The 112,500-nt window shown below is 44.0% G+C and overlaps 5 protein-coding genes across 8 annotated transcripts in view; all 5 read left to right on the forward strand.

Moving 5' to 3' along the window:
* Positions 1 to 11,408: 11,408 nt before the first annotated feature.
* LOC311366832 (zinc finger protein 385C-like) lies at positions 11,409 to 33,784 on the forward strand (the record flags this gene model as incomplete). Its single annotated transcript, XM_084485600.1, has 8 exons — positions 11,409 to 11,670; positions 25,812 to 25,975; positions 26,382 to 26,489; positions 29,152 to 29,347; positions 30,891 to 31,340; positions 31,815 to 32,023; positions 32,194 to 32,292; positions 33,554 to 33,784. 8 exons carry the CDS (start codon positions 11,409 to 11,411, stop codon positions 33,782 to 33,784), a joined length of 1,719 nt encoding a protein of 572 aa, XP_084341726.1.
* Positions 33,785 to 38,667: 4,883 nt separating this feature from the next.
* LOC311366580 (dnaJ homolog subfamily C member 7-like) lies at positions 38,668 to 54,162 on the forward strand. The gene is made up of 14 exons (XM_084485362.1): positions 38,668 to 38,757; positions 40,114 to 40,202; positions 43,118 to 43,242; positions 44,284 to 44,397; positions 44,703 to 44,777; positions 44,907 to 45,025; positions 45,628 to 45,781; positions 46,503 to 46,667; positions 48,036 to 48,127; positions 48,449 to 48,522; positions 48,891 to 49,037; positions 49,307 to 49,468; positions 50,777 to 50,866; positions 52,472 to 54,162. Exons 1-14 carry the CDS (start codon positions 38,681 to 38,683, stop codon positions 52,507 to 52,509), a joined length of 1,521 nt encoding a protein of 506 aa, XP_084341488.1. The 5' UTR covers positions 38,668 to 38,680; the 3' UTR covers positions 52,510 to 54,162.
* Positions 54,163 to 54,625: 463 nt separating this feature from the next.
* LOC311367069 (ATP-citrate synthase-like) lies at positions 54,626 to 85,026 on the forward strand. Its single transcript, XM_084485890.1, has 28 exons — positions 54,626 to 54,759; positions 57,967 to 58,150; positions 60,158 to 60,280; positions 63,812 to 63,874; positions 64,299 to 64,489; positions 65,668 to 65,747; positions 66,010 to 66,140; positions 66,915 to 67,033; positions 67,613 to 67,749; positions 68,476 to 68,537; positions 69,193 to 69,310; positions 69,599 to 69,753; positions 71,554 to 71,647; positions 74,602 to 74,743; positions 74,895 to 75,063; positions 75,456 to 75,560; positions 75,916 to 76,112; positions 78,867 to 78,948; positions 79,214 to 79,324; positions 79,740 to 79,867; positions 79,973 to 80,066; positions 80,565 to 80,719; positions 81,277 to 81,427; positions 82,043 to 82,186; positions 82,352 to 82,465; positions 83,037 to 83,119; positions 83,450 to 83,526; positions 83,754 to 85,026. The coding sequence occupies exons 2-28, from the start codon at positions 57,992 to 57,994 to the stop codon at positions 83,846 to 83,848; spliced, it is 3,279 nt and encodes a 1,092-aa protein (XP_084342016.1). The 5' UTR covers positions 54,626 to 54,759; positions 57,967 to 57,991; the 3' UTR covers positions 83,849 to 85,026.
* A 5,406-nt stretch (positions 85,027 to 90,432) lies between these two features.
* LOC311367103 (uncharacterized protein) lies at positions 90,433 to 101,199 on the forward strand. Of its 2 annotated transcripts, XM_084485931.1 has the most exons (3): positions 90,433 to 90,623; positions 98,763 to 98,845; positions 99,992 to 101,199. In XM_084485931.1, the coding sequence occupies exon 3, from the start codon at positions 100,068 to 100,070 to the stop codon at positions 100,866 to 100,868; it is 801 nt and encodes a 266-aa protein (XP_084342057.1). In that variant the 5' UTR covers positions 90,433 to 90,623; positions 98,763 to 98,845; positions 99,992 to 100,067; the 3' UTR covers positions 100,869 to 101,199. The 2 variants fall into 2 exon arrangements, with proteins under 2 accessions (XP_084342057.1, XP_084342058.1); XM_084485932.1 differs by lacking the exon at positions 98,763 to 98,845.
* Positions 101,200 to 102,872: 1,673 nt separating this feature from the next.
* The window catches only part of plce1 (phospholipase C, epsilon 1), a 74,851-nt gene continuing 65,223 nt past the window's right edge, over positions 102,873 to 112,500 (forward strand). For all 3 annotated transcript variants that reach the window (XM_084485882.1, XM_084485879.1, XM_084485880.1), the window contains exons 1-2: positions 102,873 to 103,025; positions 103,585 to 103,800. In XM_084485882.1, coding sequence (XP_084342008.1) covers positions 103,768 to 103,800 — 33 coding nt within the window. In that variant the 5' untranslated portion in view covers positions 102,873 to 103,025; positions 103,585 to 103,767. The remainder of the gene's footprint in view (positions 103,026 to 103,584; positions 103,801 to 112,500) is intronic.

Consider the following 112,500-nt stretch of genomic DNA (forward strand, 5'->3'; position numbering starts at 1 on the left):
GAATGTTATTTCCAAATTCAAATGATAAATTTGTTCATTTTAAGAAATTGTCTCTTAGGAATGGGATTTATGTATAAATGAACCAACATACATTTTCTGAATCACATTTTTGTTTGTTTTTAGCTGCATTCAATGGAAGAGTGCAGCTCAGATCTAGAAAGTGTTATTTTTTTCCTTCTACTTCATACATCATTCGAGCAATTAAGCTAATTTCCCCACAGGAGTGCACATAAGCACGTGTCAATCTAATCAGGTGTGCAACATTTGTTATGTGATTCTACACTGAAAAGAGAGAGAGAGAGAGACTGAGACTTTGGTTTGGAAATAGAAAAATGCTAAGCCTTTTATCCCGACTTATCCGCACACACCCGGAGTCTAGTTGACTGTAAAATGTAGGAAACACCTTAGGAGGACATCACGCAGGAGGCACTTTAAGGAGGGAGCACTTTGAGCAGGAAGCATCTTATGTAGGAAGTAACTGAGGAAGCAGCTTGTTACGAAGCAACTTGTGCAGGAAGAACCGTGTGTAGGAAGCATTCCGTGTAGGCAGCACGATTTGTAGGACGGATTTTGCATAGGAAGCATCTTTGGTAGGAGGCACCTTGCGTAGGAATAACCATGTGTAGGAGGCGTTACGTGAAGGAAGCATTTTGTGGATGAAGCACCTCAGGATGAAGCACCTCAGGATGAAGCACCTCGGGATGAAGCACCTCAGGATGAAGCACCTCGGGATGAAGCACCTCAGGATGAAGCACCTCAGGATGAAGCACCTCAGGATGAAGCACCTCAGGATAAAGCACCTCAGGATGAAGCACCTCGGGATGAAGCACCTCAGGTAGAGGGCCCCCCAGGCCCCCCCAAGCACTTTGCCTGGCAAAATCCTCAGGTAAGAAACATCTATCATGTCTGATAGAAACCTTTGTGTAGGAAGCACCTCAAGTAGTAAGCAACCAAGGGAAAAGATAGGAAACACCTCGTTGGGACACACTTTGTTCGGAAGTACTTTGTGTAGAAAGAAACAGAACAAGTAGGAAACACCTCAGAAGGACCTTGCTACACACCATGAGACGGCCCCCCACACATAGGAAACATCGTTTGGGAGCGTTGTGTGTAGGAAGCATCGTAGGAGTCACGCAGACTGGAACACCTCCATGGGATACACAACGAGTGGAGAATGACTGTTCAGGGTAGAAAGTCCTAGAGGATTAACTACCTCTACCGTCCTTCATAACGTTAGTGTGGAAGCCATACAATTGTCAATTCATATTGAAATGAATCATCCTCCCTTTCCCCTCCTGGGGTGAATTGAATGAAAGTATACACATCTATCTACCCATCTATTGGTCCATTGTGATATGGGTCATACATTTTAAAGACTGCAGTCTTGCGTTCTTGTGGCTTTCACCTCTGGTTTTTATAATAAGGAAAAAAACATTGAACTCGTCACACGCTTCATAATCTGCATAGCAATGAGCCGGTGGCCATTAGTTTAAGTCGAGGCAGGCTAATATTAGTGAAGTGTGAATGGACGGCCGGCTGGATTCCTTTGTGATGCGGTCCATTATCGGTGTAGACTCATTACCCAATCAGTCTTCCATCTCTCTCTTAGCGGTCCGCATAATGATGACGGTCCTTATCTACCCCCCCGCCCCCCCCCCCCCCCCCCCCTCCCCCCCTGGCCTGCTCTCATCACAGCCAGGATATTTGGCTAGCAGCCACCCTGCCCTGGGATTCCCTGGGTCCGCTCCACTTTAAAAGGCCATGCACTCCTGGATGGTGTGTGTATTTATATATATATGTGTGTGTGGATTTGGTTTGAAGGGTTTTGTCCATCAACAGATTTTGATATGGAAGGCAAGCCCCCCAGCAGCGCTTTTCGTTTATTAGTCATCACCGCCCACTTAGCACCGCACACTCCACACCCCGGACATACGCTCCCCGGGAAAACACCCAGCTGGGAGGCCGCTCGGTAGCGTAGCTCTGGCCCCTCCTTCGTAGAAACAGTGAGCAAACGTCCTTTACACAGAAAAATAGCTTATCTGATAGCATGTCAGAACGTGTGTGTGTGTGTGTGTGTGTGTGTGTGTGTGTGTGTGTGTGTGTGTGTGTGTGTGTGGGGGGGAGGAGTGTACATGCATGTGTGTCCATGTATCCGTGTTTATAGGTCTGTCTTGATGTTTGTGTGTGTGTCTTTTGTGTGTATATATCGATATATCGAAGTGGCTGTGTGTGTGTGTGTGTGTATTGTATACTGTGTATATGTAGTATATGTAGTGTGTTTGTGGCTGTGTGTGTGTGTGTGTGTGTGTGTAGACTGTGTGTGTGTGTCTATGTACTGTGTGTGTGTGTGTGTGTGTGTGTGTGTGTGTGTGTGTGTGTGTGTGTGTGTGTGTGGGTCTCCTAGGGCCTCCATCCAGACCATCAGTAGAAGCGGCAGTGCGTGACCCTCAGATTGAGCTGTCGTCAGTGGATTGATGTCCTGCTGCGATCCGCACGCCATCCAAGCATAGCCACCGCCGCTACCCTCGCTAACGGCTAATTACAGCTCCATCATCACTGCGTGCACATGAAACTCCCAGTCCTGACCTACGACCCCGCTCTGATGCTAATTCCATCCCACTCACAGTAGTGCATTTTGATAGCTAACAGCCAAATGCTGTCCAATTGCTAATAGTTTTGTATTGAAGGCACTGAATTCAAATAGTCAATAGCTAATAATTTTGTATTGACAGCGCTGCATTCCAATAATCTATAGTGAATATCTTTGCATGATTTGTCATTTGAATGTATTTCCTCTTGGTTTTGGATCAGTCGGTTGAATGTGTGTTACCAGGATAGCGTGGTGGCAGGGTGAGCTGAAATGTAGGCCCCAACGTCATCAGCCTGAACTCCCCACCTCATGAACGGTATCAGAATCCACTGTACGGCGCCTTGGATAAAGCAGAACAAAGCAGTTTTTAAACCTCTGGCGGTAGTGGACATTTTTCAGCTACCTTGGACCTCACCCCCCCATGCCCTCTCTGCCTCCTTGCCTCCCTGGCCCCCCTGCCTCTCTCTCAGACCAGAGGACCAATAGCATCTGATGTTTCCATTGTGATTAGACGGGGTGCAGCACCGGTCGTTATGTGGGGGCGTGGCAGGGGCATGCTTCAGTGGATCGGGGTTGAGGGGGGGAGAGGAGAGGTCTGGTGGGGTGTCTAGAGAGCCTTTTTCACAGCAGTTTTCACGCATGAGCGATAAGATATGCGTGTGTCACGGACACGAGTGCATCAAGCCAATGGGGTGTGAAATTATTTTCTGGAGATGGTTTTGATTACTAGATTCGAGTTGCATTTAATGAACTGCACACACAAACAAGAAACATGGCGATTGAAGACGTGTATTGCAACACAATGTGATGAGCAGCACTATCTATATATATATATATATATTTATATGGATTCCATTTTCCAAGTGTGTGTGTCTGTTTGTGTGTGAGTGTGTCCTCAAGCTCCATCTGTAATTAAAGAGCTGGCTTGTCACAAAGCTAGTCCGCCACTTTGTTTAACATTGGACCTTATCTCCCTGTCCCAGAGAGGTGTGTGTGTGTGTGTGTGTGTGTCTGTGTGTCTGTGTGTCCTGTGGTGTCTGCACAAGAGATAATCTACAATACTGTGGCATGCTGCCAATGGAGACTGATGAAAGTGTGTGTGTGTGTGTGTGTGTGTGTGTGTGTGTGTGTGTGTGTGTGTGTGTGTGTGTGTGTGTGTGTGTGTGTGTGTGTGTGTGTGTGTGTTAATCTGCATAGCACGCTGCTAGCAAGTAGAATCTAACTGTTATGGCCATCATAGTAATGTTATAACAATAACTCATGAACATTGCATGGCTAGCTAGCTTTCAATACAGACTCAAGAATTCAATCTTGCACTGGACCTAGGCTACTATATGTCACTGTGTGACACTGATATTACATTATCAACAACAAAGACTCATGGGGAAAAAATCACGTATGTTTTTGGTAGGCCTATTTACACATTTATTATTATTATATTATATTTCTATATTTTCTATATATATATTTTTATTTCTATATTTTTTTATTATGAATTAGCCTGAAGCTTCAGAAAGTTTTTAAACAAAGCGTGTGTGTGTGTGTGTGTGTGTGTGTGTGTGTGTGTGTGTGTGTGTGTGTGTGTGTGTGTGTGTGTGTGTGTGTGTGTGTGTGTGTGTGTGTGTGTGTGTGTGTGTGTGACGTCAACCTCATAGAGCTCTGGAAACATGACCTCAACACAGAGACAAACGCTCTTCAAATTAGCCTACACATAATTGTTTGAGGAGTGAATTTGCTCCAACATCGATTTGTTTGCTGACAGCCTACTGCTGTGGAATTGCGGACAGGTGTCATCAAAATTGGCCCGCGTAACAAGCAACGCCTTTAAGGTGGAACGGTCATGCGGTTCCTCTGTTAGTATTGTTCATTATGGAAAAGATCAGCTCAACGGTAGCATATGTGACAGGCAGACACACAGCAAACTGACAAATTAAACATATATTTTTGTACGGAATCTCCCTGCTTCTGAAATGCGTGAACAACTCCGCCCAGCACTCGTCCACTGGGTGGAAGAGCGCTGCATTCCACTGTGCAGATTAAATCACGCAGCGTTCCACTGTGCGATCTCCCCTGTTGGGTATGCCCTCACACATTGTTGAAATCAAATGCTGGATGCTTTAATCTTTCTATGTGTTTTTTAGTTAATGATTAGTCTATAATAAGACCAAGTTGGCTTTGTAATCGCGGACAAAAGGGGACATTTCATAGTGGATGGTTGAAACCGGGACATTTTAGCGTCCCGACAGGCTTTTGATGGGACAGGCAACTCAAAATCGGGACTGTTCCGGTAAAATCGGGACTGTTCCGGTAAAACCGGGACGTCTGGTCACCCTAGAGTAGTCGCATAAACTGTTTTGGTTTTGATTTCATTCTAAGGCTTGTCTAGGATGTCGGCCTACTAATAATTTCTCAATAGCAGATACACTATTTAGTCCTGTTTAGTTCAGAATATGCCCAGACTGCAGTGAAGTAGCAGGTGGGCTTAGGGTACCTTGATCTAAGATGCCTTCTACAGGTAAGGCTGCAGACTACGGGATATCAAACCCAGAACCTTTTGGCTGGAAGTGGGAGTCAAAGAGCCTATAGTCACCAGACTGTCTATCAAAATGCATTTCTGAAACATGTATTCCGTAACATGTATTTTATCTGATCCGATGATCCTTCATGTTGTCCTTCGCAGCACCATGAGCCAGCCATCTTGGATATAACTACCCCCTTGCATCTGCTAATCCCACCACCAGCTATGTACATGACTGCCCTAAAAATATACACACCTTCTCTACTGTCCTCCCACACACCCTCCCAACGCTAAGATCTAGTGTCTGCTCATCACAATGGCATAGGTATGGCATAGGTATAGTAACAGCAACAACATCATAATGTTGTTGTGGAGTTGCCTTGGTAGCAGCTAACTAGCCAGCTACTGCTATCTCTCTGCTATTTCTATGTGATGTCCTGTATGCAACATCAAGCTTTTTCAGTTGTTTAAGCACCGTGTTCAAGTGGCTAAAACTATCTGAAGCATGTGTGTGTGTGTGTGTGTGTGTGTGTGTGTGTGTGTGTGTGTGTGTGTGTGTGTGTGTGTGTGTGTGTGTGTGTGTGTGTGTGTGTGTGTGTGTGTGTGTGGACGCGTTCATGTGATTGTCTGAATTGTCTCTGTGCTTGTGCTACATTTAGCTTCTGTAAGTGTGAGTCATATTTCCTTTTGGAACCGTCAACCTTCTAAAGGGCTCGCTGTTCTCCTCCATGATCCTCCCATGTTGACACACACTCTGAGCTGTGTGTCAATAAAGGTTTTTATTACAGCGCTTTTCTTAAATGATTTATTCGTTGTTATTATCAGTTGAAGTGTCCTCTTTGTTGTTGAAGTTGGGCGGTTTGAATTTTCACCAGAACTCTTGGTTCTTTGATTCGTAAACGATTCATAGATGTAAGGCAAAGCTTCTGTAGGCACGATACAAGACAACAATTTGAGTGTGATTTGGTAGAAAAGCTGTCAGTCATTACCGTGTGAAATGTTGTGACTCCCCCCGCCCTCTGAGACAATTAAGATTCCGGACCTCTCCCGGCAAATTCCTGACCAATCTCTTCTCTCATTGTTTCAGGGAATACTTCCTGCCTGTCAATCAGAGGTGTGTGTGAATGCAACCCTTCTCAATGAGAGACAAACGATGGTAGAGATGGTGGGAGCAGAGAGGTTTTTATTTTATCACCCACACTTTAGATTGTTTTATTGTTTCTGCCTTTGAAGGGGATCGTGGTTGAAGAGGCAAGCCTCTGGTACCGTTCAATTCAAAATAGCCTGAAGCATTAAGAGATGAACCGCAGCGCGTCGTCTCCCCATATCCCCGCCCTTACGCGGAATCGCCAATAACAATAATCCATCTGTCCATACGTCAACACGCGGTGGGAATGCGTGTATTCCAAGCCTGCCACCAGCACAGCGATCGTGGTTGCTCCTTTGATGTGTGAATGTACGTGACAGGACACTGGCTAACCATATAGCTTTTATTTATAGCCGTGGTATTTCAATTAACAGCGGAAAGTGCCAGGTGTTTATGAGAGTCACGCTGGAAATGGATAGGCGTTTATTTTATAGAGTCCAGGAAATATATACCCAGCGACAGAAAGTCGTGAAACATGCAAGCGCACACGTTACAGATAGTCTACCTAGAGACAGGAGGAGGGTATCCACCGTTCTTCAGCTGGACCATCACAGGCCTCGTGGATGTGACATGACATTTTGTTGTTTTTCAGTGACTTTAGATGACAGCAATCAGGAACAGAACTTCCATCTTAGCACTCAAGTTCATAATACTGGTTTCACATTTGGTGCTGACTTTTATTCAAAATCAAACCACAACCCTGGCGGTGTTAATGCCTTGCTCTACAAGTTGACCTAGTCTGGATCAGTTGTGCTGGACGGCCCTAACTATAATTGAATGCTTTATATAATCTATTATAAGATGTCATATTACGAGATCAGTATTATCGGTAATTGTTTTTTGCTGCCTGCATGATCCCTACACTGGCATACTGGAAACAGCTGCTGTGTGTGTGTGTGTGTGTGTGTGTGTGTGTGTGTGTGTGTGTGTGTGTGTGTGTGTGTGTGTGTGTGTGTGTGTGAGTGTGAGAGAGAACTCAATGCCCAGGCCAATGTCATTTCCAAATGTTCATCCAGCCTCTACTTCAAAACATCCCTCTCAGCCCTTCTGGCTCAACACCCTGACACACAGCTGCTTGTCACCATGACACCTGTCAATCAAGGCTCAAGCAGCCTCATGGATGTGTCTGGTATAGTCTCGCCTCTTCCAGGAAGTACAACTAAAACATTGAAGTAGATTGATACATAAATAGTGAATATATACGTTCAAACAAGATAAGACAAGATAGTACTTTATTCACCCAAGACAGGACATTTACTGCGCAACATATATTACCATACTGCTTAAACCTCTCCACATCACCACCAGTGCAGCTCGCCGTAGCCGGCTTCATTAGCTGCAGCTGATGGATGAATTAGCTAGCCTAGGATGTGGAACCACAGCGCACCACGCCCTGCCATCACACTGATGGTAGCAGCTGAAGCCAAATGGCCTCCAGAAGGTGGCCTTTTTTCTATATATACCCTTTTATGCTTGCCTAGCCAAGCATAGCGCAGCTTTGCATAGCATAGCATAGAATAGCACAGCATAGCCTAGCCTAGCACAGCATAGCCTAGCATAGCATAGCCTAGCCTAGCCTAGCCTAGCCTAGCCTAGCCTAGCCTAGCCTCGTCTGACCTGAGCAGACTTGACCTGACATGACCTGACCTTATCGGACCTATCCTTGCATATGCTTATTTTAGGCTAGCCTTGCATAGTATATATAGTGTATATATCATATAGCAAAGCCTAGTTAAGTCCATCATGGCCTATTGCCCAACTAAGCTTAGCCTAACCTAACTGGATCCAAATGCATAACATAACAGCATATATCATATTATATTGTGTTATATTATATATTTTTAATCAATATTATATTAAAAGTATGGCATTAACAAATATAATTATATTATATTGGCTATGGCAAAACTTTTAATCAAATGTTTAAATACTAAAAAAAAATGTAAGACTCTTGCTTGCCTCAAATGTCCTGATCTCCAGCAGTAAGAGATCGGATTTTCAACTCTCAGTTGAAATATATTTACTTTACTGTGAGTGTTATCACTCACACATCCCTCCTCAAGAAGTCTGGCTTCATCCCTTATCCTAAACATCCTCTTTATCACACACACACACACACACACACACACACACACACACACACACACACACACACACACTTAATGTCACTCACAGGTAGAGCTCTTCACACACACATGTAATCAAGCACACAACTCTGTCTCTTAGCTGAGCTCTGGTATACCAGCTGAGGATGAGAGAACAAGAGAGAGAGGGGGGGGGGGGGGGAGATAGAGAGAGAGAGCACTGCACAACACAAAGAGACAAATAGAGAGAACCACAGAGTTGAATCAGCCACTTAAGCTGTGCTTTGTTATGCTTGGTTGTGATTGGCAAGTCTTATGCCGATAACTCGGGTCCTCCTTTGTCTACTTGCAGGGGCCAAGCAGTGCTCCTCTTGAGTGTTAAAACAGATAACTAGTGGTTGTTACCATGGTGCATTAGAGATGGTGATGCTCCTTTATAGTTAGACTCTGGTGTTAGGTTAGAGATAGGGTGGTTGAGGTTTAAGTTGTGAAATTGTTAAGTAGTAGTATTAGATTAACAATGGTTTGATTTTGGTTACGATTAGTTATTGGGTTAGAGATTGATCACGTTTAGGTGAGAGATGATTGATGAGCCAGTGAACCCAAAATCCTGTTTTTGTTTTGTTTTAAACACGTTATAATGTCTTATACAATCTTTGTCTCCACCAACCAGTTGAAAATGTTCTACTCTGCTCCGAACTCCAGTCCTGTTCTCTTCGCCATGTCTTGACGGAGGTACACAGCCACAGAGAGGCTACAGTGAATAATACAGTGAATACAGAGACAGGTCATTAAGGAGCAGGTCGGGGTTAGACAGTGAATACAGAGACAGGTCATTAAGGAGCAGGTCGGGGTTAGAGAGTGAATACAGAGACAGGTCATTAAGGAGCAGGTAGGGGTTAGACAGTGAATACAGAGACAGGTCATTAAGGAGCAGGTAGGGGTTAGAGAGTGAATATAGAGACAGGTCATTAAGGAGCAGGTCGGGGTTAGAGAGTGAATATAGAGACAGGTCATTAAGGAGCAGTTAAGGGTTAGAGAGTGAATATAGAGACAGGTCATTAAGGAGCAGTTAAGGGTTAGAGAGTGAATATAGCGCCAGGTCATTAAGGAGCAGGTAGGGGTTAGACAGTGAATACAGAGACAGGTCATTAAGGAGCAGGTAAGGGTTAGACAGTGAATATAGAGACAGGTCATTAAGGAGCAGGTAGGGGTTAGACAGTGAATCCAGAGACAGGTCGTTAAGAGGCAGGTAAGTGTTAGACTGTACTGAGACTGTTAAATAAGGAGCAGGTATGGGTCGTTAGAGGGTGAACACAGAGACAGGTCATTAAGGAGCAGGTTAAGGTTGTTCAGGAATGCTAACAAGTAGGCAGAGGCACATAAAGGATTGAACCCAGGACCCTGGGGCTAGAGGATGAGAGGGGGACCGACCACTAGACTATGCGGCTGCCTAATAGCGGTGAAAACAGAGGCGTTGTGGAGAGGGACGGCGGGGTCTGGGTGGAATGGCCCCAGACAGCGAGGTTCAGCAGCATCCAGCCAGCAGGCAGCCCTTCAGAAACCATTAGAGCTAACAGGCTGTTATGTATCTCCATTCCTGACCACCTCCTCATAAAGATGGGCATGTGGCCCTCTGCATGTGTGTGTGTACGTGTGTACGTGTGTGTGTGTGTGTGTGTGTGTGTGTGTGTGTGTGTGTGTGTGTGTGTGTGTGTGTGTGTGTGTGTGTGTGTGTGTGTGTGTGTGTTCAGATGTGTGCTTGGGTTTTGTGTGTGTGTGTGTGTGTGTGTGTGTGTGTGTGTGTGTGTGTGTGTGTGTGTGTGTGTGTGTGTGTGTGTGTGTGTGTGTGTGTACTGTGTTTGTTTGCGCATGCTTTGTGTGTCACTACGCGTTGACACTGGTCTAAATACTCTGTAAGAGTGTAACGCCTCCATTACACACCCCGATCAGCACTAGCTAGCCTTAGCCTCACTTCACTAAAAATAGTATATTCTGTCCATCAGCAAAGTCTGTTAAACCCTTGCTTTCTAGGTTGGGGGAAGGAAGCGTTTATGTGGGTGTGAACCATCCAAGGCCCCCCCCCACCACCCCCCACAGATCCTAATTGATTCAATTTTCATCAGAAAAGCCCTCAATTCTATCTCCGCATCTTCAGACAGGTCTGCATTGTGCTGGGGGCTAATTTATTCTGTCCGTCACCAGAAATTGCTGTGCCATTACAGGTATTACAGGGTGGTGTGCTCTCTCTCACAAAGGACCATCTTGTTTTCATGCCCGGGACATTTTGCTTACTGCTCTCTGATTGGTTGAGGTTAGAAGTAGCAGCTCCTCTTGCCTGCGTTTTGTGTGTGTGTGTGTGTGTGTGTGTGTGTGTGTGTGTGTGTGTGTGTGTGTGTGTGTGTGTGTGTGTGTGTGTGTGTGTGTGTGTGTGTGTGTGTGTGTGTGTGTGTGTGTGTGTGTGTGTGTGTGTGTGCGGTGATTTGCTGCAAATACGTTTTTTGAAGCATTTAGATGCGTCAAAAACAGGGGTTTACACCCTTTAAAAAGAGACGAACGGTTTTTGCACACACCACCACGTCCTTGACTACATTTCATGGGTCATTCTTTGAATATTGCACCTTGTTCTCTGTTGATGGCACATTTGTGTGTGCTTCGAGTACATTGCATTGCAGCTAAGCTGATTTTCAGAGGGAGATGATTTTAATGAAATGTGGTGCAGTTCAAATAAAATGTGCTGAATTAAGCAGACGGAGAATACACATACATTGAAATCTCCGACCACCTCTGACCGAGTGGTGCACCTCTGCTGCCCCCTGGTGGTAGCTGCGGTTTAGAACAAGCTGGGAACGTCTCTTCACTGCAAATGTGAAAGATACACACTTCATCTTGAAACCTTTTGAGTTATGGAATAAGAAAATGTATATATTCCAGGATATTAGCTCTTTTTTGTTGTTAAGTGTAAAATTGTATATGAGATTGCAGGTGATGACACAAATTTGTTACATTTTCGATAAAGTCCATCTCACCGCCTTTGACCTTGTGACCTTTGGACCTCTCTCTTCAGACATGAAGTACCCCAAGAGCCCTGGTTGTCCGGACAACAGCCTTCCTCCCCGGACTCACGAGGAAGACGAGGACGAGGAAGGAGAGGACAGGGAGCTGGTCGCCGGGCGGCGGGCCAAGCGAGAGCGTCGCCAGGGCAACGGCAGTGCCACGCCCTGCCAGGTGTGCAGCATCCAGCTGAACTCCTGGGCCCAGGCGCAGATCCACTACCGCGGGAAGACCCACCAGAGGAGGCTCCGCCGCCTCAGCAAGGCCGCCAACACAGGTCAGAACCTATAGTCAGAGAACCATCTAGAAAACCAGTCAGAACACACACCAGAACCACCTGCAACCGGTCCGAACTGGTCCGAACCGGTTGCGACTACTCAGAACTAGTCGAGAGAGCCGATCAAGACTGGCCTTAAACTGAATCGTTCAAGAACACACACATGACCCCCCCCCCCCCCCCCCCGCACACACACACACACACACACACACACACAGAAGCTACTGCCTATTCAGTTCCCATCTCTTCAGTTCAACTAGTGACCCATACCATTACTGGTTAACAGTAATGGTACAGTTAACAGTTGGGTTACATATAGACCATTTGGTTTCAGTTGGCAGCGCCCTTATCCGGTCTTATACACAGCTGTGCCTATCTCAACACATTCTCTAGTCGCTGATTTGATCCGTTAAACCATTCCTCTCTCCCACAATGTTTTGACGCCGTAACAAACTAAACGAAAAGAAAGAAAGAAAACGTGGATGCACTTTGGCTATTATTTCTGTAGCATCTGCATGGAAAGAAAGCCTAAAAGAGAGGAGACAAGGAATCTGGTATCAACCTCTGTTAAAGGAAAACGTGGGGATTTTTTCACCCTGGACCCTTTTTCCGATCATTTAGGCTGTAAGGGACTAATGCGGACATGTCATGCACATTGCTAATGTTTGGAAAAACGTTTGGAAAATACAAAATTGGTTGTTGGAAATTCCACTGCTGATTAGCATTTTTGTTACGCACACAACGACCAACCAAAAGCCATGCCCCGATAAAATGACTGGAGCTGCAGATTCTGGGCCTGGTAAATCAAATCGTTCCTATATGGTGATCCCGATGCTGGGATGTGTTTGTATAATCTATAGTGTATCATAAAGAGAGTATTGATTATTCCGGGGTCTTAGACAATATTGTAAAAGGTAATGGTCGGGAATGGATGCAGGCGGTGTGAGGACATTGATGCTGCGTTAAGCCTCAACACTAATACATCTCCACAGTGCACTGTGTGCACCGTGAAGGACTCGTCACGTACGGCAGATTCAAGTGAACATGAAGATCCCATGTGCGGATGTGTAACATATGGGAACTGTACGAGATTGTTTTGCTGATATCTTTGATCTTATATCTCTCGTGTTGTTGTGATAATTTACATAAAGTACTTTATGTTGTACGATTGAACAATTACATATGAGTGCTTAGCCATGCATGGATGACGGCACATGTGATGCATCGTGGGCACAGAGTCCAGTGTCCGAGCTGCTCAGGAGCTTGACTGATGGGGTCAGATCTAACTGCTGTATAATGTGACAAATTTATCAATACGACCAATATAACTGCAAAGGTTTCGTAGCACTCAGAGCGTGTCATGCTATTCCCCTGAACCACTGACCCGGCTAGCTGTGGAGACTAGCCTGATGTCTGTTTCCAGCGGAGTAGAGTGCTAAGGGCTAAGCAGGGCTAAGGCCTCACTGAGCCGTCCTAAACACATGACTCACAGAGCTGCCAGCGCGCCATATTTAGAGACTCTAACGGCATCGACATCCGATGAGATGAATGTGAATTCAATGAGCCGGGGCGATCTAACTGACTGCGTCAAACACAATACTGTCTGTTCTCCGAGATATCATTTGTGTTAACCGTATTTAATTAACGACAGGGAAAGTTGTTCTCTCAAATGTCTTGAGAGCGTTACAAAAACATGACCTCGTTTTATGACGCTCAGAAGTGACCCGTAAAAATGCATTTACACAGAGGAGCAGCCTGTTTTAAGACTGTTGTCCACGTTGTAATAAAGGGCTAAGTTTCTTTAGTCACACCTCATCCACGTGCAACGTGTCTTCGTAAACACACACATACACATACACATACACAAACACACACACACGGGCACACATACACACACACTCCCACACACCCACACACATACACACACACCCACACCCACACACACACACACACAGCCACACACACACACACACACACACACACACACACACACACACACACATACATATATCTATACATATATCTATACAAAGCTGCGCATGGCCAACATATACGCCTAAACATAGGACAATGCACACATTACATTCAATACCTGAATAGCAGCCACACACAAGATAATTAACGTACACACATTTGTATCTAACTCCTCTCCTCTGACTCTTAAAATGTAATTTTCATCCTCACTGCAGCCAGGAGCCGTGCGACGCACCTGGTGAATTAGCCTGACTCCTGCTATGAATCCCTGCAGTATACCGAGGCTAGCTGTTAGCAGCCAGGCTAATAATACCCCACTCCCTCACCGGGGCTGAAACAATATTAGCCTTTCTTTAGCTGCTCTCGTTAATTGCTTGGATTAATAGCGGATCATGAAAAGAGGGCTAGGCCACTTGCTTGTGGCCCCTCAAAATAAGGCAAAGGGACCAGCGGGGCTGCGTTTGGGTTGGCCTGTTGATTAGTCTCCATGGTAACAAGAGCGACGGTACAGAATCAGACAACTGACTAACTGTTCTGGAGACCAGATCCACTGTCAGTTAATATGTTTGCCTGCCTTTACTATTTCAAATCCCATTGTGTCCTTTTTTTAGTCTTTGCGTTGTCCTATAACATATGCTACATACAACTTTACTCTACAATGCATACGGTAGAAACAAATGTTTAGTTTGAGCTGGAAGTTTAGGGCTCTGGGGGGGGTTCATCCACTGCCCTTTCTGTTAACTGCAGGCTGACCTCAGGTGTAAATCTGTCAGCTCGGCCTTTGTCCTCCCGCCTAAACTGTGACTCATGTCACATACATACATAAATACATTCACACACACACACGCACACACACATACGCAGACAGACACACCACACACACACACACACACACACACACACACATGCACGCATACACTCAAGCACACACACACACACACACACACACACACACACACACACACACACACACACACACACACACACACACACACACACACACACACACACACGCATACACTCCAGCTCAGACAAACACACACACACACACACATCTGTGTATGTGCATTGTATGTATGTATAGCTATGCGTGCGTGCATGTGTGTGTGTTGCTGTCGCAGTTGCAAAGCATGCCGTCTATTTGCGTGACATTTGGGACAGTGGGTTTCAGGGTATACTGCAGTAACAACTGGGTTCATTTGAAGGGATTACAGAGCCTGCGGCTGAAATGATAACTATAATAACAACAACAGTATGAACACCTCCACCGGCTCTGTCAATACAAACAGGCCAAGCGAGAGCATAGAGACGTTCGTATGTACAGAAGGCTTTGAGTTTAACCAGAAGAACCAAAGCCAAGGAATCACCAAATTGTAATTCATGGTTTTGGATCAGGAGGTTTAAGTGTTGAAGGGTTTAAGTCTTCAGAACGCTGAGCTGCTACATGGAGAACACTCATGGACTTATCACACAGAGCCTGGTTAGTAGAGTTGGCAGACGGTTCTTCTCTGTTTTGTTCTGTTCTATACCTGCCTTTCGCACGTCCTTCCTTTGGGGGACTTTGTGTGTTTGTGAACTAAAGTCTGGGTAGAGTATGACTGGGAAGAGATCCTAGAGCTACCAACTAATGGGCTACGATTTGAACACAGAACTGGACTATGATTTGAAGAGAGCAACATCTGGGTGCTGTGATTAGGTACTGGGCGCTGGTGAATTGGTCATTGTAAAGGTTCCAGTTCTGCTTTTACACTTTAATAACTTTTTCACACATTTCACACAAAACTATCATGTTTCACCCCCTTTGAACATGTGTTGGACTTGGTTTAATATTTCATTATATGTATGTGTATATATATATATATATATATATATATATATATATATATATATATATATATATATATAAACAAAAAATATATAATATATCTTTATATTTAATATATTATATATATATATAAATATATATATAATATATATCATTTATATATATTTATATTTTATATATATATATTATATTTATATTTTTTATGTATTATATATAGAAATATATATATATAATACAATATATAATAATATATAATATACAATAATATAAATATATGTATAATACATAAAAAATATAAATAATTGTCATAAACCACAATGAATAAGTTCAGTGATGCTAAGCCTGAGATGCCGTAGAGTAGACGGCGAGAAATGCAGCCTCAACAGCTGCCCCGAGGTGTTGGCACGCGGCTACGTGTCGTGGTGTCTCTTGGTGAAGGGAGAACGCAGGTGTGTGCAATCATACGCAATCAGGGACAACAGCAGAAACCCCGCCCCCTGTGGGTAAAAAAAAAACGTTAAAAAAAAACTTGTAAAAGCGTAAAAGAAAATACAATACATCACCTCTGTAAGTTTTCCCACCATTCACCACTCCGGTCTCCCTCCGCTCCGTCTCCTCATCTGTCTCTTACACGTCCTCCGTCTCTTTTCCTCTCTGACGTATTTGCTCGCTCCTCTTGCTCCATCACTCTCCTCCTCATCGTTGTCCTCACCATCACCACCCCTCCCCCCCCCCCCCCCCCCCCGCCACACAAACAGACACACACACACACACACACACACACACACACACACACACACACACATTTACTTGTTTAAGCTGATCAACGGAGTGTGCTGGTTTTAATGGAACCGTGTGTATGTACTGTACATGGCATCATTTAACCAGCCAATCGGATTACAGCTGAGGTGAAGCGTCATTGACTGATGTTCCAATTCACTGAGAGAGAGAGAGAGAGAGAGAGAGAGAGAGAGAGAGAGAGAGAGAGAGAGAGAGAGAGAGAGAGAGAGAGAGAGAGAGAGAGAGAGAGAGAGAGAGAGAGAGAGAGAGAGAGAGAGAGAGAGAGAGAGAGAGAGAGAGGGTGGTTAAGAGATAGAGATGGAGAGAGGGCAAGAGAGAGAGAGTGAGTAAGACAATCAGAGCAAAGACAGAGTGACAAACTGATAAAGAGAGGAAAGAGAGGGAGGCAATCCAGAGAAGAGGAATTCTCATTCAGTGGTTGGTTTTTTGAGTGATCTCTCAGCTGAGTGGATCTTCTCTCATGGGACATCGCAACACAGCCAGGATAACTTTAAACCCAGCAGGCAATAGCACTCACCTTGCACACCCCTGGACATGCTTAGAGGTAGGAACTTGTTGACATGGAGCTGTGTGTGTGCGTGTGTGTGTGTGTGTGTGTGTGTGCAGATTTGGTTAACTTCCCTTTTTTTCTCTATTTTAATGATTTAGCTATTTAAATGCCTTATTTTTTGGAAGGGGGTTTGTGTTGTGATGCTGATGTGATATATTTAATTTATACGTTTCCATTCATGCATCTTTTTTTCTCTCTTCATCTCCTAAATGTTTTCATTTACTCCTCACCCAGAGTCTAGCCAGCATTAATGTTTAAGAGTGGAACAGCGTATGTGAGGGTGGCAGGAACGTTTCCTCTCCCAAACTACATTCTGACTCTGGAAATAGCAGTTTGCTTTAAAAAAAAAAAGAAAACTGTCATACTTCCAAAAATTACAGTCTGCATTTCAAAATAACAGACTGCTTAACAAATTAAAATCGTCCCAGACGTGCCAAATGTCTATTTGTTACTCTAATTGCCCTTGTTTGAAGATGTTAAGTGCGGGAGAGAGGGGAGGGAGGGTGTGGGGGGGGTCTGGCTTTTTTCGAGACGCGACGAGTCATTTTAAATCCTCGGTAGAAGAAAGGGAAGACTCATTGGGATTCTCATTTAGACAGTACATGATATCACCGTGCAGATGAATGGCAATTATGTGTTCCTCTCCCTGGAGAAATGTGCCCTGATTAGCGGCCATAATTGGAGGCTGTTAAACACAAAGCCTCAGTGGGGATTTTCACCAGGTCCCGCTTGAGCTGATTGGTTTTCCACCTGCAGGGGAGAGGCGGGCGGCCTGGGGGGAGGGGGCGGGGGGAGGGGGCGGGGGGAGGCGGATTCAAAAATGCATTCACCTCGCCTCTTTGTTGTCGTTCTTAACTTTGTTAGCTTGGCTAGCAAGAGTTCTTATCCGCATATGTACTTTATGTAACATTCAGAGATGCATAAGTATTTAGACACATACACGCATGCACGCACAGTCGCACACACACTCTCTCTATCTCACACACACACACACACACACACACACACACACACACACACACACACACACACACACACACACACACACATATATATATATATATATATATATATATATATATATATATATATATATATATATATATATATATATACATAGATGCTTAAGCATTTAAACATGGACTCGCACACACATAGATATAAAGATACTTAAGCAAAACAGACTCACACACACACACTCACACATGCATGCTTAGACTCATTGGGATTCTCATTTAGACAGTACATGAAAACCCCCTGTATCATAATCAAACATTATAATCTGCAGAAAGCATGTGTTGTATCGGAAGCTCAATGGATTAGAAAACCCTAAAGCGCGTGTGTTGTAGGAGTTTTTTTACATACTAGAGCACTACAAAGCGTGTTGTGTTAGAGTTTTTACATATTAGATCACTATAAAGCATGTGTTGTGTTAGAGTCTTTACATACTAGAGCACTATAAAGTGTGTGTTTTGTTGGAGTCTTTACATTCTGAACACTAAGCATATGTTGTGTTTGAGTCTTTAAAGCATGTGTTGGTTTCTTTGAGGAGGAAAACTCTTTAAAGTGTGTGTGCTGTTCATGCAGTGGGCTACCACCATGACGTTTGTCCAGTCTTGGAGTCAGAGCAGAAGACCAAAACAGAGTGTGTGTGTAGCATCGGATTCGGAGGCTTTACCGACTAGAACACTGAGAATTGGATCGTTGTATTGGAGTCCCTGCAGGGCCTTTCGGTCTTCAAAGGGCAGATTGTAAATCAAAGGGTGCGATTACATATCAAAAGGAGTGATTAGAGATGAAAGAAAGTGATTAGAGATCAAAGAAATTGAGCGTTGTGCGTTTGAGAGAAAATATCTGAAAATACCCCCCCCCACACACACACCCCCCCCCCCCCCCCGCTATGATGTCACGCTGAACCCTGGTTCATGGGAGACGTGAGAACCTGCAAACCAGTGCACCCAGGTGCATGATTTACAGTCCACGGGGCAGGCTGGTAGGTTGATCTAACCATCATGAACCTGGTGGACGCTCCTACTTGTGAAACTCTTTGCCTTTCCATCCGTCTAGCTTGTCATTCATTGCTGTTGATCCTTCCCTTAACAATCACCTGAGTGAGTCCATTTAACGAGACTATGGCTTTGACGTAAGGTCCTCGGTCCAGTGATTATTGATTATTGGTGGTCACACATACCTCTTCTGGCAAGATCAGATTTGTGTTTCCATTGGAAAGCATCCATCTAGAAATTATATTATACATGCGTCTCTTTCTTCTCCTTCTCCTCCTTCTCCTCCTGCTCCTCCCCCTGTTGATTCCTTTTCTTCTTTCTTCTTGTCATTATTGTTCAGAGCTACAACTGTATTAATATCATATGCAGAATTTGGTGAAGATAGAGGGCCGATAAGCAGAGCAAAGAAAACGTTTCACTGTCCCGAGCAGAGAGATAACCTATTCCCAGCCTAGTTGGGATGCTGCATGCAGTCAGAAGGTTCAGGTACGGTGGTGTGGTGACTGCTGGATCATCTGAGTGATTCCTTGGTGCTGACGTGAGCAGTGGGGGTGTAGACCCAGACCCTGGCTGGATCAACCCCCCTGCTGGGTAAGACCATCACAGCATGCCCCTGATTAGCCTGATTCATTCTGCCTGAAGGCACACATACATGCATACATACACTGTGTGTGTGTGTGTGTGTGTGTGTGTGTGTGTGTGTGTGTGTGTGTGTGTGTGTGTGTGTGTGTGTGTGTGTGTGTGTGTGTGTGTGTGTGTGTGTGTGTGTGTGTGTGTGTGTGTGCGCATGTGTGTGTGTGTGTGTGTGTTAGGGCAGGGGAAAACTACAATCATCATAGAGCAAAGAGACCCTTTCTTCTGTTCAGTATATTTCAACATGGAGGTTTCTTAGATTACATATATTCGAAAAACACAAGACATTAACACAGATATGTTGTAACATCTAAATACTCTGTTATTATTAGTAGTTAAACTAATAATAATACAATAATAGTAGTATAATAGTACTACAAATAATAATAATTATTATTGTAGCTGTTGTAGTACTAGTTCTAGTGTCATGATTGTTTTGATGCACCATGATTGTTTATCAAAAAAAAGCAACAATATATTGGTTGTTTTTTCGAACAAACACATTTAAAAGCAGATGGCTTGAAATCAGCGTTACTATCTCATTTACAAGATCAACCTCAGTTCCTGGGGTCCATTCAAGCATTGGTAGAGTTCTTTTGAGCAGGTAGGCCCATTTGCGAGCTGTTTCTGTTTCTGCACAGCCAGACGAGACTCTACATCCACCGTGCTGTGAAATGTCACCGGGCGCCCCAGGCTGCTCATTTCATGCTCAGAGATTCAGCTCAACCACCAAGAGATCATTTATTTCATAGAAATATCGTTCTACTACGCTGCCCTTCAGAGTGCAGTGCTAACAGTGGGCTCGTGTTGATGTGTATGTGTTCTTGATCTTCGTTGTTTGTTTTTTGCTCTTTTCTTTTTTAAATAAAAAGGAAGTGGTATATTAATGCATTTATGAGAACGTACCAGACCAGGTCCAAATAAAAAGGTACATTTAGTCTACGTATTGCAGGAAGTGGTAGGCCAATTCATGAAGGACATTGGATAATGCCAAGGGTCCACCCCTACCGTGCGTAAAAACGTCTTGCAGGACGAAAGACGGGGAGTCCCAACCGTGAGACAACCGGCGATGCGATCGTATATATTCACGAGAGGGCAAAGCCTTCAAAGTCCTCTGAAGCGTTTGACCATATCCTCTTAGATATGTCTTGTTCTGAAGACTGGTCATTAGACCATGTTTCACACCATTAGACGCGTTGTCTCCAAATAGTAATAGTAAGGACATAGTTTGAACAACAACGAGCAAACCAAATATATAAAATGTCTCTCAAACAAAAAGGCTTCAATCCAGGCTCTTAAAAACAGGCTACATACAAAAAACATACATTGAGTGTGTGTGTTCTTGTGTCAGACACACATCGCCATATGCGTAGGCAATTGGTTCTCAACTGTGTGATTTTTATGCCTTTTAATGTATATATATATATATATATATAGGGCCATTTTTGGCATAATTATTATATCCTAACATTGCACTACAGATTGAAATAACTGAACAATGTAGGCCTATTCCTTTTTAATCCATGAAAACGAAAACCCCTACAGCAGTCGTTGCGTTTGATACAGGGCCTGGGCGTTGTACTAACCTTGGCTGAATAACCCTGAGGTTTGATACCATTGCTATAGACGTGACATTTGTTAGGTTTGGCTCCCATTGATTCATCTTTGAAAACGCAATCCTAGTGTCCATTGAGTCCAGCCCTCTGATGCTGCAGTGCAGACTGATGTCCTGCGATGCGATCGAAGCCTCGGTAGACGCGTGGTAGTGACGCATGCTGTTGCCCTCACACACCTGGCTGATAACCATATGTATATGAGCACAAGACACTGAGCTTCAGAGATCAGATTTACAGTATTGCAATATTGTAGTATTCTGTGTCAATGCTCTTAAACAGTAGTACAAAAGACGAGTAAGATAGAGACATAAAAACACAAAGCAGAACCAACATAATGCTATTATACAAAAGCCTGTCTAAAAATATACATCTTTATCATCTTTATATATATGTGCAAGCATGAGAGTATGAAAATGTATTTGTACTTTGTCATCTGTCATTTCAGCATACTGTTTTCTACATCAGCAGATACTTTTATCCAAAGGAACTTGCAGTGAATACAGACATGGGTCATTGAGCAGCAGGTAGGGATAAGGGCATCTTGCTCTTCTCCTTATCACCTTGTGTTTGCCTTGAAGACACCATGTCTGACTCTGCCCTGTGAACAGTTTGAACACTTTCCCCCCCCCCCCCAAGTCTCCCAGCGTGCACTCTGTTCTCAAAATGGCCGCCTAGGGGTTCCAGATGAAACTGGAACAAGTTTGGAGTGTAGAGTGCCTTCTGGACTGTGTGCTGCCCGGCAGGTAGAAATACCAGCTGAAGCAACATCCTCAAGCTGTGTGTGGAGTGGTTTACTGTGACAACCAATGGGAGGGCCCACCTTCTGGCTGCTATCTGGCAGAACGAAAGGGCCAAAGATGATTTATGGAAAGACGTTAACACACAAAAGGAGGGCGGATCTTTAAGCCAGTGTGTGAATGTGGTTATCCTTATGTATGAGGGAGACGGGGGAGCATTTGTTTTCGTCAGTCTTTCAGAAATTCTCCAACTCAACACATGCTTTACAGTGATCTGGTTTCTGAAGACTCCAATATCACACATGCTTCATGACTTTATACTCTAAGGACTCCAACACAACACACATTTTAGGTGTTCTGTGAAGACTACAATAGTACACACACTTAGGTGTTCTACTAGGTAAAGACTCCAATAGTACACACACTTTAGGTGCTCTGCTAGGTAAAGACTCCAATAGTACACACACTTCCTCTCGTATGTAAATACTTAATACCACACACTCCGTTGAGATGCGATGATGATAGATACATTATTTTCAGAATCACAGAGGAAATGCCCATAGGATAGTTTGAGTTTTATTATGAATTTACCGCCAGAAGCTATCTGTAGATAAAGGCTGTTGTTGCACACTTAATGTGTAGCTAATTAACTAAAGATTATTCCATTGCAACAATTCCTTTTAATCTATTTTTTGGACCAAATCTTGAGTGTATATAGGACAATTGAGTGTAGCTAGAAGTGTACAAGTCGACTGGAAAGTCTACTGAGGAATATCAGCTCATTGTCATGGTGTTATTTAGGTTAACATAATATTTTGTAATCCACTCATCAGTGTTCCTTAAAAGCTGCAATGCAGATACTGTTAACAAAGAATCATTTTTCGTCTGTATTATTTAAAAACCTTCACACTGTTGCATAATTATACATAAATGTACATAATGAAACATAATCAGAGCCATATTATCACAATTCCATCACATTTCACACACAAACAAATTTCCTCTCTCTGCTCCTGTTTCCTTCATCAACATTTTATTTTATTCCCCTCAGGTGTTGCTGTGAGGTTCAGTCACCCAGCTGTAATCCTGTCAACAAAACTTACCTGACAATTTGCTTAGTTTTTTCCTCTTTTCAGTTAACATTGTGAAACAGCATGCGTTGGAAATAGGACTGTGGTGTTTTTGGTAACAGTAAGCGCCAATAAAAGAAGGTGTTGGTGAGGGGCCGGATCACTGAGGGCTCGGGGAGGGATGTGTTGTGTCTAGGAGACATCTCTTGTTTCAGAGGGAATGACTTTGTGTCGTATTTGAACATTTGAACATTTGAACATACAAACTTTAGAGTGCAACAAAAAAACCTTGAGTCAATCCATCCTTCTCAGGTAGCAACCAACTTTCAAGGGCTAGTTAGCCCTTCCTCTTAGCCCTACCCCTCAGTGAAATGGCTATTGGGACAGCCATACCCTTATGCTTGAACGCGCAAAATTGAGGGGTAGGGCTAAGGGGTGAAATGGGATTGGGCCGTCACCTACGAAACAGCCAGTATCACCAAGTAAACACACAATGTCACATTGCAACCAACCGGTCTCCCCTAACAACCAACCAGTGTCACCCAGCAACCATCCAGTGCCACCTAGCGACCAACCAGTGTCACCTAGCAATCAGCCAATTGCAAACAAACCAGCCAGTGTCACCTAGCAATCAGACAATGTCGCCTAGCAACCAGCGAGTATTTCCAAGCAACCATGTCTAATGCTGTAATTTCCCTGACTCATAATTGTATTCCTGCCTCCTGTGAAAGATGGCTGGCTATGTAAACCCTCCTCATTCATGACAAGCAGGCCAACGTCCTTCACAGAGGAAGCATTTCAAGGGTGTTTGATGTTGATTTAGTTTGATTGTTTCATTTAAACGGATAATGTTCCTAAGTTATAGTGCAGCAGTAGTTGCCAGAATAGCAGCAGTGAAATTAAGTGAGTAACGACAGCTTTAATCCATTTATTGAACCCCTCTGGTGCAGCTGTATGGGATTGAGAAAACGTGGCTGTCAACAAACTGGGTTCGTTTTAAACGGGGAAGTGCCGTCAACAGGCTTACTCTCTCTCTCTCTGTCCGTGATTCCACAGTGCACAAATTATTATCCACCATGACAGTTTGCTCATTTCAAAATTCAGCCCGTGAACCGCCTCACCCCGCTGCTGTGACTAAACGCCAAGATCTGATTCAAAAGTCACGCAGACGGCCCGATTAATCCACACACCGCTGGGAGACAAACCACTGCTTCTCGCTGCTGCTGGGGCCTCACGTCCCTGCCTTTTAATCTTAATCTTAATTCTTTCGTGTTCTTTAGACCCATATTTCTCCCTTACGGCCATTTTAAATTAGCCTTGTAACAAATAAGCGTCACAAATAAAGAGAAAAAGCCAATTTGCAGCATTTTCCAATTAGATTTGCGGCTGTGATTTTTTTTTTTTTGAATGGCTTCTATCTCATTTAGTGAAGACAGGCTTTGACCCAAAATCGTACTTGAATTTAGAATAAATTGAAGTGTCACTTTTTAATCCAAGTAGAAGATAGTTCAGTGAATGGCAGTTCAGTGATGGGATAAATCGGTGTGTCTCTGTGGGCCTTGGGAGCATTCTTTAAAGGGATACGCCGAAATATCTGTACATTTATGTTTGCCTGTTTTGACCAACTTCAGGCAATTTATTTAATTCCAAATTCATAACTTTACGTCCAGAGGGAGGGGTAAGCTGGGTTAGCATTTGAAATAAAATAGACAACCCAAAGCAAATATTAAACCCAAAGTATAGACACATTTTCTTTTCATAGTTAGTTGCCATATCGTAACACATTGGTCAAAAATGCTGTTGATTTGTTGTTAAACGCACTCTCAGCCGGTAACAGTTGTTACCGAAGATTGTTCCTTGTCGCTTCCAGTACTGCAGACTGCAGTGCTGTAGAGACGAGGTGGCTCTGACTCAAAGAGACAGCCTGAGTAGGAGCAGAAAGGCTTTGTTGCACCTTCACTCATGGTTCACTCAATTAATTGCAAAATCTTTGTACTAAATGTCTGAGCATAACCACGCCCAATTCAAACCAAATATAAGGATAATTTACAAAAACTTAAATAACAATATTTGGAATTTGCTTTGAAGCTAATTTCTAATACTTTTAAGAGGCTATTGTAGATTTGAGATCCAGTGGCTTTAACAGATTGTGATGCCCTCCGTTCCACTTGCAGAAAAGACCATAAAAATACCATAAACACTTCAAAGATAACTTCTGTATTTTTCAAACTGGTAGACAGACTCAGATTGTTAGAATAAGTGTCTGACAACATTATGGATAGGATCCCTACAGAGAAATACTACTCTTTATTTACGTTTTGATCAATCTGGTGTGTTTGTTATTGTGTCAAATCAAGTCTCCCTCTAGGGAAAGTCTCACTCTAAAATCTCAGGAGTGTGGAGTTGTTGCAGGAAATTTCTCTAATACCATTATAATCTTAACCCTCTACCAACATTTTGAGATAACAACAAGCTACTCTTTCTGTAGTCAAACACAACAATCTATTGCTGGTTACCTTCTCCTCTCTCCAACTCAAGTTTCCACCGTTCTCTTCCTGCAAGAACTTATTTATCACAAGATTTCAGAGCCAAATTTCTTGGATTGGACACAATAACAAACCAGATCAATCAAACGCTAACGCCCCATAGCGTTACATTGCAGCCAGTTTGGCAGCTGCAATGGCTGAACAGCTCTCACTCAATAATAGACCAATTTCAAAAATTGCTGTCCGCAATAGTCACATAGACACAAAATCATGTGGAAATAGGGACCAGGTTGAAAAATACAGAAGTTATCCATTAAGGGCTAAACTAATTACTACGAGTTTACTGGACTGAACCAACGTGGTGCCATCGCAGCCAAAGTAGGGCACACTGTTACTGTAGTGGACCTCATGTTGACATGGAGCCCTTCTCTCTCTCTCTCCAGGGGCTCTGACCCGAGGCCAGCCTCACCCTCTCCTTGCCTCGCTGGCTCTCCCCGGACGCCCGCTCCCGACCCAGACCCCCCCGCAGCTCAGCCTCAAGCACTTCCTGCCCCTCAGGGTCAATGGCTCCACTGGTCCCCTCCACCTCTTCCCCAACTTTAGCACGGTGAGCCCTATAAGTTACATGATCGCTACAACCATGTAGCATCAGCAATACAATCAATACGTATCTCTGCTTAGAAATGATATCATAATAACATTATTGCATACAGTATATGTGGGGCGAACGTAGTTGGGACATGTGTCATAACCTGTGTGTTTGTGCGTGTGCTGTATGTGCGTGTGTGTGTGTGTGTGTGTGTGTGTGTGTGTGTGTGTGCATGTTAACCTGTATGTGCATGTGTGTCTGTGTGTTTGTGTATATATATATACTGTATGTTTGTAATTCTGTGTGTGTGTGTGTGTGTGTGTGTGTGTGTGTGTGTGTGTGTGTGTGTGTGTGTGTGTGTGTGTGTGTGTGTGTGTGTGTGTGTGTGTGTGTGTGTCCGTGCGTGCGTGCGTGCATGTGATAGATGGACCCGGTGCAGAAGGCAGTTATCAACCACACCTTCGGCGTGGCTCCGCCCAAAAAGAAGACCATCATCTCCTGTAACATCTGCCACCTCCGCTTCAACTCCATGGTGAGCCCCCCCCCCCCTCCACCCGTCTTCAGCCTTCAGTTCCCAATCAGTGGGCCGGGGGCCCATCCGGGTCACCTCATACGCATTCAGGGTCCTGGGAGATGGCTGACTCTTAAGCTACTGATATTTGATGGTACATTTTTCATTAGAAAAATAATTGAACGGTTTAAAAGGCCTCATAAAGATTCTGATTAAAACAGACGATTAGAAAAAAAGCAACGACTTATCAGGGAGAATGGTGCGGTGTTGATGGGGTTAAAGAGTTGTGTGTGGATCTGATAAGGGGGTCCCAGGCTAAAAAAAGGTTGTGAGCCACTACACTTAGATCAGGACCACATTAATCTGAATACACTCGCCAGTTTTTCACAGTTTTGGAGAAGGTTCCCCTCCTACAACCGAGCTCGAAGTGGCTGCTTGTTCCAGGGAGTGGACTACAGGAGCCGGCACTAGTAGAGGGCAGCACTAACAAGAGACCACTGATTCATAAACATGGACGCCCAAAGTACGCCAGGGCAGAGTTGTAAAATGTGTTGTGCTTTTAGGAAAGGTTGTTAACTCCTGGTTGTGAACCTGGAGTTGGTGCCGTCGCTGGTGGACTTGGATCAAGTTCAGAAGACCAGACCTAGGAGCCAGTCCAAAGTATGGCTATTATGGGATGTTTGTTTGTTGTAACCTGGCCATCCAGTGACACAACACCCAAACAAAACAAGCAACACTTTTTCCCACTGTCCTATTTTGACAGGATATTATTTTGTTTGTACACTGTCCCCGCTAGCAAACTTAGCTGCATGCTAGGGAGCTAAATTAGCACGCCAGATGCTAGATTGCCATGGACATCTGGTATTGATATGGAGGCACGTAAACTGTGAATTTCAGCCTCGGTCTGAACGGTTGATGTTCAGTGACATTCAACACGGCCGAGGGCCCCTCCCCCACCCCTCGCCACACACTTTGACCTTTGGTTGATGACCTTCTGTCCACGCTACGCAGTGCTACGCTTTTGGCAAAGTGATGTAAGCAGACAAGCTAATCTGGCTGACCCGCCCCACCACACCCTCCCCTGGCATGGTCACACCACATGATGACCGACCTATCACAGCTCCATGGGTTCTCGGTTCTGGAATGTGGTTCTGGGTTCTAGAATGTGGTTCTGGGTTCTAGAATGTCAGATGATCTGTGAGTCTTTATCGTAAAGAGCCAGATATTGAGTTTGTGTCAAACTTCCATCTCTTCTCTTTTTTCTGAATCATTTCTTTTCCTGAATCTTATTGCGAGCGCAATGATTAAAAGTTTGCATGCCATCTTTAAATGAACCAACAATGTTCTATAACATGAAAAAAATGTATTTTTTTTCTCCAATTAATTCACTTTCACTATGTTATAGAATTTCTCTCTGTAGAAGTTAAGTTAGTTTTTTTTAAACTTTTTATTTGCCCTCAGCAATTCTAGCTAGTGAACTTTTGCTAGCTACCATAAATGTGTCTATGTTCTTTGTCTTTGCAGTAATATCTTCAATATTGTCAAAATATAACATGTATTTATTGATATTTTCATACATGTTACCTTGTGTGTGGTGTGTGTGTGTGTTTGTGATTAGTTTTCTAGAAACGTTTAGTAGTATTACATGTATATGATTTACTTACTGTTGGATCTTTACTCTAAAAAGCAGTTTGTTGTACTTCGTAGCACATATCACTGTTCACAGATCAAAACATTTGCTTGGCCACACAACCATGCAGACCTATTTTGGGATTTCAAATCTGCATGGATCTGCAGTCGCAATGCACCCAATGTGTTTCGTGCCTCCGAGAAAGACACAAAAGGTCATTTTGGATCAAAACAAAATGGACAACGGCTATTTTGTGTCAGATTGCATCAGAGGAGATAGGAGCAAGTGTTCTGAGAGACTGGACATTTAGACGCCATAAGTCCCATGATGAGGATGATGATGATGATGATGATGATGAAGATGATGACGTGATGAGGAAGTCAACTGTACAATCACATCATTTGCTCCAATGAGGTGAATGCGGAGCAAACTGACATTCACCCATTCGCAGCGATGAACGATTTGAGAGATTTTATTCTAAACCCTGAGGTCACTACACCGAAAATGTATTTGTTTCATAAGATACATTGTAGAAAAATGCTCTTCTTTTGCATGTTTTTGTTGCTTTATATTTTATGTTTAGTATTTTTCACACCAGAGAGAACTCTTGGATGTTCACAAGATGATCTGAGCAGTCAAACTGTCCTTCTGAATCACCTCTTGAATATAAATGCTTCACTTTGTTTTGCGTGTGTGTGTCTGCGGGGATATGGAAATACATGTACTCATGCGTGTGAGCATGGGCATGCACGTCTTTGTGTGCGTGGTTCCGTGAGTCTGTGTGTGTGTGTGTGTGTGTGTGTGCTGTGTGTCTGTATATATACATATATATGTGTATATATATGTATATACATACAGTATATATGTATATACTGTATATGTTTATATATGTATATATACATACTGTATGTTTGTTATTCTGTGTGTGTGTGTGTACATTCATGTGTGCTAATATGTATATGCTGTATGTTTGTAATTCTGTGTGCGTGTATGTGCGTGTGTGTGTGTGTGTGTGTGTTGGTGTATGTGTGTGTGTGTGTGTCTGCATTACAGAACCAGGCAGAGGCCCACTACAAGGGCCACAAACACGCACGCAAGCTGAAGGCCCTGGTGGGCCAACGCGGCCCCCAGCGCAGCAGACAGCGGGCCGGACAGACCCCCCTGGCCCCCGGGAGAGACCGGCAGAAAGAGAGTGGCAGGGCTGAAGGGGGCGCCGTGCTGAGAGACACACAGCGGACCGATGGAACCAGTATGAAACCTTTCTACCTCTTTGAACCATCTCTCTCTTTATGTATTTATATATATTTTCAAATATCTCTCTCTCTCTTTCTCTCTCTGTCTCTCTCTCTCTATATATATATTATAGTCTGGTGGATATTCTGGTGCCTAGGATGACTCCTAAATGAAAGGTTCTGGGTTCAATGTCACCCCCAATGTCCACCCGTAGCTATGCTAGAGCACGATGCCCTAACCACTAGGCCTCCCTGCTCCTCCATGACATGCATCTGAATTCACTGCAAGGCAATTTGATTGAAGCGTCTGGTACATTACTAGAGCAAGGCTAGTCGGGTGCTTCTTTGTGACGCATGCTGTGATTCTGATCCCACAGGGGCCTAACCCCTCCCCTCCCCCAATCTAGAGCGATTGCTGAGATTCTCAAGGTCTTCGTTGGCTTCACACAATCCTACTACACAGTTGATCTTTTATAAACTGATAAGGCAAAACTATCTCTCTGCATCTTTTATCAGCTCACAAATGCACAGAGCTGCACATTCATGCTTGAAAGCTCAGCAGAAAGACTGACTCTGTGCTCTCTACTCCCCTCTCATCATAATTGCAGCACTTGGCAGGTTCATTGATGTCAACGAGGTCCAGGTGCATGTTACGAAAGCAGCTGAACAGCCCTGGGATCGCTGGTGTGGCAGCGATGTCATAACCTCCTTCCCTCCGCCACAATACAAAACATCCTCCTCCTATTGGTCTTCCTCTCCCTCTTAATTTCTCTTTCCCATCATTTATCTTCTCTCTTGTTCTGCGAGGGAAAGGGCCACTCTTTCTCTTTCCCCCAGCATCTGTGATTTTGTTGTAACTACATAATTATAGCTCGTTGAATTCTGTGGTTGCCATGGTATTTGATTGATGGCTTCATGGGGAGATGCAGACAAAGAACGGAGAGAGCGCCCTACACAAGAGATAGAAAGAGAGAGAGGCAGGAAGGCAGAAAGCGAGAAAAGGGGAAAGAGGAAGAGATGGAGAAGCAGACGGACGGAATTAGAAAGAGAGATTAAGATACAGAATATGAAATAAAGAGATGGAAAGACTGGGTTAAAGAGGAATAGAACAGAAAACAAACAAATGAAGAGAGAAAGAATTGTGTTTAAGAAATAAATTGATAAAAGAGTAGCAGATCCCAAAATTATTATTCAACACTATTATTAAATATTGTTGGATATGGTGTTAATTGATACATATTCACAGTAGCATTGGTACAAGACAGCTAATGCTTAAAGACTAACCAAACTATTGCATTCAACAAATTAACACTTTAAACAATATTATAAAATATTGCTGAAAATGGTGTCAATAGATTCATTTTCTGTAGCATTTGCGCAAGACAGCTAATGCGGTAACCAAACCATAGCATAAAACTTAGGGAACAGCACCATCTCTGGTGAACCATGGCTACTGCAAGTCTTGATCCTGATTGAACTTGGTTCCAAGTGATGTGAAGTATGTAAACATTCATAATGTAAAACAAACAAAAAAAAAAAAACCTTCTTTTCTTACCACAGGTCTCATCGCCGCCACAACAACGTCTCCGAATTCCCCGCTGCAACAAACTGAGCACGCCCAGGCGCCCACGCCGCCGCTCCTCCTCGCCTCCCCGAGCGCCGACACCACGCCGACCTCACCGGGGCTCGCCGCGCAAGTCCCCACCCAGTCATGTTCTCCGCCCCCTGACGCGCTGATGTCAAAGGCGCTGGTGGTCTACACCGGCCCCCTCCTTCCCAGCCCACTCCTGCCCCTCCAGAGCTTAGATCCTACCCCTACTGCCCGGGGCAGCCCATCCCCACTGGGCGGGCCAGAGGAGCAGCAGGAAAAGGAGGCGAAGGACGAGGGGGAGGTGACGGTGGAGGAGGAGGGAAAGGGAAGCAAGAGGAGCAGGAACAAGTTGCAGCTCCACTGTCCGTTGTGCAAAGTGACGGTGAACTCCAACTCCCAGCTGGAAGCGCACTGCCTAGGTACGTATAGAGCCCGTCTGCAGAGGTGCACATAGCCCCATCGCAGCAGTGCAAAGCCTGGAAGTAGTGGTTCGAAAGCCCCACTGCGGTGGTATGCAGCCCCACTGCATTGGTGCCGTAGTCTCACTGCAGTGGTACTTGGCCCCACTGCAGTGGTACCTAGCCCCACTCAAGCCACATTGCTGTCCTGCAGTGATACTTAGCCTCATTGCAGTCATAAATAGTCCTATTGCAGTGGTTCCATAGCCCCACTGGAGTGGTACCTTTTCCTACTGCAGTGGTTATATAGCATCAGCGCCTACATCCCACCACAACAGGACTAGCCAAGTTTTCTTAGCCAAGTGCAGCAGTTGACAGGCCTGTACAATACTCAAATAATGTCATGCGGTGGCTTTTGTTCAATTCTGCAGTTTTCCTAATCACACAACCACTGAAAGTGTTGAACGCATCATTTCCTGTCATTGGTGGGATAAGGCTCCAGGCACAAACAGATGCTGGATGGTCAGAGTGGTGGCGGCACCCAATTGCAACGCAGGGTCAAGGTGACATCATCGGCCCGCACGGCCTGCCGTCCAAAGTCTTGGGCAGGCTTCAAGACCAGAGCTGGCCCGGTTCCAACCGGTCAGCCCTTCCACTGTGAACTGTGCCAGCTGTCCGTCAACTCTGAGTCACAGCTTAAACAGGTACAGAGAGGCGGGACATCCTCCCATCTCCCTTTCACATTGATAGTGTTTGGTTACTCTGTATTAAGATATTCTCATCGTTCAGACTAACAATCTGTTTTATAACAAAATGTTTAGTCTGAGGCTTGTTAACCAATCTGAGTGTCTGGTGGTCTCTCCTTCTCCTCCAGCACATGAGCAGTCGAAGACACAAGGAGCGTGTGAGTGGGAAGCCGTCCAAGCCCAAGTTCACTCCGTACGCTAAGGTCCAGCCAAGCACGCTGCTGGCGGTGAGCATTCACAGACCTTAGAAACATGAGCTGCGGGGGAAAGTCATTGCAGGGGGCAGATGGCACCTCTCTAGTCAGATACCTAAGGCTGGGCCTCAGGCTGCTACTATTCACTTTATAAATGACTAATCACGGTCTTAGACAGGGCAGACGATGTAGCAGAGTACGCAGACGATGCCACAACGCACTTGTCAGTGACTACTAATAATGACCTGTCTGTCGTTTTGAATAGACCACACTGTGAATGTTGGTTACTACTAGTCACGACATGTTTGTTATTCACTCAGAACGAAGAGTCCCAACTAGTGTCAGGTGTTGAAATACAGGATGTTCTTAAACATCTGAAAGACAAAGTCTATTTTAGGTACACATATTATGTTACAGTCAAATTAAAAACTCAATATATGCCTGAATATGATCGACATTTAGCAGGTGGAAGAAAAAAACCCAGCTGCTACGTGCCACATTAGACAATCATCTGTCATGGAGTAATCCTGGTGTTAATGTAACTCGGGAGAACATGGGAGGGTACCGTTGATCAACAGGATATGTGCTGCGTCCTCCTTATCCACCTCTACTGTCCAGGGTATCCAGGCACTTGTGCTACCCCGTTTTGTCTACTGCCCTGTGCCCAGTGCAGACACAGAGCCACTATTCAATATGCATAGCGGGGGAAATCATAGCAATGGGTTTAGCAATTGCTATGCTAACACTTTTCAATAAGGGAACATTAATAAACCATTTGTTTACATAAGTTAATGCAGTTATGCTATGTTATTATATAGTTATTATATGTTAGTCTCATAGTAATCATTTACCAATGGTGTTCATGTTTCCTAATAGTGTTTATTTTGGTGTCCAGTAGTGGTGTTGTAGGGTTACCCTAACCCTAACCCCTGTGCTTATAATATAATAATTATAATCATAATAATTATAATAATGCATATCACTAGTACTACTTATGTTAATTGATGAGTTCTAGACTATTATGAACTGTTAATGAACTGTTAAATAATTGTTAGTAAATGCTTATAACAGCATTAATATTTATCCATGTTTAATGAATGTACCCTTATTGTAAAGTGTTATCATCAACATAATCATATCATCATATCAATTAACTATTATATAAATTGAGTTGAGTTGATGAGGTCAGCGTTGTATGTTTTCTGTCCGTCTGCATCGGTCTGTTTAAACAGTGAAGAGAAAGCCAGGCTAAACTCTAATCCAAAGGTCGTGACCTGTTTGTGTCCCCATGCAGACTAAACTGGCCCTGCAGAAACATCTGTCCAAGGCCCTGCCTCCGGGCTTCCTGCACAACCCCTTTAACCCCGCCGCCCTCTGCACACTAGCCTCGGGCCCACTGGCTCTGCGGGGCCCACATGGCCCCACAGCCTTCTTCCAGGGGCCTCTCATCAGCCCAACACTCTTCAGGCCTGCCCCCGGACCACTGCGAGCCACGCACGCACCCATCATCTTCTCTCCATACTAGCCATCCAGCCACAACCTGCTAACTTTAAACTATACCCAGCCTAGTCATGGACAGGCTACCATACTAGAACTACAAGCCTGGAGATAATCAAGCGACGCTTACCCATGACTCTGCTAGCACAACAGTTCCAGCTAGGTCAAGCTATACCTAGCCTAGGCTAGCATAAAATACTAGCAGGTGGCTATCAAGCTATACCTAGCCTAGCCAAGGCTAGCATAACAAGTAGCCATTGGCTTATCAAGCTCTAACTAGCCTAGTCCACGCTGGGCTAGCATTACAGTATAGCCAGTGGCTAACCAAGCCAGCGTAAAATAACTGGGTTGGCATAGCCCTGACGACAGTTGATTGACGTCCCGTTTGGCAGGTTTCACGTCATGACTAAAGTATGCAAACTCCTTGAGCTATGGGATTTAGATGTGAGACGCTGAGTGACCGTGACGTCCCGGCCGTACATCGAAGACCCCCTGCTCTGATCAGCTGTTCCTGGAGTTCCTCTCAAAGCCATGGTGACAAGACAGATTTATGTTTGTTAATAAGACCTTGCTAGTTTAAATATAGATTGTCTGTGATATTCATTATACACGTCAACGTTGCCATTTATATCCTTATGATGAAGATTTCTCAAGTGTGCTCCAAGGGAACAAAGTACAATCTTTTCATTTTGTGTTCTTCAGTTTTGTTTACATTGCACAACTCATTTCTGGAAAAAAAAAATCCTTAAGATGATACATAACCTTTGGAAGACTGATTGAAGATTGAATCTGCCTACAAGACATTTTTTTTTTGTGTGTGTCTCTCTCTCCCTGTAAGTCTCTCTGGGGAACATGGTGGCAATCCATCATAACCCTTCAACGTAATGCCAAGTACAGACTTCAAGCACACACTTTAATCCCAGGTTTTGGATTTGCAATGCATTAAGCTGCATGTCCTTAAGGAGCAGGTGAGGGTAAGGGCATCTTGACCACGGAGGCCTACTGGTAGTCTGCAGACTACTGGTCAACATTGGGGAGGGAACCTGGAACTTTTGGGCTGTGTTGTAGGGATCCACTCTGGCCAAGAGAGTGTGTGTTTCTTTGACTTATTATAAAATGGTACAGCTGTGTTTTTTTAACCTAATTTATGTATTATATATATGAGGTTAAAAAAAGATTGATGGACAGATCAAATCGAAATATTTTACCCTTGTTTGTTGCTAATACACAACTTATTAAATTCACTAATAACTTTATTGCTGACCCAGTGGAGCCATAGTTGGCAGCCACAGACAAATATTCAAAATAAATGTACTCTTATCCCATCTGAAAAAGCCACATAAAGCAGAGCAAAGCCAGTGCCTGTGATGTGATTCTAGCCACCAGGTTTGTTAGAACTACTACAACAGCAGAATTCCCAGACACAATCAGGCGACAAATACATTTATGCATTCAATTTCTTATTACCTGTCTTGGCAAGTTGGTACACTAACAAAGACAAACATATGGCCAGCACTGTTATGGCTTGACGCAGCAACTGCAACTGCATTACGTCGCCATTGTTATATGCCGAGCCATCCTGTGTCTTTGCTTGCTGATTTTCCTGCAGCTGCCCCACAAGTGAGCAGTTTACAGTGATGTGTAGAAGGCTTTAAACTATGAACACTTCACATTAGCAGAACACATAAACTTTCAAATCGACAAATTGGACTGTGTATATAATCGTCAGTGAGGTCATTGGTGATACAGTGGCAGGCCTTTTACTTCTTCACATTCGTTGAGTGCATTACCACACAAGAATAAGGATATTTAATTTCCTGGCGTCTTTTGGATTCAACAATCATATTGTTGCTTTTTATTGCATTATATTTTGAGTTATGCATATATGCACAATATTTTATACCATCGTCAACCCCATACTGGCAGCATATTTGCAGTAAGCGTGGCTGGCCAGCCCCCTTAATATCACCAGGTAATCTGCATGCATTAATGGTTACTGTATTACCAACCATACAGCCAGTGTTACAGCCTTTCAACTGTACTCATAGGTCACTCATGTACAGGTTGAATAAAACAGGTGATAACACTCCACCCTGCCTGACCCCGTTGCTAACACAAAGAGGAGCAGCCACAGTGGTCCCCGTGTAGTCTGCATTGTTTGCAGTGCAAACCTGAACACAAATCGCCGGATGGTATACTTTTAGATTTTAGTGAATCCTCTTCATGATTAACTCTCACGATTAAATGCGGCATTCAGGCAAAGGAGGCCTCAATAGAAGTGTTAGGTTTAGGGTTAGATAGATAGATCCGTTGAGGCTGCTGTATTTTGCTTATATTTCCTTGAGGAAGAATATACACATATTTGCCATGTTTGCTTTTAATGCCAAATTGGTAATCACTGGTGAGAATGCAAAATTATATCTGCTCAGCAGCATTCTCGGTAACACAAATCTTTTCTATTTAGTTTTTCTCCCTACAGATACTTTACTGGCCGATGCCGTTTTTATGATTAGACACAAGGCATGCCTAGCTCTATATATATAATTGATAGTATTTTACATTGCATACATTCGGTGAGTACCAGTATGCAACTTAAGCAAAGTCTCAACTTTTCATCCCGTTTTAATTTAGTGTGCTGAATCCAGTGGCTTATGATGAACTTGAAAGCATGATGGTTTTCTCCTTAGACCAGTCTGTCATCTAAGGAGGTTCTATCCACTATATTATACAATCTAATTTTCATTTAAAGGGTTTTATCATTTTAATGAGGTTGAGGGGCGTCAGATCTTCTGCGGGCACCTCTTTGACCAAACATCGCCACCACCATTTAAGAGCTTGTTTAGAATATATGGCATCCAAAAAAGTGTCAGAAGTAGTTTCGTTGAAGTAGTTCCCCAAACAATAAATAACATGCGTGTCTTTCTCTTAACTGATGGTGGCAGTGTTTAGCGGTAAAGAAGAGCTGCTCCCAGAAGATGAAAAACGTCCTAAAATCTCATCAGAGCCCGTCTACGGAGAGCGTTGGCACTCTCTGTTGAGCCCCATTGTATCAAACTTAGTTTCAGTTCCATTATAATTCCACTGGGGGTGATCGCATCAGTGCAGATTGAACGGAGGTCTATGGGGCTAGACGGCTAAATGTATCTCTTTCACCTGCTTGTCGTTGAAATATCACAGATTTTATTGTAGATTACGCAAGTTCAATATAGATTATAGTTCAAAAGTACTTATGTCCTTTCGAGAGTACTTATGTCCTTTCGTTTCCTTACAGTTTGGGCCGTTGTTGGCCATACACGCTCTGCTAATGAATGCTGATTGGTCAGGGACGGACTTGCGACTGATTACGACCAGAGACCCCTCTTGATGGCATCTGAAGTTGAAGCAGAATCAGAAACATTATCTTAAGGAGGACTTTACGTCAAAGTTAATTGTTATATATTATATGTATATATATATATAATGTATATATTATATATGCGGAAGTGCCAAAGTGACTCAGAACTTGCCGTAAGCAGGACCTCTGGCAGTGACGTCATCATCTTTTTGAACAGATTTTTAGGACAGATAAGTGAACTTAAAAAACATCTATATTCAGCTGAGTGTATTATCTTAGCCCCCTCCCCCTTTGAATGTGACTTTCAAATTACTTGACAAAAAATTACACCCTGAGAAAAGTGGAATTTGAGGGTGAAACCCCGTCGACTCCCATTCATTCTGCACTCACTGGTGAGCGCCCTCGCATGGACAGAGATGTGTTACCACAACCAGTTCAGAAACTGGAAGTTACCAGAGAGTGCCAGTTCTCTTCATATTAGACATTCTTTGACCTCATTAACCTTTTCATTTTTGCATAATGCAAGATCTTTTTGTGGTGCCCTAAATCCCTAGTGACGAGGCTGGCTACACTAGGTAGTGCTCTAAGGCTTAATGACAATGTGATATATATATATATATGAATTAATGACTTTCTCTAACACCCAGTGTAGCTTTAAATCAATACTCATTATGTAAAGAAACACATCTCTCTTCCACCGGATTGTGCCAAACCATCTCAAGCAATATGTCTTTTGAAGTCGTATGAAGTGTTAACTATAAACCCATGCATTGCATAATTTATTGTATATCCATTCATTGCAATAATGTAAATTATTATTCATTCAAGAGAAAAATGTCTATAAATTGTTGTATATTACCCTATAAATTATACTTTTTTTTCTTATAACAGTGTATGATTCTTATGAAATAAATTGGGCCAAGGGGCCAACCCCTAAAAACACATGAGAAAGAACGATTTCAAACTGTTTATTCACGCTTATTTTTTTATGCAGTTTATTTTCCTGAATCTAAAATGGAAATGAAATGCCCATTAAATCAGAAAATATCACTGAGTCTTGGTGAAATTTAAATAAGGCAAAACTTCACAAAACATTGTCAATACAAAATCCTATTGCGAAAGTTCAATACATTTGAGGCCAGGCCTAACTGACCTCAGTTAGCCTCGCTTTAGAAAGTAAATAGAAAGTAAAAGGTCGTGAGAAAGCATTTGACTGCCATCTACTGATTAAAATAATAACTATCCAAGATAAAGGGTAACAACAATATTAACTTTTTTTCTGAAATATTATTGTGATCTATATTCGGCTATATTTTTATTTTTTATTAAAAGGTCTGGTATAGTAGGCCTACAAAGTATTATGTATATTGAAGATATGTATCTCACGTGAATATAAAGCCCTTCAAAATGGTAGCGTGTAGAGAGTAAGTGTAGATTAGGGAAAATCGGCACCATCAAGATTTTTTATGTCACATAAAATACACAAATAAAATAGAAATAAAAACGAACCGTCAACATCAGAGAGGAACCGGATCATCATGGTCTCTCGGAAACAGCGTCACTCGGATTCTCTCGGCTCCTCTCGGCAAGATGGCAGCTGTTGACATCGACATGCCGATGGAACCCGAATCGGGGTCCCAGATCTTCAACCTAATGGACCTGGAACGGTACAGATACTCGTCTATGTATCATCTATTGATCCGGTTTAGAAACACAACTTCCACCGGTTTTGGTTTTCACCAGATATTGCCCTGCGGTGTTAACCGGCGACGGGGACCCCTGACCCAGTTCAGTTCCTTGCCGGGCCTTAAGCTAATGCTAATGCTAACGCTGAGGCCAATGGCAGTGCTAAGCTAACCAGATAGCTATAAAAGATAGCAAGACACAACGCGGTGCAGCTACAATAAGGCCGGGTTGAGGCTCGTGTTAGGGTTGATTTGTGTACAGGATGTTCGTTGCTTAATGACGAGAGGACGTTGGTTCATTGTTGGCTAAATCTAAAAACCCCTCGTATTGTGTAGATTAGCCATATTATCTACGTGACTGCTGCTGTGGATGCTACGCACATTGTGGGTACTCCTATGGGGTTCCTTATACATTTTTTTGTGGTATTTAACTCCCATCACATAAATATTTGTTAAATGCCTATGCCTATTACTGCCTGTTGTGACACCCGTCATTCGCCGTCTTTTTTTACATATTGTATTTATGGAAATGCGGCACGATGGCATCCACTTCACATACTTCACTGCTCCAAAACAAAACACCTGTACTGTGCTTTAGTTGTCGTGGGCTAACATCATGGGTGTATTTTGATTTTTGTGTACATTACATTCTGGTACATCGAGGTGTTCAGCACTTTGACAGAACGCGGGGGAAGTATGGCCACTATCTAGATCTAGGTTCAATCTTCCAGAACTTTCCATGCAATGGTATTACCTTTTTTTTTTTTTACCCCAACCCCTGAAAGCTATCTAAATACAATGGCGAAACGGTGACAAACTTTTTACTCGTTTACATTTAAATAAACTGTCATCTCTTTAACATGTTATGTGTTTAATCAAACAAAGGTGTTTTTGGAACCTCTTTTCAGCGTCACTAGTGAGGTTAATGATAAGCGTTGAGTACGTTTTATGATTATAGTTCAATAATGTGTTCACCCGGCTCACTACAATATACATGCACATGATGATGTCAATGTCTTATGTAGAACTATGTACACTTTATTGTTTAAAGGATATTTTTCCATTCCCAACATTGAGAAAGTACATTCTTGCCACATTAGGGTCCGTACAGATGTAAAACTTGAATGTTTTATTCCTGACGCATTGTTTGGTGTACCGGTATGTCCATTGTGGACTATTGAGCCTTCGAAGACACAGGCATACTTTGTTCTGACAATCTACTGTTACCAGTTCTTTAATATGTGTTGATAATAATGGATTTCATCATCATTATTGTATTGTTTGAGAGTTGATTTCTATGCAAACAAAAATTATAATCCTGCCTTCTTTACTTCACAGCGAAGCCGAGGTCTTCAAAGAGGAGGGGAATGCATTCTACATCAATAAATCTTACTCTGAGGCGTTCAGCTGTTATTCCAAGGCAATCGGTGAGACCATCACCTTGTACTCATCAATGCCATGACCTGCATGTGGGGGAAGCCAGGGGAGTAAGGAGCCTCTTATGCTGGGGAGTCAAATGTTGTCGCACTGCAATACAAAACACACAATGTACCGTCAAGTAAATCCGTGCTGTTAAAAAGGGACAGGAACAACTGCAACTCGGGATATTTTAACTGGGGCTAAAACCGGTGGTACTGGTGATGGGTAGACTGGTACGGTAGTACTGATGTTAACTCATGCCAGACAATGTTCAGGTCGGTTGTCCACTGGCACTCTATGGTGCGACTGTGCAGCAGGCGTACAGCTTGAGTCATGGTTCAGAATTCATAAGGTGTGCGCTTCTCAGTTGTTGAGTGTCTGAGCATTCTGTGTTTTATTGTGTTTTTCATTGAGGGTTTTACTCCTAACTTTTAGCTGTCATTGTTCCAATCATTTATATTTTAAAATCACTGATTAGCAGAGAACCTTTTTTAGTTTTTTGCAATTTTTTTATGCTGAAGATTGCCTCTGGCCTTCACCATTGCCAAACAATGAGTATTCAGTACACATGGGATTTGGCAAATCTACCCTAGATGCAGAGCCCCATGACCGGATGTCTAAAAACGAAGCGTATATCCCTGGGAAAGTGAATTTCAGGAAACAAGAAAGATGGGGTGGTGTTCGCAGACAGATCAGACAACAATCACAGAATTATCACATCCCACTGCATCTAGCATCCTGGTAATTTTGCAGTCTTTAAGGAATAATACAGATGAGCTGCAAGCCAATGTCACTTGTCTACGCAAATTTCAGAAAAGCCTGTATCAGGGCATTGACTGGAACGTGGCTGAAAGATATGGCGTTGGATTCTTCCATGGGACTCCTGTCCTATTCTGTTGTGACTGTGAGGTAACAGGGAAGACACAGGTTGCATTTGCTTGTATATAAACCGCAGATGGTGCAGTAATGTTACCTTAACACAACGGTTGTCTAGCAGACATAGAGCTGCTCTGTGTCACAAAGGCGATTCTACTTCCTGAGGAAATTCCCGGAAATGTTCGTAGTTGTGGTTTGCATACATCCTTAATTGAACGCCAAACCAGCTGATAATAATCAGCAGCTAATATTCAAAGTGAGATGACTGCAATCTATATTACCGGATTCCCACAACTTTATATTGGGAGGTTTGGACGTCTCATGCACCACGCGTCATAGTAAAAGTTAAGACTTGTGCTACAGTCCTATTAAGGTGGACGCCCGCTCGGATCATCAGATCATAATGTAGTCCACCTCCTAGCACCGTATAAGCCTGTGTTACGGTGGGAGCAGGTGGTGAGGACAGTTCCCTGGCTCTTCAGTGCAGCTTCGAGTGCACAGACTGGTCAGTGTTCAGGGGCTCCTCAGACGATTTAAAAGACCGACGTTGCCTTTACATAACATTGTGTTTTGTAAAGGTTCTAAAGGTTCACAAAGAAAATGAAAGTGAAAATAAATAGTTTTGTTAGTCAAACGAAAGCTGCTTTTATCACCAAGGAGACAGAATTTAGAAGTGATAAACAAAGAGCTGCCTGGACCGGTTTTAATGAGTTCTACTTGAGGTATGATAAACATGTTTTTAGGAGAAGCAGGACCAAGTAGAGTCTAAATATTACTAAAGATGTTGACACTGTTGTGATGTTCTACGGGCACACGCATACCAGAAAACGCCTGGACCCTGGTGAGATTTGTGGCAAGTTGCTTAACACACTTTGCTGAGTAGCACTTCAATATTTTCTACATCATGTGAATGGATTATATTGGGCTACAAAAGATACCAGTAAGCTGGAAACACTTGTGAATGATTTTAGACCCTGTAGCACTTGGATCTTTAGTTATGAAGGTCTTTGAGAAGGTGATGAAGCAAGCCGTTCAGCAGCAGGCTCTATCATCATTTTGAGGGCCCCATGACTCACGCCAGACTGCTGTTCTTTGATTTTTCTTCTGCATTTTTACCAGTGTTTGAGCATTAATGGTGTCCTCTCAAAAAAGCTCTGCTCATCCTCTGGTTCACCCCAATGATGTGTGCTCTCCCCTTCTTTATATGCTTTACACAAATATCTGCCAGAGCTGGTTTAAGAATAGACGCATCATAATGTTTGCAGATGACTTGGTCATGTTAGCCTGCCAAAGTGGGGGGCGAACTTGATCATGGACTGGTCGTTGATGACTGTGTCATGGTGTTTTACCTTGAACTGAATGTGTTTAAAAAAAAAAAAAGGACATTATTATTGATTTTTGGAAATCGGCACCCATCTTGATTAATCTGTTAAAAAATATATATATTTGGGTACTGTTTGATGAACAGGTTGTGCCTTCACGCTCATGCAGATGCCATTTCTTAGTAGGTACAACAACGTGTTTACGTGAACCAGCACAGCTCTCTGACCTTTATGAGTGGCGGGTCATAAGGAAGGCCCATGCTATATTGGTCTGACCAGCCCCCACAGAGAGTTTGAGCCTCCACTTTCAGGTAGATGATTGAGTTCCAACTCGGAGGTCTAAAATAAGTCAGTTTGCACTGCAATTAGAAGGCTGAATTTGCACCCATGGTTGCACTAAACCCTTTCTGCAATCAGCCATTTGCTTGTCTTTGTCTACACATGATAATACATAATAATACATAATAATATAATACTGTATTGTCACTTTACTGTTTTTTTTGTATCTGTTTCCTGTCTAGTATGTTGTCTTTCATGTCGTATTTATGAGGGATTAAATGTTGTGCTGGCTGTAACCAAATTTCCCCTAGTGGATAATACAATTTGAGTTTATGATGTAATGGGTCAATCTTTATTTAGACCAGGTGCCTCTACACCCTGCCTAAGATGATGACTACCATTGTTGCTTCTTTGTTTGACCCACCTTTTTTCTTTTTATTGTCAAGATGCCTGCCCCAAAAATGCCAGTTACTACGGCAACAGGGCAGCCACGCTAATGATGCTGTGTCGCTTCCGAGAGGCTCTTGAAGACTCTCAGCAGGCTGTGCGGCTGGATGAATGTTTCATGAAGGTGTGTTTTAAATACTGGACAGCATGCATATGAACTATGGCTGCTGCGATTCGCCAAAGTAATCTATCGCCCATCGACATGGAAAATTTTGTTATATTTAAGTGACTAATATTTCAAAGTTGAATGGTTAAAACACGTTTTATCTTCGTTGCACTTCAAAAGGAAAAAAAAAAATGTATCACCTAATTGCTGCTGTTGGCTGCTTTTGGCTCCATAAACTGGTCAAATACACACTCTGTTCGGACAGCCCTTCAGTGTAATTGTCGGCTTTGGACCTTGATAAAATGTTTATATACTAACGTATAGGAGTGCTTTAGATTATCACAAAAAATATCACAAAACTCCAGCGCTATGCAGGAGCATGCAGAGAGAAACACTCTATTTTGAATGACAGGAAAGGAAAATCCTACATCCTCAATACTGTTTTATGAACAATGGATGAATGTTTGAGAGTCCGTTAATTACTGATTTGTACTATTTCTCAGACAGAAAACTAGGCCAGTTGAAAGTGTTTAAAAACTAGCTTGGTCTCATTAGTGCGTTGTATTGTAGTGAATGCTCTAAATGCGCTGTGGTTTTAAAACATTTTTTCTAACTCATCTTTACTAAAAAAAAAGAGGTAGATGCATGCAGGAATTTTGCAGTACTTCTTAAACTCTTGATTTGAGCACCCATCTCAAAATTATTACAGCTTTATTTCACCCTTGTAATCATTTAAATGCCTGATTTATGTAGCCTTTTGAATATTTTTTTACGAAATGTCAAGCAAATTTCAAGGACTTCTTTGAGTATACAATCAGACTCGATTTCTCATTTTCTGCTGAGGGCGGGTATGTATATAAACTTTGAGAAACTGCTTAAACATTGCCTGAGACTTGTTGACCATGTACTAAGCCTGATACAAGTGCACCAAGTAGCAGACCCCTAGTACACTCCCAAGTGCTCCATCCCAAATGATGCGTGGCACTGCATAATATCTGGGCACCAGCCCAAGCCTCTCTCCAAGTTTAAACCCTCCACCCCATCCTTGCTCCTCAACAGGGCCACCTGCGAGAGGGCAAGTGCCACTTGTCTCTCGGCAACGCCATGGCAGCCAGCCGCTGCTTCCAGAAGGTTCTGGAGCTGGAGCCTGGAAACATGCAGGCCCAGCAGGAGGTATCAGTTCACCTGTCAAACGCTCACTTCACTGTTCTTCACTAACCACCATTCACAGACCAGTCATCATCCATACACGAGAAAAAAAAAATGATCCACGCAATTTCTATTATCGATAATACATCCACCCCCTCCCCCCCCATACAACTATTCAAAGATAATTTCTTGTGCTCTGAATGCCATTGGTGCATCTCTACTTCGTGCCATTCAACAGTAGTCTGACGCTTACTATTTCAATGGGGAATTCTTTTTCAAGGCCTGATTGAACTAATGACCCTTATTTTTGTTTTTGTTATTTATTTCAGCATAAGAACGCATCATCCATATTGGAGTTTGAGCGAGCTGCAGAATATGGCTTTGAAAAGCGGGATTTCAGAAAGGTAAGTTCTTTCTTGTTCTCCCAGTGAAATCGACTCATCATCCATTCGCTGGATGGGCGTAACGCAGCAACCGTGTGGTGAGCTTCCTTGATGTCCATCCTTATGACTATATCGCTTGTCCCCCTCCAGGTGGTGTACTGTATGGACCGGGCCCTGGGCGTGGCCAGCGCGTGCCACCGCTTCAAGATCCTGAAGGCCGAATGTCTGGCCCTGCTGGGACGCTACCCAGAGGCCCAGTCGGTTGCCAGGTAACTGCGGCTGGCTTAACGGGTCGCGCTGGGACTAGACTCAGTTTGGTATTTACAGATTCCAGGCTCCGGCGTTGTGATCATTATTTCAGATTCATCATTTATTCTATAAAATGTCTTCAATAATGGCAGGTGCCCAACACACGTAACCTGATTCCAAAGTGATGAATCTGCTTGAATTTTCTTGCTTTATCTGACCAGCAGCCAAGAAAAAAACAAAAGTATTAATTTTAGAACGATCCATTAACTTAATATTTGACTTGAACGATTTAAGCTACTATCAAAATAAGATACATTTTCCATCCATCAACGTATCATCGCAGCCCCACCACAGAAACACTTTGCTTGTATCTGATCGACTGTTGTGCTTGTTGTGTATGACCTCAGTTGCTCTAATATTGAACTATATTCATTACTTGTCTTTAACTTTACTGGTCTCTTCATGCACATTTTGGGGACGTAAACCGCTGCTCTGAGCACACGGTGTAACCGCAGCCGCCTCTTTTGCGCTAAGACGCGTGATTGCTGAGGGAGAACCCCCAAAGGCCCAGGTCTGAGATGGTCTCATTTTAGATTCCCTCCGCTCTCTCTCTGCCCCCCAGCGATATCCTACGGATGGACTCGACCAACGCTGATGCCCTGTACGTGCGCGGCCTGTGTCTCTACTACGAGGACTGCATCGACAAAGCCGTGCAGTTCTTCGTCCAGGCCCTGCGCATGGCCCCCGACCACGAGAAGGCCCGCCTCGCCTGCAGAGTACGTCCCTGGTTGTCCCTGGTTGTCCGGATGTTTGGTTACTGTTTATTATTTAGTCAATTAGCTTTCAGATGGTTTACTCCAAAGCAATTTGCATTTGAGTACTGATGTTTGAAATACAGGAGCAGGTAGGGGTTAGGAGTACAGGTAAGATGTGTACATTGGGAATCTTATCTGGTACCTTTTCACGTTGGGAGTCAAACACCCTCTCCATAACTTTAATCAACCCAATATGTATGTTTTTTAATGTTGATTGTGTTTTTTATATAATAGTACCACTAGAATCTGCATAAAGAGCTTGTCTTGTCTTGCATGACATTTGTGTTTACTTGCTTGAAATGCATTGAAAGTTAAACCGCATGGAGGTGGCTATAATAGCACTACATAGGAGTGCATCTAGACCTGTATCCTACAGGTCTAGATGCGGTTCTGTTTTTGCTCCTAGCCGAATCTGCCTGTAGGCATCCACATAAACAGTCCAATTACTATCCTTGTATTTTTGCACTCTGTACAGTTGTTTTTTAGGGTAGTTTGTGCAGCACTATATAAGTTTTGTTTTTTCTGTTAACTCCAATTTTGATTGGATCCTTTGATTGTATTTGATTGTTCTCAGCCTCACTTGTAAGTCAATGTTGGACACATGTCATCTGCTAAAGGATCTGTAGTGGAAAGAACTTTGGAGATGGAGAGTGACTTATCTTGGTCTCTCCTGCGCCTCCAGAATGCCAAGGCTCTGAAGGCCAAGAAGGAGGAGGGGAACCAGGCCTTCAAGGACTGCAGCTACGAGGCAGCCTACCGCCTGTACACAGAAGCCCTGACGATAGACCCCAATAACATCAAGACCAACGCCAAGCTGTACTGCAACAGAGGAACCGCAGGAGTTAAGGTAGGAGAAGGGAGACCAGGCTGCTTAGGGTATGGAGTCATATAGGGCTGACACTTAGTGTTCCATTGTCAATTAATGTAATTAGTCATCGACTATCAGAAAATGTTTACCGGTCTAGAAGAAACAGTCTGCAAGTTCAACATCAAGTTTAATTCCTTTCCCCACCAAGAGCTGTCTCCAGTGGTGAAAAGCAACACAAATGTTAACTTTTGTTTTGCTTCTATTTCTATCATTTATTTTCTTAGCGACAATGTACAAGAGGTTAGAATACTGTCTTCCTCTCATGTTGGGACTGAGGGCCGACGGGACGCTGCACTGACGGTGACCTCTTGGGGTACAAAGTGGTATTACGAGACGTTACGGGTCGGTGCTAGCTGGGCTAGCTACTACCCACTTAAGTGTCTATTCAACACAATACATAGATGCCTTTGACATAACGGCAAAGCAGTTATTTCTTCATTTTTCTGCTTTCTTCATTTTTCTGCTTTCTGCTTCATAATCTGCATATTTTTAAATGTTATTAACTTGAATCATGAACCAATTTTTGTTGCATTTCTGAAGAATGCGGAAGCAAACGTCTGGTATTTGTACTTCATTCATTATTTGAACAGTTGATTCATTTATTGATTGAATCATTTAATAGTTGTAATCCTAGAGTTAAGGTAAGGGGCCAGGGATATGAGGTCAGGAATCTTGTGGAGTGAGTTATGGTTATTGGTTGTTATGGTTATTGTGTTAAGGTCCTGTTATTGAGTTAAGGAATGGTACAGTGGGACTACCCTACAGTAAGGCTATGGAGATAAGGGTAAAGAGAGGCTGGTATGGTTACAGAGTTAAGGTCAGGGACAGATGTTTGTTTGTTTTCCAAATTAGAGGGGACAGAACTGGGCTAGGAGTGTTTCCAATTGTATGTTTCCGATGGTAGCCAATCCAAGAAACATCCCATTCCAGTAGGAGCCATTTTTAAACTTCCTAGCTAGGTTCCAATTTCTAAGTAATTGGATTGCTTCATTCCTCAGTCTGTAGGGTTGTGCCTCTGAGTTTTCACCTTATTTTAATAGTGAGGTTCACAAGGCTTAAACTAGAGCTAGCAATGCAACAGCAACACTACATTGTTTCAATAAACTATTGTGCGAGTACTGTTTGCATGTTCTTCTAATGAATTAGCTAGTTCAGAGGAGTCTGTCTGTACACCATCATTGTAGTGCACAGAATCATTGTGCTTTGAAAGAACAGTTGATGTGTCTGGACTCTAGTCTACTGTGAATATACTTACTTTGCATACGCTAAACATAAACTGTGGTTGTATTGGACACCTCCCTAAGAGAAGAGCCTGTTTTAAACCGGATTTCATGTTGTTCTTACCAGCTGACTAAATTGGATCAAGCCATCGAGGACTGTACCAGCGCCATCAAGCTGGACCCCACATACATCAAGGCCTACTTAAGACGAGCCCAGTGGTACGTTACCCAGCCGACGGTGACCGTCTTGGGTGTGACCTGGGTGTCGGGGCTCCAATTGGGGTCACCTGGTTTATGCAAATGAAGTTTGCATAAAGATATTCAATTTGGATGCAAAGATAGAGAAATGCATATTTTGCATCTGTCCTGACATGGCATTGTGCTTTGCTCTTTAGTTTTTTGATTTTTGAAATTGATTTTACCGGTAGATTTTGATTGGTGTAAAACGATGTGTTTGCAAAGCTGTGGTCAACGTAAAATTGTGCTTGCTGGCAAAAAATAAATAAAGCTGACTTTTGTACTTTTGTGATTTCCTTCCAGCTACACAGACACTGAACAGTATGATGACGCGGTGCGGGACTACGAAAAAGTTTACCAGACAGAGAAAACTAAAGGTAAGGTGTCCATGGTGCAATTGAGTGTTACTGTGTGGCCAGTGCTGACTTGCTAGCTTCATGGCTAGATGCCATGTCTACCGTAATCCAGAAGCCTGTTCTAAGAGTATGTGACTACTGGATTATAATTAAAACACCTCCCATTTGCCAAAGGGGCCAAGTTTCATGCATGCCCCTAGAAATGCGGCTAGTTAAAAACATGCATTCATTAAACTTGGACATTCAAGTGCCATTCCATTCCAGGACAGAGTACCTGCAATGTAATTTAAGTCCAGTGGATTGAAGTCCATCGACTCACACAGAACCCAGTTTCTAATCTCGTGTGTGTGTGTGTGTGTGTGTGTGTGTGTGTGTGTGTGTGTGTGCAGAACACAAGCAGCTGCTGAAGTCCGCCCAGCTGGAGCTGAAGAAGAGCAAGAGGAAAGACTACTACAAGGTGCTCGGCATCGGCAAGAACGCCACCGACGACGAGATCAAGAAGGCCTACCGCAAGCGAGCCCTCATGCACCATCCGGGTACGCACACTCATACAGCGCGACATTAGGGTTTGAGCTTAGGCTTAAGGGTCAAGGGTTATGGTTTTGGATGAAGGAGTTGGGAGCGTGGGGCTGAGCTATGAGGGGTTTGAGCTATGAGGGCTAGGGCTGGAGCTATTAGGATGAAGCTATAAGCGCTAGGGGTTGAGCGACTAGTGTCTCAAGCTGCAGGGGTTAAGGTTAGGCTGGGAGGCATGTCGTTTGTCAACGTAGAGTAACGTTCCCCACATGTTGCGTTGCCCGGGCAGACCGCCACAGCGCTGCCACGACGGAGGTGCAGAAGGAGGAGGAGAAGAAGTTCAAGGAGGTGGGCGAAGCCTTCACCGTGCTGTCAGACCCCAAGAAAAAGGGTCGCTACGACAACGGCCACGACCTGGACGACGACGGAGGCTGTGGAGGAGGAGGAGGAGGTCAGATATCTCTTACCACTAGTCATCCCATTTGAATGCAGCAGTTGCAGAGTCCCGGTTGTACAGATGGTAGTTTGATACTTTAGATGGTGCTGGAATGATGAAATATCAAACATAAATACTGAAAATAGATCTACAATATGTATCTAAATCTCAACATAAGTCAACTAATGTAGATGTAATTAACCATTTATGATATATTATTGAAACTATGTTATAGCCTTTATACATGTATGTCCAGTTATAATTAGTCATGTTTGAACATTGAGTCTTTAAATGGTCAAATAATGCTCAATGGTCCTGAATCGGAGGTCCTGAATTTGCAAAAAAAAGGTTGGACAGGGCTACTTTGACGATAGCTTACAATTACTATTTATGACTTATCGTTTATTTAGCTATATATATTTAGCTATTGATATCATTTGCAGTGATTTGTGCTACATTTCATTACGGAGATCCTTTGAGTACACCCAATGCAACCATGTTCCATAGGGTTTTCAATTTATACCTGTGCAAACCTAGTCATTAGGCCAAGTGTCCACTACAGGGGATTTTTCAAATAATTTAACTTGGGATAATGGTTCACAAAATTGTCACCCCCCTTTTTTCAAACAATAACTAAACAAACTACTATTTGGTTTATTTTAATGCACTGTAATAAACCTTTCTAACGTATAGCAATTTCATGATTTCAATGAGAATCCAAATGTTGGCTAGGTTAGCTAGAGACTGAAACCGAGTGGTTTGTGAAAGCAGCCTCGCCTGCCATCTGGTGGACATCGAATTGCAGTCGTGCCCTAAAGATACTCTCCCATTGGACTGCTAGAGAGACGTCTTTTGAAGTGATGGAATTTGACAGTAGTGCATGAACCGGAAGAGCGTGTTTTTTCACCTACCCACCTACTAGAACACTGCCTTTTCCTAAAAAGAAATGAAGATAAATACATTGATCAAGGCCCAGACTGTTTTCTACCCTGTACCTCACTCAAATTCTAAGTCTAACCATATTCAGCCCTTCATTAGACATTGTATAAATCAACCACAAAATAACTCAAAAGGTCCACTTTTATGGTACAACACCAACCCTTATACACAATGAGTACTTTGATTCTGTTAATAAACTAGTAGTATTATTATTTTTTAAGTTAAATGTATTCTGCTATCCCTAAAATAACATTTCATGAACATCAGTTCAGGATTTCATGCTTTCATGGCATAGTTTGGACTTTATCGATTTTATCAAATTTATCCAAAATATTGTTCAAAGGAATATTTATTAAATCTTCCATTTGTGCATTCTTTATCCAGATTTTGATGCCAACAACATCTTCAGGGCCTTCTTCGGGGGACAAGGACAAGGAGGAGGAGGAGGAGGGTACAACTTTGAGTCCAGCCCAAGTATGTACAGCTGTCAGACCTAGCTTAGCACTTCTAATATATCATTTATGCAAATTAAATGTTAACACATTGCTTAGGTTAATTGGTTATTAACATATCTCAATTTACATTCCTATGTGTGAAATGGCTGAACCGCAAAACCGCGATTTATAAAATATCTATACCAGGGGTGTTGGAGATGATGTTAGAGATGTCAGGGGTGTTGACGGGGCGGGGGGGGGGGGGGGGTGATTGCGATCTGCCGGAGTTGATGCTAGTGTTAACACACCAGTACGCGCATTAACACTGGAATGGGGGGGGGGGGGGGGGGGGTTGTGGGATTGCGGGATTGCGGTCTGCCGGAGTAGACGCGCCAGTGTTACCGCACCATGACGCGCGTTAACACTGGAATGCAGAGTTACGGGCTGAACGGAGTTGTTGACGGGGGGGGGGGGGGGGGGGGGGGGTACGGAGTTACGGACTGACGGAGTTGTTGACGGGGGGGGTTGCGGGATTGACGCGCCAGCGTTACCGCGCCAGGACGTGCGTTAACGCTGGAATGCGACATACCGGCGGTCCAATTGCATTGCATTACATTAATTGGGGATATTTCATTATAACAGGGTCCGCGGGGGGGGGGGGGCTATTACGGGCTGCCGGAGTTGACGCGCCAGGGTTACTGCGCCGAGACGCTGAAATGTGATATGCCGGCGGGCCAGTTCTGATAGACATTAGATATTATCTGGTGGGCCGGATTAAATTACACTGCGTGCCGGATTAGGCCCGCAGGGCCGTACGTTTGACACCCCTGATCTATACTCTGGACTAAACTTTGTTTAGCATATAGCATCTATACTTTGTTTTGTATAGATCTTTTATAAATCGCAGTTTTGCGGTTGTGCTAAACTTTGTTTAGCCCAGAGTTTATCCCGTGCTTTCAGCTGGGATTTGAACACTATCTTAAACATTGTTTTTCTGCGTAGAGTTCTAGAAAGTAGAGGGCGTGTTACGACCTACAGCAACTTTGGGATACTTTTTTAGTAACATTGTGTGAATAGCTTTACAGTTAGCGACGTTGCATATGAAATGTGCCACACACTGTGGCGTTATACTGAGAAGCCTAACGCGGACGTGGACCTCAATAAATCGCTGCTCAGAATGAGCTCCACACGTCCACATACAACTCGCCTCCGGTGTCAAACAGTATACTAACAGAGGTTAGCATCTTTTACCTGTGTTCGAAGCAGAGTGGAAAGGTCATGTAGTGTAGAATAGAAGACTTATTACCATGTTTATGGGGCCAACTTAGCCAACTTATTCCACCACCTGCGACAGACCTGTGGCGGCAGGTGCATGTGTAGCACCAAGAGATGCAGATGCCAGCTCAAGCCTCAAATCACCTGCATTAGCAGCATTTTCAACAGGCATTCTTTAAGAGCAGAAAGATTCCCGGGGGCAGGTGATCACAGATGTGGTGTCATATTACATTGCAAAATATGTAATGGTTTAAGAGAAAAACTGTTAAGAATCAAGGTTTAAATAGAAGATGGTCCATTAGTTTTTAAAATGAAGGTTTTATGCTCAGGCCAAATTGCCCTGCCCTAATGGCTCCTGTTTGTTCCACAGATGCCGGTCCTGGTAATTTCTTCTTCCAATTTGGTTAGCTCTGAAGGAACATGTGACGTCGCCCTGACCCTGCCGTGGACAGTATGAAGTCTGATTCGCAAACTTCTCCGACGGATCTCTTTCTCCCAGGGTTTTCTTTCTTTCTTTTTTTCTAAACTCCTTCTATTCCTGTGCACACTTCTTTGAGGACTCCCCCCTGCCCCCCCCCCCCCTCCCTCTGTCGTTCCTGTGTCCTGGGGTCAAGGGTCACATTGTGTTCTGCTCCTACGGACTCATCATCACATCATAACTGACATGTGTTGTGCAGGGCTATTAAAAAGAAAAACGAACAAACTCTACGGCGGTGATGCTTTACCTCACTAAAGCACAGGATGAGGTCACACTAGAGTTTGGATGATGTCACACTAGACTCTGGGTTGATGTCACACTAGACTCTGGGAGGATGTCATGCCAGAGTCTGTGTGATGTCATACCAGGTTCTGCGTGAGATCATACCACAGGATGATGTCATGCCATATATGTGGTTGAGTTTCAGTTTACCTACTTGGTTGCCAAAAAAATACTACTGCTTTCCTCATTTATTTTGTTGAACTGGGGACAGATTCTAAATTAGTAAAACTGCTGCTCTATACTTGATCAGACCAAATTTACGGATGTATTCACTTTTAATTTCACTCGACTCTTTCTAAACTGACTGGACTTCATATTATTGGGGAAACCCCCACTGCCCGTGTGCGTGTGGCCGTGTGCATGTGTGGGGTGTCAGTGTGTGTGTGTGTGTGTGTGTGTGTGTGCGAGCGAGTGTGGGGTATGCTTGTTGACTGTTCGTTTTCCTGCAGACTGCAGGATCAAACTGCAGGGTTATGTGTCTAGTATCGATTCAGGCTTTTTTGGAATGTAAACGAGATCGGTATTTAGGATCATCTTCTGTGTTTAATGTCCCTATTTATATTTAATGTATATTCACACTGAAGACAGCTCAGTGCCACAGTGTATGGCCTTCCCTTTCTTTTGACCTTTCTGCATTTTGCTTTCGTCTTAATTCGGCTGAAATTGAAATCTCTTCTATGTCCTCGTAGTTGATTTTTTTTTTTATATTTTTGTTTCTGAAAAAGAGCCAAACTCGAAACTCTTGTGTCCAGGAGATGGCTTCAGTGGCAGCCTCTATTAGGATTTTTCTGAGGCCATACAAAGGCCTTCCTGCACACCGGAAGGCCGGAAGTGAATCTTTTGTTTTAAATGACGGAACCGGTCTTGTTGGGCTCTACAGGACACTGGTCAGGTTATACATGTTATCCTGACTGAACCAGTAATGTCATCTTGTAGGCTGAAACGTGTCCTCCCCCCCCCCCACCTACCCACACGCCTGAACCCTGTTTTTTTTTTAAGCACCTCGAATGAATACCCTGCCCCCGCCCCCCCAGCCCCCGCCAATCAGTTAGACTGTCGTTAAGTGAATCATCCTCGGACAAGGCCACTATCGGTAAAACCTACCCGTCATGCACGTTTGGTTTGTCCCGCCAAGTCCAAGCGGTCATCCCACCTCCCAAGTCTAACGTTATTGGGTGGAATCGAAGTTCTGGTTCCATCGCTGATCTGTGTAACAATTTTAAACACATCAGTGTTGTTGTGTAGAGACATGCAATGCTTTTATTCTCTTGGAAAAAAAATAAACTTTTCTTTTACTGTAACATTGTGCGGTTGTCGTTTTTGTCCCGGACTTTGTGTAGAAATCGATCTTGCTCTTAAAATGTTAAAACCATCGTTAGGTAACGATACAAAATGTTTTTTGTATTTTTGCAGCAATACAGGATATGATAATACATGAACTTTAAACATTTTAATGTTTCTTGTTATATTATACATTCTCAACGTGTCGGTGTATATTCATATGATGTATATAAGTGTGACTTAATATTTTCAGGGCAATATTATACAAAGAAATTGCCGATTATACATTGACAAATTAAGACTTTCTTCTCGCTTTTAAAGCAAATCTACACTCCTTCATACATCAACAGATATATATTGTGACTGCATAGGAAGTGCATCAGCCTATTTGTGTTTGACAGGGTCGTCTCTTATTATAAAGGCAGGGGGCGTGGCTTACAATGAACGTGTTTGCGTCGAAGCCAATGGGCTCGCACGGCGGACGTGTCATCGGTCGCCAGATTATGGTGCGAGTGCGACCCACTGGCGTGTTTCATTAGCGTCTGGATAGCGAAGAGGACGCGACACATTTACCCTTATCGCTTATTTTCGCCAAAGTGATAACGTTAATACACAAGGTAATGTCTTCTTATTTGTATTGCTTTTTACGACTTGTTCAGTTCTCAGTCTATTGCTTCTCCTGTGAGGCGAGAGCTTGGGAAGTTCCCCAGCCTGACTGCACAGTTCATTGCTAAGCTAATGGTAGCATCCCCTCTCATCGCAGTGAGACAGGGTTAACGTCACTGTGAATGCATCTCGAATTTAACACTTTAAGATGACCATCTGTACCCTGATGCCTAGGCTTGATTGTGACGTTTTTCTACTAATAGCAACTTTACCTAGCCTAATGCTTAAACTTAATCTTATGTCACCCTACCTAGTACCTAAACTGAACCATCTCTAACCTGATGACTTAACTAAACCATCTCGAACCTGACTCCTGGACTTAACCATCTCGAACCTTATGATTTAACTAAACCATCTCTATCCTGACCCCTGGACCTAACCATCTCTAACCGGATGACTAAACTGAACCATCTCTACCCTTATGACTTAACTACACCATCTCTAACCTGACTCCTGTACTTACCCATCTCTACCTGATGACCAATCTATCTCTAACGTGACTCCTGTACTTACTCATCTCTAACCTTATGACTAAACTTAACCATCTCTAACCCCACCCCTGGACTTGACCATCTCTAACCTAACCCCTGGACTTAACCATCTCCGAGGCTCCCAACACAACAAAAACGTATGCAATGTTATGTTTACTAGTATAAACCAATACTGGCCTTAATATAGATTACATCTGCAGTCATTTCATCAGGATGTGTGAGTAGTTGGGCTTTCATAGACTTGGTTTAGTTGGTCAGCATTGGAGGCTCCTCAGACGATTCAAACCGGTCTTTCTCTTTTTCTGTCAAGTATTCAAGATGTTGGTTTACAGGTTTGTCACAATACGTTCCATACGGTGTGGGTACTGGGCTACTGACATGGTTTATTATGCAGTATCGTATTTAACTGAACTTGGAAGATGCTATGGAGTCCTCAAGTTGGGAAGATGAGTAAAGTGCCCTGGACTTATGTCTGAGGTCAGTGCGGATGGTCAGCCAGTGGGAGAGCCCAACGTCCGACATTTTACACGGCTAAATGCACACAGACAATGGATTTGTTTCATGGATTATTGCCGGCCAAATACTCTTGACATCTGGACGGATAATGGCTGTTGACGTCTAGGATAGCGCTTGGCTGCCCTACTCGTTCTGTGGGGATGTGGCCATCCTTTTGTTTGTTCCTTTCATAAACCATCTCTCAAATCGAATGCATGATGCAATGCATGATGAGGACAACAGCTAACCTGACTCCTCCTAACGTGTGTGTGTGTGTGTGTGTGTGTGTGTGTGTGTGTGTGTGTGTGTGTGTGTGTGTGTGTGTGTGTGTGTGTGTGTGTGTGTGTGTGTGTGTGTGTGTGTGTGTGTGTGTGTGTGTAAGAGACAGATGTACATACATTAAACAAGTTGTCATTTAATGTATGTAACGTTACATTCAAAGTTTCAGTGGAGGTGAGGCAGACACATTAGCAATTAACTTGGGTGAGAGGGGGACTGTTGGCAGTGATAAGGTTGCACAGCTGGGTTGCACAATCTGTAATGTCAGAGGTGGAATGTCAACACTGCAAGTACGACTGTGTGTGAGTGATTGGGATCTGTTAAAGTAGTAGTACAATCAAGCCTGGATGGTATCTGAAATTGCACTCAAATCTAACCCTTCCTATCACGTGACCTGCTCTTCTGAATTCATAACATTGTCATATCTCAATTGGCAAGTTGTTGCCATATTACCACAATTGTCTTAGGTTGGGTAAGATGCAACCTATTTTATAGTCTATGCATGTAACACATTGTATTATTTTATAATGCAGCAATACTTGTACTTGGCTGATCACAGCTCACATATCTTGTACCCCACCACCTAGCCAGTTATTATAAGTGGTGGCATTCAATCTTTGAGCAAAAGATTTAACCATAGTCAAGTCTCAAAAATCGGATTTACTGCTTAGTCTAACAGAAAATGTACATCTTTCAGAGTCAGAGTCTCTGTCTGTAGGATAAGTTTGATATGTGTATATACAAAGGCTATAGTTTGTTGACTAAAGGAAGTTTGGTTGTGTCATAAAAATATTTGAACTTGCACCTCCCAATATTATGCAACAGGACATGGAAGTACACAATGCAACAGTATCCGGTTCTATGGAAAGATAAATGCTCATAATCTTAATCTCAAATCTCCATTTCCTTTAATATTTTAAGTAGACTGGTTTGACAACATGATTGCTTAAATATTACATGACATTTATTAAAAAATTAGAACATCCTTTAATCAATGCACTTAACTGTTTTTCATACTAAACAAAACCATTTTGGGATTGAATGTGTGTAGTTACACCCTAGTCCCTTGAAAAAACTGTACATTATTCCCAACAATTTCCAGTTCCAACTGCCCAGCTGGGATCCAGCCGACACCGCGCCTTAACTGAACTGACCTGGTTAGCCTGGCCTCCAGTTATAGGCTGCTGAAAGAAGCAGAATTGTACAGAGAAAGAGGAACTGGTATCAGACCCTGACTTGCATGACTGATTTGGTTGGAAGTATCCCGTATACTCAATAATACTTGTTAACCTTGTGTTGGAGGTTGTTTTTTGGGGGTTTCATAGAGTGATCAGCCCCCCCGAATACCTGTCCAAACTAATTGTCCTAAAGCTGGCCACTGATAGATTTATCATTGGCCTGGACTTGCTGTCCAATATGTAATTGTGCTGTTGGTTAATGTCTCATTTCAAAGAGTCTTTTGTCTCCGCAGTAATGCCGCCATCCGCGTCCTCAATTGTCTAATCCCACAGCAAAGTACAACACATTGAAATCTTCCTGGCCTTCTCATCTACTCTGCAATTAAGCTATTTGTTCAGGCCAACCAAGGCTAGCCTAACACAGCCCATGTTTGGATACCACACTTCCGTTCTGTAAGAACAGTCCCAAGGTTTTTTGTGGTAGTTGACCTTTACAAGCAATACTCTTGCCAAACACTTTGCTGTGCTGATGTTAAATACAATAAGTAAAATTCCAAAATTTTGATGGGCTTTGTGTCAGGTCCATGAAGAGCGACTGGTTGGTTGAAAGAGATGTTGGCAGGTCGGAATTTAACCTGTGCGCTAAGCCCACTGCTGGGCTGGCGAGGGGTTGAGTCAACTTGTGTTTAAAAACACACTGATCTCTTATCTCCAGGTCCCTCGTGCTACCCAGCGCTGTCATGTCCGCCAAGGCCATCTCGGAGCAGACGGGGAAGGAGTTCCTCTACAAGTACATCTGCACCGCTGCCGCTGTGCAGAACCGCTTCCGCTATGCCAACGTTACCACGGAGACGGACTGGGAGCGCCTCACCCAGGAGCACCCCTGGCTGCTCACCGAGGTAGGGGTGAGACTGTGAATAGAGACATGGTCACTTAGGTGCAGGTAGGGGTTAGAGAGTGAATACAGAGACAGGTCATTAGGAAGCAGGTAGGGGAGGAGATGTATAAAGTACTAGAGACCCAGACTTAAGTAAAGGAACAAGTACTGTATCAAAAAAGTGACTTGAGTAGAAGTAGAAGTGTTCTTTAAACACCCCCCTTAAGTGGAAGTACTCAAGTAAGTATTCAAAATGTTTTGTACTGAAGTATTGCAAGTAGTTTATTTTAAAATGTACTACTCAAGTACTGAAAGTAAAAGTATTGTTATGTTTATATTAAAGAAAGCAGTCAAAAGTTTGAATATCATATTGTTTATATTATCTCAAATATTTAAACTGAAGTACACACAATTCCTTTGGCTGTAGCAGCAGTACAAGGACAGAAATACATACAGAGCTGTATTAAAGCTGTCAAAGGCAACATACAAGTGTAAAAACAAACAACTAAAACATCTCAAAGGCCAGAGGGGTATTCCAAGAAAACGGCTAAGTGACAAACATGGGTAAGTTCAAGGACAATTCCGGTATTTTGAACATTGAGCCCCCTTTCTGGTTTGTCTAGGTTGAAATAGAGTGGTTGATTCCGACATTTTGACTATTGGTCCTGTCTCGGGTATTTGGCTCATTTAGAAGCGCCCCTGCCTGCTTCAGAATGGCTGGCGACGTGTCCTTAAAACAACCCTAAACATTAGTTTTCAGAAATGTGCAACTCACCGAGTGGTTAGTGGTGTTTGTTGATGTTCCAAATCAAGTATCGTAGTGAAATACAGTTTCTGTCGTGTTTGGTTGCTATTTTATCGCATTTTGTAAATCCCTTTGATTTCTGTTGGAAGACTCATTGCTCGTTGGCCGGAAATGGAAAGGGGGGCTGTTTACGTTTGGTTGTAGTCTTTTCGTTCGGTTCTAGCCCTACTGTTGAGACAGAGAACCGAACGAAAAGACTACAACCAAACGTAAACAGCCCCCCTTTCCGTTTCCGGCCAACGAGCAATGAGTCTTCCAACAGAAATCAATGGGATAACATTTTTATAATTGTAACGAGTAACGATTCAGCACATGAAAAATGTATTGGAGTAAAAGTATTAAAGTCATCAAAAATATGTAGTGAAGTAAAAGTGGAAAAAAAAAGAATACTCCAGTAAAGTACAGATACAGCATTTTAGTACTTAAGTACAGTAGTGAAGTAGTTCTACTTCATTACTATACATCTCTGGGTAGGGGTTAGTGACACAGAGACAGGTCATTAAGGAGCAGGTAGGGGTTAGACAATGAATACAGAGACAGGTCAGTAAGGAGCAGGTAGGGGTTAGACAATGAATACAGAGACAGGTCAGTAAGGAGCAGGTAGGGGTTAGACAATGAATACAGAGACACAAGTCAGTAAGGAGCAGGTAGGGGTTAGACAATGAATACAGAGACAGGTCAGTAAGGAGCAGGTAGGGGTTAGACAATGAATACAGAGACACAAGTCAGTAAGGAGCAGGTAGGGGTTAGACAATGAATACAGAGACACAAGTCAGTAAGGAGCAGGTAGGGGTTAGACAATGAATACAGAGACCGGTCATTAGGGTGCAGGTAGGGTTAAGGAAGTGAGCCTAGTATGGTTTCAAAATAATCGACTGTGCAAAAATATATTTGTGCATAGAACATAGCTAACACCAGAGTGAAGGGTTCAGGAAAGGGGTAAGAGCAGCACAGAGCATCTACTAACTCTCCTTATCTCTTTTGAGATCCCTATCCCGATCCCTAACCCTATCCTGGTTATGACTGCTTGACATTCAAGACTAGAATAGCCCTGAGAAGCTCTGTATCTCCAACTATTGTATGGAACACCTGGACTCTGCACTGTTACTGAAAGATGCTTGTTACTATCCTATGAGGTTCTGTTCAGTGTTTCTTCTGTTTATACCCTAATGAGGTTCTCTGGTGTTCTCCTCTGACTCCATGTTGTCTTGTGTCTTGATGCAGAGGTTGGTGGTGAAGCCAGACCAGTTGATCAAGCGCAGGGGGAAGCTGGGCCTGGTGGGCATCAACCTGGACCTGCAGGGGGTACAGGACTGGGTCAAGTCCCGCCTGATGAAGGAGACCATGGTGAGCTCAAATCATACTTCTGCTTGTTTTCAGCAATTTCAGTTCAGTTCAATTTTCAGTTTCTCCAGTTTATTTTCGATGACCCTTTCAGGAAAACATATAACTTCCTGCTTAAAGTTAGGCCCTGTCCACACTAACCCGGGTAAATATACAAACGCATGAATGTTTATCCGTTTAGCCCTTCCGTCCACATTAGAACGGCGAATTCCGACGCTGAAAACTATGCTTTTCAAAAACGGGCGCTGAGGTGGATAAATGTGAAAACTCTGGGTTTGCGTTGTAGTGTGGTCAGGGTAGACGGAGGCTTTTAGAAACGATTACGTTCGGTTGCCATGACACTGCCGCAAGTTTGCGCTCGAGACCGAGACGCTCATCTAAACAAACATGGCAGGTGAAATAGAAAAGGATGATTTATCTGAGCAACGTACTTGTGTTTCTTCAGTTACAACTCGGCATACTGTGTACTACGTATGCGTCACTCCAACGCCGAAGGCGAGCGCTGTACTTGTTGTGCTTAAGAGATGGGGAAAAAAACTTAAAGACGCCAGTTCAAACGGTCCTTTGTGCTTTTGGTTTGAGCCATATTTTCGCTTGAGTGAAAATGATAAGCCAGCTGATCAACTGCAACTATCAGCTGATCGCGCACCTGTAATCTAAACAGAGAGGCGTAGGCATGAGTCGCGTTACCGTGACGACAACTGTTTATCAAAATCATTTCAGTGTGTGAACGTGGATGCAAAACATTCCGTAAACGATATGAAAACGATAGTGTGGACGGAGATCGTTTTCAATGCGACTGTGCGTTTTTATATTTAACCGGGTTAGTGTGGACAGGGCCTTAGAGTGTGGTTACGTTATATAAAAGGTACAAATGAGTTGCGATTTCAAGGAGTCTGTCCAAACTCTGCCCACGCTAAAAAAATGCTTGTTTTAAAAGCACATTTCAAATAGCAAAATGTTGCATATTTTATATATGAGGTATATTGTAGGTCATTGTATTGTCTTGAAATGTACCTCGATATACATTGCTTCAGATGTTTTAGGAAAATACAATTGATTCTTCTTTGAATTCAAAAGTAATCCATAAACATCTGTGTACATCAAATTAAGCACCACAGCATTAAAATAATAAGAGGAAATGATGGGTATGTGTTTTTATAAATGACTAGCAATGCTCAACATAGTACCCCATTGTATCAGAAGTATTTGTTTCCGTCCAAAGCTCCCTGCATTGTGTGTCTGATCAAACATGGTATTTGATCTTATTTTTGTCTGCCCTCCCGTTTATGTCTGTGTTCCTTTAGAGTTCCACACTCAAGTGGTAACGGAAAATGTAATGGACATGCTCAAATAAATGTCAGTTCTATTGGAACCTAAACCTAGAACTTCATATTTGTAGCACGACACACATATTTTGCGTCTGTCCCAACTCGGCTAGGTCTGGTCTTGCTGTGTTTCACAGTTCTGTCCGGTCAAGTGAGGTTGGGACTGAATGCGTTACATCGATTCAATTATGAGGGTTAAGTAATTCTGTTCCATTAGCATTGGTCAAGGGTGACGCCCCTCGAACTTCTGTCGCCAGTTAGTTCCTGCTCGCCAGCCAGGCCAAGAGGCAAACTCTCCAGTCTCATCTAAGCTGTACTCACAGCTCAGTTACTCGTTTGATTTGTTTGGCGTTATAACTGGTTTGACCGTGACTAAGACAAAATGGCCTTCTACCACACTGTCCCAAATAATGGAAATGCAAACCAGGGCTGTGCTCTGAACTCTGAAGGAGCACCAGTCTCGGGTTCTAGCTCTGCCGCTCATGTAATGGAAAAGCCGCCCAGGCGGCCTTGTTGAGGTGTAGTCCACCCCAGTACCTAGGCCTTCTGCTGAGTGAGGTATCATGCTAGCTCCTGGGCTACCAGAGACTGGTGGTATGTTTAGCTGAGCAGGGGTCAGAGGTAGAGGCCCTGCCAATGTCAGGGAGATCTATTCTGGTCCCCAAGGGGGGAAACGAGTAACCTGACTCTAATGTTTCACACACGCTAGTGTTGGTCCTCATTTCATGTTTCCTGTTTGTCATGACTAGGGATGTGAATAACTCAAATTTTTCATGGTTGAATAATCAGTGGGTGGTGTGAACGAATAATCGATTATTCGATGTGTGCCGACATTCACAAAGGGCAGCCATGGATCATCGGCAAGAAATCACTTAATATCTTAAATGCAAAAAAAAAAAACTTCTGTACATGATTAATAATAATAAAAAAAAACTAATAGTGCTACAGAACCAACATTAGTTCTGTCCGTTAATTCTTGTTTATTTGAATGGGAAAAAATGTTAACGGTCCAAATGTTAAAAATCGGCTTTGACCCTCGGGAACGAATAATCGAATATTCTGACCCATCCCTAGTCATGACATAACTTTGCATGACATTTTTCTGTTTTCAATTATAGCCCTCTCTCCATCCCTCTTCTTCGGGAGGTTGAGGTTTTTTTCTATTTATTTATTTATTTATTTGTTATTTAATACAAATATCCCTCCTTTATAACTAATCTATGGTTTCTCATACCTAATCCTAAATCACCTACTTTGTTCTTTGTGAGCATTATATGTCTGCCCATAAACTGTATGTCGTCACCCTCTCTAACCATCCCTGGAAGGAGGTCTCCCTCTTTGTTTTGGGTTGTCGTGTAATGTGAGCCCTTTGAAATTGTAACTGTGATTAAGGGCTGTACAAATTTTGACATACCCAGAGTGACATACTCTATGTGGATGCCTTTGGGCACCTCTGCTATCGTACACATTGTTGACATAGCCTCTGCTGTCGTGGACATATAGTAAATCTTATGCTATGCATGCAGATTAGAAAATGACACTAAAGCGTCTCCATTGTGTGGGCTGCATGTTTACCTTTGAGTCATTTGCGCAGACGTTTTCGACAGACTTTTTTTTTTTCAACTTGTACTTATACTTCCAAATATATTCGTTGACTTGGTGTACAGGCTTACATTGCTTTGGATAATGTGGCATATTATGTTTGGTAAATATATTACAAGGAATCATCGACTGTATCAAAAGTCGGAACTGAAATGTTTCAGATAAATTTGCATAGGACTCCCCCTTGCTTTATATTGTTGTACGACTGGTTCACTATGAACTTGGCATGTGTCTTGTCAATGTGGGAGATTCTGTCCAGACAAGAATGTTTGTCTACATCTCTCATACAACCTTTCCTGCCTGTTTCAACAAAGAACCGCTCTCTGCATCGAGATATCACATCAGATATCAATTTAGCTCCTAAACACAAGGCCAAACAAGGCCAATTCTAGGTACCACAGTGATGCATTGCGGGTCATCCACTCGACTACTGAATGCTATAGGTGTTATTAAGTGTGCCCAAGACATGAAGAGGAGGCCAGATAAATATATGACGCAGCACATTTATTATTCTCTTGTCAGCCAGTAGCCCTTATATCAGGTTGGGCAAACATTCCTGTGGTCGCTCAGCATTTCTATAGTGTTCTTACTGTTTTTTCTCCAGGTTGCCAAGGCCAAAGGTGTGCTGAAGAACTTTCTGATAGAGCCGTTTGTGGAACACGCCCAGGTGAGGAACACACACTCGCCATTGACTCAAAGAATTGTTTGTTTATCATTCGATTTTACATAGTAAGAAAATATATATCATGGTAACATTTTGTATAATTATTTATAGATATTTTAATATCTAAAGATTATTTCAATTTGAAAAAAACTATGGGTCATCAATTCTAAAAAATCAATGGGTCATCAATTAAAAAAATTGACAGACAGATTTATATTCTCGTATATAACTTTGTCTGTAGGTTACGTAACATTCATGTTAGTGTGTGGTTGAGAGGGCTTTATTCTTAATTAGTGTGTGTGTGTGTGTGTGTGTGTGTGTGTGTGTGTGTGTGTGTGTGTGTGTGTGTGTGTGTGTGTGTGTGTGTGTGTGTGTGTGTGTGTGTGTGTGTGTGTGTGTGTGTGTGTGTGTGTGCGTTCGTGTTCAGAGCGACGAGTTCTACGTGTGTGTGTACGCGGCGCGGGAGGGCGACTACATTCTCTTCCACCACGAGGGCGGCGTGGAGGTCGGCGACGTGGACGCCAAGGCCCAGCGTCTGTTGGTCGCCGTGGGCGACAAGCTCAGCGAGGAGCAGGTCACGGAGAAGCTCCTCGTGCACGTCAGCGACGAGAAGAAAGGGTACGCCCATGTGATGTCTCGCCTCAAATGTTACTGTTGTATAGGGTTAGTTTATTATTCCCGCTGTTGGGTACATGTCATTGAGGAGCATTAGGGGGGTAAAGGGGCATATCGCACAAGGATGCCTACAGGCTAGCCTTTGGACATTAGGGGATCGAACCCAGGGTATTTTGGCTAGGGACATTCTCGCTGCCTCACACTACCCTGCACCTCAATGTTTTAAGGTGACACTCTTAAGATTATCCAGTTTTTTTTATTCTAGATGTTTGTGGAATTGGGAATGTTACTCAATTTGTTATTCATTTTCTACAGCGAAATAATAAGAGAATCAACCGTCCCAACTCAATTCCGTAAAGGCTATGTTCAGATGCCTACATGTCTGTCGTTGGGTCAAAAATACTAGAGGGCTTCACCTATGAATTTAAAATCTAGATGTTGGAAAATTCGCTGAACACAAAGTTTAAGAGGTCTAGGGACCTTTTTGTTTTTCTCATGGCCCTCATAGCAGGAGGTCATATTTCTAGTTGTAGCTCCATGGCCCCATCCCTTAGCCATCTCCAATCTGCAACACCTGCCTTCTGTTTGTAGCCACTCTGTAGTTAGCTGTAGTGGGAGTGCTAAGCCAATGTCTTCAAATGAATTGCCTTTTCCTTCTAGGCTTCTGCTACAACAACACACTGACCTCTTCCAAAATGGATAGGGTTACTCTTATTTCTAGTTGACATTCCCCACTTTCACTCCCTGTTCCCTACCAAGGAAGTCCAGGGTTGTTTTGTACTGTGGCTCCATTTTGTCTTTTGGCCTACCTGGGGGGTGTGGAAGGTGGCTAGGTGTTGGTATCGTAGCGTTTATTGGAGACACTGTGTTGGCAAGAGATGGGAGAGGAGGTTGGCAGGTAGATCATATTATGTGTGTACAGTGGAGCTATGGTACCTGTGAGGTTTGTTAAGTTCTATATATGGTGGGGTGTGTTATGGTCTCTGGGTGGTGGGGTTAGGGTGACTTATGGTCTCTGGTTGATGCTAACTCCTTGGACAGGAGTGGTGGTAGAGCAGAGTCTCTGGGACTTTTTTAAACCAAACTTCTGGATTGATTTTGATTTCTGGTCTTCTCTTCTAACCCAAAGTTCCGATTTATTTATGCATCTTCTAACCCAAACTTGTTGTGTTGCCTCCTAGAGTGCTGGCTAGTTTCATCGTGGGCCTATTCAACCTCTATGAAGACCTGTACTTCACCTACCTGGAGATCAACCCACTCGGTAAGAGTCAGAACCTTCCGGATGTCCAGACCGTCAAATGGTCATTTTCAAGATCAAGTTTTGCATTGAAATTGGACAGATGGGAATTGTACATTGTTGTCAAATAAATTGGTTATGAATTACCTGTAACTAATGTGTTCATTTTCATAATATCATTGCCTCCTTCAAGTATTTATTTTAAACAAATGTGGATGTGGGTGAAGAATTGACCAACAGACGATCACCAAGTAATGGGAAACATATTTTTTCCGCCTCTTGCCAGTGGTGACTGGAGACGGGGTGTACGTCTTGGACATGGCTGCTAAAATCGACGCGACGGCCGACTACATCTGCAAGGCCAAGTGGGGAGACGTGGAGTTCCCCCCACCGTTTGGCCGAGAGGCCTATCCAGAGGTACCGCACTGACGCTCAGACACTGTGGCTGGTTGTTACTGGAGTCTCTGCTAACGCTAGCTGTTAGCAGAGTCTCTAGTCTCTAGTTAACTATGTTTATTTTACACTAGATTTACAAAGTATACTTAATTTGGGAATCGAAATATAAATAATCGCGAGCTGTCCCCTAAAATAATGTCAATTATTGATACATTTACGAAAGCGGCATTACAGGCCTTATTCTAGGTTTTTTTTGTATTTAGATGGCAGACTGTGTTCAGTTTGGCTGATCAATTTTCCCTAAATACAAATGACTGAGCTGCTTAAGTTTTGCCTTGGCATTGAGCTGCAAGGGAACTATTTGTATAAGAGGCGCCACTGTTATGTTATGGAATGTCTTAGGCAATTAGGCAATGGTGTTGGTGCTGGTATGATCTGGGCCTATCACTACCTTGAGATGGGCTACCTGGGTTTATGTCTAACAACGTCAAGGCATTGTCTAAGCACTTCCTGTGCAGGATACGCTGATGTATCCTCTTGTCTGAAGATGCTTCAGTGGCCGCTTCTTTAGCTCACTAGCCACTACGTATTGGAACAGCGGGTACAAGAGAGGAGTTGGGTGTGTGTGGAGATTTAGGAAATGAGTAGAACAAATGAAGTGTCCAGTCAGCCAAACACAGCGTCTTTTTCCACTCTCTTTTTCCTCCTGTCATGTGCGCATGTGTGTCCTTCAGTTCGAGGTGGAGCTAGAGCCACTAACATCGTTGTGTTGTTGGTGTGTTTGGTGCTCTACAGGAGGCCTACATCGCTGACCTGGACGCCAAGAGCGGCGCCAGCCTGAAGCTGACCCTGCTGAACCCCCGCGGGAGGATCTGGACTATGGTGGCGGGGGGCGGAGCCTCAGTGGTCTACAGGTAGCGACAGAAGTGCTAATATTTGTATGCTCATCCTGAAATGACTGCAAAAAAGTGTGTGTGTGTGTGTGTGTGTGTGTGTGTGTGTGTGTGTGTGTGTGTGTGTGTGTGTGTGTGTGTGTGTGACCGACCTCCACTGGCCCACATTCCCAAATGATGAGTTTCACTAATTATTTAACCTGAACCCATGGATCATTAAAGAAGGATGACAAAGAAACCCTTTTGGAAGAAGGGAGTCCCTATCATAGCTGCAGGAGAACACTCATTGTCTATGACATGGGGCCATACTGCAGCACGAAGCATGCTGGGATATTTGTGGCTCGGGTAAGCCTGAGGTCCCAAAAAAGAGGCATTAAAAAATATTATAAGTATATAATATAATATTATAAACAAATACAAACTCCCATGTGCCTCATGTGTCTCACCTCGAGCGGCCAATCAGCATGCAGCGTCTCACCTCTAGCAGCCAAACACCAAACAGGAGGAGCAAGAGCCGTCTTATCTACTGTTTCACGTTGCCGTCTTTCGTGGACCATGGCCTGCCGTGACTCCCGTGTGTGTCTGTGTGTGACCCCTCAGTGACACCATCTGTGACCTGGGCGGCGTGGACGAGCTGGCCAACTACGGGGAGTACTCGGGCGCTCCCAGTGAGCAGCAGACCTACGACTACGCCAAGACCATCCTGTCGCTCATCACACGGGAGAAGCACCCGCAAGGTGGGCGGGGCCTCGGGTGGCAGTTTTGATTTGTGTTTCAGTTTTTTGTTTATTTTGAACTTGGTGAAAGAGGCTGTATCTCTGCCTGATGCATGCTGGGAAGAGGGGTTCCATAGAGGAGCCTCTCCACCTCGACTAGTCTCCTTCACTAGGAGCCTTGTCTCTGTTTCCTTGCCCCTGAGCTTTTAAACTCTCATTCAGTTTATTTTTTTTTTCAACCAAGCACGCGTTGCCAACAATGGCCTCCTCAGATGCTGACCGGCCTTGGTGTGTAGAGTTACACAAACGGTTGCTTGTATCGGATGCTTGTATCGGGTGCTTGTATCCATACATAGCAACACAAAGCAACATACATTGCATTGAGATACAGGACTCTTGCACACACGCACATGCGCACACACACACACACACACACACACGCACACGCATCACAGTACTGGATGTGTACAAATAGCCTTCTGTTGGTCCTGTTCTAACCAGTTGTTCTAAATTGGTTTCCACGGGACTGATGCGAAAATGTATTTTGGTAGGTGGTTCAAGGTAGACTTGAACGAATGAAAACAATAAAGACGTGCTACATTCACGCTCTCTGCTTTGCTCCGTTAAAACAAAAGGATTCTTGTTGTTTGTGTCGAGTGCCGATATGAGACGTGAAACCCTTCTCGTTGTCTGGTTACCACCAGTCTTGGTCTTACTCTAACGCGGCCTCCTCTGTTGTCCTTACAGGAAAGGTCCTCATCATTGGTGGAAGCATTGCCAACTTCACCAACGTGGCCGCCACCTTTAAAGTGAGTCCTTCCAGCACTTGTTTGTGCGGGACACTTCACACGTAAATGCTATATTTAACCAGGCATGCTAGGTTACATAACGGTTATGTAAGGATGTACCGTGTTGGAGGATAGTGGTTGGTTTTCTTTGGCCTGCCCTTTGTGTTTGTGAAACAACATGTTTACTGGGGATATGGACGCGCCAGCACTGGTATTGGGTCATGGTTTGAAACTAGGTTCAAATGTGTTGTTCAATGACTATCAATCCATTATGAATTATGAATATCTGATACCAATATTCTTTTTATGATAAGATAAGACGTACTTTATTAATCCCGATGGAAAGTTAGGGAATTATTAAACAAATGTTTATATTAAAGATGGTGCTTGGTGGTAGTGCATATGCTTTTACTCTATAACTGTTTGGCTGAAATTTGAATCGCAGCCCATCATATATGCTGATGCATATAATATATATATTTGTATGCATTATTCTTTTTGTACATATTGGACATCTTCATCTGTAATGTATGTCCTTTTATTTGTATATCCGTTTGCAAAAACGGGCGTATTTTGGGAGTAGTTTCAAATGAGACGCATTGTTTCCATTACGTTTGTGGGTGTGCTGGTCCTCTCGAGACATGAAGTAAGTAACGTGGGGTTCTGGGGTCCTCAGGGGATCGTCAGGGCCATCAAGGACTACCAGGGGCCCCTGAAAGAACACGAGGTCACCATCTTTGTGCGTCGCGGCGGACCGAACTATCAGGAGGGCCTGAGGGTGATGGGGGAAGTGGGTGAGGAAAATGTGATGTGATGATGATGTGCTGCTGCTGTTATGGCCTCTCGGCACAGGCTGTCCCACAGAGTTCCCAGCTATATTTGGGAGGGAAAATAATTTAGCAAGAAGTATCTTTTTATTACCATGAAATCAATACCATATATTAATAATGTATTTCATTGCAGTGCTTGTTGTATTTATACAATTTTTTGAGTTTTGCTCTTTTGGAAATTTCCCATGGAATTGCTATTTTAACAAAAAAGGGTTTTAAATGTACGCTTATTGTATGTTTTAAATGTTTTAGGAAAAACGACCGGAATCCCCATCCATGTTTTCGGAACGGAGACCCACATGACGGCCATCGTTGGCATGGCGATGGGCCACCGACCAATCCCTAACCAGCCCCCGATGGACGCCCACACCGCCAACTTCCTTCTCAATGCCAGCAGCAACGCAGTGGTATGTCCAGTTAGCACCACGTCTCCACTGGAAAACCAACTTGTTTACACTAGTTACCTGAAATTGGGCTACGTTTGGTTAAGATTAACACTTGAACTAGCACGTTTACACTAGCTACCTTAAGTTTGGTTGAGATTGGTTAAGTTTAACAGAGAAACCACAACGTTTACACAACGTGATTCTTCTTTGTACCAATTCTGTCAAAGAGCACGTAGTATAGTGCTGCTGTAGTGTCTACTAGGGCTGCTCGATTATGGAAAAAATCATAATCACGATTATTTTGGTCAATATTGAAATCTCGATTATTCAAACGATTATTTTTGAGTTTGAAAACATGATGCATTTATTCATAATTTCTCTCCAAAAAAAACACTTTGTAAATGAGAACTTCGAAATTTCCCCTTAAAAATATACACAGAATGGTCAAATAGAAAATAAAGTCCAGATATGAATCCAGCTGTTCTGCAATTTCTATTTAAAAAAAAAAAAAAATATATATATATATATATATATATTAAAATCGTTTCAACTCTATTATATTAGTTTGGTGATCGTTTCACTCTGAAATCGAAATCGCGATCAAAATTCGATTAATCGCCCAGCCCTAGTGTCTACCTAGCATGCTTTTGAGCACAGTTTTGGTTCTGTGTTCAAAAGTAACTCTTTTCATACCCTTAGTATTTTTTCATTGATAGTTTTCTAATTGAGCTTCAAACACTGTTTGTTGCTTTGCAAATGTTGAATCCACCAGAACGCTGTAAACGCTATACCCATTTTATCTATGTTTTGTGTGAGAACATTGAGGGTGAGGGTCTAGACTCTAGGTGATTGGTTTGTTCGCTGGCAAACAACTTTTAGGACACATCAGTGCGACTAACCACCAACCACACACAATGCAGCGTCATTGAGTCTATTAGACTATTTAAACTAGTGACTAAAAATCAGATAATGGTATCACCTGCGTAGGGGAAGGTGTCTCATGCGCACCTAGAGTTGACCTCTTGAGCAAAACTTCTACCTCTTCCTTAATTACTTAAAGGGGTCTCTGTATAAATGCTTAACTTGTACCAGTGGTGGCTGGTGGTTTTTAAAGTGAGAGAGGAAGGACTGCGCGCTTGGTTGCCATTGGCCTCCTTGCGATGTTAGTGGCGTATGGTGGCATAAGTATGTGAGAATCAAGTTGTTTCAGGGTGTTTTGGTGAACTACAAAATAGCAGGGAGGGATAATTATGTGAATAAAATTGATACAAATCCACCAGTGGCAGCATTGTACTTTGAAAGCTGGTGGGCAGCATGTCTTGGACTACAAGGGCAGAAGGAAAGCCAATTAGTCAAATCAGGCCTACTCTTGATTTGTAAAACTAAAAAAAATCAAAAAATCAAAAAATCATTGGGCCTATTTTTGCCCTCAATGGCTGAAGCTATTGGTTGTAATTTGGCTGTGTTTATTTTCAGCTACAATTGTTTTAAGAAAAGACCAAAAGTGATGCCATTTAAAATGCGTCATGCTCTGAATCATTCACTAACATCCTTTCCACAATATTACAGAATAAACAGAACAGAACGGTCAGAGTAACAAACAATTAAAAGAACAACAAGAACATAATTTCACAACTATTGACATGGGCTGTAAGCCTAACATTGTTTGAGGCAAATGTGGATGTTAATGGATGTTTCAGAACGTTTGGTAGCACCTGTGTTACAGCAGTAGTAATTGTCATGTTTGGTCACTCTTATAACATGCACGATACACAGAGATACGTCATCGTTGTGCTAATATCTGTGTCTCTGGTGCTATAGACCCCGGCTAACACCAGGACCGCCTCCTTCTCGGAGCCCAAGCCGGCCGGAGAGGCCACTCCCCCGAAGAAACCCAAAGCCGGGTTCCAAGCAGGTAATTGGACCGTGCTGGCCTCCTCCTCCCCCCCTTCCTTTCACCTCCATACATCCACGTTATCATTGATACACCCCTTCTTTGTTTCTCTCCTCCCCTCTTCCTGTTAGTCTCTTACACACTTTTTTCTTTCCTCTATTTTCGTTGGTTTTTTTTCCACTGATCCGTATGTTTTTGTGTTGTGTTTATTTTCCCCCTTCGTCCTCCTTTATGTCTGTAAGACTCTCTTCTTTCTATTCTCTTGCCCTTGAAGAATTTGGGCATGGCCAACTACAAAGGTAAGGGCCAGGTGTGTCTAAACTCCACCCAGTAGCCCCGCCCCCCCCCTCCTCCTTCTCCTCCTCCTCGCACACATACACTTCCTGTCCCCTTTTTTCGTTTCCTGTTCTGGATCAGGGGTTCCCTAATCGCACAAATCAGACTTTAGATTAGTAATCTAAAGTAGAATAGCAGACTTGCTCAAATCTGGGTGAAAGGGGCGTTTCTCTTTATTTTGTTTCGACCAATCAAGTCACCGGAGGCGAGGATTTGTACGGGCGTAATAGACTAACACAAACTCGGCCATAACTCGTAAACACGAGCATCCTGCTGGACACCGAAGTTTTTAGAAAGTGTCTGTGAAGGTTTCCAATCAACACTGGGGATTGCTAGTGCTTGAGTTCTGGATTTGGCCATCAGAATGGTGTGGAGGCATGAGTGTGATTTTTGGTTTGGTGATGTATTTCGTCAAAATGAACTAACTGCATGTGCAGTGCAAGCATTGTAACCTTTAACGATGACTAACCATTTGCACATTAAGCACAAGGTGAAAACCGCAGAGACAGTTCAGCAAAATCACATCGCCTCATTTGCTAGCAGTGTTGGCACGTACGGTGTGACTCCACAAGAGCAGGGAAGAGTAGCCAGCTCGTCAAAAAAAATTGTGACTGGAGATAAGCTCCCGTTACGCTTTGTGGATGGAACCTCGACTCGTAGTTCAAGGCAGATTCATCAACGAAGGCTCCCCTTAAACCCCACCCTCAGTTTAGCTTGGGTGATCATTTTCCAAAGCCTATTCTTGAAATATGGAAATGACTTAGAAGGCCCATCCCTAGTGTAGACTGGCCGTTGTAGAAATACAACCAGAGCACAACCTGACCACACACCCTGGTCAGGTTTCTTGGGTGTCGATGAAGACCATGGTGATCCGACAGCATATGCATAGAAAGTGCTTGAGTTCGGTTTACAATAGTGACTGGTGCTTGCGTTGAAATTGTTGTTGTGTTGGACACACAGTTTGCTTCCCCTCCAGCTGAGGGCGGGGGGGGGGGGGGGCTTTGAGAGCATGACGATCTCTGCATGCAACCGGTCCTCCTCTCTGCCATGGTGTGTTTTGTATATACTAGACTGTGTTAGACTCTTGGCAGTGTGTTATTATTTGTTCTCATTTGTTTGTTTTTTTGTTCATTTGCATCCCGTGGGCTGACAGAAGCTCAAGCCTGTCCAGGCCCCGGTGGAGGTAGGCCAGGGGACACCTTCATTACCTTCTATGCAGCCACCCTTCCTTCTCCACTTCCTGCCTCTCTCTCTCTCTCTCTCTATCCTGGCTGTGTGTCACTGTGCTAGCCTAGGATGCTTCCTAGCTAGGCAACGGGTCTAGGAGACATGCAGGGATCAGTCTAGTTCTAGTTCGGTGATGTTTCTCCAGAACCATTGGCAGTCTGGTCAGTGTAGGTTATCCCTTTTATACTAGGGTTAGGTCTTTATTTGATATCTGTGGCTTATTTTGAAAGAAAGCTCATTATGCATGTCACAGTCGGTATGTAAGCATGTACAATATCGGCCATCGGGGAATTGCCTTCAAACCTTGCTAAAGAGTAATTTGGTTATGGGCAGCTGGATAATTTTCTAATATTCTGTCTCTCACTAATCTGCTAGATTTGTCTCATCTTTCGTGTTTCAACTAGGACAGATAGTGGAGTTAAAATGTAGTAACGGCAATGCTAGCAGGCGAGACACAGTGTTTGTTTGTGCTGTGAGGGTCTCTCTCTCTTAACCTCTTCTCCTCTGTGTGTGACCCGGTCTGCTTTTAGAAACCTTTTTACGGGCCCATTATCACCCTCTATTCCCTGGACTATTTCGATTGCAAGTTATAGATACTGTAACTTATAGGCAGTGAAACGTGACTGCTGAACATTGGCGTCATTTCAATTCCTGGACTAGATCAGAAGCGTGTCAGAAAATTGGACACCAGGTGGAATGCAGGCTGGATGGCAGGCAAAGGCCCACAATCACACTACAGACGTTACAGCCATTCTGTGTGTTCATGAAATGCTTTTATGTTTTTGTTTTGTTTTTAAGATAATCCATAGCAACTGTGAAATGGTTAAATGTGGGCCCTTTAAAACAAAGAAACAAAAAAAGGAATAATGTCCAGCTGAATTTCACTTTCCAAAGAGTTCATAAATTCGAGTTCATAAATCTAAAAAATGTCCTCAAATACAGCATCCCCATTTCTGCTGCAGTGTTGTCATGTGCCGTGTGTGTTCTAGATGTTCATGTTTCCATGGAAACCCAGGGGGGGGGAATGCTCTCTGATCCCTTGGGTGTTCCACAAACATCTGGAGTGTGTTGCTTTGGAGTCATGATCACCTTCAGTTTTTATGTTTTTTTTTTTTTTTTTTTTTTGTTTTGGGTTTGCAGTGGGATTTATTTAGGCATTGATCAATCTGATGTGTACCTGCTCATGCTGTTGCTCATGCTGTTGCTCATGCAAACACTGGGGCAAGGCATACTTTCCTGTTCCCCTCTCAAAAGCCATCTCTGACTGCATCGCTCTGTTTGGTCCTGTAGTTGCTTCTCCCCTCCTCCCTCGTCATCTGTCCACCCAAAATGTTCACTCATTTATTTCTGCTCTCCCCGCCCCGCCCCCCCCCCCTCCACCATCTCTCTGGGGGTCTCCGTCTCTCTCCCAGCCAAGGCCACCACCCTGTTCAGCCGTCACACCAAATCCATTGTGTGGGGGATGCAGACCCGGGCAGTGCAGGGCATGCTGGACTTCGACTACGTCTGTTCCAGGGACGAGCCCTCGGTGGCGGCCATGGTCTACCCCTTCACGTAGGTCCTCCTCACCGTCCTCCCCCCCCCCCCCCCCCGGCCACCACCAAACGCCTTGGGGTCGCAGGTTGCTCAATGTAGTTTGTGGATCCTGAATTTTGTTCTTATGACGTGCTATTTTCCTCCACTATAAACGGGTTGTGTTGTGCAGCGGAGACCACAAGCAGAAGTTCTACTGGGGCCACAAGGAGATCCTGGTGCCCGTCTACAAGAGCATGGATGACGCCATGAAGAAGCACTTGGATGTGGACGTCCTCATCAGCTTCGCCTCGCTGCGCTCTGCGTTCGACAGCACCATGGAAACCATGCAGCACCCACAGGTGACCCCGCCCCCCCACTGGGGATAAACGGTGAAAACGCCCGAAGAAATGCAGTCCAGGAATGCCGTTAGATGGAATCGGAAAGAGTTCTGTATTGTAGATCCCCGCTGATTGGCTCGGTGCTAAATCCAAGCCAAGCCAAGCCCACTATCACAAGCATCTGCCAACAGACCCTGAATCACTGACATTTTTTTAAGAGTGGGCATGGATTCAGGGGCGTGAACCGAACAAGATCCCTTGGTTGCAATTTTCTGAATCCAAACATTGGAATTTGTGTCATGAATATTTAACATTTAAAGCATAATGAGCACTGAACAACGCATGAATAAGCACTAATGCTCCAGTAGCTAGGTCGTCATGTTGAGTGACCACTAAAGCTGAGTGCTCTCCAGATCCGAACCATCGCCATCATCGCTGAAGGAATCCCTGAGGCTCAGACCCGCAAGATCATCAAGATGGCGGACGAGAAGGGCGTCACCATCATCGGCCCGGCAACGGTACGTAATGCCAGTACCGCTTCATGATACAGAGGCTGTATCATGAAGACGATGTTCAGAAAGTGATCCCCATCTCCAAGATCCCTGTGGCAGTTTGGATTTGTGCCGTTCCTGTTGTGTCGCTTCCCCTTGTTCTGCAGAACACTGTATTGGTGTTTGCTTAAATTAATCTCTGTGATTCTGTTGTTACTTGTATTTTAAACCCTGTTTCAATCTTTTATTTTCACACATTTCTCGGTGCTGCTGTCTCACTCCCCTTCGTCGGTGTTGTTTTGCACAGAGCGCTCCCTCGATGGAGCTAGCTCTGACCCCGGGGTTGTGTTGTGACCACTCTGCGGCTGTGTTCTCCCCCCAGGTGGGAGGCATCAAGCCGGGCTGCTTCAAGATCGGCAACACGGGGGGCATGCTGGACAACATCCTGGCCTCCAAGCTGTACCGGCCCGGCAGCGTGGCCTACGTGTCCCGCTCCGGGGGCATGTCCAACGAGCTCAACAACATCATCTCCCGCACCACCGACGGCGTCTACGAGGGCGTGGCCATCGGGGGAGACAGGTGATTGGATTGGTCGGGGATGATTTACATGGGAACCGATGAGGAAGATGGCAGGGGGGGGGGGAACCTTTTTTCAAAACTGGAAATTGGTGCAATCATGTTGGCATCCAATTGAATCATTTATGTTGAGTTTTATTTACTGAAATTTGATCTTACCAAAATAAGGTATGGTCACTCTTCATATTTGAGGGCTTCTTATTTTGTGTTTCTGACTTCAACGAAGTGAGCTTTGAGAATTTTTACAAAACTAGAAATGTGTGGAGCAGTGGCGGCTGGTGGTTTTTTTTAAAGTGAGGGAGGAAGGTCTGCGTGCTTGGTTGCCATTGGCCTGCTACTGCTTGCACTGTTAGTAGCGTATGGTGGTGGCATAAGTCTGTGAGACTCAAGTTGTTTCAGGTAGGGCTGTACGGTATGGACTAAGATTTATATCACGGTATGATTTGAGGCATAGACGGTACGGTATTATATCACGGTATGTTAATTTTATATTCTAATTTTGATATAAATGCTTCTGAAGGGGTAAAATACTGGTTAGGTAGCTATTTTTGTATAGAAGAAGTATTTTAAGAACATTTATTGAGCAAAACTGCAATAGAAAAATTGTCATGGTGTTAAGCCAATTAAGATTGAGGGACTTAATTTGTAGATCAAGTCAATCCTCCTCGCTGTTTGTGTTGCAAAGATATGAGACCTGGGGCCTCATGTACAAAGCTTGCTTACGCACAAAAAAGCTGCGTAAGCAACTTCTCACGCAAACATTCGGATGTACAAAGACTGACTTGACGTGAGAGTGCAGTTCTCCACACAAAGTAAATGCCTGGCTTACGCACATTTCTGCTGTATTTTGTCAGTTGGCGGCACATAGAGGCAATGCAGTGCAACAACATTAGGCCTACACGATCACGAGTCATGAAGTAATATTGCAATATGAGGCTAGTTCAAAGTGGATTTGAACGTAGGGATGCGTGATCTTAAATGCACTTCAATCATGCGTTGTTGTTGTCGAGACGCATAATGTGACACTGTTGTTAGGCTAAACTTAAACAGACCCATAAAACTAAATTGTCAATATTGGAATTAAAAGGAAGCCCCAGCAATATTATTTCCAGTGATGGCTTATTTATTAACGTTACATATTTTCCGGACCACGCATGATATCTGGGCTAATTGATCTCTCTTCACGTATTTGTTGTGAAATTCTTGACTGCAATATTATTATGTGATGTTGAGTGGAGTAAACACAAGCCATTGTTACTTAAAATCAATCTATCAATGAACCAGTCGGCCAATTTTGAATTATGTACGCCTACATATTATTGACACCTTGGGTGTATGGGAACAACCTATCGTCAGCATGCATCCAAATAAATGAGAATATAAAAGCGTGTGTGTGTGTGTGTGTGTGTGTGTGTGTGTGTGTGTGTGTGTGTGTGTGTGTGTGTGTGTGTGTGTGTGTGTGTGTGTGTGTGTGTGTGTGTGTGTGTGTGTGTGTGTGTGCAGTGTTGGCCTTGTTAGAAGATATTGCGAATGGTCGCATTCAAAATGAACAGGTGTTCCGCGACTATTATGATTTTTTTTTTGGCTCATGATGACGGCTTATCAGCCGATTCGGATTCCCAAGAGCTATCTTCTTGGAACAATGTATTTCTCCTAACGAGGGCACTACTGCAGGCCTATTTATACTAATTAGCATATTAAATGAGGGAGGAGACTGGGCAGAGAGTCGGGCTCATGCATGTGCGCTCAATTTCACGTTAATTGGGATGTACAAAGAGAATCTGCATGACATCATGCTTGCACAAGGATTGATACATCCAGATTTTTTTGTGCGCAGCAGCTTTCCAGATTTTGGCGTCCACAAATCTTTTGTCAGAAATCCACGCAAGTCTTAGTACATGAGGCCCCTGGTCACACCAAACAGGATATTTTTTAAGTGATTTCAGAATAACGGCGTGTGTAGCTCCACGTTTTCGCCACCCTTTCAGAAGGTTTGGTAACCCAACGGACGAGTGTCGAAAATAGGTATGCTCAGCGCGTTTATTTCGGGACCATGCCCAACTTTTGGTGGTGGAAACGCCAATATAAGCAAAGGAGTACCGCTCAGTGGAAACGCCAATATAAGCGAACAGAGCTGCACTGTAACGCAACGAACAGTAGCGCACCGCTCGGTTGAAACAAGGCATACGACTGAGAGGCTTGTTGGTTCTCTTCTCGTAGCCTAGACTTGGGGGGGATAACCCCTCGCTCCGGGCTGCTCCACAGCCAGGGCTCCTGCTTATTGGTTCATAGCGCAGCCAGGGCTCCTGCTTATTGGTTCATAGCGCAGCCAGGGCTCCAACCTATTCATGAATAGACGTTGGCGCAATTCAGATTCCTTAGCTAGTCCCACCCACTCAGAGGAGGAATTACCTCCTCTCTCCCCCATGTTGAACCCATTGAACCCCATGTTATTCACCGGATGCCAGTAGTGCCCGAGAAATGAATGGGAGTAAATGGAGGCTGAGGGAGGAACGTCCTCCGGCAATAATTGTCAACAGGCGATAGGGGGTGCTAATGTCCCTTTACCCAGGGTAACGAACATTACATATACAAAGGCATTAAAGTAGTCATATTTAAGGGCATTAATTCATTACCGTAGTCTGGGCAATCTACATTTTTTTTATTCTCAACAATGTTAAGGAGGATCTTCCTCCCTCTCCTCACTGGAGAAGCCTCCACTGGTGTAGAGGTATCCTGAAACTCTCACTTGTGCAGGTATCCCGGCTCCACCTTCATGGATCACGTCCTCCGTTACCAAGACACACCGGGGGTCCAGATGATTGTGGTGCTTGGAGAGGTACAGTTGAATCGTTTTTTTGCTTGAAACATTTTCATCAATTTATTAATAGATTGAGACGATTGAAACAACAAAACTGTAAAACGCTGCAAGTCACATCACCAGTTGTGTCCCACTGCATTCGCCTGAAGCATTTAAGCCTTGGATCAGTTGCTTCTAAACACTTTTTAAACGCGTGGTTTCAAAACTATTTCCGAGACCTTTTTCTGATTTGGCTTATGTCCATCCCCCCTCCCCCTCCCCCCCCCCCGCCTCCCGGCTCCAGATTGGAGGAACGGAGGAGTACAGGATCTGCCAGGGAATCGGGGAAGGCCGGATCACCAAGCCTGTCGTGTGCTGGTGCATCGGCACCTGCGCCACCATGTTCTCCTCAGAGGTGCGCTTTGTGGTTTCCCCCACAATGTACGGATAGGAGTTCAGAGCTTCCACTGTTGGTATTGGACTCTCTCGACTATGGCTTGGCTGTTGGATAGGGATTGTAAAGTCATTGTTGGATAGGAATTTTAAGCCACTGTTGGAATTTGACTCCCGGCATTGACTTGGTCATCGTTGATATAGAATGTGTGTATCTTTCTCCTTCTCTCTTTTTTTTTCTTTTTAAATATAGCTGTCAATCTAACTAGCCATTCTGGACACTCTCTTTGCATGTCGACTTTACATGGTTGTTAAGCAAATGGCTTAAGAAGACAAAAAACTTAAGCAACAATGCAAGCTGGAATTTGGTCAACATTTTGTCTTTCCTCTTTTGAACTGTGTTATTGATGCCATATGTTTTCTGCTGCCCCCTGTAGGTTCAGTTTGGCCATGCGGGAGCCTGTGCTAACCAGGCCTCAGAAACGGCAGTGGCCAAAAACCAGGCCCTGCGGGACGCTGGCGCCTACGTCCCCAAGAGCTTTGATGAGCTGGGAGACGTCATCAAGTGAGTCATACAACACGTCGTCGTCATACGGCCCACGTCAAGGCATGCGTCTGGTTTTTCTTCTTCTGTCCCGTTGCTTTGGTGACACTGTGTCTGTCAATACAGGACTGTGTATGACGAACTGGTGACCAATGGCACCATCGTACCAGCACAGGAGGTCCCTCCCCCAACGGTGCCTATGGACTACTCCTGGGCAAGGGTGAGACGCCAACTTGTTGAGTTCTAGACGGTGTCCCGCCAAATTAGCAAACCCATATTCATTCTTCTTGAGTGAGCATAGGTTCATATGGTTTACCTGTACAAAACATGTGGCCCAAAATGTCAGAGATTACAAGGGCCAGCCAGGAAAGAATGCTTAATCAAATGTACCCAAACCTTTTCATGCAGTCAGCCACTTGTGGAGGTACCTTTGGCCATGGACCAATCAAATACTTAGTGCAGTAAAAGAAGCAACGCATTCTCAATAGTGTGTGTAATTTAGATGATTGTTTCTCCATGGTATATATTAATTCATACAGGGCTCTCCTCGTCAAAAAGACGAACGATCCAATGAAACTTACATGGAATGTAGACCTGCAGATATATCTCTGTAGCTCGCAGTTTGAAAGTCTCTACCTAAGGCTGGTGTTACCCTAGTCTCCCAAGACATTCGGCACAACGCCCTAACCTTCCTCCTCCTCCTCTGCGTTCGGCCCAGGAGCTGGGTCTGATCCGTAAGCCCGCCTCCTTCATGACCAGCATCTGTGACGAGCGGGGCCAGGAGCTGATCTACGCCGGCATGCCCATCACCGAGGTCTTCAAGGAGGAGATGGGGCTGGGCGGCGTGCTCGGGCTCCTCTGGTTCCAGCGCAGGTAGGGAGAACGGGACCGGGGGGAAACACTTGCGCCGCCGTACCACAGTGCTGCTACCCAATCTCTTTTGGCTGGAGCTGTGAGCTACCCCCCCCCCCCCTCAGTCAGCACACGGTTCTGAGCTGACTTTTTCTTCACACCAATCATAACTTTCACAAAAGAACCAAAACCTGGGAGGCGTCGACGGCCCCCCCGTCCCTCCGGGGAGGAATCCCGTCACCCAGGAGGATCTCTCCGGTCTTTCCGCATGCAAACCCTCACCCTGGGAGAGCCCTGACCGAGTGGTAGAAGCAGGGCTATTCTGGCCCTGCTTCTACCACTGCTCTGCATCTCACTAATTGGCACCGGCACCGATGCACCTCACTGGCGCCATCTGGTGGGAATGGGAGGTAGACTGCCTCGACCAGCCGCCGCCCCCCCCTGGGGCTTCCAGAGGGGCGCGGCTGGGCCCACAGCCGGGTTGCCACAACGTAAATGTTTTTTTTACTGTGGGTTCAAGGGTTTCTTATCCAAGGGGTTGTGGTAAATGTAGTTTCTTATGGTTGTGTTCCCCCCAGACTGCCCCGCTACGCGTGCCAGTTCATTGAGATGTGTCTGATGGTGACGGCAGACCACGGCCCCGCCGTCTCCGGCGCCCACAACACCATCGTCTGCGCCCGTGCCGGCAAGGACCTCATCTCCTGCCTCACCTCCGGCCTGCTCACCATAGTGAGTACTGACCTGTTCACTCACGGTCAAACCGACCACCAGTCCTTCAGTCCGGTCTCCGTCTCGCCGTAGTCTGCACCACTCGTTCACTCATTCATCTCAGCATGGTCAATTCCCCCCTCATTCATCTCACCATAGTCTGCACCACTCGTTCACTCATTCATCTCAGCATGGTCAATTCCCCCTCATTCACTCATTCATCTCAGCATGGTCAATTCCCCCCTCATTCATCTCACCATAGTCTGCACCACTCGTTCACTCATTCATCTCAGCATGGTCAATTCCCCCCTCATTCACTCACTCACCTCACCATAGTCGGCCCCACTCACCTCACCGTAGTCGGCCCTACTCACTCAGCTCACCATAGTCAACACCATTCATCCACTCATTTATCTCACCGTAGTCGGCACCACACATTCACCTCACCATTGTCAGCCCCACTCACTCACTCACTCACCTCCCCATAGTCAGCCCTACTCGCTCAACTCACCACAGTCAACAACACCATTCATCCACGCATTCACTCAACAACCATAGTCCGCCGCACTCACTCAGCTCCCAGTTGTCACTACCAACCAGCCGTCCACTCTCACACCGTGTGCCACCGTCTTCCAGGGCGATCGCTTCGGGGGTGCCCTGGACGCGGCGGCCAAGCAGTTCAGCAAGGCGTTCGACAGCGGCATGCTGCCCATGGAGTTCGTCAACAAGATGAAGAAGGACGGCAAGCTCATCATGGGCATCGGACACAGGGTCAAATCGGTGGGAATCTACCGTCATTCATTTGGCTCTTCTTTCACCACATGATGTTTGTCTACAGGTCACCGAGAGACACTGGTTTTAGTGACGTCTGGTGATTTTTGGTAATGTAAATATGGAGTAGACGTGTATTATTTTTTTTTAAATGTGTCTTTTTTTCATTTTTAGATCAACAACCCAGACATGCGAGTGCAAATCCTGAAGGACTTTGTCAAGCAGAACTTCCCGGCCTCACAGATGCTTGACTACGCTCTGAACGTAGAGAAGATCACCACCTCCAAGGTCAGTTCAGTGGTCAAAAGGGGCGCGACCGGCTCTCATGGATGCGCCAAAACTCGATAGTCAATCTCAGCGGAGGCTTTTATCCGATCAGATCGGTCAATTCATAGTCAAATAGGATGAGGCAGTACCCTACTGCTGGGAGTCAAACGCCCTTGCCACTGCTCCATCACGCCACTAGAAACCACTTCTTATACCCCAGTTAATGCAGGACCTTCAGGTCTTCAACAACAAGCCAACCTTATTTCTACAGCCCTTATAACAGTCACTATCTCCAAGGGCTTTACATGCCTCCATGGTACAACGCCCCTTAAGCCTTTGAAGGACAAGGAACCCCCCCCCAAAAAAAACCAAGAGAGAGGAAACACAGAAGGTGTCCCTCCTTCCATGGATGGTTAGGACAAAGGTGTCGATTTGGGAAAACCATAGTGAATATAGTATTGAAGCGTTTAGACCCCAGACTGTCATTGTGAACCAAGCTCACTATCGCCACCTATAGGAGAACTGGTGATTTGGGCTCATGGTGCTTCATGGAAGTTGCATATCTGACCTTGGTTTGCGTTTCCCATCCCAGAAACCCAACCTGATCCTCAACGTAGATGGCTTCATCGGAGTAGCGTTTGTGGACCTGCTGAGAACATGTGGGGGCTTCACACGGTAAAAGACGAGGTCTTCTGGACCTGCATTACTCTTTACACCTGGACCATGTTGTTGTTATTCCTTCGGTCACCAAGTGGCCAGTATTCCTCTGTTTTAACTGTTTTATCATTGGCAAAATGTATTGGCTGCATGGATAATTAGTTTCACCCGTGAAAAATGCAAATATTTTTATGTGAAATAGTTCTGACCAATTTGTCTGAATATGAACCTCGGTTTCACAGGCTGACATTTATACCAGTCAGTGGAACAGACGGCTGCGGTTGACTTGACTGTGTGCTGTAGGGGTTGGTTTTCACAGGGTTTTGGGGTCTGGCTTTGTGTTTGCAGGGATGAGGCTGATGAGTTTGTGGAGATCGGAGCACTGAACGGCATCTTCGTGCTGGGCCGGAGTATGGGCTTTATCGGTGAGTCTGTCTTAAACACTCCTAATTGTGATGTCACCAAAAACAAGTTCAGAATATATATATATAAAAAATATATTTATTTATTTATTACAATTTCGCTCTTCAATGGATACACTAATACTTAATCAAACAGTCATACATGGCAGTAGTATCAATACATTCAAATTTTTACTTCGACACAAGTTGTGCATGCTCCAGATCAATGACGCCTGTGTTTGTGTCTCCAGGCCACTACTTGGACCAGAAGCGTCTGAAGCAGGGCCTGTACCGCCACCCCTGGGACGACATCTCCTACGTACTTCCTGAGCACATGTCCATGTAGACCACAACATCTCATCCGTAGTCGTGACCACAGCCGGTTTCCGACCCGCCTCTTCCTCCACCCCCCCCACCTCGTCATCACCCCCCTCCCCCCCTCCCCCCCTCCTCCGATGCAGGTTGAAAGAAGACACGCCAAGGAAGAGACATTAAAAAGGGGTATTCTGAAGAGGATGTTATTGAGTTGTGAATAAAGGCTGGGGTGAGATGGCAGGGGAGGAGGCATCACGGCTGTTGTGCTGCTACTTGAGGAAATCTGGAGGACACACATCACAAGCACAGTTTTGTTAGCGTCCTTAGCTAGGTAGCTAGCTAGCTTCCGGTAGCTTTTTTTGCTCGCAAAGGGTGTGTGCATCGTACGATTTTTTTCAAACACAGCAATACTGTAAGGTCTGTTCTGAGGGTTTTCTTAAACGCAAAAGCATACGTTTGCGTTGTTAAGTTGGTACTTCATTTTTTCACTTTGGATGGCCCCGGGAGAATGTTTGCTTGAATGCTCTTAGTATTGACTGCACCTTAAGCACAAACGCTAACCGCTCGGTTTACCGCGGTTTCGTTGGAAACCTCCTTCCTGCTTCAATTTAGAAAGAATCTCAAGTGAAACCAAAGTTGTTTGTTTTGGGAATTTTCTTTTTTGTATTATTTTAGTCTAGGACCAACTTCAGTCGAAGGTGGTTTGGTGTTTGATACAGGGCTCAATAAGTTTGCGTAAAGAGGCATTAGAACGACAAAATATAGCTGTAAATCATTTTTGTAACTCCAGAATTGCCTTTACTAATAAGTCTGGTTTTACAGAAGGTTCAATTTATCAACTTAATTAGATGCTTTATCGACATTTAACATTCAGTTGGGCAAATTTCAGAAAACGTATTTTTAATATAAAAGGAACGAGAAAATAAATTAACGTGTCAAATTTAGCTGTTTGTTTGAAACGCATTGAGTGTGCCCTGTGAGTCTTAATAGCAGCCTGTCGCAAGGGACCATGATGGCAGTGTACCTTTTCTGTAGGGATGTAAAGCGTGTTTCTAACAAGAGGCCTGGCTTTGGCGGACTAAATGTTTTTGTCACTCCACTGTACTGCTTGCTTTATTCTGTTTTTAATTTAAATGTTATATATATGCTTTTTAATATATGCTGTTTAAATGTGGTACAATAAAATGTCTTTAAATTGTATGTCCTTAATCACTTGTGAGTGTTTTTGTGGTGTGAAATATATAAAGGGTTTAATAAAAACATTGTTAGTATAGGTTTATAGTTTAAAGTGGGTTTGTATTACGGGTTTCTTATGAAGTACAGAGAATTCCACAGGTCCAGTGGCTATAATTTAGTAGTGGTGAGGTTGCAGATTTCAACCAACTGAATACCCCCTCACCAATTACAGGTGGCCTGAACTGACATGTACTGTGTTATGGGCCAGGTGGTATTTCCATTTTGCAAAGAAGCAACATTTATTTAAATCGGGCCATGGTTGATTTTTGGACAGCTCTGGCCTGGTCACCATGGTCACTGTACATGTTGTAGGACATGAAGTCAACTGTCTCTTTAAATGTCTTAACAGTCCTTTTTGCATTCATGGTCAACTACATTCATAGACCTAGGCCTATTACATTGCCGTGGTACAAGTAGACACTGGCTTGTAGCACTGACATTACAGGCCTGTAATGTCAGAGCTACAAGCCAGTGTCTACTTGTACCACGGCAATGTAATATGAACTAGGTTGGATATGTTGCAAATGTTCTGTCACACTCCACCTAGATGACCTTTCTGGGATCGTCCAAACAAAGGACGCTGATGTTAAAAAATCTGGATTCTTTCTTTTTCCCATAGCCAAAACAAAAACCAAACCCCTTTGTCCCCACCACCACCTGGGTTGCACACCAACCCAGCCTCCCCCTCCATCCTGCAGACCGGAGGCCTGGGATGCTGCCTTGCTTTGCTGAGGTGTCGACGGACATGGCAGTTGCGGGGCTGTCTGGACGGGGCTGAGCTTCAGCTGGGCTGTGGCGGTAGCTCCTCGGAGGGCCGGGAACAGCCCGTGGTAGGGCCACACTCTCTCCAAGGGTGACAGGGCCTTTCCCCATCTCCCTCGTGGAGCATGGGGCCTTTTGCCCCCCCTGTGCTGGCTTGCCGAGGGGTGGCTAGGCCTGGGCTCCTGCGGGCTAGGTGCAGGGGCAACTAGCCGCAGACGGTTGCCTGTGGCCGTCGCTGTGCTGCCTCCACACCGCGCTGCTGGGGAAAGGGCTGGTGCTGGGAGGTGTCTGTCCATTGCCGCTGGTGGCCAGTGCGTCCCTGGGCAGCCCTTCTGGGTCCCCAGCAGTCTGGAGAGGCCCCACATTGAGCGCCATTGAAGCAAACATCCATGCTGTACACACCACATACGTGGCTACCACACTCCACCTAGACTTTTCTGTGCTTCTCCAAACATAAAAGGACACAGGGTGGTGATGTTCAATCGGGTTTCTTTTTTTAAGTTAAAGTTGTAGTTCATGATCATGGCACGGGTGCTCCACTGCCATGCAAGAGATCTCTCCCCCAGTGTGTGTACAGATAGGTGGTTTAACCTGTTGTACATTGATTGCTCAATGCGCAACAGATGTGCAGCCTCACCCAGCCCCGTAGTCCAATCAGACTCTGCCAGGTGAGGCTGCCTCAACCAGTCGTCATTCACTCACACTTCCACAGCCTGCTTTTAGTTATCGAACAGAAACTCTGTGGAAAAGGACCTCCAATGTAGATATAAAGGGTTCTTTCCAAGGTTAGGAAAACACAAAGATTCTTATTTGTATTGGAATATACACATAATAATAAAGTCCATTTCTGACAAGTTTGTTCCTTTACCACTCAATTCTACACACAACTATGTGTGTGTCAAATCGGGCCTGGAGATCATCCGACCCTTTACAGCAAGGTGTATCCTAAATTGCTAAATAGTATGGGGTCTAGTGTAGTTATTTAAGCATCTCGCCCCTAATCATAGCCACTGTCTGAGTGGCCCAGCGGAGAAAGCTGTTGGTTAGCAGCTCTGGAGAGCTGGGGGCGAGGCTTTCTATTCTATCCCCTCTGACTTTTATGGTTGTTAATTAGTCATATTTACTTTGGGTTGCATATGCTGCTTGTGACCCTGTGCTGAACTGTGGTATGCTTAATATGGGCCGCCGACGGCGGCAGTGACCGTTTTACTGCTGCTGGGAGAACTGCGACTACCCCAGATAACCACCAGAGGTCACTACCCACAATAACTTATAATGATCACAAAATGCTCAGTTCGCTGGTGAGTATAATCTCTGAGGAATTATACTTTAGCGCTCACCATGCATACATTAAATGTTTTAGGACGTGAAAATAAATTATTTGTAGTATTTGTAGACATTGTCAGAATGGGGGGTTGGATTGAGGTTTGAATCAGGGTATATAACCTACGGTAACACACAGTAGGGAGAGCAATCTCCACAACTTGCAATAACGACATAGCACACTGCACTCATTACGAGAGGCTTCTTTATTCAAGTGCACACCGAATGCAGGAAAATACATTGTGTGTGTGTTTGTGTTAAGACAGGGTACGTAGAGCTGCTCAGAGGATGGACGGATGATAAGAGGGCCCAGTGCCGCAGGAAGTGGCAGAGGAGATAATACACTGCACAGACAAAATGTTTAAAACATACACACTACAAACACTCAAAAACACACTCAAAAAACAGTTTGGGAAACTAGCTGCCACCACACACTTGCACCAACACAAAAACAGAAGATCATGACAGTTTGGAGAGAAACAAGCCCACACACAACCGGAGATGGTCCAGAATTAAAGAACACCTAACAAGCACCCACTAGCCCTGCACTAAGAGTAAATAGTTAAATTGAAATTGACAACATGGTCATGAACCCAGTCTGGCAACACATGCTCGTTGAAAACCCGCCTACTGCTGCTGCCTGCACAGAGGAGTTCATGAGGCACATGGGGGTGAGGAGACCCCCTTCTCAAGGTTTCCTCCTCCTCCTCGCACTGTTGGGTTGTTTTCCTTGTCCTTTAGTGGGTTCAGACGCGAGGGGACGTGAAACACATGGCTGTGAAGCCCTTACTGACTGCAGATGGGATTACAGGTTGTGCAAATAAAGTGGAGTTGTTTGGGGGTTAAGGGGGTTTGACTTCACAAGCCCCATGGCCTGTGAGGCAGCTCACAGAGGAGCTTCAGCAGGCTTCAGGTTGCGTGCTTCTGGTCGAACCAAAGTGGTTCGGACCGATCAGCATCCTATAGGGAACTACTTGATATAACCGCTATGATAGACGTTGATGATTCATCCAATAACCTACCAATTATTTTTTTCTTTTAGTGCCTGCACTTTTCCAAACTGTTTCCAATCAGGTCTTCCCAGATCGTTCTGTGTAACAGAACCATCCGTCATCGGTCAAGAGGTATTGTTGGCCTCAGTCACTAATGTCTGCAGCCTATCTGCAGGTGCTGAGAGAGAGCGAGAGCGAGAGCGAGAGAGAGAGAGAGAGAGAGAGAGAGAGAGAGAGAGAGAGAGAGAGAGAGAATTGTGCCTCTGTTGCCTCTGCAACAGAGGCACTGTGCCTCTGCTCCCTCCCTCCCTCCCTCCCTGCGTGTCTCTGCCATGTAGAGGTGTCATTCACACACATGAGACATGCAAAATAGATTCCCAGTGAGCGGTGTACTCAAAACCGATATCCTCACAGAGCATTTCACTCACTAAATGCAGGCAGACGGCTACGGTGTCTAACAAGTTAGAAATGTAAATAGGGCGCTAGTGGACGTCCACTGTAAATGATCACACCTAATCAGTGTGCTCCTGTCCAGATAGTTAACAGTACTTTGTCAGGTATTTCCACCTCTAAGCTCTCTATCGCCACCCATATCTATTATTCTATTCTATTGTTTTTATTGTATTCAATAAACAGTTCAGCATCATCTCGTTGGAAAATGACAGCGCTGTTTCCTCACTATCATCACTATTAAAGAAATGTTGAGGTATTGGGTAGAACCATTTAGATAATAAGTGATTTGTTGGAACTATATAATGTTAGATATTGAGCCATTGGTCAGAACAATTTAGACATTGAGGTATTGGTCAGAGATATTTAGCAATAGAGGTATTATAAAAAAACTATACTGCTGTTGGCTTTGGTTTTGAATATCACATGATAAAGGACCCTTGCAGGTATCTTGGGGTTCCCAAAGAATTGGATGAAAAGTACTACAACAGTTTGAGGAAGGGCTGCACCAAATAGTCCCCCCCTATAAGGAATAAGAAAAAAAAACAGGGGAAAGACCCTTGGATCAGCTCAGCTCAGCTCAGCTCATACCTCCACACACCCCTTCTCCACCCAACCCCCCTCACTCCTCCACCCTGAAAACAGTGTGTTTTGTGCGGGGCCGCTGCCGCTGCAGGAGTGGAGAGCTTGCACATTCCTGGAGGATGGCATCATCCTTCCCATCAGCGTGGAGCATGGATGAGGAGGGAGTGTGGAAAATACGATCGTTTTCCAACACGTCAAATTAAAATACGTCATGCTGCGTTGGGATGGAGACCCCTTCTCTATTCCAGCGTTGTACACGTGTTTACATTTTTCTTGGGCCTGGGACATCGGGTTCACCTAGGCCTTTTTTTTTGTATTTAATAAGCTTTTCGCGGGGATACCCCTTATGCTCGCGCGCACGCACACACACACACACACACACACACACACACACACACACACACACACACACACACACACACACACACACACACACACACACACACACACACGTACGTGTGGTGGGCGTGCTTGCATGCGAGGAGGCACTACCTAAGTGCCAGCTCAACTGACTTTTAACTAGGTCGGAAAAACAGATCCAGCGCCACAATAGATCCATTCTCGTCTGCCACATGTTGCCAGTCGAAGCTATTGCATAAAAAAACGCTCTCGACGGAGGAGGCTCCGCGAAAGGATACAGGTCTTACAGTCTCACCTCGACCAACAAGAAAGACTAGATCCGTGAAGTTGGCAACAGGCGTGCATTGCCAGGCGGGCCGTCATCATCATCTTCAGCAATGCACCATCTGTTCTAAAGAGATTTTAAAAAAATAAAAACGCAATCACACATTTTTTGTCTCCCATGGAGCATAATCGGGTACTGAGACAATAGCGTGGAGCGGGGCTGCAGCGCGTGAAGGGACGGCCGGGGACATTACGATGCGGTGAGTCTGCCGCCGCTGCCCCTCGACACAAGCCCCCCAACACAAGGCCCCCGACACAAAGGCCCCCGACACAAGTCCCCCGACACAAGCCCCCCAATACAAGCCCCCCGACACAAGGCCCCCCAACACAAGCCCCCCCGACACCAGGCCCCTTACACAAGCCCCCCAACACACGGCCCTGCACGCCGCTTATCGGAGCCCGGGGCCGGGGCTATTGTCCTCCTGTCCGCGGCTCTGAGGCAACTCTCTAAAGGGGTGAGCGAGGGAGAGAGAGAGAGAGCTGGCTAGCCCGAGAGAGAGAGAGAGAGAGAGAGAGAGAGAGAGAGAGAGAGAGAGAGAGAGAGAGAGAGAGAGAGAGAGAGAGAGAGGGCAGGACAGAAAGTGAGGGCAGGACAGAAAGTGAGGGAGGGAGAACAGTTTCCCATCGTTCACGTTGCACCGACTTCCCTCCGCGAGAACCGAGAGGAAAGTGAAGTCAGCGGAATTTGAATGGATCGTTTTACTACTTCAGTCACCGCTGTTGATTGGTACGGAATAATGTCCTATCGATCCACCACCTGAAGAGCACTGATCGGTGAGTTTTGCTCTGACTTGTTGCCCGATTAACACGACAACGCTGTGACAACGTTGACTTGCTACTTGTTGCGTGTAGATGTGTGGTCTGGTGGTTCATTTGGAGAGTAGTTTGCGAACGGGGTTGTCATCAACAACGTGGATTTAACAACACTGGGGGGTAAAACGTGCACGTGTTTCCGTGATTGTGCACAAAAAACACCGGGTTTCCCAACTGTCAACACTAACAAACACTCACAACGTGACGAACTGTGGGTGTGGGTGTGTGGGTGTGGGTGGGGGTCAGTTGTGTTTACATAGGCAGAATTCCCCGGGCATACCCCTGTGGCAGGCTTTTAGCCATGTTTGTCATAGCTTTAGTTTGAAAACATCTTAAAACTTTAGCTTTGGCCAAACGAAATGACTAGGCAGACAAACGTTATTCACTGTGCTCTCAAAGGGTCTGTGTATGACATCATAACCCTCTAAAGCTCCTTGCACACCTTATAGTGAGAGGGGGCTTTCACATTTATATTAGGGATACTGCTCTTATTGTGAATACTTTAAAGAAGCCTCTTGTTTACATTTTAAGCACTTTTCACTCTTCCATTAACTATTTCCCTAGTTCCTGCTACATTAAACTAAACAATAGCATAGTTCTTCAATGCCCAAAACCTCCACAGCTCATTGTAAAGCAGGTTATACTTTAAAGTTAAAACTAAAGCTGGAGATGAAAAAGATTATTTATTTTGTCTTTAATGCATTCATATTTCTGACTGCACCTAATCAGTGTGCTCCTGTCCAGATAGTTAACAGTACTTTGTCAGGTATTTCCACCTCTAAGCTCTCTATCGCCACCCATATCTATTATTCTATTCTATTGTTTTTATTGTATTCAATAAACAGTTCAGCATCATCTCGTTGGAAAATGACAGCGCTGTTTCCTCACTATCATCACTATTAAAGAAATGTTGAGGTATTGGGTAGAACCATTTAGATAATAAGTGATTTGTTGGAACTATATAATGTTAGATATTGAGCCATTGGTCAGAACAATTTAGACATTGAGGTATTGGTCAGAGATATTTAGCAATAGAGGTATTATAAAAAACTATATTGCTGTTGGCTTTGGTTTTGAATATCAACTTCAATAACTTGGCACAGAGAAATAAGCAGGCTTGGTTCCATTCAGAGGTATTTGTTCTTGACCTGGGTGTGACTTCTTAATATCAGACAAGATGACGTAAATTCTAACACAGTATAAACCTCCAAATGGAGAGGCCCCTCAACTCTTCAATTCAATACATTTCTCAAAACGTAACAATTCTGAAGTAATGAGCTTCAAAATATCTCTGACCGTCAGTTGAACACATGAGCTGTATCTCGGCTATGAAAGTTATTAGAAATTGAAGTATCATTGGCCGGATGAAAAACAGACAAGAAGACTTAGTTTTACAGCCTCTGAAGGATGATTTGAAAGTGGGGCTTTGTGCGTTTTGCCAAAGTAAAGCAAAGAGGCTGGCATGTAGTGTGAGAACGGGAAAATCTCCACCATCACTCTCTCATCCATGAATCAATCACTTCTTCTCACACACACGCCCATAGACACGCATGCATTATGAACACACGCACGTAAATCTACACACACTGTTTCTTAAATTTTCCTTTCTTTCACACATCCCTGCTATTGTTGCCTCACTTTGCCCCATGTTGGCGCGCGCACACACACACACACACACACACACACACACACACACACACACACACACACACACACACACACACACACACACACACACACACACACACACACACACACACACACACACACACACTCTTTCTGTATAGTTTCCATTGCCTGTTCCCTGTTCTGTTCCCTCTAATCTGAACCATATGTAGTGCAGGTCTGCATGTAAAGTCTTCTGTACTGTTGGTGTGGGTCTGCACTGTTGTTACCAACCAAACCTCGTCCCTCCTGGTGGTTTTAAAGATACCACGGGGAGTTGAACAACATGGCTTTATTATCATGACCTGTGAACTAGGGATTTGGTTGTTCTTAATGTCCTGGAGCCCTTCTAGACTTGGTTGGAGACAACAGAAGGGTGGCTTCAAATGACAAATGGACTAGATACTTTTTTCCTATTCGATTGTTTGTTTGTTAAATCCAGGTTGGTCTCATTTATACCATCCTGGTCACATTAGGAACACATTTTGCAAGAGAGAACTGACAAGAAAGAAAAGACCACAGCGTCCAATTTTAAACGACAAACAGAAACCGATCATAGGAAAATAGTTAAAGGAGGAACCCTCTCCTATCTGATGAATCATGAACTGGTGGTTATGAAATGGTGAAGCCGAAGATGGACACTTCATGCTATCTTTGGCGCGGCTTGTTTTGAATGATATTTATGGTATGGGCTTATAAGGAAGTCGATTTCTTTTTTTTGCGGTCGTGATGTGTTTGTTGATGATCTTGGGGGGTGTGGTAACATGTTATGCATGTCGTTTCTGTTCAGACAAACTATTCACGTTATTCAGAGCGCGATGACCTTGACTCATCGCTTTGTGTGACCTGGCTGTGATCCGACGTCCCAGGCACAAACAAAATTAATATGAATTAATTAACTAACTAATATTATTATTATTATTATTATTTATCATTCATATTCGTTGTTTGGTTAACTTTACATTACGATCAGTTAGAAGTGATATTATCCTCAAACCTCAGTCATTATTTACTGATGCCGATGTGAGGGGCCTCCCCAGACGTTCCCTCTCGTTCCCCCACAGTAGTTCTTTTCAACGATATGGCGTTAGAGGAATGTGACCCTATTGTAGTCATGTGACGGCTCTTTCCCGTCCAGATTTCTCGGGGAGAGGGGGAGAGGTGGGTGGGGCTCCTTTACAAGTCTGGCCTAGTTATCCTACAACAATGTTGAGTCTGCTTTTTTTAGGTGAACTCCTTCATTCTTCTTTCATTGCACGGTACCACTTCTGGGAAGTGGTTTGTTCTCAGCCCTGATGTGTGTGATGAGGTGAAGCGAGGTTGCACACCTCTTCCCGCCACCTTAGCCATGGAATTATATGGAAATACAACCACAGAAGGCCTCGAGCGGGGTTGGATTTGGCTTGTTTCCCTGCTGTCATACACGCTACGCTGTTAACATGCCCCACGGGTACAAACCAACTGGCACCTTGCAGAGATTGCCATAGTGAAACTCCCTGTTTACTCTGATGGTCTAAAGTCCGATTTATGAGAGTAATTTCCTTTTAATAAAGACAACGACAATTGTATGTTTGTCGAGACAAGATGACAAAAAAATTTAAACAGCTGTGATTTGCCAGAATTGTCAAAGACGTACACCGGTGTATAGGCCACATAATGTACGGTAGAGTTAGGTTAACGACCTGTTAAACAGTAGCCAACCTACTTATCCATCGCTCTAACACACACGTGTTACAACCACAACAATGACAATCTTTGGAGGAACACTGTAGACATTCCTTTAACACACACAGACGCACATTCTTCCCTTATCATTTGAACTATGACTTGACTAAAGGTGGCGAAATCTGAACACAACCCTCTGCCCCAACACACAGTTCAAGTTCACTGACCAGTAGGACAGGAAGTTCATCAATGTCGCCTCGGATCCTTCGCCGTCTGCTACTATATTTCAGTCAATGCTGTCCTTTTACATTCAAGTCCACATTAGACACTTACCCATGTGGCTGTGGTGACCACTGGTGTCAACAGTTTATTGTCAACCAATCGTCCAATACTATGACAGTAACATTCTCCAATCTCAGGCTTGTTCCCCTGGTCTGTGTGTTTTTATTGCACAGAGACAAAGACACAAAGACAGACAGAGACAGAGGGAGACACACCGTGAATGATATAATGGATAATGAGTCATTCTGCTAGTTCAACAGCCAATCACTTTTCCAGGTGTAGTACCTAGTTTACCTAGTGTACCTAGTTTTGCTGACATTAATCGTTCAACATGTCAACAAACAGGTTGCAACGTGAAAAACCCACATAACTGGAAGGTATTTACGTGTCTACCATTTAGCCTTTTATCATACATAGGAAATAAGAATCATATTCGGAAATAGGAAACACTGCAGTGGATGGCAAGCCATCCAAACCTCAGACCGAGATAAACAAGATCAAGCTCTTTTTTTGAAGAGGGACTAAAAAACTTTTTTTTTTCTTTATGGCACCCTGAAACTCTTACTATGAAAGGGGAATCAGAGCCTCATATTTTCAAAGGGGACCCTGGAACTGATATTCTGAAGGAGACAAGAACCACTCAAGTCCTACACTGCCCTAACAAACACCTAAAGTTTAAACAAAACAATACAGACCAGTGTGCCAGTTGGTGGTTGCTGGCCAACTTCGGCCAACATTTAATGACTTTATTTCAGAATTGAATAATGTGATGCATTGTTAATCTACAATGGTAGGTCTAAAAAGTATGGTACTTTAGAAAATTGTGTTGCCAATTCTGGTGTCTCAAATGGATGGCACCATGTCAACTGTATTGCAATCTTCAGTAACTACTATTATCGTTATTGGTGAAACAAAGAACATTAACTCAGACAACACATGTGAAATATAAATGCACAAGAGCAAGCAGATTATGTATATCTTTCTTAGTTCTGATATTACTGTGTAAACCGAGCGCACGTACACTGTGAATGTAGTCCCTCGCCTCCTTCCCATTATTTCACCATTAAATCCAAAATATCGTGGAAGATATCGATAAAAAAACGATATGACTGTTTTATTGTTTGCTAAAATCCAAAGTAGTCCAGGCGGGAAATTGATTATTCGCAAATTCCTTTTAAGACGCATTTGTCATCCTTGACCGTATGACATGACACAAGTTCAAGGAATAGAGGTTAGGAAAGGACATCAACTTCTTTTGACCAATGGACTGCAGGCCAACCTTTGATGTTGTAGATTAAAGAAAAATCAAACACCCTGGTTTAGTTAGTGCCCATCCACTCTCAAAATTTGATAATTTCGAACTTCTGGTAGTCACCTTGTTTTAAGTATGGCTACATATCTGATAGCTTTGACTGTCTCTAATCGCTACAATACGATTTAAAGAGGGGTAGCCAGAACCTGGTAGACTGAAACTGCTCGTAACAATTAGGGCGTGCAATAGCATGCCTATAGTTGGCGCCATGAGGCCAATGTTCACATATTAGCCACATTCTTTCTTAGGTTTTGCTTTCAAATCAAGATTTGGACCTGGGCCATTTCTCATCTAAAATGCAATGTTTTAGGTTTTGATTTTCCTTTATCTAGAACCTTATAATTCTAGCGAGTATTGTATATTCCAGTGAGAGATATCAATGTGTTTATGGTTATGTATAAACACGTATACGGTATGTTTATAAAGTGATATTATGGTTGGAGTTCCCTTGATCTGTTCTGCTACCTGGTGTTCTTGTTCTACCTGTCGGTGGACTCTGTTGTTCTTCTGATCGTTTTAATGACCCACGCCTATACTCACCTTTGACCTCCTGAATGTTGTTTTGTAATCTGACCCAATCCCCTCTGGTATACTCACTATTGAACTCCCCTGTGATTTCTCCAGGTAAACTCAATGCATTCAGGTAGTCATCGGGTGAACAATGTTAATTTGTTGACTCTGTGGCTGCTTATATCCCCGCAGGCAAAACACTTCCTTAACGATCTGTTGTGTACCCAACAGAAGTTGTTTATCTAGAAATGAGTAGAGCCACCTGTCTGAGCTCTAGATAAAACACTGGCAGTTGTTTGTTTTAGGCATAGGTACTTATTGAAATATATTTTATTATGTTTTTGTGTTCAATAATAATCATAAAGTAATTCTAGTTAAAGCATAAATAAACATTGAACTAATTGATATGTTATGAAATAACTTATCTCTGATCCAGCAGTCCTCCTATGTTACAGCAGAACTTCTGTGGGGGAGAATGCAGAGAGTCTGGTCCGCAATGCAGAAAATGCAAGGGGCGGAGTTAAGCATCACAGAGATATTGGTGATACGGAGATATTCTACCAAAGAAAACTTTAAGATTTGAATATGTGTAGTTCTACATTGGCCAGTCTACACTGTGTGGATTTGAAATCTTTCCAAATACTTTTTGGTGGCTAACTATTGCTGGCTAATTTATGGTTTGGTCAAAAATCTTACTTGTAGTCCCCTTTTGTAAAGTAAAAGTACATTTCATTTGTTTTTAAAGAAATAGTACCGTGGGGACAGAATTGCTTAGTTTCCGAATGGGTTCATAGTTACTTAGGAAAATAGATTCAGGGGCCAATTATGTGAAAACAGTATAAATTGTAATATTAAGAGAGAGAGAGCGAGAGAGAGAGAGATGGCAATAGTCTTCTGTTGTGTATCCAACATCCACAGCCTTTTTTTAACACACATACTCTGCCCTTCATGTTGTGCTGTAGTTGAGTGTTATAGAACTCAGGGGGGAAAAGGGTTACATGATTCAGTGAATGGAGTGCTTGTGTGCTTTCGTGCCTCTATGGAAGCTCTCCTATGTGAGAATGTAACAAGGAGACTCAAAACGCATTTCACCGTATGTCTGTCTGTCTGTCTGTCTGTATGTGGGGCATTCTGCTTGCCTGGCTGTCTGCCTGCCTGTCTGCATGGCAGTGTGTCTATCAGGCAAACATTTCTGGTGTCCATCTGTATGGAGCCTGGTTCAAGCTATGTGTACCTGTATTTACTGATCACACATACACACGCACGCGCACAAGCATGCGCGCATGCTGCAAAGACACACACATACTCAATACTGAAGCAATTTGTGAAATAATGGGGTCTAGACTCTACACTCAGATTCTTGCCAGGAAATCTGTGTACGGGCCCTTGGGTCCTCAATGGTGAACTTGTCCTCTTAAGTATAAAAGAATAGTTGCCTGTTTCGAATTTACAAAACCGTAACCAAAATTTCAGTGATCAACACCAGCAAGGCCTTGTGTGTTCCATAAGCTTTTTGGGTTTTCCTAACTCCTGTTTCCAAAACACTTTGGCACTACACAGCGTTCTAGCTAGTAGCCAGATAGCACCACCGTCGCCATGGGGGTTAAATCTCAGCGCGGTGTCCTCCTGATACTCAGATCTGTGTGTTCAGTCGTTCCTGTGACTGATAGCAGTCCGTCTGTAGAGGGTTTGATTCAACATGTCGAGGGTTGTTGTTTGTGATTTTCCGTTCACTCACTCCCACTTACCAGAACTGCTAAAACATTCTAGGGATTTGGCAGTTTTGACAGTTCTACACAAACATTACTTATCAGTACAAATAATTGTTTACTGTTTTGCACAATCTTTTTATAACCAACTGTAAATTGATACAAAATATGTTGTACTTTGGGGGATTGTAGCAAAAGCTTAAGTACTTTTTAAGTACTACATAAGTCTTTTTTCAGTCTACGGAGGGAAGGCCTTTGACCCCACATGATAGGGTAGTTAGTTTATAAAGCCCTACAGGAAGTTCCCTGACCTCATGTCCTGTCTCATTGGTCAACAACAGACCTACTAACCTTTGAGCATCTATGGCCATGACCTTTTAAGAACTCAATCTTTGTCTCTTCATCTTACTCCTTCTGCTTTTCTCTCTTTCTCCAGATGTGGCTAACTGAATAATTGGTCAAGTTAATCTTTCTTTCTCTTTCTTTGTTATTAATTTGATTGTGAAACAGTGTAATGTTTGTTTGAGCTGAAGAATGGAAAGAGTTCAAATAATAGTTGTGAACTAGAAAGCTCAAGAGACAATATTAATCTTTTATTTATGAATGGTTGCTTGGCTAGCCTGCTCTATATAAAAATGGTGCTGCATTTCATATGTTAATATTCCTATGGTATATTATCATATATAAATATGATTTCCCCATCATATATAAATATGATTGTCTGTCTGTCTGTCTGTCACTTGACTCTCTTCTCTCTCTTTCTTTCACTCATTCTCACTTGCAGTCTCTCTCTTGTTTGTTTGTTTGTTTGTTTGTTTGTTTGTTTCTTTCTCCCCCATATTGAACATAACATGGCTGACATAATATTAGGTGCTTAAAAAAAGAAACCCACTAATATAATCATATATATATCATCTGCTCTGCCTCCCACATTCTGTTTGTCTATTTCCCACTCAGATTTTCTCAGGATATTTTCAAGTACAGTGATGCCCAGACCCAACTAGGGGCTAAGACTAACATCACACAGACACCGGACCCGCGTGAGTTAACACACACACACACACACACACACACACACACACACACACACACACACACACACACACACACACACACACACACACACACACACACTGTTTTGCAAATATATTACATGTTGTCTGAACACACTGTCCCGGACACTAAGGAGTCTGTGTTTAGGAACAGACAAATTAATTGTTTTCAGAAAGTTCTATTGCGAAATGTGCATCAGCATTTTGGGAATGCATTTTGTGTTTATATAAGTGTTTTGTTCAGAACTATAGGCCTTCTGATTATGCGGTTACATGGTAAGACCAGATTGACTTGATCATGGATTAAGCCATATAACGATGTTGCCACTCGACCGGGGGGCTGTTACTTGTCTGAGTATACATACATCGGATCAGATTGGAATAATGGTCGGAGACCTGGCTGACTCCACTACGCTAGGTGGCGCTGTAGCCCTTTCAACAAGTGGTACTAGAGCCACTTCCGGTTCACTGCAACGTAAAAGCAACAACAAACTATCTGGCGGCTTACAAACAAAGATGGAGTACGAGGAGTTTGACGAGGCAACAGTAGCATTTTGTTCATTTTTCACTGTATACAAATGCATATGAGGGAACAAATGGAGCTTTTTGCTGCGGCGGCGGCGATAGAACTTCCGGGTGAAATCCCCGGTCGAAATTCTCAAGCATGCTCAGGACGCGAACTCCTATACAATCCTATGCTATCCTATACTATCCTATCGACTTCGCAAATCCGGTCCTGAGACGATCCTTTTGGTGAAGCAGATCGAATAAACCGGTTTACATGAATCCAATCTTTATTCAATACGTTCATTACACGATGTATCTATATAACATATGTTAGGGGTGTTGAACAGTTTAATTTATAAAAAAAAAATGGTAAATCCCTTTTTAATTATTTGAGTTACTCTCATCTACTTCTTATGTGACATCCACATTGATAAAAAAACATTTTTAATTTTGACCCTCCATTCCCTTACATTGAGCAACTTAAGATCTTCCTTTGTCAAACCCCTGTAGCTTCATTGCAGCACAAACATTGAGATCACCGGCCTACACCGCGAGCACTTGAATATGTGATCGTGGTACGTGGATCTTAAGCCAACGTGGACTTCCTTCCTGCTTTGTGATTGGCAGATGCTGCGTGACTGACCGGCAGGTTCCCGCTTCCAGAGTCCAAGGCCGACGGCGGTGAGACGCAACGGGGGACAAGATGGCCACCGAGGAGGCGGCGGAGCGAGGACCCGGGTCCTCCGCAGTGGGCGCCCGCAGCGTCACCTCCCCCCCGACGGCCCCCTCCCCGTCCCGCGGCGCCCCCTGGAACCTCTGCGGAGGGGGCGGCCGCACGCTGGGCTCTCGAAGGAACTCCGACCAGCTGCCGCGGTCGCCCAAGGCGTCCGAGGTGTGCTGTAACCGCGGCGACACCCGGCACACCCGGCCCCCAGCGCCGCCGCACAGGACGCTGTCGTACGACCGCGCCAGCTCCAAGGGCGAGGGGTCGTTCTTGGACGGAGAGAGAGCCGCGGGGAGACTTCCCCCCGTGCATGATCCCGCCAGGCAGGGCATGAAGGGGGTTAGCGGTGGGGTGGCCAGGCTGGCTAGGAGAGGAGGACCAGAGAGCTCCTTGGGCCACTTGGATTTACATGATGATGATGATGATGATGATGATGAAGCTTGGGCCTCCGCCAGTCGAATAGCTGGCAGTGCGCGTTGTGCCTGCCCGGCTTCACGCCTCCATGCCAATTGTAACCACAGTCCTGGATCCAATCAGAATCGCAGGTCAAACACACCAAGCACCAAGTCCATGAGTCCGGCCCACAGTCCGCCGGCCAATCCAAGCCTGCGGTCTAATGTAAGCCCTGCCGTCAGGGGCTGCAGGGCCAACGCCAGGCCCCGGTCCAGACCGACGCAGCACGTCCATCGCCACGCTCGCCGCAGCAGCCTGCCCGCGTTCATGCTGGCGTCCCACAAGGTAATTACCCGGGCCCGGAGTGGTTTGGCGGACACTGTGTAAAAGAGAACTCCATTGGCTCCTAGACTGCCTGTGGAGTAGAGGCAGAGTCACTGCCAGAGTCAATGGGGCATTACGGAGACTGCCAGGGAAACTATGAGATCACAATGCACAGACCTGAGTAGTGTTTGTAGCGTTAGGGTTAGCTGCTGGCCCGGTAGTTGGCGTATAGTGAATGGAATAGGTTAAAAACCACTGAAATGTCCTACATGCTTTTACAGTGCAGTCCGTATGTAAGTACTTGTAGAGTGAGTTGTTCTCACGCTTCTAGTTTTCCATTTGAAGTTAAGCAATCGATAGATCGTTCAGGTTTAGACTTTGAGATTCAACATGAGGGAGGAAACACATCAATGTTAGTTCATTTGGATTCTTGCCAGTCAGATATTGAAGACTGTGCACCGTTAACCATGAGTTTGTTGAACCAAGATGACAGAGAGCAGATGGAATGACAGGAAGCTCAATGGCTCAGAGATGCATGCAATAGGCCTCCTGATGCCTTCAGATGGATTGATCTCCAGCAGAAGCTATTATCAACCAGCAAGGCTGAAACCAATCAAAGCATACAGGTTCAATACTAAAGCAGAAATAGATTGTAAGTGCTGCATTACCTTGTTTCCTACCGGATAGTGTTACATTTATCAGACCTGTATGTATTAATGTTAGGGATTATTGGTTTGGTTGTTCTGCCATTCATTGATTTGTTCTCAAGTGCCCTGTTTGCTTTCGGCCAAAGAGGCACTGCCGAGAGGTTTTAGAGCCCTCGTTTGATCCAACATAAAAGATGATGTCCAAAAGTGCATCGAGTGGTTAGCCGTCGTCCGTCAATAATCTCTTAACAGCAGACATGCTCTCGTTTATGTATCTGGTGACTCGGCTGTTTCTGGTTCTAAGTTGATGTGTCGACCTGTGACCTTTCAGTGCGTACTCACACTAAATCCACCGACCTTAATGTGGAAGGTGCTGCAGTTATATTCAAGAGTTGTAGAGAGAGAGAGCAGAGAAGACCAGAGGAGAGCAACTCAACTGAAACTAAAAACAACCAACGAAGCTGCCCTCTCTATTTTTCTCTGCTATTGATTAGTGTTGCATTTCACATAACTGGCAGGCAAGATGGAGATCCTGAATCAGGGAGGAGATGTCCTGATCTGTCACAATTTAACGGGGAGCGGTCTAAAATGGAAATTGTCTCATACAGGAGGCAGGCATGGAGAGTTTCTGTCACTAGAAGCTGATGGATGGCTAGCCATTTTTTAACAAATTACACTCAAATAATAGCTTTTAAATCGTAACTACTGCACATTTTCAAGATGTTATCAAAGATGGCAAATAACATTGAATGACGATGGAGTAATTTAGGTGTTATGATCCTGGTAGTAAATGGAATTGGTTAACTGACCTAAGGGTTTTACGTAACGATTAATCATTTGAAAGTTTGCCTTAATCTTATGAGCATGTGTTTAAAATCTAAACCTCCTCACCTCTCTGACCCTCTTTCTGCCTCGTCACTTCTCAGCTTTCGAATGCTTTTTCTTTTTCAATCTGACTTTATATTGATATTTGATGTTTTTTCTCTTGTATTTGGCTGTCATTGTAAAAATGTGTTTGCGAGTCTAGAAATGCGTGCTGACAATAACATGTCGTATTGTCATCATAACAACATGACGCCCCAACCTACAGTTCCCCGGCTCCCCCGTGCCGCCCCAGTCTCCCGGCGGCCCATCCAGTGAACCGGGGTCCCGGGCGTCATCCCCCTCCTCTTCCCCCCCCACACAACGCCACCACCACCACCACCACCACCACCACCACCTCCACGACCACCACCAACACCCCCACCCCCAGGACGGCTACTCCAGCCTGGAGGCGCTGAACCGGAGGCCCAGGGTGGGCAAAACCTCCCTGGAGAAACTGCACCACTGGCGCTTGTCCCTGGACAAGGAGCCGGCCTGGTCGCCAGCCCCGCGCGGCGGTGAGGGCGGAGGCTGCAGGGGCAAGGAGGAGGAGGAGGAGGAGGAGGAGGAGGAGGAGGAGGACAGGGAGGAGGAGGAGGAGGAGGGGGGGGAGGACGAAGGAGGAGTTGCCGAGGGCGACAGCACGTTTGTGCGGAACCGCAAGGAGCGCTCCACCGTTCTCGTGAGGCGGTTCTTCAAGAACAACCAGAAGGTGATTGATCGCACAGAGAATAGCCAAGCGATTAATTTTTTTTTTTCCACCAGCAAATCTTTCTGTTGTTCATTAGTTTTGGTCTTTGCTTCTTTCTGCCACATTTCTTACGCACATGTCTTAGTTGGTTTGAGTTTTGCTCAAGAAAATCCTTCCTTTCGTACATTATTTTTTCTTTCTTGCCTGCCTTTTCTTTGTTCCTTTGTTCTGTCTTTCTTCCTTCTCTCGTATCTCTCTCGCAGTTTTTATGCCTTTTTTTTGTTTGATTTAATTTATTCGTCCATCATGACTCGACAATTGACTCAACACATCCTTATCTTACCATACCGTCATATTTGTATTTATTCATTAAAACAAATCTATTAATAATAAGCCGTTTTTCATGATTTAATGTTTTTCTTTTTTTTTACGAATGCAATGAGAATTCCACCCCACTGTGTTGGATTTGGCAAAAACAACCCCCCCAAAACAATCTTCAACCATGAGCCCCCTACTCCCTCTCCACCTCCAGAGACCTCACCCAAGCCCCCCCCCTCTCTCTCTCTCCCTCTCCCCTCAGGTGTCCAAGCCCGTCTGCACGGGGACCAGGGCCATCGTGCGGGCCCTGCCCTCTGGCCGGCCCTCCACAGAGGTCTGGAGGCAGGTGGTTCACCACCAGACCTCCAGACCCGTCAGGGAGCTGGTCTGGGGGGTCCTGGAGCAGCTCCGCGGGGAGGGGGAGAGGCTGAACGTCTGCGGAGGAATGCGTCGCTTTGTTTGGGCCAAACATCTCAAGGTAGGATGTTGTGGCAACACGCTGCAGATCATGTGGTTTACACACACACACACACACACACACACACACCGTTTCACATATGCACCATGCCAAGGTCATGATACTTTTGCATATTTTATTTGTTTAAAATTGTTTGATTGTTGTTTAGTTTAGATTCATTCATGAATCTAAACTAAACAAGTTGTGCGTAAACTGTGCACAATATAGTTAGTACACACACACACACACACACACACACACACACACACACACACACACACACACACACACACACACACACACACACACACACACACACACACACACACACACTGGCGCACAAGGGCCCGACCCCAGTGGGGTTGAGTGTTTACGGCAGCTTGCCTAGTGAAAGGGCTTTTGTTTTGTGAGGACTTGTGAGCCACTGAGGGCCGTCTTCCTGCAGCAGACACACTGCGGACCCCTAAAGACCCCTCTGTCTTTGCATTATCACTAGAAACACACCGCAAGCATAACAGCCCGGGGAACACGGAACAACCCAGGTCTGTTCAGTGTGTCATACTGGAAGAAACTTGGAAACCTTGCAATGCAGACCCTTTGCAATTGAAATGAAAAGATTCTGAAGCAAATAGTTCATCAATCGATTAGTTTCCCTTGCTGTCCTCCTGGTTAACGGGACCTGGGACTTACAGATTGCGGTTGGGTGCGGTTGTTTAGTTGTTTATATGCTAGTTGACTCAGCGCGGCCTCATTGTTGTAGTTGACTCAAACCAGGCTTGACAGCGGACCTCTGTGTACAATGTGTGAGTGCAGAGTCCTGAACAATGTGTGTGGGTCTGAGCATGTGCTTTGAGTCATCAACTGTGTGTGTGTGTGTGTGTGTGTGTGTGTGTGTGTGTGTGTGTGTGTGTGTGTGTGTGTGTGTGTGTGTGTGTGTGTGTGTGTGTGTGTGTGTGTGTGTGTGTGTGTGTGTCTGCATAATAATCCTAGTGTGGAGGTTGGTTTTTATGTGTCACATTATGCAGCACGGGCCGAATCACCACAACAGACACAACGGTTATGTGAAGCTACACACACTCCCACTGACACTCACTCTCTCTCTCTCTCTATCTCTGTCAAAGTGTGTTTTATGGAGACTATGTGCGAGGATGTTTTATGAGGACCTTGTGGAGCGTTCGGGTCAGGGGGATCCGGTCATTCCAGGGCCAAGGTTTTAATAATGAGGTCTTTCTCTCAAAGAGAGATGGGGGTGGGGGGGGGGGGGGGGGGTGCCTTGAGTATTGCCAACCCTTTTCTTGTCAAAACATCATCCAAGCTACTCCCGCACTGGGAGTTGCCATGGCAACCTCCAGAATACACACGATGCCAGGGAGAGAATTATGGGGGATGCGGATCGGGCTCCCAAAACAAAACAGAAGAAAGTAAAACTCGACCTGGCCAAGATTTCCCGTAAAATCTCACAGAATATGATTTAGTTCGCTCCGTTTGTTCAAACTTTAATGAATACACACACACACACACACATGCGCACGCGCACGCACACATCAAATTTATGCCACATAGTTATCCTTTGGCTGGGGGCGGGGGTGGGGGTGTGGGGGGGTGGCTCTCTACAATAACAGCCGTGTGTTTGATTCCTGGAGGAATCTGCAGACTTCCTGTGGACCTCGGTGTTTATTGGTCCAGTTAACGAAGAGGGAGCCAAAATACACAAGGTTATACAGAGGAGAGGGATGGCACGATGGACTGAAACTAGAGCGGGCGGGGAGGACCGGAGTTTAACCAGGCTTGAATTAAAGTGGACATCTTGAAGATTGTCATCTCAATAAATAAGTCTGTTCGGGACACTTTTTCATCGTGGAATGCGGTTTCCCCCGTGGTGATTGAGCCTATGGCCCGCTGATGAATGGAACGTGACAAACAGGTCGACGGCCAACCAGTGCAGCTGAAAGGTGTCTGCAAAGAACGATACTGAAATCTTTGAGATTGCCGTCGTTATTGTAGTTTAACGCGGTTTGATTTAAGTTACATAGTTTAAGGTTAGTATTTGAGGTTACTTATTGTTACATAGTTTTAATTGAAGCTAAATGAAGTTAACAACGTCTAACTTGAGTAAGTCTGCTGAATGAAACACACTGGATACAGAAACTCAAACTCAGACTGCCGCAAATGTACACAATTCGTAAAAGAATCACAAATGATTTGATCGTGTGCTGATCAAATCACACAGAGTGTGAAATCACACAGAGTGTGATTTGTGCACAAAAACTCAGAGTGCACAAATCTGGTTCACTACTATAGAGTGAATTACTTAATACCCATAATGCAACCTTAAGGCAGTCATCAACCAATGGACACTTATTTCAGCGCTATATCCATTAGTGCATAGCAGCATTTTCATCTTCATTTGGTGACCTCGGCTTGAAATGTGACAAGTAAACCCGATAGATTTCAGGTCCATAATTAGTGTCAAAATTCCCCCTTTTTCTAACCACTACTTATGGTAAGGAAGGGAAAATTGTGTATTATAGTGTTTATTATATAGAGATTAGGGAATGAGCGAATACAGCAATTTCCGCCCTCATCTACCCATGATGCATTTCACCACCACAACTGTCATGTTTGATACTGGTATAAATTCAAACAGTTTCAAATTAGTAATAGTTGTTTTTTGGAGCGTGATTGATTTGAGGGAGCGACACACTTTATCATCATTGTCTCTTCGGCTGAGTCATCACTTGGCTTGGCTTCTGATGAGTAACCATGACAATGGCATGACATCGCCGCTCAGAGGGGATTTCTGGGAGTGGGGCGTGGTTCTTCTGTGTCTCTATCTTCATGACATCACTAACGGATCATTTGTGTTTAAATCAAACCCATGAGCGAGGATGCCATGGAGAGATGTGTTTTGTTAGCTAGTACTCCTATTCCTACTCCTATCTGTTCTAAGACCTAAGAAAAAAGGAAACTGGTTAAGTTGAAAGACTAAAACAACACAATGTTGTATATCTGCAAATGTGACAAGTAACCCAGATTGTGCTACTTGGCTATGGATGCATGCTAGGCTAACTATCTATGACTTGTTAACTCACATTTTGAATTACCCTGTCAGGAAGGAAGTATGTATGCTAATGCTGTATGCCGTTTGATTGACACGGCGTGTGTACTATTTCCTGTGTAGTGGAAAAGTAAGGAACTTTAAAATACAGTCACGGTTAAATGTATGTGCACAGAATCACTGCCACGCCGAAATCACAAACGCATATCTCATATCATAACACAATCACACACATCCCTGTCAGCAGCTATAACCCCATCATTGATCAGTGCACCACAGACTTAACAACAAAATAGTGTCATACTCTTGCACTAATATTGAAGTAATACTGTACATTTCAACTGATATTGTTACTTATATTTTAACACGCAGATCATAATTCTCTGCATTCTTTTGGCATATTGTATGTAATGCATATATTTGTCAATACTTTGTATTTTCTTCTTATTTTTTTAAAGCTTATATCATTTATATTCTAGAATGGGAACAAATGTGTGACCCAATTCCCCGAGGGGACACACACACACACACGCACGCACGCGCGCACGTGCACATGCACGTACTAACATGAAAGCTTTTTGTTTTACTGCAGACAAGACAAGATTGTTGTTTATTGACCCTAAAGTTTATTATCAATATCCTCTGCTTTGATTTAATTTGTCGTGCTATATTTGACTAGCATGTAGCTCCCCCCTGCTACGCGCTAGACAAATAGCAAGGCCTTTTAACCTAGCTGGATAATTGAAAACACTTTTTAGTGTTTTTTTTATTGGGCAATAACTCTTGCAAACACCCCCCCCCCTGAGAGAGATGGCCGCCCACGTGCCCTTGAGCAACAGTCTGTACAGACGGGTGTACAGTACAATACAGTACAGTAGTAATATACTGCAGCATGCGTTCTGTCCAGTGTGTTCTGAGCCTCACCTGTAAGAGGCTCTGACCGAAGGGGGTCTGCTATAGCACCACATGTTCAAGTGTAGATGTGTATTGTATATACAGTAGGTCGACTAACCAGACAGTGGTCAGACGGATGGCTGTCTGGCAGAAACATGGGCTTTTGAAAGAGATAGCGCTCAACAGCTGTGGTCAGTGAGCTGGGACGCCGTGAGCCTCATGCCGCTATCCATTTGTATGGCACGGCCCACCCGTGTGAGTCCTAAGGTATAAATCTCCCAGCTTTCTTGCGGCGTTTCACAGAGGAACGCCCCCCTTTTTTCGTCGGTCCCACTCGTAGTCCTGAGAGCAGAGCGAGTTCATTAAGGTCGACCGTACGACTCGACCACAAAAATGGCTGCGCCCGTAAAGAGAATTATTTTCTTTGTATTTGTACCATGTTGGGTCGTTTTAATGTCGATTTTGAAATGCTCTTACACACTTGATTACATTGCTACTTTATTCCGGTTTACACCGATTTATGCATAGCCCAGTCTTGCTGTGCGTGCAATACAATGTAAAGTTGTGTTGTTTGTTTTTGAGCTGGTTTGATAAAGAGGCTAATGTAGCCAACGATAACAATGACTAGCCAATGAGAAATGGGAACGCTATAAATGCTGCAAGCCAGGAAATTGCGTCACATTCTCGCTAGAGCAGGTCGTGACCCGCGTACCATGCAAATGGATAGCAGCATTTTGCACGTGTCGGAGGAGATTACAGTGAACTGGGACTTTTTAAAATCTGAATTTAGGATTTCTTTAGGAAATGAATTTCACAGTGAAACATATATTTTTTTTCATTCCACATTATCTTAAAGAATCTTGAGAGGTTTTAAGAGTACATTTTCTTCCTTTACATCTCTCTTTTTCGTGTGTGTGTGTGTGTGTGTGTGTGTGTGTGTGTGTGTGTGTGTGTGTGTGTGTGTGTGTGTGTGTGTGTGTGTGTGTGTGTGTGTGTGTGTGTGTGTGTGTGTGTGTGTGTGTGTGTAATGTGAAGATCGGTCTGCTTTCTCACCGGCATGGTTGCTGCTGCTCAGCGAGGCCCTATCTTGTGTGTGTGTGTGTTTGTGCGTGTGCGTGTGCGTGCGCGCGCGCTAAGGCTCGGCCAGGAATGTCAGAGTCAACATGTGGTTTACCTGTGTGAGACTGGAACCGTCTCCTCAAACCCTTCAGAAGACTTTCCGGTTTCCACTCAACACTCCATGACTGATCATTTCACACACATGATCGTCATGGTAATAAGGGTACAAACGAGCAAAGTGACAGGTCGATTCAGATGCGTCAGTGTAGGACAATCAGAGAGAGGGGAGAAAGACCTTCTTGGACAGAGGAAGGGAAGGAGAGAGCTAGCTAATGGTGATTATGGGGGAGAGGCGAGGACACAGACCTCATCCGCTGTGGGTCAGGACCTAAAACATAAGCATGCACTGGAGAATCTTGACTCCCTGAGGTGAAGACGACGAGATACGGCTGATGATTCCCAGGGGCTCCACGGTCAGGAATTTGATCAGCAAAAGCAAAAGCACGAGCCGAAGATGGTGGAACAAGACCCAAACGCAACCTATTCTGCTCTTTTAGGAAAGATGCACGAAAATACATGATTTCAGAACAGCAGCTAACATAGCTAGCATGTTTGTGTGCGTGGGTGTGTGTGTTGTTTTATTTTTGTAAGGGTGTGTCATGAATGAAGTTCCCAAAGCCGGTTTCATATCTGCGCCTTTTCTTGGTGACATCACCTAGCACAATAGTGCCCGTGCAGACGTGTACTATGCTTTTTACCACTTTGATATGTTCAAAGGGATTAGGATTTGGATTAAACAGTATGATCTGTTTAGGGATGCATTTTTTAATTTAAAGAGTTTAGGTCAGTTTAATGTAAGTTGAATGTGATGTTAGACATGTTAAGTTTCTGTATAGGCCTTTTACCTCCGAGGTGTAATAGTAGGGGTGAACACATCTGTTTCTCATGATTTTAATTGGGACCTGGCATGCCTGGAGACCAAGTGGCAGGCAGCCATGACTGTCTGTTAAGGAGACATGCCTGTAGCTCCTCCAAGTCATGCAGCGGGAAGAAATGGGATTTCGTTCTCGTAATACAAACCCTGTACATTTTTTCCTTTGTTAATTTTCAATCTCAGTGGCTAGGTCATCACCACGTTTTATATTTTGAAACGTCCGGTTTGACAGTTATATTTCAGTAAAAAGTGGTAACGGATGGATATTGAATTAACATTTAGGGCATTTAGAAGACGTAGACGCAGGATATTATTGAATATTATGGCCTCAATGGGCCAAACATGGATGATTTCCGTTGCAATGAGCTCCATAGAAGACACGTCTACAGTCTCATAACCAGTCGTGTGTAAACACATTTTTTAACTTGATGAGCTACACCTGTTTTCGCCCCTACTATTGACATGACAGTAATGTAAAATCCTTGACAAACGTAAAATATACCGTTACCTAGGCTAATCAAATTGTTTTTTCATTGTTTTGCCTTGCCTTGTATTGTCAGTTTCAAACACAACAATGTCAACCCATAATGACAAAATATTTTACAATTCATTACAATAAAATGATCAAAACACCAATAGTACCAAAACCATTCCTATGGTCCTATACATTTCTGGAATGGAGGCAGTCCTTGTGATGTCATGTCAAGATGTGCAAGCCCTATTAGGTAAAGATGGTAGTATTAGGACAGAGATGGTTTAGGTGTTAAACTACAGGTGGTTATGTTTAGCTGTTACATTACAGGTGGTTATGTTCGGTTTGGTTTTAGTCGTTGCTGTATTGTTTGATGTGTCACATTTCCCAATGCTCTTAAAAACATAATTGTATGGTCTTGCTAAACGGTATAGAAGCGGTAACCACATCCGTCAGAAGAAAAGTTGTCATGTCCGTGGATTAAGGAAAAGGGAAGCTGTTATGTGTCACACTGGCAGTGTACTTCCATGATCATTTCATTATCCAACCGATAGCTCTCTGTCCTCACCACCAAATTGGCCTTGTCAGAAGAATATTTGATTTACTGTAAATCAAATAAATGACCGAGGAACGTAGTTATTTTTTTCGACTTTAGCAGTTGGATCTCTAGCGCCATCTGGTTGGTTGCAGTTAGTAGTAGCTGTGTGTGTGTGTGTGTGTGTGTGTGTGTGTGTGTGTGTGTGTGTGTGTGTGTGTGTGTGTGTGTGTGTGTGTGTGTCTGTGTCTGTGTGTGTGTGTGTGTGTGTGTGTGTGTGTGTGAATAGACTGCTGTGTCATGCAATGAATGTAATGTAATCATTAAATAATTGGTGAAATAAGATGGATGGATCATTTAGTTGGAAAGTAATGAATACAGGTAACACTTATAAACTATTTAAGGTACCCAAATTAAGTTGTATGTCTCTCTGACACATCATAGAACAGACCTGTAAAGAAATGAATCAGGAAAAGTTAATGGTGTCACCAAATCTGCCCACTAGGGGGCATGGTTCTCATAAGAATGTGGAGTCAACCTCATTGCGAAGGCAGCAAGTCCATCTACCCTTTATTACGGAAACAGTCGCATCTGCGTTGGACACTTTTTTTTTAACAATTAACAATTATTCGCCAAAGGCGGAGTGAATAGTGGGGAATAGCTATTACCCACTATTCACGGAGCCTGAGGTGAATAATTGTTTTAGTATATACTACACCTGAACACAATAAGATAACCCTTTTTGCCGGGATTTATTTGTTTTTATTAGCAGTTTATTTATTTTTTATTAGCATGATGAGACGACCATCACGCACGCTCCCCAATATCCCGAGTTTGAGATCTCAATCATGGGATATTACCCAATATCCCGAGATAGCGAACCAATAAAATTGTGCCATCTTAGGAGGTTCACGTGTAGCATATACTAATGATTCTTATCTTATGACAACCCTCCACCCCAGAGCTAAACCGTACACAATGCACTCTATGTATCTAAATCTAACCCTAACCTTACATTGACAAAGATGCAATCGTATAGAATATATATATATACAGTATAATATATATAGTATAGATATAGTATAGAAGTATATATTTGAAAAGTGCTCATGACAGCAACATGTGAATCACATATCGAAAGTGATCCAACTGCAAGTGGGACCTCCAGCTTTACAAAGTAGGCTAAAAGTCCACAGTCTGAGCTACCACAGTCTAGTACTTCAAAATGACTACTACTTAGTTGTACTACGACCCCGGTAGGCCTACATCAAAAAAATGTAAAATCAGCTTGGGAGAGAAGAAACATAGACAGTGCGTGAGGCTTCAATTTTGTAAAGCTTGAAATGTCCACCACTGTGTGTCATATAAGAGAGTGTCACCATTCACACTTCAAACTGGTTCCTGGCCGCTGCAACATCCTGACCATCACCCCCCCCCCCCTCCCACCACAGGTGAGGTTTGATCCCCTCTGTGATCGTCGTTAAGGACTGGACATTCACTGACTGCTGATCAAAGGCAGCTGGCTGCTTTGATCCCCACACCTCTTTTGATGTCAACCCCAGCAATCATTTCCATCCTCGACGAGGCAAACGCTTTAGGTGATAGGTCGAGCCTGTGTGTGTGTGTGTGTGTGTGTACACTGTATAAATAAATCTATGTGGCAATTGATCTAATTGAGCATCTCCTTTCAGTCTCTGGTTGTTGTGACTTCGTCTTTTGTCGATTATGAAAATGAGTGTGTTGTGGATTCATTCCGTGAAAACGTTAAT

Source organism: Micromesistius poutassou (genome assembly GCF_964030765.1).
Source record: "Micromesistius poutassou genome assembly, chromosome: 21".
Taxonomy (NCBI): domain Eukaryota; kingdom Metazoa; phylum Chordata; class Actinopteri; order Gadiformes; family Gadidae; genus Micromesistius; species Micromesistius poutassou.

Excerpts from the sequence above, each read along its gene's own strand:
- LOC311366580 (XM_084485362.1), top strand. The coding sequence starts at position 38,681 with ATGGCAGCTGTTGACATCGACATGCCGATGGAACCCGAATCGGGGTCC. Across the intron at positions 43,243-44,283 it reads TGGATGAATGTTTCATGAAG|GGCCACCTGCGAGAGGGCAA; the intron begins GTGTGTTTTAAA and ends GCTCCTCAACAG. Across the intron at positions 45,026-45,627 it reads GAGGCCCAGTCGGTTGCCAG|CGATATCCTACGGATGGACT; the intron begins GTAACTGCGGCT and ends TCTGCCCCCCAG.
- LOC311367103 (XM_084485931.1), top strand. The coding sequence starts at position 100,068 with ATGGCCACCGAGGAGGCGGCGGAGCGAGGACCCGGGTCCTCCGCAGTG.
- LOC311367069 (XM_084485890.1), top strand. The coding sequence starts at position 57,992 with ATGTCCGCCAAGGCCATCTCGGAGCAGACGGGGAAGGAGTTCCTCTAC. Across the intron at positions 65,748-66,009 it reads CCTGGAGATCAACCCACTCG|TGGTGACTGGAGACGGGGTG; the intron begins GTAAGAGTCAGA and ends GCCTCTTGCCAG. Across the intron at positions 75,561-75,915 it reads CCATCATCGGCCCGGCAACG|GTGGGAGGCATCAAGCCGGG; the intron begins GTACGTAATGCC and ends TTCTCCCCCCAG.